General features: G+C 45.5%; 1 protein-coding gene across 1 annotated transcript; it reads left to right on the top strand.

The window, feature by feature from the left end:
* Positions 1-42,104: 42,104 nt before the first annotated feature.
* Positions 42,105-120,388, top strand: SLC52A3 (solute carrier family 52 member 3). The gene is made up of 4 exons (XM_069755664.1): positions 42,105-42,225; positions 71,551-72,738; positions 92,230-92,353; positions 119,984-120,388. The coding sequence occupies exons 2-4, from the start codon at positions 71,708-71,710 to the stop codon at positions 120,194-120,196; spliced, it is 1,368 nt and encodes a 455-aa protein (XP_069611765.1). The 5' UTR covers positions 42,105-42,225; positions 71,551-71,707; the 3' UTR covers positions 120,197-120,388.
* Positions 120,389-144,179: the final 23,791 nt, after the last annotated feature.

The raw sequence follows: 144,179 nt of genomic DNA, 5'->3' as shown, positions 1-144,179 counted from the left end.
CACAAAAAACAAAACATAAAAATAAATCCTAGCCTGTCCGGCACTAACTAAACAAATACGTTGCTATCTCAACAACTGGGGGGCTTCTCCCACCCAGCTAACATCATACAGATCTTGAGCAGAGCTCTTCACTCACGTTTGTCTCACACAGGCAGGCAATCTGTGTGCCCCAGGCAGACACTGGAAACACCCAGCTGGTCATCTTTTATTCCTGCAATCATTAACCCATTAGCACCCTGAAGATACTGAGTGGCCTAATTCACATAGGACAAACACCTGGGCGAGATATACCTGCCTCCATCTACCACACCAGCATGAGTCTTACAGCACGTCAGGGGCTCTCCAAATGCGACATGGCGTCCGATCTCAATTCCAGCCAATTTTGCATTGAAAAGTCAAATGGCACTCCTTCCCTTCCGAGCTCTGCCATGCGCTCAAACAGTGGTTTATCCCCATATATGAAGTATCGGCGTACTCAGGACAAATTGCACAACAACTTTTGGGGTCCAATTTATCCTGTTACCCTTGGGAAAATAAAAAATTTGGGGCAAAAAGATCATTTTTTGTGAAAATTAATATAAATTTTTTTTTACGGCTCTACATTATAAACTTCTGTGAAGCTCTTGGAGGTTCAAAGTGCTCACCACACATCTAGATTTGTTCCTTAGGGGGTCTACTTTCCAAAATGGTGTCACTTGTGGGGGTTTCCACTGTTTAGGCACATCAGGGGCTCTCCAATCGTGACATGGGCTCCGATCTCAATTCCAGCAAATCTTGCATTGAAAAGTCAAATGGCGCTCCTTCCCTTCCGAGCTCTGCCATGTGCCCAAACAGTGGTTTACCCCCACATATAGGGTATCGGCGTACTCAGGAAAAATTGTACAACGACTTTTGTGGTCCAATTTCTCCTGTTACCCTTGGTAAAATGAAACAAATTGGACCTGAAGTAAAAATTTTGTGAAAAAAAAAGTTAAATGTTCAATTTTTTTAAACATTCAAAAAATTCCTGTTAAGCACCTGAAGGGTTAATAAACTTTTTGAATGTGGTTTTGAGTACCTTGAGGGGTGCAGTTTTTAGAATGGTGTCACTTTTGGGCATTTTCTGTCATATAGACCCCTCAAAGTCACTTCAAGTGTGAGGTGGTCCGCAAAAAAATGGTTTTGCAAATTTTGTTGCAAAAATGAGAAATCGCTGGTCAACTTTTAACCCTTATAACGTCCTAACAAAAAAAAAATTATGTTTCCAAAATTGTGCTGATGTAAAGCAGACATGTGGGAAATGTTGTTTATTAACTATATTATGTGATATAACTCTCTAATTTAAGGGCATAAAAACTAAGAGTTTGAAAATTGCAAAATTTTCATAATTTCCGACAAATTTTTGTTTTTTTCACAAATAAATGCAAGTCATATCGAAGAAGTTTTACCACTATCATGAAGTACAATATGTCACGAGAAAACAGTGTCAGAATCACCAGGATCCGTTGAAGCGTTTCAGAGTTATGACCTCATAAAGTGACAGTGGTCAGAATTGTAAAAATTGGCCCTGTCACTTAGGTGAAAACAGGCTTTGGGGTGAAGGGGTTAAAGATATTTTGATAGTTATTTTTCTGGACATTTGTGATTATTAATAGATATATTATTTCTTTATACTTTAGGATTTAAAAGCTCTTGGTCTCTTTATGTTTTTCATTCACCATCTAGTATATATATATAGCTGCAATATATTAGGAGGATAAACATTTTGATGAGAGGAGGAGGAGTAGTTCTTTAAGGTACCATCATTTTTTCCAGGTTAGTTTCATTATGGTAGTTTTTTTTTTCTGTGGAACCACAATTCAAAATCAGTGTCTGATTGTCATTAGTAAATTTTAATTGAAAATTACTTTACTAAGTCATTTCATTGAGCATTGAGGGTTTCTCTCACTTGAACAGAAGAGGATACTCACAATTTTGCCCATGTGTAATGTACTGATATATAACTGAACACTATTTGTCAAGTTTACTATTTAGAAGAGGACGGTTCAGGGACTCCTTAGTGAATATAAAACTTAGCTGTATTGGGGTTCAGCATGTAGGGCACTGACCCATGAATGGTAGGCGGAGGTGGTGGCGACAGGCTGGCACATGGCCCCCAGTATTGTGTATTCAGCATCTGCTCTGACATGCAGGGGACCGGCTGGCTTTCTTCTTTGCATTTTCTGGACAGCAGCTGCTTTGTATAATTGAAGAAGGGGCAGATGTGCTAATCACAACGGCAACACGTGCGCCCCCAAGACTAATAATACACAGACGGGATCACCCCTGGGGGGTTTCATCATCCCATTCTTCTCCAGACCCACACCCCATTAAACTTGGAAATGAAATTCGTCTTCCATAAAAGTTAATTATCTCAGTGTTTGAGGCGTCGCAGGGTTCATCTCCTGACTCCTAATTTGTGCCATATTAAGGCCTTAAAGGACATAAAATTGGAATGAATCCCGGGGATGCAGGTATAGGGGGAGGGTGGCATTCAACTGCCACCCTCCAGCCATTCATAGACTGATCAATCTGCAAAGACAAAATATGAGGTTTTTGTAATTGTCCACATCTGTAATGAGCCGCGAATTATCAGACCAGAACTGGAAGACAACTCGGATGTTCTGAGTATAATAATGGTTCTGGAGAACACAGCAAAGTAACTAAATTCAACTAATCACTTGTTTGGATGTGTCCGGTTTCAAAGGCCAAAGTAACCTGATCAATAATTATTGAAATTGATTAAGTAGAACTATCTTTTTAAGCCTACGATCATGGCAGCACAGATTACATGAAGAATCAATCTACATAAACAGCTGAGTGACATTGCAAATCTATTATATTACTTGTTCTGTTACATTCTGTATTATACTCCAGAGCTGCACTCACTATTCTGCTGGTGGACTCTGTGTACACACATTAAATTACTTATCCTGTACTGATCCTGAGTTACATCCTGTATTATACTCCAGAGCTGCACTCACTATTCTGCTGGTGGAGTCACTGTACATACATTATATTACTTATCTTGTACTGATCCTGAGTTACATGTTGTATTATACTCCAGAGCTGCACTCACTATTCTGCTGGTGGAGTCACTGTGTACATACATTACATTACTTATCCTGTACTGATCCTGAGTTACATCCTGTATTATACTCCAGAACTGCACTCACTATTCTGCTGGTGCAGTCACTGTGTACATACATTACATTACTTATCCTGTACTAATCCTGAGTTACATCCTGTATTATAAATATATGTAAAAGGGGTGCACCCCTATACTGATGATGATACAGGGTGCAAAACCTAGCCTGCAAGGCAAACTAGATACAGCAAAAAAGAGAAAAGACTAGACCAATGATGGTATGCACACCCGAAAATAATAAAAAAAACTAGAAAACTTTAATTATTACACTTCAAAAAAGACAGACACAGATAAAACCATTTAAAAGGGCCTAAGATAAAGGACCGATAAGCGACACCCCTATCAGGGCCGGCTCCAGGTTTTCGAGGGCCCCGGGCGAAAGAGTCTTAACACATACCCCGATTTATGATGCACAGATACGGCAGAGAAATGTATAGTACAATGCCAGATTTCACTTCTTACATGAGTGACAGCTATTGTAAATTCTGCAGTGTATATATACAGGACAGGAGGAGTGGTACTATGCAGTGTATATATACAGGAGGAAAGGTGCTGTGCAGTGTATATATACAGGAGAGGTACTGTGCAGTGTATACATACAGGAGGAAAGGTGCTGTGCAGTGTATATATAGGACAGGAGGAAAGGTGCTGTGCAGTGTATATATACAGGAGGAAAGGTGCTGTGCAGTGTATATATACAGGGGGAGAGGTGCTGTGCAGTGTATATATACAGGAGAGGTGCTGTGCAGTGTCTTGAGCAGGGCGTTGTTGTATCAGAAAATCTTTTCTGTTTTGAGTTTTTCTATGAAACAAAGACTTTTCTACATAAACAACGTTGTTTGGTTTTGCGGCCCCAACAGATCTGTGCTACAAAGTAACAGGCGGCTCGGGCATTAATGAGGGACCTGATGCTGAATCCTTTCCACAAACCCTAATGACCCAATTAGTGCCCCGCCATTAGAAGCTCATTAAATGCCTCCCTGTCCCGAGCAGTCATGTACAGTATGGGGGGATCCTGCAGCCCACCCCCTGACTGCTCCATACCATACACTGCCCTCTGTTGCGCTCACTATTATCCTGTGCATTTCTCCTTCATCGTTACCCCATGTTACACTTGTCACCCCCCACTACAGAGTAGCAGGGCAGCCAATGTCACCCCCTCCCGGACCCTAATGGCAGCAGGAAATGTCTGCTCCTCTATTGGGTTGGAACCTGATTTAATCAAGGAATAATGTGGATTTGTTGCCGTTGGCCGCAGGGGAAGGGTTAAGTGATGCCATGTCCTTGGTGGGAGCAGTGGCAGCTGCTGGGACCTGGACAGACACAACCAATGTTGCTGTGACTGCACAGTGTGATGTGGAGGAGAGAAGCTGAGACTCCGGAGCAGAAATCACCCACATGCCAGCACTGGGCAGAGTCCCACCAGTCACCAGCCTGGGGCCACGGGGCCCCAACGTACAGCCCACAGCTCAGTTTTATCCATGGCAGCAGCTCCCCTTCCTCCTGGCATCTGGTTAACCCCATTTATGCGGGTCGGATTGTTATCTTTAAGGTTCAGCAATAACCTTCATACAGATGGGAAGGGGTTAAGCTTCTTCCTACCCCATTGGTGCAGGTTCGGGTGGGGCATGCATGTATTCTGGGGTACTGGGTGAGCTGGGCGGCTGCAGGTTGCAGGCTGCACCCCACCAGCTGCTCCTCCAGACATCACCCACATTTTTAGGCAGCGGAGACAGACAGCAGCAGACTGAGCCACAAGTCCATCTGCAACCACTGCTGGATACCATAGTACTCACTCAGGCACTGGTAGGAGCTCCCCTTGAATCTGCCTCATAAGTTCAGCAGCACTGCAGCCAGCCAGGGGCAGAGAGCAGAGCAGGAGAATGTGCTCTCTCCGCCCACAAACAATGTCACACTGGCTGCCTTCTCCTAACCTTATGTGTGCCTGCCTGGCTGCACTGACTGAGTGAGAAGATGCTTGTGTCAGAGCTGGCACATAGGGGTTAAGAGAAGGCAGCCAGCAGTGACTTTGTGGGCGGAGAGAGCATATTCTCCTGCTCTGCTCTCCCAGCTGTATATATGACAGAGTGGGCCCCCCTCTCTCTCTAGGGCCCCGGCATTTGCCCGGGTGCGCCGGGTGCTGACGCCGCCCCTGACCCCTATATATCACAAATAAAGTATAGTACATCCTGGAGCAGAACAATATTGTATCATACAATTATTAGGTTCTGTAGAAGGACGTAGATCTGGGTATTTATTATGATGGAATATAGGCTGAACTGGATGGACAAATGTCTTTTTTCGGCCTTACTAACTATGTTACTATGTTACTATGTTACATCCAAAGAAACGTAGTGATTATAAGCAATTATGCATAATATAATAGGCTATACAGATGTAAATAACAAAATGTCTCTTGCTCATAGGTTGAATAAGTAAAGTCTCCTAATATTGAACAAAAACAAAAAGAATGTCATGACACACAATGTGCTGCAAACATATACACACATAATTGAAACCCTATAAAATAGGCATGACTATAATGAGTAATAGTGTTATCTAAGCATGCTCAATGCCTGAAAAGCCCAAATACCAATATTCATATCACAATGTTAGGCTTGAATGTAGGCACAGACCCCACAATGATATATACGGCTATACATTAAATAACAGTATTGTCTGAGCATGCTAGGTACCTGGAAAGCCTGAGTCCCAATGTGCACATTACAATATTAGGCTGACACATAAGCATAAACTCCACAAAGATGTATGTCCAAATACCTATGTGGACCAAGTCCAACAGAAATACATAGTAACATAGTAACATAGTAACATAGTTAGTAAGGCCGAAAAAAGACATTTGTCCATCCAGTTCAGCCTATATTCCATCATAATAAATACCCAGATCTACGTCCTTCTACAGAACCTAATAATTGTATGATACAATATTGTTCTGCTCCAGGAAGACATCCAGGCCTCTCTTGAACCCCTCGACTGAGTTCGCCATCACCACCTCCTCAGGCAAGCAATTCCAGATTCTCACTGCCCTAACAGTAAAGAATCCTCTTCTATGTTGGTGGAAAAACCTTCTCTCCTCCAGACGCAAAGAATGCCCCCTTGTGCCCGTCACCTTCCTTGGTATAAACAGATCCTCAGCGAGATATTTGTATTGTCCCCTTATATACTTATACATGGTTATTAGATCGCCCCTCAGTCGTCTTTTTTCTAGACTAAATAATCCTAATTTCGCTAATCTATCTGGGTATTGTAGTTCTCCCATCCCCTTTATTAATTTTGTTGCCCTCCTTTGTACTCTCTCTAGTTCCATTATATCCTTCCTGAGCACCGGTGCCCAAAACTGGACACAGTACTCCATGTGCGGTCTAACTAGGGATTTGTACAGAGGCAGTATAATGCTCTCATCATGTGTATCCAGACCTCTTTTAATGCACCCCATGATCCTGTTTGCCTTGGCAGCTGCTGCCTGGCACTGGCTGCTCCAGGTAAGTTTATTATTAACTAGGATCCCCAAGTCCTTCTCCCTGTCAGATTTACCCAGTGGTTTCCCGTTCAGTGTGTAATGGTGATATTGATTCCCTCTTCCCATGTGTATAACCTTACATTTATCATTGTTAAACCTCATCTGCCACCTTTCAGCCCAAGTTTCCAACTTATCCAGATCCATCTGTAGCAGAATACTATCTTCTCTTGTATTAACTGCTTTACATAGTTTTGTATCATCTGCAAATATCGATATTTTACTGTGTAAACCTTCTACCAGATCATTAATGAATATGTTGAAGAGAACAGGTCCCAATACTGACCCCTGCGGTACCCCACTGGTCACAGCGACCCAGTTAGAGACTATACCATTTATAACCACCCTCTGCTTTCTATCACTAAGCCAGTTACTAACCCATTTACACACATTTTCCCCCAGACCAAGCATTCTCATTTTGTGTACCAACCTCTTGTGCGGCACGGTATCAAACGCTTTGGAAAAATCGAGATATACCACGTCCAATGACTCACCGTGGTCCAGTCTATAGCTTACCTCTTCATAAAAACTGATTAGATTGGTTTGACAGGAGCGATTTCTCATAAACCCATGCTGATATGGAGTTAAACAGTTATTCTCATTGAGATAATCCAGAATAACATCCCTCAGAAACCCTTCAAATATTTTACCAACAATAGAGGTTAGACTTACTGGCCTATAATTTCCAGGTTCACTTTTAGAGCCCTTTTTGAATATTGGCACCACATTTGCTATGCGCCAGTCCTGCGGAACAGACCCTGTCGCTATAGAGTCACTAAAAATAAGAAATAATGGTTTATCTATTACATTACTTAGTTCTCTTAGTACTCGTGGGTGTATGCCATCCGGACCCGGAGATTTATCTATTTTAATCTTATTTAGCCGGTTTCGCACCTCTTCTTGGGTTAGATTGGTGACCCTTAATATAGGGTTTTCATTGTTTCTTGGGATTTCACCTAGCATTTCATTTTCCACCGTGAATACCGTGGAGAAGAAGGTGTTTAATATGTTAGCTTTTTCCTCGTCATCTACAACCATTCTTTCCTCACTATTTTTTAAGGGGCCTACATTTTCAGTTTTTATTCTTTTACTATTGATATAGTTGAAGAACAGTTTGGGATTAGTTTTACTCTCCTTAGCAATGTGCTTCTCTGTTTCCTTTTTGGCAGCTTTAATTAGTTTTTTAGATAAAGTATTTTTCTCCCTATAGTTTTTTAGAGCTTCAATGGTGCCATCCTGCTTTAGTAGTGCAAATGCTTTCTTTTTACTGTTAATTGCCTGTCTTACTTCTTTGTTTAGCCACATTGGGTTTTTCCTATTTCTAGTCCTTTTATTCCCACAAGGTATAAACCGCTTACACTGCCTATTTAGGATGTTCTTAAACATTTCCCATTTATTATCTGTATTCTCATTTCTGAGGATATTGTCCCAGTCTACCAGATTAAGGGCATCTCTAAGCTGTTCAAACTTTGCCTTCCTAAAGTTCAATGTTTTTGTGACTCCCTGACAAGTCCCCCTAGTGAAAGACAGGTGAAACTGCACAATATTGTGGTCGCTATTTCCTAAATGCCCAACCACCTGCAGATTTGTTATTCTGTCAGGTCTATTAGATAGTATTAGGTCTAAAAGTGCTGCTCCTCTGGTTGGATTCTGCACCAATTGTGAAAGATAATTTTTCTTGGTTATTAGCAGAAACCTGTTGCCTTTATGGGTTTCACAGGTTTCTGTTTCCCAGTTAATATCCGGGTAGTTAAAGTCCCCCATAACCAGGACCTCATTATGGGTTGCAGCTTCATCTATCTGCTTTAGAAGTAGACTTTCCATGCTTTCTGTTATATTTGGGGGTTTGTAACAGACCCCAATGAGAATTTTGTTACCATTTTTCCCTCCATGAATTTCAACCCATATGGACTCGACATCCTCATTCCCTTCGCTAATATCCTCCCTTAAAGTGGACTTTAGACAAGACTTTACATAGAGACAAACCCCTCCTCCTCTCCGATTTTTACGATCCTTTTTAAACAGACTGTAACCCTGTAAGTTAACTGCCCAGTCATAGCTTTCATCTAACCATGTCTCGGTTATTCCCACTATGTCAAAGTTACCTGTAGATATTTCTGCTTCTAGTTCTTCCATCTTGTTTGTCAGGCTTCTGGCGTTTGCGAGCATGCAGTTTAGAGGATTTTGTTTTGTTCCAATCTCCTCACTGTGGATTGTTTTAGAAATGTTCTTACCTCCCTTCTGAGTATGTTTTCCTGGGTCGTCTTTGTTCGAGTCTAATGTTTTTCTTCCCGTCCCCTCTTCTTCTAGTTTAACGCCCTCCTGATGAGTGTAGCGAGTCTTCTGGCGAATGTGTGTTTCCCAGGTTTGTTGAGGTGTAGTCCGTCTCTGGCGAGGAGTCCATCATACCAGTAATTCACACCGTGGTCCAGGAATCCAAATCCTTGTTGTCTGCACCATCGTCTTAGCCAGTTGTTTGCATCAAGGATCCTGTTCCATCTCCTGGTGCCATGCCCGTCTACTGGAAGGATAGAAGAAAAAACTACCTGTGCATCCAGTTCCTTTACTTTCTTCCCCAACTCTTCAAAGTCCTTGCAGATTGTCGGTAGGTCCTTCCTTGCCGTGTCATTGGTGCCAACGTGTATCAGAAGAAATGGGTGGACGTCCTTGGAGCTGAAGAGCTTTGGTATCCTATCGGTCACATCCTTGATCATCGCACCTGGAAGGCAGCATACTTCTCTTGCAGTTATGTCCGGTCTGCAGATGGCTGCTTCGGTGCCTCTCAGTAGTGAGTCTCCCACCACCACCACTCTTCGTTGCTTCTTGGCTGTACTTTTTGCTGTCACTTGTTGCTGTGTGCCCTTTTCTTTTTTGCTTGCTGGTATTGCTTCATTCTTAGGTGTGCCATCTTCATCCTCTACAAAGATTTGATATCGGTTCTTCAGTTGTGTGGTTGGTGATTTCTCCATGGTCTTCTTGCTTCTTTTGGTCACATGCTTCCACTCATCTGCTTTTGGAGGTTCTCTGACACTTTTTGCACCTTCTGTGACCAGTAGGCAGCAATTGCTAACAAATAACGTGCAATTGCGCCTAGAGAAAGCAAGGTGGAGAAAAATAAGCCCACTCTAGGTAGATAAATACCACTCGAGCTGCAGAGGAGTGCAGCGGATAGATGCGCCCAGGAGAGACAAGAGACAAGAATAAGGCCGGCGTCACACACAGCGTATGAAAATACGGTCCGTATATTACGGCCGTAATATGCTGAAAAGTCCCGAAAATAGTGGTCCGTAGCTCCTCCGTAGGCAGGGTGTGTCACCGTTTTTTGCGCATGGCATCCTCCGTATGTAATCCGTATGGCAGCCGTAATGCGTGTTTTTATCGCAGGCTTGCAAAACCGACATACGGCTATACAAGGGATCCATGTGTTAAAAAATATATATATATATATACTGTCTATATATATATATATATATATATATATATATATATATGTCAGTAGACACATACAGTTAGGTCCATATATATTTGGACAGAGACAACATTTTTCTAATTTTGGTTATAGACATCACCACAATGAATTTTAAACAAAGCAATTCAGATGCAGTTGAAGTTCAGACTTTCAGCTTTCATTTGAGGGTATCCACATTAAAATTGGATGAAGGGTTTAGGAGTTTCAGCTCCTTAACATGTGCCACCCTTTAGGGACCAAAAGTAATTGGACAGATTCAATAATTTTAAATAAAATGTTCATTTCTAGTACTTGGTTGAAAACCCTTTGTTGGCAATGACTGCCTGAAGTCTTGAACACAAGGACATCACCAGACGCTGTGTTTCCTCATTTTTGACGCTCTGCCAGGCCTTCACTGCGGTGGTTTTCAGTTGCTGTTTGTTTGTGGGCCTTTCTGTCTGAAGTTTAGTCTTTAACAAGTGAAATGCATGCTCAATTGGGTGGAGATCAGGTGACTGACTTGGCCAATCAAGAATATTGCACTTCTTTGCTTTAATAAACTCCTGGGTTGCTTTGGCTTTATGTTTTGGGTCATTGTCCATCTGTAGTATGAAACGACGACCAATCAGTTTGGCTGCATTTGGCTGGATCTGAGCACACAGTATGTCTCTGAATACCTCAGAATTCATTCGGCTGCTTCTGTCCTGTGTCACGCCATCAATAAACACTAGTGACCCAGTGCCACCGGCAGCCATGCATGCCCAAGCCATCACACTGCCTCCGCCGTGTTTTACAGATGATGTGGTATGCTTTGGATCATGACCTGTACCACGCCTTCACCATACTTTTCTCTTTCCATCATTCTGGTAGAGGTTGATCTTGCTTTCATCTGTCCAAAGAATGTTCTTCCAGAACTGTGCTGGCTTTTTTAGATGTTTTTTAGCAAAGTCCAGTCTAGCCTTTTTATTCTTGATGCTTATGAGTGGCTTGCACTGTTCAGTGAACCCTCTGTATTTACTTTCATGCAGTCTTCTCTTTATGGTAGATTTGGATATTGATACGCCGACCCCCTGGAGAGTGTTGTTCACTTGGTTGGCTGTTGTGAAGGGGTTTCTCTTCACCATGGAGATTATTCTGCGATCATCCACCACTGTTGCCTTCCGTGGGCGCCCAGGTCTTTTTGCATTGATGAGTTCCCCAGTGCTTTCTTTCTTTCTCAGTATGTATCAAACTGTAGATTTTGCCATTCCTAATATTGTAGCAAATTCTCGGATGGGTTTTTTCTGTTTTCGCAGCTTAAGGATGGCTTGTTTCACCTGCATGGAGAGCTCCTTTGACCTCATGTTTACTTCACAGCAAAACCTTCCAAATGCAAGCACCACACCTCAAATCAACTCCAAACCTTTTATCTGCTTAATTGAGAATGAAATAACGAAGGGATTGCCCACACGTGTCCATGAAATAGCCTTGGAGTCAATTGTCCAATTACTTTTGGTCCCTTTAAAAACAGGATGGCACGTGTTAAGGAGCTGATACTCCTAAACCCTTCATCCAATTTTAATGTGGATACCCTCAAATGAAAGCTGAACGTCTGAACTTCAACTGCATCTGAATTGTTTTGTTTAAAATTCATTGTGGTAATGTCTATAACCAAAATTAGAAAAATGTTGTCTCTGTCCAAATATATATGGACCTAACTGTATATGTATATATATTATTACTTCATACAGCGCGAGATAGCAGAAAGCCGGTAATTCAATTACCGGCTTTTGCTTTCTCCTTCCTAAACCCGACATGATATGAGACCTGGTTTACATACAGTAAACCATCTCATATCACCATTTTTTTGCATATTCCACACTACTAATGTTAGTAGTGTGTGTATGCAAAATTTGGCCATTCTAGCTAGTAAAATAAGGGGTTAAATGGCGGAAAAAATTGGCGTGGGCTCCCGCACAATTTTCTCCGCCAGAGTAGTAAAGCCAGTGACTGAGGGCAGATATTAATAGCCTGGAGAGGGTCCACGGTTATTGGCCCCCCCCCTGGCTAAAAACATCTGCCCCCAGCCACCCCAGAAAAGGCACATCTGGAAGATGCGCCTATCTGGCACTTGGCCACTCTCTTCCCATTCCCGTGTAGCGGTGGGATATGGGGTAATGAAGGGTTAATGTCACCTTGCTATTGTAAGGTGACATTAAGCCTAATTAATAATGGAGAGGCGTCAATTATGACACCTATCCATTATTAATCCAATACTAGTAAAGGGTTAAAAAAAAACCCACACACATTATTAAAAATTAATATGTAAGGGACGGAGCTGTACGTAACAAGAGAGGGCACTGTGTAATAAGGGATGGCAATATATATATATTTATATACAGTGGGTACGAAAGTATTCAGACCCCTTTAAATTTTTCACTCTTTGTTTTATTGCCGCGGCTGCAGCCATTTGGTAAATTAAAAAATTGACTTTGGTGGAGTGATACTTGACTTTTTGGAACTTTCTCCCATCTCCCTAGTGCATCTCTGGAGCTCAGCCACAGTGATCTTGGGGTTCTTTTTTTACCTCTCCCACCAAGGCTCTTCTCCCACGATTGCTCAGTTTGGCTGGACGTTCAGGTCTAGGAAGACTTGTGGTGGTCCAAAACTTCTTCCATTTAAGGATTATGGAGGCCACTGTGCTCTTAGGAACCTTGAGTACTGCAGAAATTTTGTTGTAACCTTGGCCAGATCTGTGCCTTGCCACAATTCTGTCTCTGAGCTCCTTGGCCAGTTCCTTTGACCTCATGATTCTCATTTGGTCTGACATGCACTGTGAGCTGTGAGGTCTTATATAGACAGGTGTGTGCCTTTCTAAATCAAGTCCTATCAGTTTAATTAAACACAGCTGGACTCCAATGAAGGAGTAGAACCATCTCAAGGAGGATCACAAAGAAATGGACAGCATGTGACTTAATTATGAATGTCTGAGCAAAGGGTACTGAATTCTTTAATAAATTTGCAAAAAATGTCTACATTTCTGTTTTTTTTTCCAGTCAAGATGGGGTGCAGAGTGCACATTAATGAGAAAAAAAAGAACTTTTTTGAATTTACCAAATGGCTGCAATGAAACAAAGAGTGAAAAAATTTAAAGGGGTCTGAATACTTTCCGTACCCACTGTATGTAGCTTTGTCACCATAAAAGGAGGGGGGCCCGGAGACATTTCTTGCACAGGGGCCCAAGCTGTCAGTGTACGCCCCTGACGTATCCTGTGCTGATCCTTGGTTACTTCCTGTATCATATTCCAGAGCTGCACTCACTATTCTGCTGGAGGTCTGGTTGACTTTTTGATCATGTACTTCCCTAGCTGATTGTTATTGGAAACCGTCAGTAAACTTGACAATACATTGATCAAAGTGACTTTCTGTTATTGATTAGGAAGTTGCACTAGATAGTTGGAGGGATATTTAAGCAGTTATACCAGTATAGCCAGCATAAATCAGAGAACAACTGATGGGAAACTTGGGGGTCACTTTTCATGTGTAAACATTTTGGTCTTCACAGTTGTATAACTTCACTTTGGAGTTGTGCTGTTTCAGGACTACCATTCTATACAAACCTATATGGAGGTTGTAGTGCCACATATGGACCTGCAGGGAGCACAAACATGAAACAATGTCAAGAATGCATCATAGCATTACAGCACCACCTAGTGGTGAATCTTACCAGGTTGCTAAAAACGGAGAACGCAAAACCACATCAGTTCCTGGAATACAGTCCATGTATCATCCCAATAGCGATAAGAGACAGAAAGATGTGATATAATTAATTGTCATTTCCGTCTCTTGTCTAATTTTCATAGCGTTTGCCTCCCAAACAGCCACAAAACATATTTTACACCATTTCTTCCTTCTCAAACCCCATGTTATCATGAACTGATGATATATCTTTGAAATTCCTTTATAACCCCTGTAAATATGCATTTACCCTTGAAAAGCAGAAAAGAATGTAGAGAGAATGGGAAGACTAGAGAAGAGACTATGGCACAATTCATCAGATGTGGTATGCCTGAAAAATGGTGCAAAAACTTTTTTTGGCTCAAAATTTTTCGACTTTTGGCCTTTTAACACCAACTTCTCATCTCGGTGGAGCTGGGGCGGGATGGGGGTGCGGCGGGGGGCTGATTCCACAGGTGTGCACCTTTTCATGAATCTGGGGCGCGTTCCTTCACCATGCCCCCTCACTGGTCTTGATTGATGAATTAAAACTTACTGTAGGTGTCCAGTTCATTACTGTATTTGAACCTATTTTTTTGACTAGATTTTTAGTGTTTTGTACTTTTTTTAATTTATACATATTTTGTCATTTGCTCCTTTTTGAAGTCTAAGGCTAGTTTCACATTTGCGTTAAAAAACGCAGCGTTTTTAACGCAAACGCATGTGGTGCAAAAAATGCATGTAAACGCGTGCAAACGCTGCGTTTTTTAGACGCATGCAATTTTGCATGTGGTAAAAAAATGCGGCGTTTTGACGCGTTTACATGCATTTTTTCCTGTGTTTGCGTTTTTGAAACGCATGATGAGAAGTGTGTGACAGATGCCAATCATCAAAAGCAACTAGAAAACCCACTATAAACAGAAATAGCTAGGGTTAGGGTTAGGGTTAGGATCCCTAGTAACCCTAGGGATCCTAACCCTAACCCTAGGGATCCTAACCCTAACCCTAGGGATCCTAACCCTAACCCTAGGGATCCTAACCCTAACCCTTAGGTCCTGAGTGCCGGCGGCAGTGCCCGGTATTGAGGCGAGAGGCTCGCGCAAGTTTCTCGAATTTCAGTTGCAAGTGTGACACCAGCCTAAGTTACATGTAGTTGCCTTTTTTTTTACTTTTTTTTTTCAGTTTGCCATTGTGGGCAAAGTTTAGGGTTTCCAGATGTTTTCACCTTTTTCATCATTTGCAATTTTTTTTTTAAATTCACAAATTTTGGCCTCAAATGTCCATATATTTTTGCACCATTTTACGAAACATGCGACTTCTTTCACTGCAACATCCCCCAAAAGTTTAAAGATGAAGGACTCGATTCATTATTGCGTATCCTCCTTTTTATTTGCCTAGTTTGGGTTCTCCAGATGTTTTTGACGGATTAATAATTTGTGACTTTTGAAAAAGTCGCAAAATTTGTGTCCAATGTACAGTCCAACCCTGGGAGTGATGTTACAAATGCCATATATTTTGGCAAATTTTATTTTTGCCATTTTTGGAAATGTCTAACGTTTACGCTAAAGAGTCGCGAAATGAAAAAGAATAACACAATTTCTGTCATTGCGCAACACTTATGAGTCATGTTCACCGTTTCGATCAACTTGATTAAAAATGTCAAGGAATACCATATAACAAAAAAAAAAGGAACTTCAAAAAAATTGCAAATGACGAATCTGGACAAAAGGTAAAGAACATTTTGACAGGGCAAAATTCATAAAGAACGTTTGCTATTTTGAAGAATCTAGTGCAAACATAGCAACGAATACTCAAAAACAAAAAGGAAATGTGACTTAATAAACCTGCAAATGGTGAATTTTGGCCTTTGTATTTATCTGAAGTTTGGGTGAATCTTTGACAAAATGTGACATTTGGCTCCTATATTGCTAATTTTACAGAAGAGGAGAAGATCATTAGAATAAGGAGCCGACCTAGGGAGAAAACAGCACAATAGCAGAACATGAAGTTCTCGCCATGGCTGATACTTTTTGAGCATAGATCTACTTTAAGAAGTTTGTTCTGTTGGCTAGACCTGCGGAAAAGTTAATTAGAGAAGTATGCGAGACAAGACGTTCGCTTTCTATATATAACTGATGCAGTAAATGTGTCAGACAGTGATGGAGGCGTACAGACTGAGCAGGTGCAGGGCTGCTGTGAGATCTTTCAGGAACAGGCAGGTATCAGATGAAGGACTTTTTCCTATCTAGTTATAGATATGGTTGCAGATTTTAATTTTTGTATAAGTGTGAGCAGCCAACATTCATAATATTACAAATTCAGGAAGAAAACTAGAAGCTTGGGCTGATAAATGGCAAATGAGCTTTAATGGGGATAAATGTAAGGTCATGCACTTGGGTAGAAGTAATAAGATGTATAACTATGTGCTTAATTCTAAAACTCTGGGCAAAACCGTCAATGAAAAAGACCTGGGTGTATGGGTGGATGACAAACTTAAATTCAGTGGCCAGTGTCAGGCAGCGGCTACAAAGGCAAATAAAATAATGGGATGCATTAAAAGAGGCATAGATGCTCATGAGGAGAATATAATTTTACCTCTATACAAGTCACTAGTTCGACCACACTTAGAATACTGTGCACAGTTCTGGTCTCCGGTGTTTAAGAAAGACATAGCTGAACTGGAGCGGGTGCAGAGAAGAGCGACCAAGGTTATTAGAGGACTGGGGGGTCTGCAATACCAAGATAGGTTATTACACTTGGGGCTATTTAGTTTGGAAAAACGAAGACTAAGGGGTGATCTTATTTTAATGTATAAATATATGAGGGGACAGTACAAAGACCTTTCTGATGATCTTTTTAATCATAGACCTGAAACAGGGACAAGGGGGCATCCTCTACGTTTGGAGGAAAAAAGGTTTAAGCATAATAACAGACGCGGATTCTTTACTGTAAGAGCAGTGAGACTATGGAACTCTCTGCCGTATGATGTTGTAATGAGTGATTCATTACTTAAATTTAAGAGGGGACTGGATACCTTTCTGGAAAAGTATAATGTTACAGGGTATATACACTAGATTCCTTGATAGGGCGTTGATCCAGGGAACTAGTCTGATTGCCGTATGTGGAGTCGGGAAGGAATTTTTTTCCCCAATGTGGAGCTTACTCTTTGCCACATGGTTTTTTTTTGCCTTCCTCTGGATCAACATGTTAGGGCATGTTAGGTTAGGCTATGGGTTGAACTAGATGGACATATAGTCTTCCTTCAACCTTAGTAACTATGTAAAAATTAGAACAAATCAAGGACAGGAAGGCTGTAAGACAATGCTGTAAACTATCTAGTTTAATATTGCCCCCTATGTACCAGAATATAAGTACTATAAGGCCGTGTGCACATGATGCGGAATTTGTGCGGATCCGCAGCAGATTTTTCCGCCCAGAAACGCTGCAGTTCCGCAGAGTGATTTACAGTACAATGTAAATCAATAGGGAAAAAAAAAGCTGTGCTAATGGTGCGGAAAAATCCGCATTGAATCTGCTGCGGATTGAAAAGAAGTGCATGTCACTTCTTTTGTGCGGAACTGCAGTGTTTCTGCACCCCTCCATTATAGAAATCCGCAGTGGCAAAAATAGCAGAAAATCTGCAGAAAATCCGCATTAATTCCGCATCTAAACCGCACAAAATCCGCGGCAAATCCGCACCTGCGGTTTCTGCCAGGAGATGCAGATTTTGTGCGGAAAATTCTGCACCCCAATCCGCAACGTGTGCACATAGCCTAATACTGCCCCTATATACAAGAATATAGCTACTATAATACTGCCCCCTATGTACAAGAATAAAACTACTACTATAATACTGCCCCTATGTACAAGAATATAACTACTATAATACTGCCCCCTATGTGCAAAGAATATAACTACTATAATACTGCACCCAATGTACAAGAATATAACTACTGTAATACTGCCCTATGTAGAAGAATATAAGTACTATAATACTGCCCCTTATGTACAAGAATATAGCTACTATAATAATGCCCCTATGTACAAGAATATAACTACTATAATACTGCCCCCTTTGTACAAGAATATAGCTACTATAATACTGCCCCTATGTACAAGAATAGAACTACAGTAATACTGCCCCATGTACAATATAACTACTATAATACTGACCCAATGTGCAAGAATTTAACTACTATAATACTGCTCCTATGTACAAGAATATAACTACTATAATACTGCCCCATATACAAGAATATAACTACTATAATACTGCCCCTATGTACAAGAATATAGCTACTATAATACTGCCCCATATACAAGAATATAATTACTATAATACTGCCCCTATATACAAGAAAATAACTACTATAATACTGCCCCTATGTACAAGAAAATAACTACTATAATACTGGCCCTATGTACAAGAATATAACTACTATAATACTGCCCCAATGTACAAGAATATAACCACTATAATACTGCCCTTATGTACAAGAATATAACTATGATAATACTGCCCTCTATGTACAAAAATATAACTACAATACTTCCCCCATGTACAAGAATATAACTACTAAGAGATCACAGGACAGTTATAGATAATGTCTTACCACTGATGTCCTTTATGATGGAATTGTTCACTTTTCACATCTTTTCCATCTGGCCCTGACCGACATGACAACTTCTTCCAGCCAGGACTCGTCTGCAGAGATTACAACAAAGACACGTTTCACTTCTCATATTCCAGCCCCAACACCATATATTCCCAACCTGCACAAACTCCTTATCCTGCTGATACTCCAATACTGAGCTTCTGCTGCTGTATGTGTCCCTATTACTGCCCCTGGTACCCCAATACTGAGCCGCTGCTGCCGTATGTGTCCCTATTACTGCACCTGATAACCCAATACTGAGCCGCTGCTGCTGTATGTGTCCCTATTACTGCCCCTGGTAACCCAATACTGAGCCGCTGCTGCCGTATGTGTCCCTATTACTGCACCTGATACCCCAATACTGAGCCGCTGCTGCCGTATGTGTCCCTATTACTGCATCTGATAACCCAATACTGAGCCGCTGCTGCTGTATGTGTCCCTATTACTGCACCTGCTGTGTGGTTCTCTGTACCCTCTAAAGTAATGCCAGGTGCAAGTGCCCTAGAAAACAGTGCCCACATTTTGCCCTCTAGAAAGTAATGTGTGCCCCTTTGATAGTCACAGTAACCTGAGTTCCCCTATAACAATAAGTGCCCACTTTACATTTAACCCCTTAATCCCATATGACGTACTATCCCGTCGAGGTGCCCCGGGACTTAATTCCCAGTGACGGGATAGTACGTCATATGCGATCGGCCGCGCTCACGGGGGGAGCGCGGCCAATCGCGGCCGGGTGTCAGCTGCCTATCGCAGCTGACATCCGGCACTATGTGCCAGGAGCGGTCACGGACCGCTCCCGGCACATTAACCCCCGGCACACCGCGATCAAACATGATCGCGATGTGCCGGCGGTATAGGGAAGCTTCCCGCAGGGAGGGGGCTCCCTGCGGGCTTCCCTGAGCCCCCCGCAGCAACGCGATGTGATCGCGTTGCTGCGAGGGTCTTACCTCCCTCCCTGCCTGCTCCAGACCCGGATCCAATATGACCGCGGCATCCGGGTCCTGCAGGGAGGGAGGTGGCTTCACAGAAGCCTGCTCAGAGCAGGCACTGTGAAGCAGCCTGCACTTCTCTCAGATCGGTGATCTGACAGAGTGCTGTGCAAACTGATGTCTTCCCCTGGGGCAAAGTAAAAAAGTTAAAAAAAAAATTTCCAAATGTGTAAAAATAAAAAAAAAAATATTCCAAAATAATGAAAAAAAAAAAATATTATTCCCATAAATACATTTCTTTATCTAAATAAAAAAAAACCAAGAAAAGTACACATATTTAATATCGCCGCGTCCGTAACGACCCGACCTATAAAACTGGCCCACTAGTTAACCCCTTCAGTAAACACCGTAAGAAAAAAAAATACAAAAACGAGGCAAAAAACAACGCTTTATTATCATACCGCCGAACAAAAAGTGGAATAACACGCGATCAAAAAGATAGATATAAATAATCATGGTACCGCTGAAACCGTCATCTTGTCCCGCAAAAAACGAGCTGCCATACAGCATGATCAGCAAAAAAATAAAAAAGTTATAGTCCTCAGAATAAAGCGATGCAAAAATAATTATTTTTTCTATAGAATAGTTTTTATCGTATAAAAGCGCCAAAACGTAAAAAAATAATATAAATGAGGTATCGCTGTAATGGTAATGACCCGAAGAATAAAACTGCTTTATCAATTTTACCAAACGCGGAACGGTATAAACGCCTCCCCCAAAAGAAATTAATGAATAGCTGTTTTTTGGTCATTCTGCCTCACAAAAATCGGAATAAAAAGCGATCAAAAAATGTGATGTGCCCAAAAATGTTACCAATAATAACGTCAACTCGTCCTGCAAAAAACAAGACCTCACATGACTTTGTGGACCAAAATATGGAAAATTTATAGCTTTCAAAATGTGGTAACGCAAAAAATATTTTTTACAATAAAAAGCGTCTTTCAGTGTGTGACGGCTGCCAATCATAAAAATCCGCTAAAAAACCCGCTGTAAAAGTAAATAAAACCCCCCTTCATCACCCCCTTAGTTAGGGAAAAAATAAAAAAAATGTATTTATTTCCATTTTCCCATTAGGGTTAGGGCTAGGGTTAGGGTTGGGGCTAGGGTTAGGGTTAGGGTTAGGTCTAGGGTTAGGGTTAGGGTTGGGGCTAGGGTTAGGGCTAGGGTTAGGGCTAGGGTTAGGCTTAGGGCTAGGGTTAGGGTTAGGGCTAGGGTTAGGGCTAGGGTTGGGGCTAGGGTTAAGGCTACAGTTAGGGTTGGGGCTAAAGTTAGGGTTAGGGTTGGGGCTAAAGTTACGGTTAGGGTTTAGATTACATTTACGGTTGGGAATAGGGTTGGGATTGGGGTTAGGGGTGTGTCAGGGTTAGAGGTGTGGTTAGGGTTACTGTTGGGATTAGGGTTAGGGGTGTGTTTGGATTAGGGTTTCAGTTATAATTGGGGGGTTTCCACTGTTTAGGCACATCAGGGGCTCTCCAAATGCGACATGGCGTCCGATCTCAATTCCAGCCAATTCTGCGTTGAAAAAGTAAAACAGTGCTCCGTCCCTTCCGAGCTCTCCCGTGTGCCCAAACAGGGGTTTACCCCAACATATGGGGTATCAGCGTACTCAGGACAAATAGGACAACAACCTTTGGGGTCCAATTTCTCCTGTTACCCTTGGGAAAATACAAAACTGGGGGCTAAAAAATAATTTTTGTGGGAAAAAAAAAGGTTTTTTATTTTCACGGCTCTGCGTTATAAACTGTAGTGAAACACTTGGGGGTTCAAAGTTCTTACAACACATCTAGATAAGTTCCTTGGGGGGTTTAGTTTCCAAAATGGGGTCACTTGTGGGGGGCTTCTACTGTTTAGGTACATTAGGGGCTCTGCAAACGCAATGTGATGCCTGCAGACCATTCCATCTAAGTCTGCATTCCAAATGGCGCTCCTTCCCTTCCGAGCCCTTCCATGCATCCAACGGTGGTTCCCCCCCACATATGGGGTATCAGCGCACTCAGGACAAATTGGACAACAACTTTTGGGGTCCAATTTCTCCTGTTACCCTCGGGAAAATACAAAACTGGGGGCTGAAAAATAATTTTTGTGGGAAAAAATTTTTGTTTTATTTTTACGGCTCTGCATTATAAACTTCTGTGAAGTCCTTGGTGGATCAAAGCGCTCACCACACATCTAGATAAGTTCCTTAGGGGGTCTACTTTCCAACATGGTGTCACTTGTGGGGGGTTTCTACTGTTTAGGTACATTAGGGGCTCTGCAAACGCAATGTGACGCCTGCAGACCATTCCATCTAAGTCTGCATTCCAAATGGCGCTCCTTCCCTTCCGAACCCTTCCATGCGTCCAAACGGTGGTTCCCCCCCACATATGGGGTATCAGCGCACTCAGGACAAATTGGACAACAACTTTTGGGGTCCAATTTCTCCTGCTACCCTCGGTAAAATACAAAACTGGGGGCTAAAAAAATAATTTTTGTGGGAAAAAATTTTTGTTTTATTTTTACGGCTCTGCATTATAAACTTCTGTGAAGCCCTTGGTGGGTAAAAGCGCTCAAAACACATCTAGATAAGTTCCTTAGGGGGTCTACTTTCCAAAATGGTGTCACTTGTGGGGGGTTTCAATGTTTAGGCACATCAGTGGCTCTCCAAACGCAACATGGGGTCCCATCTCAATTCCTGTCAATTTTGCATTGAAAAGTCAAACGGCGCTACTTCCCTTCCGAGCTCTCCCATGCGCCCAAACAGTGGTTTACCCCCACATATGGGGTATCAGCGTACTCAGGACAAATTGTACAACAACTTTTGGGGTCCAATTTCTTCTCTTACCCTTGGGAAAATAAAAAATTTGGGGTGAAAAGATAATTTTTGTGAAAAAATATGATTTTTTATTTTTACGGTTCTGCATTATAAACTTCTGTGAAGCACTTGGTGGGTCAAAGTGCTCACCACACCTCTAGATAAGTTCCTAAGGGGGTCTACTTTCCAAAATTGTGTCACTTGTGGGGGGTTTCAATGTTTAGGCACATCAGTGGCTCTCCAAACGCAACATGGCGTCCCATCTCAATTCCTGTCAATTTTGCATTGAAAAGTCAAACGGCGCTCCTTCCCTTCCGAGGTCTCCCATGCGCCCAATCAGTGGTTTATCCCCACATATGGGGTATCGGCGTACTCAGGACAAATTGTACAACAACTTTTGGGGTCCATTTTCTCCTGTTACCCTTGGTAAAATAAAACAAATTGGAGCTGAAGTAAATTTTTTGTGAAAAAAAGTTAAATGTTCATTTTTATTTAAACATTCAAAAAATTCCTGTGAAGCACCAGAAGGGTTAATAAACTTCTTGAATATGGTTTTGAGCACCTTGAGGGGTGCAGTTTTTAGAATGGTGTCACACTTGGGTATTTTCTATCATATAGACCCCTCAAAATGACTTCAAATGAGATGTGGTCGCTAAAAAAAAATGGTGTTGTAAAAATGAGAAATTGCTGGTCAACTTTTAACCCTTATAACTCCCTAACAAAAAAAAATTTTGGTTCCAAAATTGTGCTGATGTAAAGTAGGCATGTGGGAAATGTTACTTATTAAGTATTTTGTGTGACATATCTCTGTGATTTAATTGCATAAAAATTCAAAGTTGGAAAATTGCGAAATTTTCAAAATTTTCGCCAAATTTCCGTTTGTTTCACAAATAAACGAAGGTAAAATCAAAGAAATTTTACCACTATCATGAAGTACAATATGTCTTGAGAAAACAGTGTCAGAATCACTGGGATCCGTTGAAGCGTTCCAGAGTTATAACCTCATAAAGGGACAGTGGTCAGAATTGTAAAAATTGGCCCGGTCATTAACGTGCAAACCACCCTTGGGGCTTAAGGGGTTAATAATGTCCTGAGTCTCCCCCCGTACAGCTCCCCTAGACACAGTATAATGCCCCCTGACTGGATAGTACCACCCAAACAGTAAACTGACCCCTTAATAGCCTCCAAACTGTTTGATGGCTCCATCACTTTATGATGGCCCCCTCACTGTAATCTCCACACTGTATGATGCCCCTTCACTGTAATCCCCACACTGTATGATGGCCCCATCGATAACCTCCATATAGTATAATGTGCCAGATAGTCCTCAATAGAGTACAAGGCAGCACCCCCATAGGCAGACCCTGTAGTATAAGACAGTACCCCTATAGGCAGACCCTGTAGTATAAAGCAGCACCCCCATTGGCAGACCCTGTAGTATAAGACAGCACCCCTATCGGCAAACCCTGTAGTAAAAGACAGCACCCCTATAGGCAGACCCTGTAGTATAAGACAGTACCGCATAGGCAGACCCTGTAGTATAAGGCAGCACCCCATAGGCAGCCCCTGTAGTATAAGACAGCACCCCTATCGGCAGACCCTGTAGTATAAGACAGTACCCCATAGGCAGACCCTGTAGTATAAGGCAGCACCCCATAGGCAGACCCTGTAGTATAAGGCAGCACCCCAAAGGCAGACCCTGTAGTATAAGACAGTACCCCCATTAGCAGACCCTGTAGTATAAGGCAGCACCCCAAAGGCAGACCCTGTAGTATAAGACAGTACCCCCATAGGCAGATCCTGTATATAAGGCTCACCCCCCCATAAGCAGATCCTATATATAAGGCAGATCCTGTATATAAGGCAGCACCCCCCATAGGCAGATCCTGTATATAAGGCAGCACCCCCCATAGGCAGATCCTATATATAAGGCAGCACCCCCCATAGGCAGATCCTATAAATAAACAATACTCATGTCTCTTCCTCCTTATTCTAGCGGCACTCCCTGCTCCCGCTCATCTACTGACAGCGGGCGCCGGGCTGTGATGTCATCACGCCCGCTGTCACTATGGGGGATGATGGGAGAAGCAGTGCAGCTCAGCACTCCTTCCCTCATCAATGCGGTGAGCTGTATCGGCTAGATGCCCATACAGCTCACCTTGCGATAACGGGTGGGGGGCCCACTGCTGGCACCGGGCCCCCCGCCTGCTTAGGGTCCCCATAGCGGCGCCGATGCAGTTACAGTAGCGTAGTACTCGGGGGTCCTCCGAGTATTTTTTAGTGCTCGGAGTTTTAGTTTTTCTTGCCGCAGCTGAATGATTTACATCTGTTAGCCAGCATAAGTACATGTGGGGATTCCCTAGCAACCAGGCAACCCCCACATGTACTTATGCTGGCTAATAGCTGTAAATCATTCAGCTGCGGCAATGAAAACTAAATCTCCGAGCACTAAAAAATACTCGGAGGTCACCCGAGCGTGCTCGAGAAATCTCGAGTAACGAGTATATTCGCTCATCACTAATGATAATGGATTTGATGGTGCTCCAGGGGATCATCAGAGATCGGGATATTTTTTTGATAACACAACTTTGACTCGTACTTCTCAACAACTCTGTCTCTGACTTGTCTGGAGGTCTCCTTGGTCTTCATGGTGTTGTTTAGTGGCGCCTCTTGGTTAATGGTGTTGCAGCATCTGTGGCCTTTCAGAAAAGCTGTGTATATACTGACCGACCATGTGACACGTAGATTGCACACAGGTGGGCTTCCTGTCACTAAGCATGTGACTTATGAAGGTAATTGATTTCCTCAGAAAGTTTTAGGGGCTTCATAGCAAAAGGGGTGAATACATATGCATATGCCAATTTTTAGTTATTTGATTTCATAAAATTTATTTATGCCTATATTTTTCTTACTTCACGTCATCAACTTAGACTATTTAGTGTTGATGCATGACAAATCGGATTACAAAAAAAATGTAAACACAGGTTGTAATGTAACAAAAGAGGTAAAAAGCCAAGGGGGTTGAATACTTCCGCAAGCCGCTCTCTATATAAGAATATAATTATTACAACATTCCAAACATAATTTCAGGCATTGTAGTTGAGGCTAGCCATTGTTATTCACCTTCATCTCTTGCCCATTGCTGTGTTGCCTGCCTATAGCTCAGGATATCTTGGTGATGGATTTCCATTAGCGTCGCACGCATTCCTCATTAATTATACAGAGAACACATGATCAGGAAGATGTAAGACTTTAGCATCTCTGTGATGTGAAGCCTCTCCTCGTGTCCCATCTGTTACTGAGTAAGTTGAGAATGACAGAGCTCAGGATGCTTCTCATTCCACAGGGATCACTGTTCATCTATAAAGAGCTGCTGCCTTGGCTGTCCCCTGGCCAACAGTAGCCTATAGGTAGGACCTAGGAGGTGACTCTTTATGGTGCCTCAGCTCCACAAAGAGCACAGAAAGCTGTAACCCGTCATCAGTGTAGGACTACGTATTAGATGCTGTTACGACTGACCTGCTCTCTGAACCCCCGGAAATAAGTTTGGTTGGACTCAAAATTGAAGACTCCATGTCCATGGACAACAAAGTCATCATGTCCCAGAGTAAAGAAGATACAGCAGGGAAAAGATCTGAGGTTGAAGAAAGGAGGAAGGCAGTTTTGTCCAAGGTAGGAAGTTTTGACTTTCAATGAAAATTCCACATGTAGGCCACACTTGGGGCTAAGGGTATTTTCAGATGTTAATTGATTGATCTTATCTAACACAATGTAAGTTCATGGTCCCATTTAAAAATCTTTAGCATGGACCCACCTACCTTTTCATAGTATCTTTTGTGCCAAAGTGGCCTCAGGCAGGGCCGTATTTGCCACTAGGCACGCGAGGGCACGTGCCTAGGGCGGCGACATTGCGGGGGGCGGCACCTGAGCAAGGTGTTTTGTTTTTTTTTAATAAGTCCCGGGTCAAAAACGCGACCGACGGCCCCGCCCCCCCACCTCCGAGTCCCCCCCACCTCCGAGTCCCCCCACCTCCAAGTCTCCGAGTCCCCCCGCCTCTGAGTCCCACCCACCCTCCTTGAAAACGATACTCACCTGCTCCAGCGTTGCCTGGTCTCAGCTTCTGTAGCGCGTCCTGAGTGAGCGGTCATGTGGTACCGCTAATTAAGGTCATGAATATGCGCATATTCATGACCTTAATTAGCGGTACCACATGACCGCTCACTCAGGAAGAAGGCGCTGCGGCGGGACAGAGCCGGAGCCGGAGGGATGTCGGCGCGGCGTGTGGGACAGGCAGCTGACAGGTGAGTATGAGGGACGGGGGGCGGGGGGAGGATGGTAAGCCACCCGCGCCATGCAAGATGGCCCGGGAGAAGGAGCGGGGGAGGGGGTGGAGAGATGAGCCATGCAGAGGGAGGGATAGGGAGGGGTGGAATTATGAGCCATCAGCCATGCATAGGGAGTGAGGGAGGGGGGGGGAATTATGAGCCATCAGCCATGCATAGGGAGGGAGGGGGGGGGGGAATTATGAGCCATCAGCCATGCATAGGGAGGGAGGGAGGGGGGGAATTATGAGCCATCAGCCATGCATAGGGAGGGGGAATTATGAGCCATCAGCCATGCATAGAAAGGGAGGGGGGGGAATTATGAGCCATCAGCCATGCATAGGGAGGGAGGGGGGGGAATTATGAGCCATCAGCCATGCATAGGGAGGGAGGGGGGGAATTATGAGCCTATGAGCCATCAGCCATGCATAGGGAGGGAGGAGGGGGAATTATGAGCCATCAGCCATGCATACAGGGGAGGGGGATTATGAGCCATCAGCCATGCATACAGGGGGGGGGGGTGTTTTGAATTCTGTTATCGAACTCCCTCCTGTGGTCATGAATGGTACTTCGGCGAGTTCTGTCCATGGACTCCATCTGGTGGCTGTGAGTGGAGCTGCTGCTTCTGAGGTTCCTTCCACAGGTGACGTAGTTTATTCTTTGGCTGGCTGCTCTATTTAACTCCACTCAGATCGTTACTCCTTGCCAGCTGTCAATGTTCTTGTACTGGTTCAGTTCGCTCTTGGATCTTTCTGGTGACCTGTCTACTCCAGCAGAAGCTAAGTCCCTGCTAGTTAATTATTTGTTCATTGTTTCCTTGTCCAGCTTGCTATCATGATTTTGCCTTGCTAGCTGGAAGCTCTGGGATGCAGAGTGGCACCTCCGCACCGTGAGTCGGTGCGGAGGTCTTTTTGCTCACTCTGCGTGGTCTTTTTGTAGTTTTTTGTGCTGACCGCAAAGATACCTTTCCTATCCTCAGTCTGTTTAGTAAGTCTGGCCTCCCTTTGCTGAAACCTGTTTCATTTCTGTGTTTGTGACTTTCATCTTAACTCACAGTCAATATATGTGGGGGGCTGCCTTTTCCTTTGGGGAATTTCTCTGAGGCAAGGTAGGCTTTATTTTCTATCTCTAGGGCTAGTTAGCTCTTAGGCTGTGAAGAGGCGTCTAGGTAGAGTTAGGTACGCTCCACGGCTATTTCTAGTTGTGTGATAGGATTAGGGGTTGCGGTCAGCAGTTCCCACTTCCCAGAGCTACAGGGGGGGGGGATTATGAGCCATCAGCCATGCATACAGGGGGGGGATTATGAGCCATCAGCCATGCATACGGGGGGGGGGGGAATTATGAGCCATCAGCCGTGCATACGGGGGGGGGGGAATTATGAGCCATCAGCCATGCATACAGGGGGGGAATTATGAGCCATCAGCCATGCATACAGGGGGGGGGAATTATGAGCCATCAGCCATGCATACGGGGGGGGATTATGAGCCATGGCCATTATACAATATGGAGCATCATTTGGGGCCATTATAAAGTATGGAGCATCATGTGAGGTCATTATACAGTATTGAGCATCATGTGTGGCCATTATGCAGTATGTAACATCATGTGTGGCCATTATACAGTATGGAACATCATGTGCGGTCATTATACAGTATGGAGCATCATGTGTGGCCATTATACAGTATGGAACATCATGTGCGGTCATTATACAGTATGGAGCATCATGTGAGGTCATTATACAGTATTGAGCATCATGTGTGGCCATTATACAGTATGGGGTACTGTGTGGCTATTATACAGTATGGAGCATCATGTGAGGTCATTATACAGTATGGAGCATCATGTGCGGTCATTATACAGTATGGAGCATCATGTGCAGTCATTATACAGTATGGAGCATCATGTGTGGCCATTATACAGTATGGAGCATCATGTGAGGTCATTATACAGTATGGAGCATCATGTGAGGTCATTATACAGTATTGAGCATCATGTGTGGCCATTATACAGTAAGGAACATCATGTGCGGTCATTATACAGTATGGAGCATCATGTGTGGTCATTATACAGTATAGAGCATCATGTGCGGTCATTATACAGTATGGAGCATCATGTGTGGTCATTATACAGTATGGAGCATCATGTGCGGTCATTATACAGTATGGAACATCATGTGCGGTCATTATACAGTATGGAGCATCATGTGAGGTCATTATACAGTATGGAGCATCATGTGCGGTCATTATACAGTATTGAGCATCATGTGAGGTCATTATACAGTATGGAGCATCATGTGAGGTCATTATACAGTATGGAGCATCATGTGCGGTCATTATACAGTATGGAGCATCATGTGCGGCCATTATACAGTATGGAGCATCATGTGCGGTCATTATATAGTATTGAGCATCATGTGGGGCCATTATAAAGTATGGAGCATCATGTATGGCCATTATACAGTATTGAGCATCATGTGCGGCCATTATACAGTATGGAGCATCATGTGTGGCCGTTTTACAGTATGGAGCATCATGTAGGGCCATTATACAGTATGTGGAGCACTGCGTAGCGATTATACAGTATGGAGCACTGTGTGGGCATATTTTTTTTTTGTTTTAATTATTGTATATGAAACAGTGTGATCAGCAGTGCTAAATGGGTGTGGTTGGGACTTGGATATGGGTGTGATTAGTTGTGAAATGGGTGTGGTCAGAGGCGTGGCCTAAAATTTGCCACAGAGCACTACGTGCGCCGCAATCTTTACACCTTTTTCCCTTCTTCAAAGGTTGGGAGGTATGGTACCGCATTTCCCAGATCACAGCAAGTACCGCAAATCCCATAGGGAATGAATAAAACCAAACGCAATGTTGCTGTAAGTGATCCGTTACGTGGCAGATGCAGAAAAACTGCCGGATCTGCTGCAAAAGGCGACTTTCACATCAGCGATTCTTGCCAAAGTCACTGCCGATAGTGTCATACTCACCAATGGGGGAGGCAGCACTAAAAGTGCCTAGGGCAGCAGAAACCCTAAATACGGCCCTGGCCTCAGGAACTGGAGTTCAGGTGCGGCTCCACCACCTAAAGTATAATATGGACGACTGCTTTGGTTTTACACATTGTCTGGAGAGAATATGTTCTGATATTTATAAGGTTCTCCAAAAAGTTGGTCACTGGTGGAGTTTTCTGTTTGGAATGGGTTTGTCCTAAGTGAAACACCTTAAGACATCCCCAACTCATACATAAATATAACTGAGGACTTCCCTAACGTGTTACTGCTTCTCTGAACGGCCCATGATGTCAGATGAAGGTAGAAGCTATAGGGAACATGTTTTTTGGAACATTTGTAGTCAGATTTACATAGTAGAATAAGAAACCTGTCCATCAAGTTCAAGTGAAGGATGGGAGAAGATAGTGAATGAAGAGAAGGTGCACACGTACAACAAGAATGCTGAAACTAGTCTTCCCCGAAGCAGCAATTTTTCTCTCTTAAACTCAAGTGTTGATTGACTGAATCCACACTCAGAACAAGAGTTTTATACATTTATGAAAGTAATTTTTTTATTTTAAGAAATCATATAACACTTTTTTGAAACCATCAATTGTTCCAGCTCTTGAGGTAGATTATTTCACAGATTAATAGTTCTCATGGCAAAGAAGCTTGTATCCTATTTAGAGTTAACCTTTTTTTCTCGAGTCGGAATTAGTGCACACTTGTCTCTTAAAGGAAATATGACAGCAATTTTTTGGTATGAAATCTTAGAGCGGCATGATGTAGGAGCAGAGAGCCTGAATCCAGTGATGTATCACTTACTGGGCTGCTTGTGAAGCTTAGATAGAGTCACTGTTTTCCCTAGTGTAGATGTAGCAGAGCTCAGGATGCTGAGCTGTGTATAACCCTGCCCATGACCCTGATTCCTGTGTACATTTTGTGTCAGTAACCTGCCAATTAGTGTTGGAGGCGGGGTTATATAGATTAGATGGACTGGCAGGCAGGTGTCACCGAGTCTTGCAGTGATAATCTCTTGCTGATAAAACACTGATTGTATTGAAACTGCAGCAAGCTGCTATCCAAGTCACACATCCCTGAAATAAGGGTCTCTGCCCACATCATGGGCCCCTTCCTAGTATATTGTCTCCCTTTTCAGGCATAATGTTCTCCATCCTGGGCCCCTTCCTGGTATAATTTTCTCCATTCTGGGCCCCTTCCTGGTATAATGTTCTCCATCCTGTTCCCCTTCCTAATATATTATCTCCCTTTCCTGGCATAATGTTCTCCATCCTGGGCCCCTTCCTAATATATTATCTCCCTTTCCTGGCATAATGTTCTCCATCCTGGGCCCCTTCCTGGTATAATTTCCACCATTCTAGGCTCATTCCAGTAACATATGTCCCCAATCCTGGTATAATGTGCCCCATCCTGTTCTTCTCCAGTAATAATGTCAAATGTAAAAAAAAAATTAAACAATTCTACTCACTTTCCCCTACTTCCATAACGTGCAACATCGGACAGCGCATGACGTCACTGCCATGTGCTGCCAGTGACTTACACTCCGACGTCAGCTGCCGGCCTCTGATTGGCTGGCAGCGTGTATTGCAGTGTAGGGACCTGGATGGTCTCAGCTCTGCAATATATTTAAGATGAATGTGTGTCATCGGATGCACAACCAGATGGAATAGCTACTGGTGTCAGCGGACCCCCCTCCTGCACGGATATGGTCGCAGTCGCATCCTCTGCAATTGTGATCGTCACAAGCCTGATGCCCACAGCCAAAGGGATACGCAAATCCCAGGTTATTCAAGTCAGCTTGTAATTTATGAACATCTTCCATAAACTGCATTATACTACATAGTTTGGTGTCATCTACAAGATATAGACAACTCTACTAATCCCATCTTTTATATCATTTATATTAAATTTATATTAAATAAATTGAGTAGTATCAGACCCAGCACTAAACATTGGGGTTCACCACTTATAACCATTCAGTTATACACCACTACTCTCTGTGTGTGATCCTTGAGCCAGTTTATTGCACACCTTACTTTTTAATCTTATAGACCTTAATTTATCCATAAGGCATCTATTAAAAAAATAGCACCACATATTAATGAAGAAGGAAAAAGGATCGGTCACGGATCCCTTCTCCGTGGTGTAACTAATTCGTCACGTACCCACTCTCAGCACGTGACTTGGGGTTGTGCCTGCAAAGGTTAATCTATCTCCCCTCTCTCAGTCCAGCATTCAACCTCTGTTCTATGCTGTAATGGGAGCATAAATCACACACCGACCCAGGCCACACACCCGCTCATACGCACTGCCACCACTCACCGAATACACGGGCGATGAGTCCCGGAAATATTAATACTAATAATGTCTACCACTCATAAGGCTCACACACCTTAGGCTATGGATTCTTTTAGAACATTCAAGGTTCAACTTGTTAAAGTTCTATACTTTAATACAAAAAAGGTTCAGTGCTTACAGTAAGAAAAGTTATAAAAAAATATGATAATAAAAAGACATACAACTTATGCAAAACAGTATAAAATAACAGGACAAAACTTACAGAAATCATCTAACTGGTAGTTTGATTTCTGCTCCCTGAGGGTAGGATGAATGTAGATTGGATCACACTAGCTCGGCCGCCCCCATTATGTGAACACGTTTTTTAGGTATCAGGCCTACTTTATAACTTTGGTCTGGAGGTCTGGTTTCTAGACCAGCCCCTCAGGTTAATATCATAACTGCTTGTTTTTTGATTGGACCACGGCCGTGCCCCCAATGAATATATTATTTTCTCTTGAGATCCTTTGTGTAACAGCTGTCACAGAGATACTATCAGGCCGTAATTAACATCTCTCTTCCAAGAGCTAGGAGGTGTCAAATGTTACCTTTCTTCTTGGCTTCCAACAGGACTCCCTGGTGAGATTGGGGACAGAATTCCACTTGTCCCGGGAAAATACATATCAACACCTGGGTGCGACCTGCAGCTTTTCAAGACAGATGTTCCCTTATTGCCAGTGACACAATAAATCTATACATAGTCTACTGCACATATATAATCCTGTGGTGAAATATGTGTTTGTGCGTGTGTATATATATATATACATAAATATATATATATATATATATATATACATATATATATATATATATATATATATATACACACACACACATATATTTCACCACAGGATTTTTCTAGATTTCCAGATTAAAAATAGATCCTTCTCATTATAACACAGAGCCGACCTTTTAGTTTAGTCTATCGACACCTGAAAAAAGGGGCTATTTACAGAAGAGTGAGATGTCGTCTATTCCTGTACGAGCGGTACCTCATTGTTTGGGTGAAATGATTTTTACTGCTTGCCTAAAATTTTTTACTCGGCAGCACCTCATGTTGCAGTAATAGGGCGATAGCTGTGGGCGAGGTGCTCACCTCTTAGGGTATGTTCCCACGGTCAGTAAACGCTGCAGGTTGGATGCTGCGTACAGCCGTAGCGTCCAACCCCCAGTGTCCAGATGTTACAGCATAGTGGATGGGATTTCAAGAAATCCCACGCCCACTATGCATGCACCGACGCCCGTGGCTTACCTGCGGAGACAGACATGTGGTGCGTCTTTTCAGACTGCAGCATGCCAATTTATCAAGTCCCCACAAGATAAATTTCACCCGTGTAATGTATTGGACGCAGTGAATCCACACAGTTCAATGAACACATACGGAATCACCTGTATTCAGTAGACGGCAGCGCTTTGGATGCAGCGGACATATGCTGCGTCCAAAAGCGCTGGCGATTCCTGATCGTGGGCACATACCCTTATGCCCCTGCAAGTTACATGAAGGTGGGGTCCTGGCTGGGTGTGTGGACGTGTACTATGCCCATGCAGGCCGCATGTAACCAATGATGTTAGTTGTCTGGGACCAGATGTTTGACAGTTCAAAAAGAGAGAACAGCAGGCAAAAATAAACTTTTACTGAACCATAACTTGGTGGGGATTATATATACAGTATATAGTGGGCACACAGCTTAATGAACGTTTCCTTTACATTTCGGATCATTTTCCACACACTGTTTCAATTCCTTCCTCTTTACTCCCTAGCTCTTTATCTTTATCGTTTCTTTCTATTTTACCACAACCCAGCTCAGTACTACAGTCCAGAAAGCAGGAGTCCTATCATGAACTCCCGGTTACGCATCTTCATTCTCCTCAAGGGAACTATGTTTGCCAGTATGGTTGGTACTTACTTTCTCTGTTCCTGACCCTCTGGAACTCCCGCCCGGGGCACTTTCTCTGTCTTATATGCTCTCTCCCGACTAGGCCCATTACCTCTGTGAGTTATAAACTTAGCTGTACTGCCAAGCATTCTGACCCAGGACCTGTCTCCGATCGATCCCTCTATTCTTTCGATCACCTCCCTCTCTTACGCTCCACTGGGATCTCGCTTTCCTCTGGCTCCATCTCCTTTCTCATTAGGGAGACACCAACGTCATGCGGCACTGCTCACATCAGATCTTAGGCCTTATTTCTATGCACTCTTTGCCCTTTCTTACATGAAACTGCCTCTGTCCCTTCAGCTTATCCCCTCCAACTCTGGCCTAGTCCCAACCATTAAACCATTACTGTCAAAAAACACACATCATTAACGCATAGCACAATTCACATTGCGATAACACACTTGTTCTTCAAGGGGGAAATGAGGGTAATATGTCCGTCTCCTTACACTGCCGAAATCAATAGAATTCTATGTGCACAGAACTATTGTATTATCATTTGTTCTGTGCACATGGAAATGTGGTTGGCCTATCTAAACAGGATTTTTTGTGTTCCATATAATCTTGAAAAAACTCTGGCATTTTTTTCCACATCACATTTTTTTTATTAAACATGAGAAACCTTGCTATTTTCACACTGGCCTTAGACTCCGCTGCACACACCAATAGAGTTAAGAGTGGCAGTAGCTCCCGGTGGGCCCCTCCTAGTCAGGGGCCCAAGACAAACGTCCCTTCTGCCTCCCCCGGTTGGTAAGTTACTGATTGTTCCCCACACTTAGTGTAAATGTCATCTTCCATGGCAAAATATTGTCTTTTGGCATCATGGACCTTGTTATCTTCTCAGAGCCTCAAATGTAAATCTTCTCTCTACACAGATAAAAATTATAACCATATCAGACCTGAGGAAGGAATGGCAGCTCCGCTCTGAGGAGCACGTGGAGAAGCAGAGGCTTAACCCCTTCAGCGATGACTTTGACCACCAGCACGCCATGGACATCCGTCTCCGCAAGGGGGATAAAGGCTATGGAAGACCAGAGCAAGGTAGCAAGACGGAGCAAAGGGGCAAGAGGGCTCTTCAGCACGTCCACAAGGAGATTGATGAAATGTGCCTCATCATAAGGGACATGGGGGTACGAGGCAGAGACGGCCGGATCAGGGTGACATTTGGGAGATTGTTTGATGCATATGTGCGGATCTCGGACAAGGTGGTCGGAATCCTACTGAGGGCTAGGAAGCACGGACGACTGGACTTTGAAGGAGAAATGTTGTGGCAGGGAGTCCATGATAACGTTATTATCACCCTACTGGAGAAGGAGACTTGAAAATAATCCACATTCTTAACGGTCGTTTTTAATAAGATGAATATGACTTCCACCTCAGTGATAATATATTCACCATTGCATGACAAATAATTAGGAACACTTCAGAGATAAGTGGACGCAGAGCGGACCCCTGTGGCTTTTAGGCTTTTCCTTTGGAATGGTCTACATACATGTGTGAGACTGAGGGGGACGATATTGCTTCCACCTATTGAAAGGATATCCTATAACACTGGCGGACATACCATTGGTGCAACCTGTGCAGCTGCACAGGGGCCCAAGAAGTAAGGGGGCCACTATGACCTCCAGAACAGGTGGAATTGTGCATTGTGATGAGCTATTGGACTGGAAAAGGCCCATATACTGTTCTTGCACAGGGGTCCTGTTCTGTCTGTGTCTGCCAGTGTCCTGTAATATACAAAGACCAGAACATAATGTGGGGGTCAGGCAGCATATGTTACACAGCCCCCCACCCTACAGGGGCAGATTTCGGATGGGAGGATGCTCAGCTGTTGCTGGGTCCGCTGACAGCTATTGCCTTTGACATATGTGTATTTCATCTGTCAGCTGCAATTCTAATGTATTTCAAACCCATGTTGGGCAATTCTGAGCCCCGTTCTCAGGATCAGCAGGGCACCTAGTAGGGACCACCATTAACAGGCAAGTATGAGAATAGTTGGTCATTTTAAATGCTGGGAATAGCCCTTTAAGTCATGATTCCTCACCATTTCAATAACTCTGCTGGCTGTCAGTGATCAAAATAATCATCCAGGGACTGCAAAACTATGCAATTGGTGACTAATTGAGGTGGGCAAAGGCAGTGTCTGGTGGCAAGTCATGGCATCTGTGTGAACAACACGTAATATGGCCAGATGAGAGACACTAAATATCCTAAGTCACGTGACAAAGCTCGCTGAAGGGTCAGACGCTGACTCATAGGACAGCTCCCTTTAATAGGTTGCAATGTGCAGCTGACGTGGACGAGAGGTATTTTACATAAAATGGCAGGAATGTTTTTAGCGTCTGTATGCGATCAAGGATGTTTCTATTAAGTGGTAGCAAGCAGAGATCTTGAAGAGAAATTGACTGTGCCAGGACATGCTGGGAGTTGTAGTTTGGCAACAGGTTGGAAGACGTAGTGCCTCTTGGTGGACATTATCTGATGTGTCTGACGACAAGATGAAGACACGAGGCTGGACAAACTCCAAGGTGACTGCGCCCAGGACAGACGCCGCTATCTCACATGATCCTCGGGTGATGAAATCTCTGCCTGCAAGTTATGACAGATCTGAAAGCCAAGCATGACAGCCGTCTGATGGCTGAATACACAGGAGAGGACGTCTGAGCCTGCACCGCCACTGTTTGTATTGTGCTCCTATGTTTCGCCGATCCCATAGGTTACCTATGAATATATACAATGTCTGCGGCGGCTATATCTGCACCGCTGATCGATGCTGCATTGCAGAGGAATGCATCTGTTCTGGCAGACATCGCAGATACATGTCCCAGACATGTTATACAATACATTTTGTGTAGTTCCGTGTTAGTGAATGCGCCATGATGGGCGGCAGTGGTCAGGGATCCTGGCGAGGGTCATTGCCATTGACGGTCATTCTGCAGCAGAATTCTCAATCATGGCTGGGTTCTGGTAACCACAGCTCCACCTGGTGGCACATAGCAGAATTGCCTTATCTGAGTCACATCAACCTATCTCCGTTGGCTGGGTTCAGACAGGTGAATTTCACGGTCTGAATATAAATAAATAAATAATCTTTATTTTTATATAGCGCTAACATATTCCGCAGACCACAATGCCGGTCTCCTGACCCAAATTTACAACTTCATATGTGTCTATGAAGCTATAAGTTTAGGTGGGGAAACCCGCCACTAGACTGGGCATTGTTGTCTTCAGACCGTAAAATATGCTCAAGTGAACCCAGAAATAGTGAGAATACTCCTGAACATTCTCTATACTGTAAGGCCCTGTGCACACACTACAGATTGCACATTTACATAGTAGTTACATAGTTATGAAGGTTGAAAAAAAGAAGACCTAGGTCCATCAAGTTCAACCTTTCCAAAAAAGGTGTCTAAACTAGACGAGCTAATGTGTATAGGGGTCTCCTAACTCTCCCAAACAGATGGTGGCGGGGTGGGGGGGGGAGAGGATCTGAAATGCTGAATTTTCACACCGACTTCTTTTGTTCCCCCTGGACATAGTTTCTTGATAGAGATGTCTACCAGCAAGTTATTCTACTCTGCCCATTTACAACAAACACATGCACGCTCGGCTGAGTTCAGCATCCATGTGTATTTAGGTGCTGAGGGGAAAAGCTATGAGTTAAATAACACCTATATCTATAGTGTGAAGACACCTTAATTTCTCAATAAATTGAAATTTCTTTATTAAATGGAATCTGTCAACAGGTTTTTGCTATCTAATATGACAGCACCATGATCTAGAGGCAGAGACCCAAATTACAGCAGTGTATCACTTATTTTACTGGGTGCAAAAGTTGTAATAGTATCACAGTTTCCTGAGCCACTGATCTAGCAGAGCTCTGAATCCTGAGCTTTGTATAACCCCGCCCACACTTCTGATTGGCAGCTTTCTGTGTACACTGTGCATAGGCACACAGCTGCCAATCAGTAGTGGGGGCGTGGCTGGACCAGGAGGCACAAGACACCTAGTCCTGCAGTGATATGACATGGTCGATAATTTCTTTGAATACTTATAATGTAATACTACATTTCTGCTGCAGTCACGGTGATATGGATGAATAAGTTAAGAACTAAAAATGGTGTTAATTTAAAGAGTGGATGTTTTCATTAGAAAGCTCCTTTAATCATTACATAATGGAAGGTTTTTTTTAATATTTGAAAATACTTCATTTTAACCCCTTATGATTTTCAAGATCTCTGCTTGCTGACAGTGAATGGCAATAGGGTGTTTTTTCATCTGCTGTGCAGAACTTAGGCTTGGTCCTGGCTGCGTCTGTGCCCAATGTCGGGGGGCATATACTCAGGCGGTACGCAGCTGACAATGTGCACAGTCAGGATGGATGTTGAGGCATCAGTCCACAATAGAGATGCACTTTGAAGAAACGTATAGCAAATGTTTCAAGAAAACACAGTTTCAGCCTCCGTCTGGTGAATATAATAAAATGAGCACATGCTAACTCATAATACACTCGCACAAAAAAAATTAAACACATATTCACATAGTACACATATATACACACGCATAATGGAGATTAGTATATCTACACAACACATCTACATACACAGTAAGGTTTTTGTTCAGACGACCAAACGATATTTTTGTTCATTCATTCATAGTTGTTGCAGTCATACCGTTTTTATTTATATTTCACTATATGAGATCTTTTTCCTCAAGATGAAGTGTCATTTTTTTATTGCAAAAACATTTATCAAAGACCTATGTAAGTGTGACATTTGTGTTAAAGTGGATGTTTCGATGGATTTCATGGAAAAAAAAAACCAATAATGCCATTTTTACCACCATTTGCCAATCACCAACAATAATCTGATCACTGTATTCTACAGGTTGTTATGATTACTGGGATACCTCATAATTTCATGTTATTCACTGGTTACTTTAAAAACTGTATTAAAAAATGATTATTGTAATGGTTTTTCAAAAATTTTTAAATAATTTTGTAGGAAAAAAAATCTCTTGGCTTTTATTTTATTTCTAATAGACAGAAATGCACTGGTCTATAGGGATGTTTCTCTATGTAATCACTACCTTCGGTTTAACCTAACAGACAGCCGAAACGAAGAGATCCAGAATACAATTAAAATAAAGCTTTATTATGGAACAAAATTATATCCAGTGCCATAGTGCACAAGAAATGGGAGGCCAAGTAGTATACAGTGGGGAAAAAAAGTATTTAGTCAGTCAGCAATAGTGCAAGTTCCACCACTTAAAAAGATGAGAGGCGTCTGTAATTTACATCATAGGTAGACCTCAACTATGGGAGACAAACTGAGAAAAAAAAATCCAGAAAATCACATTGTCTGTTTTTTTAACAATTTATTTGCATATTATGGTGGAAAATAAGTATTTGGTCAGAAACAAAATTTCATCTCAATACTTTGTAATATATCCTTGGTTGGCAATGACAGAGGTCAAACGTTTTCTGTAAGTCTTCACAAGGTTGCCACACACTGTTGTTGGTATGTTGGCCCATTCCTCCATGCAGATCTCCTCTAGAGCAGTGATGTTTTTGGCTTTTCGCTTGGCAACACGGACTTTCAACTCCCTTCAAAGGTTTTCTATAGGGTTGAGATCTGGAGACTGGCTAGGCCACTCCAGGACCTTGAAATGCTTCTTACGAAGCCACTCCTTCGTTGCCTTAGCGGTGTGCTTTGGATCATTGTCATGTTGAAAGACCCAGCCACATTTCATCTTCAATGCCCTTGCTGATGGAAGGAGGTTTGCACTCAAAATCTCACGACACATGGCCCCATTCATTCTTTCATGTACCCGGATCAGTCGTCCTGGCCCCTTTGCAGAGAAACAGCCCCAAAGCATGATGTTTCCACCACCATGCTTTACAGTAGGTATGGTGTTTGATGGATGCAATTCAGTATTCTTTTTCCTCCAAACACGACAAGTTGTGTTTCTACCAAACAGTTCCAGTTTGGTTTCATCAGACCATTGGACATTCTCCCAAAACTCCTCTGGATCATCCAAATGCTCTCTAGCAAACTTCAGACGGGCCCGGACATGTACTGGCTTAACCAGGGGGACACGTCTGGCACTGTAGGATCTGAGTCCATGGTGGCGTAGTGTGTTACTTATGGTAGGCCTTGTTACATTGGTCCCAGCTCTCTGCAGTTCATTCACTAGGTCCCCCCGCGTGGTTCTGGGATTTTTGCTCACCATTCTTGTGATCATTCTGACCCCACGGGGTGGGATTTTGCGTGGAGCCCCAGATCGAGGGAGATTATCAGTGGTCTTGTATGTCTTCCATTTTCTAATTATTGCTCCCACTGTTGATTTCTTCACTCCAAGCTGGTTGGCTATTGCAGATTCAGTCTTCCCAGCCTAGTGCAGGGCTACAATTTTGTTTCTGGTGTCCTTTGACAGCTCTTTGGTCTTCACCATAGTGGAGTTTGGAGTCAGACTGTTTGAGGGTGTGCACAGGTGTCTTTTTATACTGATAACAAGTTTAAACAGGTGCCATTACTACAGGTAATGAGTGGAGGAAAGAGGAGACTCTTAAAGAAGAAGTTACAGGTCTGTGAGAGCCAGAAATCTTGATTGCTTGTTTCTGACCAAATACTTATTTTCCACCATAATATGCAAATAAATTGTTAAAAAAACAGACAATATGATTTTCTGGATTTTTTTTTCTCAGTTTGTCTCCCATAGTTGAGGTCTACCTATGATGTAAATTACAGACGCCGCTCATCTTTTTAAGTGGTGGAACTTGCACTATTGCTGACTGACTAAATACTTTTTTGCCCCACTGTATATATTACTAAAAGCATATGCTGCATGGTAGTAAGTACAAAATCATATATTACACTGGTGCCATATAAGTTGCCTAAGCATGCATATAGTATAACCAATACAAACATGTGCTAAACCAAACCATTGCAATATCTACCTGCAGCTGACCCAGCGTCCCACCTCACCCCAACGCTCGTTTCGCAACCAGCTTCTTCCGGGGGCGTGTGGGATGTTTCTCTATGTGCCAGTGCAATTTGCCTGTAAAAAAGAAGAACGTCATTTAGCTCTTTAGACAGAAAAAAATCTCTTATCAGCAGTGCAGCTTGTGGCTCACAAAAAAGCTCCTGTTAGGAGTTTGGGTCCTGGTGCAGACCCCCAAAAATGTAACTATAAAAGTATAGAGTAATACAGGGACCCTTCCTTATGTGTCAGTACAATATGCCTGTAAAGAGGAAGAACATCATTTAACTTAAAGTTTAGAGAAATGCAGGGACCCTTTTCCTAATGCATGACGAGGATCTACAAGGGGAAAACGATCACAGCAGCGTATGAGCAACCTGCAGTGCGACTGGGCCCTCCTCTCCTATAGGCCCCTATGCTGCTGAGCTTCTTGCAAATGTGGTATGCTCGCCCCTCAGATATAATATATCAATTTGATAGTCAAAGCTACTGTATTCAGCTTAGAGAAGATAGTCTCAGCTCACATCAACGAGATATATTAAAAGTTTATTCCTAAAATATAAACCTATCCCCATCCAAAAGATATGTGTGATAAATACTGGTTGCTGGGGATCATACTGCAGGGATGTCCATGGATTCCAAGATTTGGTCTCTGCACCCCAAAACCATTCCATCAATTGCATAGAATAGAGGTGAACATGTTCGAACACTGCGCCTTTCATTTTCTATGGGACTGCTGGAAATATCCAAGCACAGACAGTCCCAAATACAATGAATGGCGTGCAGATTGAGCATGTGCATCCCTACTCCATTTAAGACGGGGCTCTGCAGACTTCAATTTTCGAGCCCCAATATTGAGTGGTCTCAGCAGTCAGCTCCCCCAGAGATCAGTAAGTTAGCTTATTCTCAATAAATATGGGATAGTAATATTTTGGAAATACAGTAACTATTTCATACATTGCGGAACTTTTTATTGGGCAATGATTCAGCCTAATTTACATAATGAGGAAGGAGGACGTTATCTAGAAACTAGAAATAATCTCTGATGACAAGAAACATTGGAAGACATTGTGTGGTAAGTGGAGCCGCTCGGTGGGGGGTATGTTGGTATTTAATGGGTCTTTCATGTAAAACAGGTAAATGCAATCAGAGGTTCATGCAATACTGGTCTGTTCAAAGATTAACCCAAGGGGCAGAGTATCAGTAGGTGGAGTTGGAGGTCAGCTTCTCTTGCCAGCACCAGATCTACACCCAGGCTGTTCTCATATCAGAAGATCTGGATTGAAACCCTTATACAATTATGTCCGCCTTCAGTTTTTCAGCAGGCATGTGTGATGGGGTCTTATCTCAAATTCATCATAGTGAGTATGAAAGTCCTTGAATGTTTAATTTCCTGTATAATTCCTAGCATTATTGTAAGGTACTATGAGTGAACACAAAGGGATTCTCTCAGGTTGAAAATGATATCATATCTGCAGGCCAGATACAATAGAGCAGAAGGATGTGATCTGTCATGACACAGCTGTCGGGTGACCCGGGAGCAGGGGCTCTTTCCCTGTCCCTAACACTAGGGGGCGCCCTAGCACGCCCTAGTCCCGAAGATGCTTCTGAAGGTGGAGATGCCGGGGCCCCCACACTTGCCTTATCTCCTGAATCAGCCCCCCGTCTGTTCTCTTCCCCTACCCAGGGAAGAGGGGAGCTGCCGTGCCTGGCAGTACACCAACCAGTCGAACAAGGCAACACAAACAAGGGTAACTGAAAATACCAGGCACACAAATATTCACTCACATATAACAGAGAAATGCATCGGGGAGTGGAGGACGGGGAGGGAAGGGAATTATCACACTTACAAACCATGCAACAGTCACAGATAACTTCTTCAAAACTCCTTCTCATATAAACACCTCCTCCAAGCCATGCAGCATAAGCTAGTTCTGACATGGGTTTCAATCAGGACCCAGATAGTAAAGGGGATGGGAGTGGCTAACCGAGCTCAGCTGAGATCTCAGACTCCGAGAGTTCCCAACATGGCCGATTAACCCCTATTCTGCCAAAAGAAGTTAACACCATTTTAAAAGAAGGAGAAGTGCTTTTTTTCAGCATGATCAGATGCTTATACATCTTTTTGGCAAAAGTTGCTGTAAAACTTGCATTTAATTGACTGACATCTCTGGTGTTTGTATACATAGGAGTCCAGTTCTATTCTGTGATTGACTGTCTTCCCTGTATGACTGATCATGCAGAGATAGCTGTCAATCAGTGAGTAGGCCCGCCCAGTGGACTCATATACAGACAAACACCAACATAGTGTTGCTTTTGTATATTGCATATTAGGTCATTGCATATTCCTCAAATAACCTGTAACATATGCCTTAAAGCAAGGATGGACAATTAATTTTTCCAAAGGGGTTACATGAGAGACCGTGACTATTGTGGAGGGTCAAACCTGCTCAATATTAACCCCTTCATGACCCAGCCTATTTTGACCTTAATGACCTGGCCGTTTTTTGCAATTCTGACCAGTGTCCCTTTATGAGGTAATAACTCAGGAACGCTTCAACGGATCCTAGCGGTTCTGAGATTGTTTTTTCGTGACATATTGGGCTTCATGTTAGTGGTACATTTAGGTCAATAAATTCTGCGTTTATTTGTGATAAAAACGGAAATTTGGCGAAAATTTTGAAAATTTCGCAATTTTCACATTTTGAATTTTTATTCTGTTAAACCAGAGAGTTATGTGACACAAAATAGTTAATAAATAACATTTCCCACATGTCTACTTTACACCAGCACAATTTTGGAAACAACATTTTTTTTTGCTAGGAAGTTATAAGAGTTAAAATTTGACCAGCGATTTCTCATTTTTACAACGAAATTTACAAAACCATTTTTTTTAGGGACCACCTCACATTTGAAGTCAGTTTGAGGGGTCTATATGGATGAAAATACCCAAAAGTGACACCATTCTAAAAAATGCACCCCTCAAGGTGCTCAAAACCACATTCAAGAAGTTTTTTAACCCTTCAGGTGCTTCACAGCAGCAGAAGCAACATGGAAGGAAAAAATGAACATTTAACTTTTTAGTCACAAAAATTATCTTTTAGCAACATTTTTTTTATTTTCCCAATGGTACAAGGAGAAACTGAACCACGAAAGTTGTTGTCCAATTTGTCCTGAGTACGCTGATACCTCATATGTGGGGGTAAACCACTGTTTGGGCGCACGGCAGGGCTTGGAAGGGAAGGAGCGCCATTTGACTTTTTGAATGAAAAATTGGCTCCACTCTTTAGCGGACACCATGTCACGTTTGGAGAGCCCCCGTGTGCCTAAAAATTGGAGCTCCCCCACACGTGACCCCATTTTGGAAACTAGACGCCCCAAGGAACTTATCTAGATGCATAGTGAGAACTTTGAACCCCCGGGGGCTTCACAAATTGATCCGTAAAAATGAAAAAGTACTTTTTTTTCACAAAAAAATTCTTTTAGCCTCAATTTTTTTCATTTTCACATGGGCAACAGGATAAAATGGATCCTAAAATTTGTTGGGCAATTTCTCATGAGTACACCGATACCTCACATGTGGAGGTAAACCACTGTTTGGGCACATGGTAAGGTTCGGAAGGGAAGGAGCGCCATTTGACTCTTTGAATGAAAAATTATCTCCATTGTTAGCGGACACCATGTCGTGTTTGGAGAGCCCCCGTGTGCCTAAACATTGGAGCTCCCCCACAAATAACCCCATTTTGGAAACTAGACCCCCCAAGGAACTTATCTAGATGCATATTGAGCACTTTAAACCCTCAGGTGCTTCACAAATTGATCTGTAAAAATGAAAAAGTACTTTTTTTTTCACAAAAAAATTCTTTTCGCCTCAGTTTTTCATTTTCACATGGGCAATAGGATAAAATGAATCCTAAAATTTGTTGGGCAATTTCTCCCGAGTACGCCGATACCTCATATGTGGGGGTAAACCACTGTTTGGGCACACGGCAGGGCTCGGAAGGGAAGGCGCGCCATTTGACTTTTTGAATGGAAAATTAGCTCCAATTGTTAGCGGACACCATGTCGCGTTTAGAGAGCCCCTGTGTGCCTATGCATTGGAGCTCCCCCACAAGTGACCCCATTTTGGAAACTAGACCCCCCAAGGAACTTATCTAGATGCATATTGAGCACTTTAAACCCCCAGGTGCTTCACAGAAGTTTATAATGCAGAGCCATGAAAATAAAAAATAATTTTTCTTTCCTCAAAAATGATTTTTAGCCTGGAATTTCCTATTTTGCCAAGGGTAATAGGAGAAATTGGACTGCAAATGTTGTTGTCCAGTTTGTCCTGAGTACGCTGATACCCCATATGTGGGGGTAAACCACTGTTTGGGCGCACGGCAGGGCTCGGAAGGGAAGGCACGCCAATTGGCTTTTTAAATGGAAAATTAGCTCCAATCATTAGCGGACACCATGTCACGTTTGGAGAGCCCCTGTGTGCCTAAACATTGGAGATCCCCCACATATGACCCCATTTTGGAAACTAGACCCCCAAAGGAACTAATCTAGATGTGTGGTGAGGACTTTGAACTTCCAAGTGCTTCACAGAAGTTTATAACGCAGAGCCATGAAAATAAAATAAAAATTTTATTTTCTCTAAAATGATTTTTTAGCCTGCAATTTATTATTTTCCCAAGGGTAACAGGAGAAATTTGACCCCAAAAGTTGTTGTACAGTTTCTCCTGAGTACGCTGATACCCCATATGTGGGGGTAAACCACAGTTTGGGCACATGTCGGGGCTCGGAAGTCAAGTAGTGACATTTTGAAATGCAGACTTTGATGGAATGCTCTGCGGGCGTTACGTTGCGTTTGCAGAGCCCCTGATGTGGCTAAACAGTAGAAACCCCCCACAAGTGACCCCATTTTAGAAACTAGACCCCGAAAGGAACTTATCTAGATGTGAGGTGAGCACTTTGAACCCCCAAGTGCTTCACAGAAGTTTATAACACAGAGCAGTGAAAATAATAAATACGTTTTCTTTCCTCAAAAATAATTTTTTAGCCCAGAATTTTTTATTTTCCCAAGGGTTACAGGAGAAATTGGACCCCAAAAGTTGTTGTCCAGTTTCTCCTGAGTACGCTGATACCCCATATGTGGGGGTAAACCACTGTTTGGGCACACGTCGGGGCTCAGAAGGGAAGTAGTGACTTTTGAAATGCAGACTTTGATGGAATGGTCTGCGGGCGTCACGTTGCGTTTGCAGAGCCCCTGGTGTGCCTAAACAGTAGAAACCCCCCACAAGTGACCCCATTTTGGAAACTAGACCCCCCAAGGAACTTATCTAGATATGTGGTGAGCACTTTGAACCCCCAAGTGCTTCACAGACGTTTACAACGCAGAGCCGTGAAAATAAAAAATCATTTTTCTTTCCTCAAAAATGATGTTTTAGCAAGCAATTTTTTATTTTCTCAAGGGTAACAGGAGAAATTGGACCCCAGTAATTGTTGCCCAGTTTGTCCTGAGTACGCTGATACCCCATATGTGGGGGTAAACCACTGTTTGGGCACATGTCGGGGCTCGGAAGTCAAGTAGTGACGTTTTGAAATGCAGACTTTGATGGAATGGTCTGCGGGCGTCACGTTGCGTTTGCAGAGCCCCTGGTGTGCCTAAACAGTAGAAACCCCCCACAAGTGACCCCATTTTGGAAACTAGACCCCCCAAGGAACTTATCTAGATATGTGGTGAGCACTTTGAACCCCCAAGTGCTTCACAGACGTTTACAACGCAGAGCCGTGAAAATAAAAAATCATTTTACTTTCCTCAAAAATGATGTTTTAGCAAGCAATTTTTTATTTTCTCAAGGGTAACAGGAGAAATTGGACCCCAGTAATTGTTGCCCAGTTTGTCCTGAGTACACTGATACCCCATATGTGGGGGTAAACCACTGTTTGGGCACACGTCGGGGCTCGGAAGGGAAGGAGCACCATTTGACTTTTTGAATAAAAGATTGGCTGGAATCAATGGTGGCGCCATGTTGCGTTTGGAGACCCCCTGATGTGCCTAAACAGTGGAAACCCCTCAATTCTTACGCCAACACACCCCTAACCCTTATCCCAACTGTAGCCGTAACCCTAACCACAACCCTAACCGCAACACACCCCTAACCACAACCCTAACCCCAACACACCCCTAACCCTAACCACAACCCTAATTCCAACCCAACCCTAACCCTAAGGCTATGTACCCACGTTGCGGATTCGTGTGAGATTTTTCCGCACCATTTTTGAAAAATGCGCGGGTAAAAGGCACTGCGTTTTACCTGCGGATTTACTGCGGATTTCACCTGCGGATTCCTATTGAGGAATAGGTGTAAAACGCTGCGGAATCCGCACAAAGAATTGACATGCTGCGGAAAATACAACGCAGCGTTTCCGTGCGGTATTTTCCGCACCATGGGCACAGCGGATTTGGTTTTCCATAGGTTTACATGGTACTGTAAACCTGATGGAACACTGCTGCGGATCCGTAGCGGCCAATCCGCTGCGGATCCGCAGCCAAATCCGCACCGTGTGCACATAGCCTAATTCTAAAGGTATGTGCACACGCTTTGGAAAACGCTGCGGATCCGCAGCAGTTTCCCATGAGTTTACATTTCAATGTAAACCTATGGGAAACAAAAATCGCTGTACACATGCTGCGGAAAAACTGCACGGAAACGCAGCGGTTTACATTCCGCAGCATGTCACTTCTTTCTGCGGATTCCACAGCGGTTTTACAACTGCTCCAATAGAAAATCGCAGTTGTAAAACCGCAGTGAAATGCGCAGAAAAACCGCGGTAAATCTGCCATAAATCCGCAGCGGTTTAGCACTGCGGATTTATCAAATCCGCTGCAGAAAAATCCGCAGAGGACCAGAATACGTGTGCACATACCGAAACCCTAACCCTAACCCTAACCCTACCCCTAACCCTACCCCTACCCCTACCCCTAACCCTAACCCTACCCCTAACCCTAACCCTACCCCTAACCCTACCCCTACCCCTAACCCTACCCCTACCCCTACCCCTAACCCTACCCCTAACCCTAACCCTAACCCTAGTTCTAACTCCAACCTTAGTGAAAAAAAAAAAAAATTCTTTATTTTATTATTGTCCCTATCTATGGGGGACAAATGGGGGGGGTCATTTACTGTTTTTTTATTTTGACCACTGTGATAGATTATATCACAGTGATCAAAATTCACATTGGAACGAATCTGCCGGCCGGCAGATTCGGCGGGCGCACTACGCATGCGCCCGCCATTTTGGAACATGGCGGCGCTCGGGGAAGAAGACTGACGGACCTCGCCAGGATCGGTAAGTATAAGGGGGGGAGATCAGGGCACAGGGGGGGGAGATCAGGGCACGGGGGGGCGTCGGAGCACGGGGGGGGAGGGATCGGAGCATGGGGGAGAGTGATCGGTGTGCGGGCGGGTGGATCGGTGTGCAGGGGGGGGGGATCGGTGTGCAGGGGGGGTGGTTCGGAGCACGGGGGGGGATCGGAGTGCGGGGGGGTTTGATTGGAGCACGGGGGGGTGTGATTGGAGCACGGGGGAGCGGACAGGAGGACGGGGGAGCGGAGCACAGGACGGAGGGGAGCGGACCACCGATCGGGGGGCTGGGGGGGCGATCGGAGGGGTGGGGTGGGGGCACATTAGTATTTCCAGCCATGGCCGATGATATTGCAGCATCGGCCATGGCTGGATTGTAATATTTCACCATTTTTTTAGGTGAAATATTACAAATCGCTCTGATTGGCAGTTTCACTTTCAACAGCCAATCAGAGCGATCGTAGCCACGAGGGGGTGAAGCCACCCCCCCTGGGCTAAACTACCACTCCCCCTGTCCCTGCAGATCGGGTGAAATGGGAGTTAACCCTTTCACCCGGCCTGCAGGGACGCGATCTTTCTGTGACACAGCATATGCGTCACAGGTCGGATTGGCACCGACTTTCATGACGCATACGCTGTGTCACAGGTCGGGAAGGGGTTAATATTAACATTAATAATTATGTTATATTAATATTAATTTAGCACTTAGTATTGAGCAGAATTAAGTATGCTGGCATCCCCCTATATACAGTATATGCCAGCATACAGCCCCCCTATATATTGTATGAGCCCCCACATAGCCTCCTATATACAGGATGAGCCCCCACATAGCCTCCTATATACAAAATGAGCCCCACATAGCCTCCCTATATACAGTGTGTGCCCCACATAGCCTCCCTATATACAGTGTGTGCCCCACATAGCCTCCCTATATACAGTGTGTGCCCCACATAGCTTCCCTATATACAGTGTGTGCCCCACATAGGTTCCCTATATACAGTGTGTGCCCCACATAGCCTCCCTATATACAGTGTGTGCCCCACATAGCTTCCCTATATACAGCATGAGCCCCACATAGCCTTCCTGTATACAGCCTGAGCCCCACATAGCCTCTCTATATACAATGTGAGCCCCACATAACTTAATATATAGAGATGGGCAAATCTGAACAGTAAAGTTCGTCATCCGTACCGAACCCCTACTGTTAGAGCATGGACACCGAACACAGACTTCACCAGGAAGTCCGTGTTACTGTCCCCGAACACCAGATGTTTGTCATTCTGTCATGTGCATGACGGCGCGGCAAACACCACTTCTTTTTTTTTTAACTCAAATAGTTTTTTATTAAGTAGAAAATTTCAATAAAACATTTGACATTAATACATGTATTTTCCAATTTTCCCCAACATTAACCCCCCCTTACCCATCCCTCCCCACTCCTTCCCATTTAGACAGCTCACGCTATTCACTTAACATGTCTTGTAACAGTATATACATTATCATTATGTAATGTCTTCCATTATGGACATATAGACCATTATCGTGTAGACGATACCTCCTCAGGCTTGCCTTCCCTTAACCTCCTCCTAACCTAGTACCAACCAAGGCGTCCACAATTTGTCAAACAAGACCATTTTCCCTCGTTTCTGATACACTCCCTTTTCCAGGGCAATGACCTGCCCCACATATTTAATGTATTCACCCCTCAAGGGAGGCTCCTCTTTAATCCAGTTTCTTGCTATGACCTTCCGAGCCATGTATAATAATCTAGCGATAGCTATTTTCAACTTGTTATCCACAACTATCTCCTCTACAGATCCCAACACGCACACCACTGGTTCCCTTGGAATTACACATCTGTATGCCCCTTCTATCCGGCTGAGAACCACTAACCAAAAAGCAGTCAATCTCGGACACGTCCAGAGCATGTGGAACATTACCACATTATCATTCCTACATCTAGGGCATTCCGAATCAGATCTCAACCCAGCTTTGTATAGGACATCCGGAGACCTATACACTCTGTGTATAGCATAAAGCTGGGAAAGTCTATATGGTTCATTCAATGATAGTTTTGGTAAACATTCTAATGCAGATTCCCACGTTTCAACCTCTAAGTGAGGCAACTCTCTTTCCCATTTAGCCCTTGCGCCAATCAGATATCCCAATGAGTGAGTATGAAGTGAGTCCTTGTACAGAGAGGAGATAACGCCCCTTGTTGTCCCCATTCCACAGATGTATTCCAATACTAAGGGTACCGTCACACTATACCATTTCGATCGCTACGCCGGTACGATTCGTGACGTTCCAGCGATATCGTTACGATATCGCTGTGTCTGACACGCAGCAGCGATCAGGGATCCTGCTGAGAATCGTACGTCGTAGCAGATCGTTTAGAACTTTCTTTCATCGCTGGATCTCCCGCTGTCATCGCTAGATCGGTGTGTGTGACACCGATCTAGCGATGCGATCCAGCGATGCGTTCGCTTGTAACCAGGGTAAACATCGGGTTACTAAGCGCAGGGCCGCGCTTAGTAACCCGATGTTTACCCTGGTTACAAGCGTAAAACTAAAAAAAAACAAACAGCACATACTTACATTCTGGTGTCCGTCAGGTCCCTTGCCGTCTGCTTCCCGCACTGTGACTGCCGGCCGTAAAGTGAAAGCAGAGCACAGCGGCTGTGCTTTCACTTTCACTTTACGGCCGGCAGTCAGTGAGTGCGGGAAGCAGACGGCAAGGGACCTGACGGACACCAGAATGTAAGTATGTGCTGTTTGTTTTTTTTAGTTTTACGCTTGTAACCAGGGTAAACATCGGGTTACTAAGCGCGGCCTTGCGCTTAGTTACCCGATGTTTACCCTGGTTACCCAGGGACCTCGGCATCGTTGGTCGCTGGAGAGCTGTCTGTGTGACAGCTCCCCAGTGACCACACTACGATTTACCTACGATCACGGCCAGGTCATATCGCTGGTCGTGATCGTAGGTAAATCGTATAGTGTGACGGTACCCTAAGTCACTTTGGATTTTGAGACAATCCCCCTTATTCTGAGCTATAAATGCATGTCGGACTTGTGCATATTGATACCCCCCGGATGTCTTAAGATCATACTCCGACTGCAGCTGGGAAAAGGGTTTCAGCACCCGCCGCTCCAGAATCTGATAGACATATCGAATTCCCTTAGCTTGCCATTCTCATATACATCCCATTGCCTAAAGCTCCGGTAGATTATAATAAACCACAGTGGAGAGAACCTGGTAAGACAGGTAACCCCACAAATTTGTTTAACTCTCCCCCATATTTTATAAATCAGAAACAATGTTGGATATGTTTTCCCAATCATCCCCAGGGAACTATCTTCTAAACACTTTACCGCCGGACTTCTTTTTGTCACCCTTTCTATCAAGAGTTGTACCCCATTGGCAGACGTCCCATGCTCCCAGCCCTTTAAATGCTGACACTGGGCCGCTAAAAAGTATATTTCTGGATTAGGCAAAGCCAAACCTCCCACGTTCTTAGGGCGTTGAAGCTTCTCCAACCTGATTCATGGGTGCTGTTTCCCCCACACCAAGCTTCTAAATAATGAGTTAATCAGTTTGAATTTCCCGCGTGGTATCCAGATAGATGAGTTGTGGAGAACATACAGTATCTTAGGCATCAGAATCATCTTAACACAATTAACTCAACCTACAACAGACAAATGCAATTTAGACCAAGCCCCTACCTTGCCTTAAGAGTTCCCAACACCGGTGTCAGATTCTTATGCAAATAATTCGTAATCGGCATAGAGATTTGTATTCTCAAATATTTTAATTGGTCTGCTATTTTAAGTCTGCCCCCTTTCCGTGGAATCTCCCAGCTCATCCCTTACATCATCCACCCTGAGCAGAGTTGATTTATTCCAATTTTTATCTTTAAGCAAACACCGCTTCTGGTCGGTGGTAAAATCATCACCGCCGGTCAAACAGCCGCAGTTCCTACGCTATCAAATGACAGCGTTAGCCCGCAGCTATGATATGAAATATAAAGATTACCTCAGGTCATTGCTGTCAGCTGATGGGATTACTGATCCCATCACTCGGCGCCTGGTGCCGTTAATAACAGTGAGAGCAGAAGTGGGTGATGGGAGTATTCATCAGTCGAGGCAACAAAACAGAACAATAGTACCCCGCACTGCTGTAATTGTTAGACCCTATTATCTAAACAACCCTTTTGTTCAGGAGAGAACTGAAAGAATTCCTTTATATTCAACGGGGTGCAACTTTAAAAGTACAACATAGAAGTCCAAGAAATAAGGCCAAAAAAAAGTGCACTTTTTTTTGGCCTTATTTCTTGGTATTCATCAGTCGATCCCTGCGCTGTAAATAAATAATTTAAAAAAAGAACTGGCGTGGGTTCCCTTGGATTTTTGATAACCAGCCAAGCAAAACTCACAGATAGGGGATGCAACCCTGAGCTGACAGTTTCAGCAAGGCTGGTTATCAAGAATAGAGGGGTCCTCACACCATATTTTTAATTACCTAAATAAATGATAAAAAAACCGAAGTGGGGTCCTCCACATTTTTAACAACCAGCCAAGCTAAAGTAGATAGCTGGAGGCTGGTATTCTCAGAATCTGAGGCTGGTAAGGGGCCACAAATATTGGCACTGCCCAAGCCTAAAAAATAGCAGCCCGCAGCTGCCAAGAAAAAAATCACATCTATTAGATATGCCAATTCTGGCGCTTTGCCTGGCTCTTCCCACTTGCCCTGTAGCTGTGGCAAGTGGGGTTCATATTTGAGTGGTTGTATCATGATTCCTTTGCTCAGTGATTCCTATGCTGTTCTATGAAAGCTGTCTTGCTGAGTTGTCTGTGACTTGATTGACATCTAGGCTGTCCTATCCTGTGATGGGTTTGCTAGCTGTCGGTGCCTTGACTGACAGCTCAGCTATCCAATCTGTGACTGGGACTTTCTCCAGGTGTTCGGTGTACTGGTGATTGCCCAGCTACTTAACTGAGCTGTCTGCCCCTGATCCCTGCCAGATGTAGTTTGTGTTAGAATCTGGTTTGCTTTTGACCATCCGCCATCTTGTTGTGGTTTCTGGCTGCTGGTCTTTTTCCCCTGGTGCTGGGTTGTCTTAGGTCAGGTGATTGTATCACCCTTTATTACCCAGCAACTGCCTCCCAGTCCTTGCTCGACAACAGTGTTAATCCGCTAGAGTTCTGGCTAGGTGCTTTGATAGCTTTCTGTGTTTGATATTGTACAGTTCTGGGACCCCCAGTTCTGCTATCCTTAGTTTCTGTCACGCACGCGCCGAGACTGGGCTTGCGGGGGTGTGGCCCTACTGGACCACAGACCAAACTACCCTGGAAGGGGCGTAACTAAGTAGCTTCCTAGGTGTTCGCTGGAGCATCGCACGCCCGCGCCATCCAGTCTTGGCGCGTGCGTGACAGCTTGCACAGGCCATGGTCCCCGCTGAGTCCCATGTGCCTTCGCTCTCGGAGCAAGATGAACTCTCTTGTTACCAGTATGGGTCTCCGAGGGAAATGTTTACTCAGTCTGAAATCCAGTCCTTCACTGCTCCACCCACAATTGTCATCTCTAATGAGCCTGCGCTCCTAATGATGAACCCGCCCCAGCAGATCCTCCATATTACGATGGGGATCCAAAGCTAAGTCGTGTGTTCTTGCAGCGGTGTTTGCGTTATTTCAAGTGGCATGCTCCCTATTTCGCCACAGACCGGGTTAAAGTAGGTTTCTTAATGACCTACCTAACAGGAGATGCTATGATGTGGCTCAACCCCCTCTGGGAAGCAGGGTACCCCATCACCTCAAATCTGCCGGCCTTCCTGGTGGCCTTCTGTAAAGCCTTCGATAAGCCTAGTAATGCATCTCCTGAAAAGTCTTCCCCTCCAAGCTCACAGAAACGGTCCAGACGAAAGAAACCTGTGGGTAAACCGTCACTTCCGTCCATGACCGTCCAAGACTCACCTGTTCCACAACCTTCCAAAGTGGCCACCCAAGCAAAATCCATGAGGTCTAATAAGAGGGGGCTGGCAAATCTGCAGCCTGAATCTGGTGCTGAGATTGAAATACGGTATCCCTGTGGTTGTAAAGAACATTCAGATGGTCTTTGCCCTGTGAAGCCTGTACTCCAAAACCCTGGGCCAGTAGGAGAGGCTGTCCCTGGCAAGAGTACTTCCTCTCCATCAAAATTAATGACTCTTTCTCTGCCTTCTGGGAGCTTTGGTGTGTTTAAGTCGCCTGTCATACAGAGTCGGTGTAATGGTCTCCGTTTTACAGCTCCAGAACCAGGTGTGGGCGTTGCCTGGTAATGGCCAAGCCCTGCTAAAGAGCAGTCTAGTCCTGCAAGGACAACTACAGCTCCAAGATGGAGCCTTATACATGAAGAAGTTTGTTTTCCGTATTCTGTCTGTTGTGCTCATGGGTCATTCTGAGCCAAGGATTCTACCACCTGCTCTGGTCAAGAGTTCCAGTAAAGTGCTTCGTTTGAACTTACCCAGTCTTGAGAAGTGTCTGGTTCCCATGCGTCAAAGACACTCAGCAGTGTCATCTTCTGCAGCTGGTCTGCTAGTCGTCGAGTCAAGGTGTGCAGACGTCACCGAAGATGGGGAAACGGTGATGATGTCTCCACACATCTCCAGCGACTATACCAGTAAACAGTTAGTCATCGAGTCAAGGTGTGCTATCATCACTGAAGATGGGGAAGTGGTGACGATCTCTCCACACATCTCCATCGACTATACCTGTAATCCGTTCCTACGAACATCCCCGCCGTTTGGACGATTTCTTCTGGATAATGGACAGAAGATGGTTCCTATCTGGATACCTTCAGCGTTCTTGTGGCCAGCTGGTGAAGATTTCAAAACAGAAGTTTGTTCACCTCAATTTTTCTCTGACCTGGTGGAGGTGTTGTTCTCCACACTCATCACCAATGACTTTTCTTGTGTTCCGTACGCAAGAACATCTCTGCTACCTGTCGGACAAGAATTGAACCCCATGAAAAGGTTTCCAGTTTCCATGTGTCTGGCTGGTGAAGATATTAAGACAGCAGCATTCAAGTCCCTGTTACCTATGTACCTGGAGGAGGTGGCCCAGCTCATTGTGGAAGCTATCTCTGTTGAGCACCAAGAGACTTTGTTTTCTGAGACTCCTGGTGACCCACCTGCCTTATTCTACCCTGAAGATGTCGTCATGTTGGCCTGGACTGTGTGTGAACCTATTTTTCTTCTGCAAATCATCCTGGCGAGCTTGAAGAGGAGGGGCCGTAAAGGGGGAGGAGGGGTACTGTAACAACCCTGCTGGCATCACTGCATGGCCTCCCATCCCCACCTGCATTACACTCAAACTCACTTATTTCTCTGGGCCTTGTGGTGACTTCTCTCTGCTGCCAGCTCCATGCTGTGTGCCTCATGTCTGCTATTTGCTCTGTGCATGCTCTGTCTGTGTGCATAGGGGGGCGGCGTCGGCAACTCCTGTTTCTTATAGAAACTGTGTGCACCTTGTTAAGGTGTCCGTGGCCAATCGCCATGAGGCTTCCTGTATTTAAGACATCCCCACCCATTGGTTGGAGCCTGTGCAACTTACTCCTTGAGTCAGTTCTTAGCTGCTGAAGTGCCAGGCCATGTCTCTGTGACTCTTGTGTTCCGCCACCCAGGGGGGCGTTGTACCCTGGTCTGTATCCTGTGTAGCCACCCAGTGGGGCTTTGTACCCTGACCTATGTCTGCCACCCAGAGGGGCATTGTACCCTGGCTTGTGTCCATGTCTCTGTGCCTTGTCTCGTTCCTGACTCTGTCTTAGTCTAGTCCTGTTCCTGTGTTCGTTTATATCCCTGTCTTGATTTCCTTTCCCTCCTGTGTGTTCTCTGTGTCTTGCTTTGCTCCGCTTTCGGCTCCGCTCTCTGCAACCTTGCTTTGCTACTTGCTCTGTATTCTGTTACCTTGCTCTGCACTCTGTGTCTTGCTCTGCACTCTGTGTCTTGCTCTGCACTCTGTGGCTTAGCTCTAGCTCTGCTCTCAGTAACTTTGCTCTGCACTCTGACCTTGCTCTGCACTCTGTGGCTTCGCCCTGCGGCTCCGCTCCTTTGTGGTTCTACCTGGCTCCGCTCTTTGCGGTTCTACGTTTCCTGCTCTTGGCTCCGCTTCCTGCGATTCTGCACTTGGCTCTGCCTCCAGCTATTGGCTCCGCCTCCTGCTTTTGGCTCCGCCTCTGGCATCTCTGTTATTGGCTCTAGCTCCTGTGCTTTCGCTCTGCATCCGCTCTTGATGTCTTCCTCTACCTTTTCTTAAGTCCTCCTGTCTGAAAAGGTTCTTACCTGTTTTACAGTTTCTGTTTTCGTTTGGTTTCTGGAGCCTTCTCTGTATTTTCTATTAGGAGGTGACCTGTCTTTATACCCAGTCCTTAGATCTTTTAGGGACCTCCTTCCCCCTATCTATAGGTCTTCGCTTGAGATTAACCTAGGATCATCGGTGGGTCTATTCGCAAGGCATGGGTCGCCCACCCTTTGGACCGTGTTCTAACTATCCCTTTGTCTCGTTCTTTGGCTTTGATCTGGACCTGGACTGTGACCTGACTTACGCCTTTGTCTTTTCCCTTGTCTAGCTTTGTAATCTCTTGGTATTCACTCTGGAACATCTAACTCTTCTGCCTCACAGTCTGTCTGTGAATAGTGACTGTAACAACTCTGCTGGCATCACAGCATGGCCTCACATCTCTCACACAATCTTACCCACTGCTCCAGGCCATGATGTGGTTTCTGTTTCATGCCAGCTCCATGTTCTGTGTCTCTGCTCTGTGCATGCTTCATGGCTATGTGTATAGGGGGCCGGCGCCTGAACTCTCTGGTTCTTATAGGAATCAGGTGCTTCTGTCCAATCAGTTCCTGACCAATTACCAAGAGGCCTCCTGTATATAGTGCAGCTCCACCCTGTGCTCTGGGCCTGTGCAATGTGTTAGCTCAGTTAGTGTTTAGCTGCTGAGTTTGCCTGGCCTTGCTCTGAGTTACTCCCTCTCTGGAGGCTTTTCTCTGTGCTATTGCCTTGATCTTGTAGTCCGCCCTCCAGGAGGCAGAATATCCTGGTCCCTGTGTCTTTGTCCCTGTGTCTTGTTCCATTGCCTTGTCTGTACTTTGTCTTTTCTCTGTCTCCTTGTCTGTGGCTTCCTTCCCTGCTTTGTCTTTCCTTGTGTTCTCAGTCTGCTTACACTCCGCACTCTTGCGGCTCTGCACTCAGACCTTGCTTCGCACTCTCTGGCTTTGCTCTGTGGCTCCGCTCTTTGCGGTTCTATCTGGCTCCACTCTTTGCGGTTCTATCTGGCTCCGCCTCCTGTGTTTCTGCACTTGGCTCCGTCTCTGCTTTTGGTTCCGCCTCCAGCGTCTCTGCTCTTGGCTCCGCCTCCAGCGTCTCTGCTCTTGGCTCTGCCTCCAGCGTCTCCGCTCTTGGCTCCGCCTCCAGCATCTCCGCTCTTTGCTCCGCCTCCAGCGTCTCCGCTCTTGGCTCCGCCTCCAGCGTCTCCGCTTTTGGCTCCGCCTCCAGCGTCTCCGCTCTTGGCTCCGCCTCCAGCGGCTCTGCCCTTGGCTCCGCCTCTTGCGGCTCCGCCCTTGGCTCTGCCTTCTCCTTCTCTTCTCTTAGTTCCACCTTCTACTCGTACTCAGCCTCCTGCGTTTCTGTTCTTGGTTCTAGCTCTTGTGCTTTCGCTCTGCATCCGCTCTTGCGGTCTTTCTCTACTTGTTACTTAGTCCTCCTGTCTGAACAGGTTCCAACCTGTTTCACATACCTGCCTGCAGACCGGTCCCTACCGGTTCTTCCTATGTTCCAGCCGTACCCGCCTGCCTACCAGAGAGCCAGCCGTGTCCGCCTGCCCGCCAGTGTCTCTGTTGTACCCGTCTGCCTAACTGTGTCCCAGCCGTGCCCGCCTGTCAGCCAGAGTGCCAGCCGTCCCCGCTCCGTTCCTTAGTAGGATCAGCAGCCACAGCCAGACATCACCCTGGAGTGGCACCTGGTAGCTTCCTATTGCACAACTCTGACCTCACCATCAGAGGCTCCAGCGAACACCTAGGAAGCTACTTAGTTGCGCCCCTTCCAGGGAAGTTTGGTCTGTGGTCCAGTGGGGCCACACCCCCGTATGCCCGCGCCAGCCAGTCTGGGCGCGTGCGTGACAGTGACTAGAGTCACAAGTTGATGTCACTGGACCAAGGGAACGCAGTGGACGAAGTGTATATGGACTTTTAAAAAGCTTTTGATATGGTGCCACACAAAAGGTTGATACATAAAATGAGAATAATGGGGATAGGGGAAAATATGTGTAAGTGGGTTAAGATCTGGCTCAGGGATAGGAAACAAAGGGTGGCTATTAATGAAGCGCACTCGGACTGCGTCGCGGTTAGCAGTGGGGTACCACAGGGGTCAGTATTGGGCCCTCTTCTTTTAACATATTTATTAATGATCTTGTAGGGGGCATACAGAGTGGAATTTCAATATTTGCAGATGACACTAAACTCTGCAGGGTAATCAATACAGAGGAGGACAATTTTATATTACAGGATGATTTATGTAAACTAGAAGCTTGGGCTGATAAATGGCAAATGAGCTTTAATGGGGATAAATGTAAGGTCATGCACTTGGGTAGAAGTAATAAGATGTATAACTATGTGCTTAATTCTAAAACTCTGGGCAAAACCGTCAATGAAAAAGACCTGGGAGTATGGGTGGATGACAAACTCACATTTAGTGGCCAATGTCAGGCAGCTGCTACGAAGGCAAATAAAATAATGGTATGCATTAACCCCTTCATGACCAAGCCTATTTTGACCTTAAAGACCTTGCCGTTTTTTGCAATTCTGACCAGTGTCCCTTTATGAGGTAATAACTCAGGAACGCTTCAACGGATCCTAGCGGTTCTGAGATTGTTTTTTCGTGACATATTGGGCTTCATGTTAGTGGTAAATTTAGGTCAATAAATTCTGCGGTTATTTGTGATAAAAACGGAAATTTGGCGAAAATTTTGAAAATTTCGCAATTTTCACATTTTGAATTTTTATTCTGTTAAACTAGAGAGTTATGTGACACAAAATAGTTAATAAATAACATTTCCCACATGTATACTTTACATCAGCACAATTTTGGAAACAAATTTTTTTTTGCTAGGAAGTTATAAGGGTTAAAATTTGACCAGCGATTTCTCATTTTTACAACGAAATTTACAAAACCATTTTTTTAGGGACCACCTCACATTTGAAGTCAGTTTGAGGGGTCTATATGGCTGAAAATACCCAGAAGTGACACCATTCTAAAAACTGCACCCCTCAAGGTACTCAAAACCACATTCAAGAAGTTTATTAACCCTTCAGGTGCTTCACAGCAGCAGAAGCAACATGGAAGGAAAAAATGAACATTTAACTTTTTAGTCACAAAAATTATCTTTTAGCAACAATTTTTTTATTTTCCCAATGGTAAAAGGAGAAACTGAACCACGAAAGTTGTTGTCCAATTTGTCCTGAGTACGCTGATACCTCATATGTGGGGGTAAACCATTGTTTGGGCGCACGGCAGGGCTTGGAAGGGAAGGAGCGCCATTTGATTTTTTGAATAAAAAATTGGCTCCACTCTTTAGCGGACACCATGTCACGTTTGGAGAGCCCCCGTGTGCCTAAAAATTGGAGCTCCCCCACAAGTGACCCCATTTTGGAAACTAGACGCCCCAAGGAACTTATCTAGATGCATAGTGAGCACTTTGAACCCCCAGGTGCTTCACAAATTGATCCGTAAAAATGAAAAAGTACTTTTTTTTCACAAAAAAATTCTTTTAGCCTCAATTTTTTCATTTTCACATGGGCAACAGGATAAAATGGATCCTAAAATTTGTTGGGCAATTTCTCCTGAGTACGCTGATACCTCATATGTAGGGGTAAACCACTGTTTGGGCACATGGTAAGGCTCGGAAGGGAAGGAGCGCCATTTGACTTTTTGAATGAAAAATTATCTCCATCGTTAGCGGACACCATGTCACGTTTGGAGAGACTCTGTGTGCCTAAACATTGGCGCTCCCCCACAAGTGACCCCATTTTGGAAACTATACCCCCCAAGGAACTTATCTGGATGCCTAGTGAGCACTTTAAACCCTCAGGTGCTTCACAAATTGATCTGTAAAAATGAAAAAGTACTTTTTTTTCACACAAAAAATTATTTTCGCTTCAATTTTTTCATTTTCACATGGGCAATAGGATAAAATGGATCATAAAATTTGTTGGGCAATTTCTCCCGAGTACGCTGATACCTCATATGTGGGGGTAAACCACTGTTTGGGCACACGGCAGGGCTCGGAAGGGAAGGCGTGCCATTTGACTTTTTGAATGGAAAATTAGCTCCAATTGTTAGCGGACACCATGTCGCGTTTGGAGAGCCCCTGTGTGCCTAAACATTGGAGATCCCCCACAAGTGACCCCATTTTGGAAACTAGACCCCCCAAGGAACTTATCTAGATGCATATTGAGCACTTTAAACCCCCAGGTGCTTCACAGAAGTTTATAACGCAGAGCCATGAAAATAAAAAATATTTTTTCTTTCCTCAAAAATGATTTTTAGCCTGGAATTTCCTATTTTGCCAAGGGTAATAGGAGAAATTGGACCCCAAATGTTGTTGTCCAGTTTGTCCTGAGTACGCTGATACCCCATATGTGGGGGTAAACCACTGTTGAGGCGCACGGCAGGGCTCGGAAGGGAAGGCACGCCATTTGGCTTTTTAAATGGAAAATTAGCTCCAATCATTAGCGGACACCATGTCACGTTTGGAGAGCCTCTGTGTGCCTAAACATTGGAGATCCCCCAGAAATGACCCCATTTTGGAAACTAGACCCCCAAAGGAACTAATCTAGATGTGTGGTGAGGACTTTGAACCCCCAAGTGCTTCACAGAAGTTTATAACGCAGAGCCATGAAAATAAAAATAAAAAAATATTTTCTCAAAAATGATCTTTTAGCCTGCAATTTTTTATTTTCCCAAGGGTAACAGGAGAAATTTGACCCCAAAAGTTGTTGTCCAGTTTCTCCTGAGTACGCTGATACCCCATATGTGGGGGTAAACCACTGTTTGGGCACATGCCGGGGCTCGGAAGTGAAGTAGTGAAGTTTTGAAATGCAGACTTTTATGGAATGCTCTGTGGGCGTCACGCTGCGTTTGCAGAGCCCCTGATGTGGCTTAACAGTAGAAACCCCCCACAAGTGACCCCATTTTGGAAACTAGACCCCGAAAGGAACTTATCTAGATGTGTGGTGAGCACTTTGAACCCCCAAGTGCTTCACAGAAGTTTATAATGCAGAGCCGTGAAAATAATAAATACGTTTTCTTTCCTCAAAAATAATTATTTACCCCAGAATTTTTTAATTTTCCCAAGGGTAACAGGAGAAATTTGACCCCAATATTTGTTTTCCAGTTTCTCCTGAGTACGGTGATACCCCATATGTGGGGGTAAACTACTGTTTGGGCACATGCCGGGGTTCGGAATTGAAGTAGTGACGTTTTGAAATGCAGACTTTGATGGAATGCTCTGCGGGCGTCACGTTGCGTTTGCAGAGCCCCTGATGTGGCTAAACAGTAGAAACCCCCCACAAGTGACCCCATTTTGGAAACTAGACCCCGAAAGGAACTTATCTAGATGTGTGGTGAGCACTTTGAACCCCCAAGTGCTTCATAGAAGTTTATAATGCGGAACCGTGAAAATAATACATACGTTTTCTTTCCTCAAAAATAATTATTTAGCCCAGAATCTTTTATTTTCCCAAGGGTTACAGGAGAAATTGGACCCCAAAAGTTGTTGTCCAGTTTCTCCTGAGTACGCTGATACCCCATGTGTGGAGGTAAACCACTGTTTGGGCACACGTTGGGGCTCCGAAGGGAAGTAGTGACTTTTGAAATGCAGAATTTGATGGAATGGTCTGCGGGCGTCACGTTGCGTTTGCAGAGCCCCTGGTGTTCCTAAACAGTAGAAACCCCCCACAAGTGACCCCATTTTAGAAACTAGACCCCCCAAGGAACTTATCTAGATATGTGGTGAGCACTTTGAACCCCCAAGTGCTTCACAGACGTTTACAACGCAGAGCCGTGAAAATAAAAAATCATTTTTCTTTCCTCAAAAATGATGTTTTAGCAAGCATTTTTTTATTTTCACAAGGGTAACAGGATAAATTGGACCCCAGTAATTGTTGCGCAGTTTATCCTGAGTATGCTGGTACCCCATATGTGGGGGTAAACCACTGTTTGGGCACACGTCGGGGCTCGGAAGTGAGGGAGCACCATTAGACTTTTTGAATACGAGATTGGCTGGAATCAATGGTGGCGCCATGTTGCGTTTGGAGACCCCTGATGTGCCTAAACAGTGGAAACCCCTCAATTCTACCTCCAGCACTAACCCCCCCACACCCCTAACCCTAATTCCAACTGTAGCCATAACCCTAATCACAAACCTAATTCCAACCCTAACCCTAAGGCTATGTGCCCACGTTACGGATTCGTGTGAGATTTTTCAGCATCATTTTTGAAAAATCCGCGGGTAAAAGGCACTGCGTTTTACCGGCGGATTTTCCGCGGATTTCCAGTGTTTTTTGTGCGGATTTCACCTGCGGATTCCTATTGAGGAACAGGTGTAAAACGCTGCGGAATCCGCACAAAGAATTGACATGCTGCGGAAAATACAACGCAGCATTTCAGCGCGGTATTTTCCGCACCATGGGCACAGCGGATTTGGTTTTCCATAGGTTTACATGGTACTGTAAACCTGATGGAACACTGCTGCGAATCCGCAGCGGCCAATCCGCAGTGTGGGCACATAGCCTAATTCTAAAGGTATGTGCACACGCTGCGGAAAATGCTGCGGAAAATGCTGCGGATCCGCAGCAGTTTCCCATGAGTTTACAGTTCAATGCAAACCCATTGGAAACAAAAATCGCTGTACACATGCTGCGGAAAAACTGCACGGAAACGCAGCGGTTTACATTCCGCAGCATGTCACTTCTTTGTGCGGATTCCGCAGCGGTTTTACAACTGCTCCAATAGAAAATCGCAGTTGTAAAACTGCAGTGAAATGCGCAGAAAAAACGCGGTAAATCCGCCATAAATCCGCAGTGGTTTAGCACTGCGGATTTATCAAATCTGCAGCGGAAAAATCCGCAGAGGACCAGAATACGTGTGCACACACCGAAACCCTAACCCTAGCCCTAACCCTAGCCCTAACCCTAGCCCTAACCCTACCCCTAACCCTAGCCCTACCCCTAACCCTACCCCTAACCCTAGCCCTAACCCTAGCCCTAACCCTAACCCTAACCTTACCCCTAACCCTACCCCTAACCCTAGCCCTAACCCTAACCCTAGCCCTAACCCTAACCCTAGCCCTAACCCTATTCTAACATTAGTGGAAAAAAAAAATTCTTTATTTTTTTATTGTCCCTACCTATGGGGGTGACAAAGGGGGGGGGGTCATTTATTATTTTTTTTATTTTGATCACTGAGATAGATTATATCTCAGTGATCAAAATGCACTTTGGAACGAATCTGCCGGCTGGCAGATTCGGCGGGTGCACTGCGCATGCGCCCGCCATTTTGGAAGATGGCGGCGCCCAGGGAGAAGACGGACGGACCCCGGCAGGATCGGTAAGTATGATGGGGTGGGGGGAGCACGGGGGGGGGGATCGGAGCATGGGGGGGTGAATCGGAGCGCAGGAGGGGTGGAACGGAGCATGGGGAGGGTGGAACGGAGCACGGGGGAGTGGAACGGAGCACGGGGGTGGAACGGAGCACGGGGGGGTGGATCGGAGTGCAGGTGGGGTGATTGGAGCACGGGGGGGTGATTGGAGCACGGGGGTGAGCAGACAAGAGCACGGGGGGGAGCGGAGCACAGGACGGAGGGGAGCGGGGCAGTGTACTGGGCAGATCGGAGGGCTGGGGGGGCGATCGGTGGGGTGGGGTGGGGGCACATTAGTATTTCCAGCCATGGCCGATGATATTTCAGCATCGGCCATGGCTGGATTGTAATATTTCACCCGTTATAATAGGTGAAATATTACAAATCGCTCTGATTGGCAGTTTCACTTTCAACAGCCAATCAGAGCGATCGTAGCCACGGGGGCTAAACTAAACTACCACTCCCCCTGTCCCTGCAGATCGGGTGAAATGGGAGTTAACCCTTTCACCCGATCTGCAGGGACGCGATCTTTCCATGACGCCACATAGGCGTCATGGGTCGGATTGGCACCGACTTTCATGACGCCTACGTGGCGTCAAAGGTCGGGAAGGGGTTAAAAGAGGCATAGATGTTCATGAGGAGAACATGATTTTACCTCTATACAAGTCACTAGTTCGACCACACTTAGAATACTGTGCACAGTTCTGGTCTCCGGTGTATAAGAAAGACATAGCTGAACTGGAGCGTGTGCAGAGAAGAGCGACCAAGGTTATTAGAGGACTGGGGGGTCTGCAATACCAAGATAGGTTATTACACTTGGGGCTATTTAGTTTGGAAAAACAAAGGCTAAGGGGTGATCTTATGTTAATGTATAAATATATGAGGGAACAGTACAAAGACCTTTCTGATGATCTTTTTAATCATAGACCTGAGACAGGGACAAGGGGGCACCCTCTACGTCTGGAGGAAAGAAGGTTTATGCATAATAACAGATGAGGGTTCTTTACTGTAAGAGCAGTGAGACTATGGAACTCTCTGCCGTATGATGTTGTAATGAGTGATTCGTTACTTAGATTTAAGGGGGACTGGATGCCTTTCTTGAAAAGCATAATGTTACAGGGTATATATATATATATTAGATTCCTTGTTAGGGTGTTGATCCAGGGAACTAGTCTGATTGCCGTATGTGGAGTCGGGAAGGAATTTTTTTCCCCAGTGTGGAGCTTACTCTTTGCCACATGTTTTTTTTTGCCTTCCTCTGAATCAACATGTTAGGGCATGTTAGGTTAGGCTATGGGTTGAACTAGATGGACTTAAAGTCTTCCTTCAACCTTGATAACTATGTTACTATGTTACTATGTTTGTATTGTCAGGTGACTTCAAGCGAATGGATTACTAATGGAGAAGCATCTATAAGACACTCATCCATTACTAATCCTATAGTTATATAGTAAATAAAGACACAGCCAGCAAAAAGTCTTTTATTTGAAATAAAACAAAACACACTTTTCCTTTTTTATTTAAAAATGACACACTTAGGCTATGTTCACACATTCCTGATTTCCCTCCTTTTTTTTCAGGACTAAAAACCGCAGCTCTTGGCAGAAAACGCAGGTCCTTTTTTGGTGCTTTTTTTGGTGCTTTTTTGGTGCGTTTTTTGATGCGTTTTTTGATGCGTTTTTTTTATGCAGTTTTCTATGCAGAGTCTGTGTGTTTTCTAGGAAGTTTTTTAGGGTTAAAATGGCTGAAAATACCCTAACCCTACCCCTAACCCTACCCCTAACCCTACCTCTAACCCTATTCTAACCTTAGTGGAAAAAAAAAAAAAATCTTAAATTTTTTATTGTCCCTACCTATGGGGGTGACAAAGGGGGGGGGGGGGGGGTCATTTACTATTTTTTTTATTTTGATCACTGAGATAGGTTATATCTCAGTGATCAAAATGCACTTTGGAACGAATCTGCCGGCCGGCAGATTCGTCGGGCGCACTGCGCATGCGTCCGCCATTTTGCAAGATGGCGGCACCCAGGGAGAAGACGGCCGGACGGACACCAGGAGGCCGGGTAAGTATAAGGGGGGGAGATGAGGGCACGGGGGGGCGTCGGAGCACGGGGGGGTGGCATCGGAGCATGGAGGGGTGGGATTGGGGCACGGGGGGCCAGCCACACTGCAGCGGTTCTGCACCACAAACCGCAGAAAACCCGCAGATATTTTTTTCATCTGCGGGTTTTACTGCGGGTTTGACCTCACAATGGAGGTCTATGGGTGCAGAACCGCTGCAGTTCCGCAAAAAGAAGTGACATGGTACTTCTTTTTTACCGCGGCTATTCAGCGCGGTTTTCGCGATTTTCCGCAATGTGGGCACAGCAGTTCTTGTTTTCCATAGGGTACATTGTAATGTACCCTGCATGGAAAACAGCTGCGGACCCGCAGCGGGAAAATAGCGGCGATTCCGCATTAAAAAAAGGATGGTGTGAACATGGCCTTATACTCACCTAACGCCTAATTCCACCGAATCCCTGTAATAAAACAAAATTAAGAAACAACAATATCTCTCACTTGCCCGTTGTTCTTTCCCACGTCGTAATCCATGTCTGGGGGATAAACAGTTTTCAACCTAGACAGTGCCAAGATGCGAACGTTTAGGCTGAGAACCACTGGTGAATGAGCTGCAGGGCAGGATCAGTGACTAGCGTTGACTTCATCGAGGTTACTGCAGGTCACCGAGGCTGCGTTCCCAGCTGGGCTGAACTGTGGTGACCTCCGTGTGATCCCCGCTAGCACCGTAAGAAAGTCTCACGGTGTAGAGGCAAGTTCACCGCAGTCTCTGTGATCAACAGTAACCTCGATGACATCTCCACTAGTCACTGATGCTGTGCTCACAGCAGCTCATTCACCAGTGGTTCTCAGCCTGGAGGGTTGCGTCTTGCCATCATCCAGGTTGAAAACCCTCCAGACATGAATTATAGCGTCTTTTGACAGCGTGAGAACCACAAGTGTCTGATCGGTGGTAAAATCATCATCAAGTGGTATTTGCCGTGCTGTCATACACATGACAGCATGGCAATGTCATGTCGGATGCTATTCACACTAGGGCGTCCGATAGACAGTGGTAATTCCATTTACGACCACTATACGCTCAGTGGCGCCGGCTAGACTTTATCCAGGTTTCTCGGGGTTAATTCAGTTGGTAATCGGGTTGGAGGTTGGGTTACGCCCATGGCCTTTAAATAGTCTTGCTGGACTTTGGGCGTCAACGATTATAGCTTGTGCCTCGTGCCTAGTGATTCCGGTCTGGAGTGGTGGTCTTGGAGAAGTGATATCGTATCTGGTGGTGTATGATCCGTTGTTATATTTCTCCTTCCTATATTTGTATTTGTTTTGCCCTGTGCACATTATCGTATTTTCCTGTGTGCTTGCGGCGTGGTGCGTTTTTAGTTTTCCCTGTTTGTGCTTTCTGTGGGGGATTGGTGTGTCTCTTCACTGGGTGGCGGGTGGTGGTTTCAGCATAGGGCTGAAACAGGAGTTAGGGCCAGGCCTGGCGGCCCAGACAAGCACACCATCAGTGTAAATTCTGGGAGAGGGACAGACAGGGTTTCCCCTAGTCTGAGGGATAACGCAGGGGTCCGGGTAACCAGCCTTAGTCTCTCTTGGCAGCCCTATGACAGGCAAACACTGGATGTTTTGGTACCCGAACCCTAACTTTTTGTAACTATTCGACCGAACCCGAACATCAAGGTGTCCGCCCATCTCTACTGATATATACACTGTGAGCCCCAATAGCCTCCTATATACACTGTGAGCCCCACATAGCCTTCTACATACACTGTGAGCCCCATATAGCCTCCTATATACACTGTGAGCCCCACATAGCCTCCTATATTCACTGTGAGCCCCACATAGCCTCTTATGTACATACAAACATTATTATTATTATTATTTATTGTTATAGCGCCATTTATTCCATGGCACTTTACATGTGAGGAGGGGTATACATAATAAAAACAAGTACAATAATCTTAAACAATACAAGTCATAACTGGTACAGGAGGAATGAGGACCCTGCCCGCGAAGGCTCACAATCTACAAGGGATGGGTGAGAATACAGTAGGTGAGGGTAGAGATGGTCATGCAGCGGTTTGGTCGATCGGTGGTTACTGCAGGTTGTAGGCTTGTCTGAAGAGGTGAGTCTTCAGGTTCTTTTTGAAGGTTTCGATGGTAGGCGAGAGTCTGATGTGTTGTGGTAGAGGGTTCCAGAGTAGGGGTGATACGCGAGAGAAATTTTGTATACGATTGTGGGAAGAGGAGATAAGAGGGGAGTAGAGTAGGAGATCTTGTGAGGATCGGAGGTTGCGGGTAGGTAAGTGCCGGGAGACGAGGTCACAGATGTATGGAGGAGACAGGTTGTGGATGGCTTTGTACGTCATGGTTAGGGTTTTGTAGTGGAGTCTCTGGGCAATGGGGAGCCAGTGAAGGGATTGACAGAGGGGAGAGGCCGGGGAATAGCGGGGGGACAGGTGGATTAGTCGGGCAGCAGAGTTTAGAATAGATTTGAGGGGTGCGAGAGTGTTAGAGGGGAGGCCACAGAGCAGGAGGTTGCAGTAGTCAAGGCGAGAGATGATGAGGGCATGGACTAGGGTTTTTGCAGATTCATGGTTGAGGAATGAACGGATTCGTGAAATATTTTTGAGTTGAAAGCGGCAGGAAGTGGAAATGGCTTGGCATGTGGTTTGAAGGAGAGATCAGCATCAAGGATTACCCCGAGGCAGCGAGCTTGTGGGACATCCCATAAACATGAAAAAAACAACACATACTCACCTAGCTCCCATTTGGCTGGGGCTCTGCTTCTGCTCCTGTGCACTGTCTTTCCGCAGTGCGCAGATGACATGATTAAATGATTGCCCCTCCTCCCCCAATGTATTCACTGCTGTCTGCATTCTGAGGATGCAGATAGCTGTTACGGCAGGTAGACGGCGGACGATTGAGGGCATGGTCGGTCTTGTGGGCCACTGTTTCAGTTCTTTGGCTGTCTCTGTCTGCGGGACAGCCTAGAACAGCCAGAGGGCCGGATGTGCCGCACTTTGCCCAGGTCTGCTGTAAATAATTTGTCTGGTCACAGCATATTGATGAGCTATCCATGGGATAGGTCATCATTATAAGATGGGTGTTAGTCGAATAACCAGCATCCCCACCATCAGCTGTTGCTTACTGTGGTGGAGGCTGGATGTGAAAACTTTGAGTAGATCTGCAAATCACAGCTTGTTTCAATGGGCGACGGCCACTGCAGGTACGCAGAACAGCTCCTATAGAGGAAGGCAACTCTGCTCAAAGTTTTTACATCTGGTGGGCTCTTGAGCTTCTAAAAACTGATCATAGGTGTGTCAGAAGTTGGATTCCCACTGCTCTCAAATTGATAACCTATCAAGGAGATAAGTGATCAATATGCTGTGATCAGAAAGCATATGTGGTGCATGTAAGATCCCAATATTATGTATTGTTGAAATCATTGTCTACTCTGGGGTTATAAAGCTCTGCGTTGGAAAAAAAAATTGAGCTTTAATCACTCTGTACAGTGCCTTGAAAAAGTATTCATACCCCGTGAACTTTCCACATTTTCTCATGTTACACCCACAAACTTAAATATATTTTATTGAGATTTTAAGTGATATACCAACACAAAGTAGTATTTGTGAAGTGTAAAATAAATTATACATGGTTTTCTAAATATTTAAAAAATATAGATCTGAAAATTGTGATGTGCATTTGTATTCAGCCCCCTGTAGTCTGATACCCCTAAATAAAATCCTGAGTGACCAATTGCCTCCAGAAGTCATATAATTAGAAAATTGAGTCCATCTATGTGTAATTTATTCTCAGTATAACTACAGCTGTTCTGTGAAGGCCTCAGAGATTTGTTTGAAAACATAAGGGATCAAACATCATCATCAAAACCAAGGAACACACCAGACGGGTCAAGGATAAAGTTGTAAAGTTGTGAAGATGAGTAAAGCAGGCTTAGGTTATAAAAAAATAGCCCAAACCCACTGAGTACTGTTCAATCCATTGTCTAAAAATGGATGGAGTATGGCATAACTGAAAAACTACAAAAATCTGGCCTTTATGGAAGAGTGGCAAGAAGAAAGTAATTTTTGAAAGCAAGCCCTAAAATGTCTCATTTTTAGTTTGCAAAAATCCATGTAAGCTATCATGTGGGAGAATGCACTCTACTCAGATGAGACCATAATAGAACTTCCTGTGCTATATGCAAAATGCTATGTGTGGTGGGAAACTAACACTGCACATCACCCTGAAAAATCATGCCCACCGTCAAACATGGTGGTGGCAGGAACATGCTGTAGGGATGCATGTTTTCTGCAGGGACAGGGAAGCTGATCAGAGTTGATGGGAAGGTGGATGGAGCTAAATCCAGGGCAATTCTAGAGGAAAACCTGTTAAGGGCTGCAATAGACTTGAGACTGGTGCATAGGGTCACCTTCCAGCAGGACAGCAACCCTACACATACTGCCAGAGCTACAATTGAACGTTTAAAAGCAAAGCATATTCATGTGTGTGAATGGCTCCATCACAGACCAGACCTAAATTTCACTGAGAATCTGTGTCAATACTTGAAAATTGCTATTCACAGACATCTCCATCCAAATCTCACTGAGGTAGAGCTAGTATGCAAATAAGAATGGGCATAAAGCTGGTGGAGACATCCACCTAAAGACTTGCAGGAGTATCTCATTGTAATTATGTATGAGGGAATTTATTGGAAACATCGCAAATGAATTTGAGATTCTGCCTTTTACCCAGCAATGGTGACCAAGGGAAATTTGGAATTTTGTATGGTCACCTTCCATAAAACAGAAATGCTGTCAGCATCAGAGCCATCAGTCTTGTTGCTCTTGCACAAGAAGATGGGTATAAGTGCCCAGAACTGGAGACTGGATCATGGCAGTACCTGAACAGTAGTAGTTGGTGGAGAATGATGTCTCCTTGCACAGGTTGTTACTACTGCAGCAAAAAATGTGGTTGGCAATGCATCAACAACGTGCAGGAATGCAGCAACTGATGAAATATGCCAATTAGAAGCGTTCATGGTTTCTAATAATTGCTGTCAGATATTTATGGAGTTTGGCTACTTGATAGCTTAGAGAATATGTAATGAGGTTCAGAGTTGAGTGTGGCTCTTAATAGAATGGACTTTGGTTGCAGAAAATGAGATAAGATGTAGAGTATTTTGTAAGAAGTAGCAGGATCAGAGAAAGTGCTTGTTACTGTGTTACATAGAAGGACAGAATATGGGCTGTACTTTCTCTCCGGACGCAAGACTACTTTCTTTTCTTTTTCATTTTAGCCTTTTGATTTGCAGAGAGAATATTAACTCTCACGTTAACGTTCTCACTTCCCCCTGGCTGTTCCATATCAGAATTTGACGGCTTATGTTGCAATTAATACTCTGAGCTGGCATGAAATTAGTAATATTTGACATTGCTTTTACAATGAAATATTACATTGCAATCATTGTATAGACTAAAATGTGAAATTGTTCATTAATATAAAAAAGTGTTAAGATTCCATGGAGACGCTCATGCGTCATTATCTGGAGGAAACTTTGACCATAGTGACTAATGTGATTGATTGTGTTTTCTTCTCAGGATCAGTTAGCGGATATCTACTTGGACAGAATAGTCTCTGCTACGAGGCACTGTCATAGAATAAAGATCCCCCTCTGACCATTTGTAATTCCTTGACTTTCTCTCTGGGCACTTTTGTGGACGTGGACACTTTGTGGACTTGGTAAGGTAGTTAGACATGGCATTTCTCACTCACCTATTGGCATGCATCTTTGGAACCGGTGCATGGGTTGCCATTAATGGTCTATGGGTAGAACTTCCACTTATCGTGAATGATCTTCCTGAAGGATGGTACTTACCATCCTACCTTACTATCCTCATCCAGATGGCCAACATCGGACCTCTATTTGTTACTGTAATGCACAAAGTGAAGCCTGGCTGGCTGAAGGAAGTCGCTGTTATATACACCATTATTGCTCTTGGAATCGTGGCCTCATTCCTTCTGGCTTTTTTCTGGAAAGAAACCACATTGATAGCAGGACAGATGCATAGTACTGGATTCCTGATCCTAACCTTCTTCCTTTCAGTGGTGGACTGTACCTCATCAGTGACTTTCTTGCCCTTCATGATGCAACTGCAACCTAAATACATCACTACATATTTCATTGGCGAGGGGCTCAGTGGTCTCATCCCAGGACTGTTGTCCTTGATTCAAGGTGTCGGGATGATGAAGTGTGTTAATGTTACCAGTAATGAGAACACAACCTGGTTGAATGCTACTGATGATGAATATTACATAGAAACCCAATACTTTCCAGCCAAGTTCTCAGTTCAGGTCTTCATGTTTCTCTTGTCCATTATGATGGTCTTCTGCCTGGTGGCTTTTTTCTTCCTAACAAGACTATCCCAGGAAGATCCCAGCTCCAATGCTTCCTTAATTCAAAGTACGGTCACCCTGAACTCAACCACTGATGTAAACTTATCATGTAATACGGGTCCTTCAGATACAAGTAAAAGCACAGAAGACATCCTTCATGGCAGCGGGACTCCATCAGACTTGGATAACAATTTAGCAAAGTATTCTTGGGGTCACTATGCTCTCATTTACTTCCTTACCGGATGGGTGAATGCTCTCACCAATGGCATCCTACCATCTATACAGACATACTCTTGCATGCCGTACGGTAACTTGGCCTACCATCTCTCTGCTGCCCTGGGCTCCATGGCCAATCCTTTGGCTTGCCTAATTGCCATGTTTCTACCTAGCAGGTAAGTGTCCCAAATATCTAGAACAGACTAGAATATGTGAAAAACTACAAAATGTAGTAACCAATTTATTAGCATAAATTACTGGAATAAAGACGTCTTTAGCTAAGGAAATGGAAAACTTATTGAAGTCAATGTGTTGTTAGGCAGGTATTCAACAAGTATATTTAGCATAAGTGATGGTTCTTAAGGAAAGTAAACATATCAACGATCCATATATCGGTAAAGGTCAGGACCACAACCTTTTTCTGAGATGGATAGTACTCTCCTTAGTTGCAGACCAGGTCATTCATTTGCACAGGCTGTACACATGTTTATCACTTGCTGCAGACCAGCCTTGGTTGTTACATCTGAAAAGTAAATACACATAAGTATTGCTTCATAGTGACTTAGTCTAAAGGTACCGTCACACTAAACGATATCGCTAGCGATCCGTGACGTTGCAGCGTCCTGGCTAGCGATATCGTTCAGTTTGACACACAGCAGCGATCAGAATCCTGCTGTGATGTCGTTGGTCGCTGCAGAAAGTCCAGCACTTTATTTCGTCGCTGGACTTCCTGCTGACATCGCTGAATCGGCGTGTGTGACGCCGATTCAGCGATGTCTTCGCTGGTAACCAGGGTAAACATCGGGTTACTAAGCGCGGCCCTGCGCTTAGTAACCCGATGTTTACCCTGGTTACCGGCATAGTTGGTCGCTGGAGAGCTGTCTGTGTGACAGCTCTCCAGCGACCAAACAGCGACGCTGCAGCGATCCGGATCGTTGTCGGTATCGCTGCAGCGTTGCTTAGTGTGACGGTACCTTAATAACACAATGTCTATAAAAGTTTATACCTGGGCATATTATCACCAAATTAATCATTATTCAAGTTAATCATTAATCTCACTATTAAGTACTGAACACCTACCTCTGTCTACTGCCTTTGACCCCAATATCCAAACCACACATCTCACCAAAACTCAATCATCTTTGGTAGCTGCTATTCTATTTGGGAAGGGAAAATATAATGGGTTGTCCAGTCTTAAGCTACAAGTCTGCAGTCGCTCTATGTGACTGCAGACTTGTGGATCCTCACACTGTGATGTGCACACTGCATGCTGTGAGGATTCTCTGTTGCCGGTGCTGGGAGCTGTGGGCACCTAAACACAAGTATGTGATTTGCCTACATGCCATCATGTGCCGACTAGATTGACACACTCGCACTGAGCAAGGCTGTATCGAAAGAGGCTGGATAGAGTTTAGTCGGAATGTGGCCGGTAGTATGCAAATAGCATACTTGCGGTCTCACAACTGCCTTCTCCTGGAGCCAAAGAATCAAAGTGTTAATAATTTATTTTTATCAGTTAACAAAATGCAAAGTGAATGAACAAAAGAGAAATCTAAATCGCATCAATAATTGCTGTGACCGCCTTTCTAAAGTACATCAATTCTTCTAAGAACACTTATACGCAGTTTTTGAAGTAACTCAGATGGGAGGTTGTGCCAAACATCTTGCAGAAATAACCACTGATCTTCTCTGAATGTCCCTTGTGCAAATCCTTCTGTCTTTGTAAGGAGGTGACGGAGGTCGTCATATGCTTCCCTCTCTTTGGACATTGTTCACATTTGATGCGTGCGGTGGTTCCAGAGCATTTATATGTGTTAATGTGTTTATGTACTGCAATGTGAATGTATTTGATATGTGTCGTGTACACAATTAGGAATATAATAGAAGGTAGTATAGGACAATAATGGGATTAGAATAAAGGGAGCATGTTAGGGACAGGGAATAAGAGTATTAGTTTAGGTATAGGCAGCATAGGGGTTTTCCAGACTGGTAAGAGTTACAGAGTAGTGTAGTGCAGAACAGTGGGGATGTACTGTAGAGAAGACACTTCCTGGTTAGTGAACAGAGCCCGAGCAGCCATGCCCGGGGCGAGAGTGGAGATGTAGCAGTGAATAAGGACAGTCTTACAGCCGTGGGGTTAAGGTTACTTCGGCAAGAAGGGGCCCCAGGCAGGCCGTCAGCAGCTTAAACGGAACCGTTCCAAAGAGGATCCGGCGCGCTGGAACATGACAGGGATTGTCCAGGAAGAGCAGTGATTGCTGGAACAGGACAGGGATTATCCAGGAAAGAGCAGTGATCGCTGGAACATGACAGGGATTGTCCAGGAAGAGCACTGATTGCTGGAACATGACAGGGATTGTACAGGAAGAGCACTGATTGCTGGAACAGGACAGGGATTGTCCAGGAAGAGCAGTGATTGCTTGGAAGACAGGAAAGCCCTAGAAAAGTCACCGTGTACGCACTGTGCCACCTCTGTACTGAAGACCCTGCTGATAAGTAAAGTTAACTTGTTAAGAATGGACACTGTCTCCGGAGTTGTTTGTGAGACCCACGGAGCTGAAGCTGGAATGATGGAAGCAGAGGGGGCTCTGGTCATTAATGTCAGTGTTCTGTTTCATTTGTGGGGCGCCAGGGTGTGGGAACATAACAGCTCGTTGCCACGACTATCACCCTGGCCGCCTTACATCTTCATGTAATCCCAGACAGACTGGATTATGTTGAGATCAGGGCTCAGTGAGGCCATATCACCACTTCCAGGACTCATTGTTCTGCTTTATGATGAAGATAATTCTTAAAGGGAAACTGTCAGTAGAATCAACCCTCCTAACACATCTATATGGGCATGCAGGTCCTAGAAAGTTAAATAAAATGATAACTTGATAGTTGCAATCCGATGTCTTATTCCAGAGAAATCCACATTCTTCTTAGATGTAAATGAGCTGTTAAAGAGAACCTGACAGGTGATACCTGCTGCATAATACAGGAGTAGCAACACAGCCAAATATCTTTGACTCTGAAACGCTGTGGAATTTCAGAGAAAATCATATATTAATAGCTGCTGGGGACCAAGCCGCACTGTAGACTAATTGGATACGTGGGTCCCTGGCAGATTCTCTCTGCCCGCTACCCTGAATTGACAAGTCTCTGCCTATGTGTATGCATAGGCAGAGACCTATCAATCCAGGACTAGGAAAATCCGCCAAGGACCCGCCTGTCCAACTCATTTACAGAGCGGCTAATAAAGTATGTTTTTCTCTGAAACGGCATTGCCAGTGTGAGACATGTAATGGCTGATACTGTGCTTTCAATTTCATAATCACACACAGCTCTGCAGTGAGATCAGAACTAACACAGTAAAGCAAAGCTAGCATAGTACAGTAGAGCTAACAGTTCAGCTGAGCTAACAGTACAGAATAGCTGAATATATTATTACAAACATTTGCATCAGCACTTGAACTCTCATAGTGCTGGCAGCTCTGCTGCAGCTGTGCCTGATTATAATCAACACAGTACAGCAGAGTTGAACCTTGTCTCATTACAAACATAACAAGCACATTTGCAGTTGTCCTCTCACAGTGCTGTCAGCTCTTCTGTACTTCATTTTCCCCCACACTGGCTGCCTGTGAGATGGAAGCTGAAGCACTAGGAGAGGACATGTGCTGTTGCAAATGTTTTTGTAATGAGGTAAACTTTAATTTTGCTGTATTTTGTTAGCTATGTTGTACATTGTTAGTTCTGATCTCACGACAGAGCTGTGTGTGATTATGACAGCAGACTTCCAGTTAATACATGTCTCACACTGGTAACTAGATCTCCACTTATTTAAAATAATCTCTGGACACAGATTCTCAGGGAGATCTATTTCTCTCTAATAAGATATCGGATTAGGAAAAATTGTAAACACTAAAATGGGGTAGTAAAAACAAATCAATCTGTATATAAAAATATCATGTAATTAAAAATATTGAAATAAAACCCCAGTGAAAACAAAGAAAGCGAGTGGAAACCACTCATATGAGTAAAGGACAACCAACCACCTAGGGCAAAAAGACCCAAACCCAGAAAAGGATCACAGAGCAGGGTATACGTGTTATAATCATAGATCTTTATTGGTAGTGGTGATACACATAAATAGAAGTGCACATGTTGGATAAAATAACAAGGATAAAATCTCCAAAGAAGTTATATATAACAACCAATATAGGTATAAGGTGTACCCAATAAGGAAATATATATATATATCAGGGCTCCAGGAGACAAAATAGAGTAATACTGTGAGACCATGTAGTGATAAAATGTAAAAAATGTGGCGTGAGCAAAAAATATAAAGGGATAAAAACCCGTAATAGGGTTGTAGAAATAACTAATATATACTTAAAGTGCAATGTGTGCGAATGTGCAAAGCTGCAGAGTAACACTGGTGTAAGAAACTCTCACAATGTACTAAGTGCTGAACCACACAGTATAACCCAGGCAAAGGGTAAAAAAATAGACAAGGAAAAGTTTATAATGGAGCTCCTGTACCTTATGGTGTCACCGTATCCAACAGAACGCACCCTGTTGCGTTTTTATCCCTTTATATTTTTTGCTCACGCCACATTTTTTACATTTTATCACTACATGGTCTCACAGTATTACTCTATTTTGTCTCCTGGAGCCCTGATATATATATATTTTTCCTTATTGGGTACACCTTATACCTATATTGGTTGTTATATATAACTTCTTTGGAGATTTTATCCTTGTTATTTTATCCAACATGTGCACTTCTATTTATGTGTATCACCACTACCAATAAAGATCTATGATTATAACACATATACCCTGCTCTGTGATCCTTTTCTGGGTTTGGGTCTTTTTGCCCTAGGTGGTTGGTTGTCCTTTATAAGATATCGGATTGTAGATATCAAGGTATTAATTTATTCAACTTTCTCTGACCAGCATGTTCATATAGATGGCTGATGAGGTTTAATCCTACTGTAATGCTGCTACAGTGCAGTATAGCGAAGCCTCCACCGGGGGAGCTGGTGAGGGAAGTGAGGCTGCACACACAGCGTAGCACCACAGAGCAGCAGCACAGGCGCCACCAAGTGTCAAGAGAGTGGTCAAACAAGCCGAGTCAAAAAACAGTCAGGAGCAGAAGTACCAGATGTTGCAGCAGTACACGTGGTCAGGAACAAGTCAGGGGGTTCAGCAACGGTTGGAAGCAGATAAGACAAAGACAGAAGGCAGAAGTGAGTCCGAATGCAAGCCAGCAAAATGCATCAGAGCTAAATAGCAAACCTGAACCCAGAATGAGGCAGAGCAAAGTTAACTCTTGACATGATCAGCTCATTAAAAGGGCTAAACCCCGGAACGTATCATGGCACCTACTGATAGATTCTCTATAATGACATTGGCTGTAATAAATTTAATAAATAAATCATATGTCTCCCTAATAGTACTATGTGATGGATAAGTATCTGCCAATATTTCTCAGCATTGAGGACACCGTTAAATCCTTAAACCCAATTTGCTAAAATACAAACTTACAAGAACCTGCAACATGGGGCGGTGGTAGTTGTTGGCGATGTACTCGTCTCTTACGCCCCAGCACGTTAAATGAAGGTGGGGGTCCTGGCTGAGTGTGTAGTGTATCTGTTAGGGTTGGCGGAACGCACCGAATATATTTATTAAGTAAGATTGGTGCGTTCGCCACCCGGGATCCACCGTGCAGGAAAGAACCTGCTGCTAAGTGAATGGCGGCACTATATGGTGGTACAATGTGATTACACACATGGGTTAACTTCACCCTGTGTGAAGGAAGTGATCCCTGTTAAGTCACAGGGTCGCGGTACCGCACAGAGAGCGCAAGCAAGGAACCACAGAACTCTATCCCAGGACACAGGATTAGAGTTAGTGTAGACCTCTTGTGATCGACACCACAATTGGGGTATCAGAGGTAACTATTATGCACAGAAGTGCATGCTGTGCCACACTAGCGGACGCCACTAACCACCCAGACTTGGGTAAGGTAAGCGCTCTAATATCGCATGGTGCTGCACTGGCGGTCACAGCAATTAGACACTGCTTCATGTGTTAAAGCTGTGAGTTCAGCCGGGCGCTAGATTGCAGCCATACACCTTACGCGAACAGTCATACACAAGGGATGGTTTTTTTAAGGAACGACTTGCACTCATCAACACACACACGATAACAATTGTATACTAGCGCATGGCCGTGCGGTCATGCAAAGCTTATATAGCTGCAGCACGTTCAGGACCCTTCAAAGAAGGACCAATGGATTTGCAGCAGTACCTGAGCATGTGACCCTAGATCTCCATTGAGAGATCTTGCTCTGGGCATGCTCAGTGTGTGCAAAGCAGGACTTAGTCCTAGCACCTACAGGACCTTCCTGAGCATGTGACCCTAGATCTCCACTGAGAGATCTTGCCCTGGGCATGCTCAGTGTGTGCAAAGCAGGACTTAGTCCCAGAAAAGCCTGCTCGCTGCAGATCAGTGCAGGGTACAATAGCAGAGCCTGGAGAGGCAATAGTAACCCTTTGCACAGTACCAGTCTCAGCGAGACGCTGGGAGCAACGTCTCCGCAGAGCAGGCTCCACTGCGGCTGATGCAGAATGGGAGACCGCAGCAGACACGGATCGAGATTCCCCCTGTGCAGCAGAGGAAACTCGACTCCTAACAGTATCACTGGTGAACTGGTTTACCCTGGAGGGAAGTAACTAAGCAACTACCTGATGTTCACTAGAGCCTCTGGTAGTGAGGTTAGGTTTGGCTGCAGGTAGTCGCCTGGTACCACTGCAGGGCAGTCCTCGGGTTTGCGGCAGCTGACTTGAGAGTCAGAGGCACCGGTACAGAGTACAAAAGGAAAAGACTAAATATGATCAGATGGTCGGGGCAGGCAGAACAGGATCAGTAAAAGTAGCAGTCAGGCAGGACATGAGAACTAGTAGGGTCGCCAATGGGAAGCAGGATACAGAAGAAAGGAACTAAAGAGGCAGGAACCAAACGTTTGGACAAGGGGTGATGGGAGGGGCTGGCTTATCTAGAACCTGCTCACATGGGATAGGCCAGGAAGCCAGTGCTCTGCAGGACATAGCAGAGTTAAATTCCTACAGAGACCAGCCATGACCCCCAAATGCCAGATAGAACCACCATTCTTTAGAAGCAAAGCAGCAGGAAACATACTCCATCAAACAGTCCTGATGCGAGGAGACATCACATTTTGACCATGGTGAGTGGGGCAGCGCTGAGGAGGCACACGGATTATTGTCATGACATGTGAATTTTGCCTATGGGGGTGCTACGCCTTAGCAGTCCACATGATGCTGGTAACTTCGACTGGCCAGGACCAAGTCTTGTAAAGTTCAGTGAGCGAGGCCACCACTTAAAAATAAACGGTATTTTACTGAACAATAACTTAGTGGGTATTATGTACAACAGATAGCGGGTGCACAGGTTCATGAACATTTATTTTCGCGAATTTAACATCTTCATATAGATTCTCACTGTCCTTCCCAGAATGACTCAGTTCTGCCGCTCTCGGTCCTGTTTCTTCACCACTACCCAACACAGTACAGTGTATGGGGAAATACGAAACAAGACAAACATGGCAGAAGCGGTAGCAAAATCACACATTTTTTCAGGGAAATGCACAGAGTAATATAAAGTGTACTACCCGAGAGGCAACAAAGTAATATAAAGATAAAAGGAAAGGCTTAACCAAACACTGCTCGCAACAACTTTAGAAATATCCACTAATAACCAGGAAGTGTCCAACTCTCCAGACCAGGACGGTGAATTATTGCTGTCATTACCTGAACAGTGGAGACATCTTAAATAGGGAAAGAGCAGACACAATTGGTTCTCCTGCAGCATGTGACCACAGGCAATCAACAAGCTTAGTTCAGCAAAGGTTTAACTCCTTCTAACCTGACTAGGAGCTGCAGCTCTAGAGGTCGATGCCCGAGTCACTCTGTGCTGACCATAGCTATCTATAGAGTCACAAGGAGGAGTGTCTGGATCTATGGAATCCACAGACTCTGATGCCGCCATGACAGTTGGAGATGTTTGAGATGTTCCTTGTAACACAATGGTACTACAGTCAGTAAATGAGAGTCCTGTACTTCCAGGCACGTCCTTTTCCCCTTAGGGGAGCTACTCTGCCAATATGGCCTTTACTGAGCTTCTCTGGTCGCCGGCGACTTGGAACTACTGCCCGGGAGAAACTCTCATTGTTTCACATTCTCTGCTCTGAACCGTCCTGTTACGTCCTGGACTCAGTATGACTCTGCTTGGCTTGACCGCGTATCGCCAAAACAGGGTCTTTCCCGTACTCAATCTTCCTGACCCCCACCCCATCCCCAGGGGGCCATTCTCCCCTTCTCCTGTAAATTTAAATTAAACACCAACACGTAAATTTCTTTGGATAATTTTGGCCACAGCGGCCATTTTATTAAACAAACAATAACATAAATAACAACATATATACCATATGTAAAAACCTGGAGGGGAGGGTTCTTGGGGGTAAGAAATCTGGCTCAAAAATAGGCATAAAGCCACCACCAACTTTAAAACCAAACACTTCTTTACCCTCAGCCGTGACCACCAGCTCAAGGGCACCATGTAACCCATTTCGGGCAAACCAAAACCCCAAAGCTCCCGAGGTAAATTCCCCGTCCAGAGCCCGTAAACAAAAGCCAGATCAACCCCGTAAAAACGTCATCACCACCTCCAAGAACCCCACCCCCCGCCAAAACTGCCACTGTGACAATGATAACGAAAACTCCCCTCTGGCAATAACTGATTAAAAAACCGAGATGAGAAAAAACCCAACTCCCCGGCTACCCCTCCATCAAACTGTTCACTTAAACTAATCCACAATAAAGGGAGGGAGGGTGGGCTTCTCTCCTGATGATTCACCTCACAAGTGATCCTTCCCGCACTTCTCCAGCCCCTGCCTCCTTTCCCCACTAGGTCCACCCCTTATTCAAAAATTTCCACCAATCACCTATAAGATCCCTTTTTTTATTCAAAACTCTAAAACTCCCTTCTTGGCAACGCAGTCATGTGGGGGCTTTCATCCAGCTGCGCCCATTACAGCCCCCCTTCTTACTGCTCCAGACCTCATCTATGGAGAATCATTCACTCCTTTTTGTCGCTTTCTCTTGTCTCTCCACTGGATCACGCTATCCGTCCTCTCGGGCTTCTCTCACTTTAGGGATATCTGCGTCATGCGGCTCTGCTGAGTAATCAGATCGGAGGTCTGCTCTAGCTGCAAGCTAGGCTCTGTCTAATGTCCTGATTAGAACCAAACATGGAAATATATACCCATACTATAAATCAAGTAAGAAATCTTGGGGTAACCAAGCTAAATCATATCGAGCTAATTACCACCAAGTAGTGCAATAAATTGTATACACTAGATCAAATCTATTTCTTATCTATTCAGTCTTTATTATACAAAAAAATTACTAAAAACACCACAAAATGTTCAATAAAACAACTAGCAGTAACAGAAGAAAAGTCGGCCTTCTGTAACACCTGTGGCAAGCTGGTTTAGCTGACAATAAATTACACCATGCCCCTGGATGACCGGGTGCAGACCATGAGAAAAGCTATGCATATAATGTCCAAAAAAGATAAATGGTTGCACTCACTGGAACTAAGTAAAAACGTCCTTTATTGGTACACTTAATTAAAACATGCCCGCAGGAAGGTACTCAGGAGAAACACGCTAGAAAGCGGCCGTTTTGCGCATCTGCCGTGTTAATGGGCGTGTGTATGTAAAGGGATGGTAAGTCTACCCCCTTAAGATGTTTATGCTGCTACATGTATATATACACTGCTCAAAAAAATAAAGGGAACACTAAAATCCTACATCCTAGATATCACTGAATGAAATATTCCAGTTGTAAATCTTTATTCATTACATAGTAGAATGTGTTGAGAACAATAAAACCTAAAAATTATCAACGTAAATCACAACTAACATCCCACGGAGGTCAAAATCAAAATGGAAAATTAAGTTACAGGCTGATCCAACCTCAGTGGAAATGCCTCAAGACAAGGAAATGATGCTCAGTAGTGTGTGTCGCCTCCATGTGCCTGTATGACCTCCCTACAATGCCTGGGCATGCTCCTGATGAGGCAGCAGATGGTCTCCTGAGGGATCTCCTCCCAGACCTGGACTAAAGCATCCGCCAACTCCTGGACAGTCTGTGGTGCAACGTGACGTTGGTGGATGGTGTGAGACATGATGTCCCAGAAGTGTTCATTCGGACTCAGGTCTGGGGAATTTTCAGGCCAGTCCATAGCTTCAATGCCTTCATCTTGCAGGAACTGCTGACACACTCCAGCCACATGAGATCTGGCATTGTCCTGCATTAGGAGGAAGCCAGGGCCAACCACACCAGCATATGGTCTCACAAGGGGTCTGAGGATCTCATCTCGGTACCTAATGGCAGTCAGGCTACCTCTGGCGAGCACATGGAGGGCTGTGCGGCCCTCCAAAGAGGTGCCACCCCACACCATTACTGACCCACTGCCAAACTGGTCATGCTGAAGGATGTTGCAGGCAGCAGATCGCTCCCCACGGCGTCTGTCACATGTGCTCAGTGTGAACCTGCTTTCATCTGTGAAGAGCACAGGGCACCAGTAGCGGATTTGCCAATCCTGGTGTTCTGTGGCAAATGCCAATTGTCCTGCACGGTGTTGGGCTGTGAGCACAACCCCCATCTATGGACATCGGGCACTCAGACCATTCTCATGGAGTCGGTTTTTAACCATTTGTGTAGACACATACACATTTTTGGCCTGCTGGTGGTCATTTTGCAGGGCTCTGGCGGTGCTCCTCCTGTTTCTCCTTGCGCAAAGGCTGAGGTAGCGGTCCTGCTGCTGGGTTGTTGCCCTCCTACAGCCCCCTCCACGTCTCCTGGTGTACTGGCCTGTCTCCTGGTAGTGCCTCCATCCACTGGACACTATGCTGACAGACACAGCAAACCTTCCACAGCTCGCATTGATGTGCCATCCTGGATGAGCTGCACTACTTGAGCCACTTGTATGGGTTGTAGAGTCTGTCTCATGCTACCACGAGTGTAAAAGCACAACCAACATTCAAAAGTGACCAAAACAACAGCCAGAAAGCATTGGTACCGAGATGTGGTCTGTGGTCCCCACCTGCAGGACCACTCCTTTTTTGAGTGTGTCTTGATAATTGCCAATAATTTCCATCTGTTGTCTATTCCATTTGCACAACAGCATGTGAAATTGATTGTCAAACAGTGTTGCTTCCTAAGTGGACAGTTTAATTTCACAGAAGTTTGATTTACTTGGAGTTATATTCTGTTGTTTAAGTGTTCCCTTTATTTTTTTGAGCAGTGTATATTGTATGTAATGTATTTAATGTTCCTGTGGCTATACTATATGCAGGGAGAGCGCAATACACTTATTGGTCCACTACATGGGGCATTTCAGTACACCTAGGTAAACATTGTCCTGGGTCAGTGTACATAGTTAAACTGTAAGAGGGGTAAGCTGGGAATAAGTCAGGAAGGACTTCCCAGATGTAGTCAGTCAGGGGCCTGACCCCTTTGTGCTCAGGTGGGCTATATGCCCGAGCTGCCTAACTTCCCCGTAACGTTAAAGCGTATGCCCAGCCATCCAGAGGGTACATGGAGAAGTACAAGGTACAGAAGAACCCACAGTTAAGAGGAAGAGAAGGAAGTAGAGAAAGATTGAAGGTCACCGTAAAAGTGCACAGGCAGGTCACTCCAGAATGTGGTGTATAGCTACTTGGGCTGGATCTCTGATGTCCGGGGCGAAGCAGGCAGAGAGATGCTTCACCGTAGTAACGCTTTACAGGGAGGACACTGAGGGGACATTTGGGATACCCCGACCCGCGGAATCACTTAGTGACTCAGGGAACAGAGAACTGTAAGATGAAGTAATGTGCCGTCTTTACTGTGATGAAAATGCTGGAAACCATGTGGATGCGCTGTGTCCTGAAGCAAATAAATTTGTTCAGTTAAGAGTTGCCCTGGACTGTGTCTCTATTCATTGGGATCCAGGAACAGCTTCAAGTCAGCGCAGCAAAGAAGGCGCTGTTAGCACCGTGAGTACTGATCGCACCCTGCAAGGGAAGAGGTACTGTTTTCCTGTAGAAGGAGGCCAGAGTATGTGATGCCTGAGATACTCAGCCATGACTACAACCCTGGCCCACCTTTACATGTACACCGCTCATCACCACGACCAGCGTCCCAGAGGTCCCACTGCGCATGAGTGCACTGTGGCCGCTCCGATTGGATGCCAGGCAGGGGGGAGAGAGGCAGCAATGATGCGCAACACACACGTGCCCACAGAAGACACACTATTGCCATCTTTACGCCATCTAACGTCCTGACAGGAAGCTGTCTCTCTACCTTCTCCTTAACCCCTCCCATGCTGAGCTTGTCCCAAACATTAACTCTGTTGATGCTATCTCACTACCTGTTCCTGGGCATAACACAGCTTCATGACATGACAATGTAAAACATTAAACAGGCAAATATTATATAATGCATCACATCACATCACAACAATGTGTCTTCAAGGGAGAATGTGGGCAGTATATCCATCTCCTTACAGACCCTCCACCATGCTTCACAGTTCCTGCAGACACTCATTCTTGTGCCACTCTCCAGCCCTTCCACCATCAAACTGACTTCTGTCAAATATTTTATTTTGACTTTTCAGTCCAGAGCACCTGCTCATATTTTTCTGAAACCCAGTTCCTATGTTTTAGTGCATAGTTTAGTTGCTTGGCCTTGTTTCTATGTTAAAGATATGTTTTTTAACTTAATTTTTTCATGAAGAACTCTTCTTCTCTGAAAAGTAAATGTGTGTACGTGTGTCCCATTACATTCCACCAGTTCTGATATGAAGGCACTTCTGGACATCTTCCGATTTCAAAGAGAAGTAACCATGATGTGTCTTCCATCTTCTGTACTAAGTTTCCTTTCGCCGACCACTGCTTCTATAGTCCTCATCGCTGTCCATTTCTTGGTGTCCTGAATGCTGGAATAGAGGCAGATGCTTCTCCATCATGTAACACCACCAGGGAGGCATCTAACTGGCTTCAAATTTATTCTGAATATGAACAATGACTCCAAACATACAGCCAATGTCATTAAGAACTAGTAAATAAGTTTAAGGATTCCTGTAAGTGATGATACGGCCTCACAGATCTCACAGATAATTTCTCTACTGAGTTCCTTCAAAAACTGTGTACAAATACATAGAAGAACTGATACTATTTTGAAGACAAAGGGAGGTCACATCATATATTGATGTCATTTAAGTTTCTCTTTTGTTCATTCACTTTTCATTTTGGTAATTGATAAAAATAAACAATGACTATTTCTATTTTTTTTTTAAAGCATTCTTACTTTGCTGAATTTTTCCCACACTTGCCTAAAGTTTTTGCACAGCAATGTATATGTTTTTCTAAGTGGACATGGTAAAGAAGCTCTGCCAACAAAGCTTTATCCTCTTAATATATTGCAATCAACGTATTATACAGCACTGTGCACTTACAATTGCTCATTTTTCTTTTCTACACAGTTAATTATTCTTTTTTTTGCTGTATGTAGAAACAGGAAGTATCTTGCCTACAGAAATCATTCCCCTCTTCAACTCTTGATTCAGATGCTCCACTCTTCCCCCTTCCCATAAATTTTTGCAGTGAGTCATGACTTATGCAGATAAAATTGATCTTCTCTTTCTACAAAGAGCTTAAAGGATTCAGCTAGTCAGCTTTTAATCGTGTGATGTCATAGACCTAATGGAAAACAGAAGAATTAACTAAGTAGAAAGGGTAAAAATATATTAAGAGGATAAAAACTTTGATAGGAGTGTTTCTTTAAAAAAGGAACAAAGTAGCAATTACTCATCTAGTAAATCACCACCCGCACCAGCTCTGCCACTTCTGGTGGGTCAGTAATATTTTTTTACTGTCCTGCAGTGATGATGTGTCAGTCATGGGCACATGTGGAGACAGTAGTATGGTTGGCCCACAATCACAGGACATTAACAAAGATTAAAAAAAATAAAAAAATCGGGTCCACTTGTAGCATTGCCCGAGGTGGTAGCCGTAGGTGAGTGTCATGAGTCAGACAACATGGCACATTGCAGAAAAAATTAGTGTTCCGGGTGTGTGTGTATGCTATCAGTATTGCTATTGGTACCTTCACTTTAATGCCAGTCCCATTCAATGTTTCAACAGGTCCATTAGACTTCAAGACAAGGACACCAGACAGATTCATAAACAAGGCACTCTTTACTTGGCAACACACTTAGGTACACAAGGCGGCAGGCAGTGCACTTTACAACTTCTTCTGTCTCATACAGAGATGCATTCTAATCAGTTTTTGGTGACAGGACTTTATATGTGGGCGGTACACAAGGAGAGCAAATGGGATACATATCCATCACCCCGATGCAGGAACATATGGGTCAATATGTTATGCTGTGAACTCTGCACCCAAACAACAGGCCATGATATGTTAACGAAGGCCTCCCTTGGAGCCGCGTCACTCTAACTTGTCCTGAGCTGGTCTAGAACCTTCTCTACAGGGCCTCTCACAACTCTCACTGCCGCGGAGTGATGGTTTGTTGCATTTCCTCCACTTCCGCATCCTCCTTACTGATGTCTATGAGCCAATCCTGCTGCTCACCCACCTCTTGGCCACTATAAACCATCTTCTCTTGAGCTTCCTCTTCCAGCTCCTCACACCATGCATGCTGCTAAGAAAATGGTGCAAATGATCCAGTCACTCCTTTACCAAACACTTCCTGTGGCTTTTGCTCTGTCTCTTCCTGGGCTGGACTTCTGACGCGTCCACAGCATCACACTTCACTCCCGGTGACTCCACCTTAGGACACGCTATCTGCCTTTGCTGTTCTCCACCCGATGGGCCATGCCTCATATTGTGTCGCGCCCTTCTTAGGTAGCCACTCCCACTCAGGGCTATTTCTTAGCTGCAGTGCACATTCTTCATCGGGCTGACACCTCTGAGAGCTGGACACACTTTTGCGCTCTTGAGCACAATACCACGCCCACAACAGTCGGTTCTTCTTTTCACCGCCGCCATCGCCATCTTGGAGTCCATGCTTTTGGCCACCATGTTGGGCCATGTGTATTGCCGCGCTCTTCCATCTGTGCTACAGGTCTTTTTTACCACACATTCACCATGAGAGGAACTCGCATCCTGACGATTACGCCAAATGTAACGGTACCCAGGGTGGTAGCTGAAGGCAAGTGTCATGAGTGCGACACTCCGGCACGTTACCGAAAAAAACAAGTGTTCTGGGTGTGTGTATACTGGCAGTGTTGCTATTGGTACCTTCACCTTCAGGCCAGTCCCATTCCAGCTCTCACCAAAGCCATTAGACTTCAAGAAAAAAACACCAGGCACATTCATAAAAACAAGGCAATCTTTACTTGGCAAAAAACATAGGTACACAAGAGAGCAGGCAGAACACTTTACAACTTCTTCTCTCTCATACAGAGGAACGTTCTGATCGGTATGGACAGTAGACAAGCAAAGTAAATGGGCTACACCTCCATCTTGTGCAGGGACACACAGGTCGATGTTATGCTGTGAACCCTGCACCCAAAAAAGATTGTGATCCATTAATGAAGGCCTCCCTTGGAGCCGCGTCTCTCTAACATGTCCTCAGCTGGGCAAAACCCTTTTCTATGGGTCCTCCCACGACTGGCCAACACTGGACTCATTTCTTCCTTTTCTTCCTTTTATTCTCCCACTAATGTGTTTCACCCACTTGCCTGCTGAACTGGATCTCAGTCGCCTCTAAAGTTCCTTCATGATTCTTGTTGCTTTGTGCCTTCCAGCTCCACGTTAGTTCTGCTCCTCTCCAGAACTCTGGACACTCATTTCCCTTCTTAAGTTAAACTGACTGAACTTCCTGCAAAATCTCTAAAGACTCAGAGATTTCCAATGCTCCTACCCACTATGGGCCATCCTTACAGTTAACTCTCACATGACTGTCTCTGTTCCTTGTTGACTGCAGTGCTGACCCATAAGATGTGTATTAAACTGGGTGAAAGGTTAAATTCTGCCCAGTGTCTCTGTTCCATTGTCACTGGGCAGAACTTAACCTTTCACCCAGTTTAATACAAGAGTGAAATGGAAAACAGTCACATCTTATGGGTCAGAACTGCAGTCAACAAGAAGGATAACTATTAGCTACATTGCACAACAATTACAATACAATAGGCTACTTGTAAAATACTCTCTTGTACATATAACCACCAGGGAGCTGTCAGAGGAGTGAAATGCCATCTTGGCCACCCTCACCGTTAGTATTGCTTAGTTAGGTGCATAAATATGCTGTGGCCAATATACAAACGTATACAGTTGAAGCTAGCCGTTTACATACACTATATAAAAAGATACATATGCATGTTTTTCTCAATATCTGACATGAAATCAGAATAAACCTTTTCCCATTTTATGTCAATTAGGATTACCATAATTAAAGGGAACCTGTCACCTCGTTTTTTCAGATTGAGATAAAAATACTGTTAAATAGGGCCTGCGCTGTGCGTTACAATAGTGTATTTTGTGTACCCAGATTCCCCACCTATGCTGCGAAATACATTACCAAAGTCGCCGTTTTCGCCTGTCAATCAGGCTGGTCAGGTCAGGTGGGCGTGGTGACATCGCTGTTTCCTCCCCAGCTTTCCGTTGGTGGCATAGTGGTGTGCGCATGTCCAAGTTCCGAATCCACTGCGCGCAGGTGAAGAAACAGCGCGCGATCTGCGCTATTACCCTTGTCATCGGTGGGGGCGGCCATCTTCCTGAGGCCGCGCGTGCACAGATGGAGTGCTCTGCTGCACGGGGCTTCAGGAAAATGGCCGCGGGATGCCGCGCATGCGCAGATGGAGATCGCGGCGGCCATTTTCCTGAAGCCGAGATGCAAATACCAAAAAAGTTAAATTTTAGTTTCATCAGACCAGAGGACATGTCTCCAAAAATTAAGGTCTTTGTTCCTGTGTGCATTTGCAAACATTAATGTGTCTTTTTTTAATGTTTCTTTTTGAGTAATTACTTCTTCCTGGCAGAGTGACCTTTCAGCCCATGTTGATACAGTACTCATTTCACTGTGGATATTGACACAATCTTACCAGCTTCTGCCATCATCTTCACAAGGTCTTTTGCTTTTGTCCTTGCGTTGATATGCACATGTCGGACCAAAGTACGTTCATCTCTGGGACACAGAACGTGTCTCCTTCCTGAGCGGTATGATGGCTGGACATTCCCATCTTGTTTGTACTTGCACATAACTGTTTGTACAGATAAACGAGGCACCTTCTGGTATTTTGAAAGTGTACTCAAGTCCACAATTCTCTTTCTGATATATTGGCTGATTTCTTGAGACTTTCCCATGATGCTACACAAAGAAGCAGTGTGTTTCAGGTGTGCATTAAAATACATCCACAAGTGTGTCTCTAAGTCTAAGTTCACATTAGCGTTGCGCCGCTGTTGCGTCGGCGACGCGCCCCTATGTTTAACATAGGGGACGCGTGCGTCTTTTTGTTTGCGTTTTTCGCCGTGTGCGTCGTTTCTGACGCTGGCGTCGGACGCACGAAAACGCTACAAGTTGCATTTTCTGTGCGTCCGATTTTGGTCAAAAACGACGCACGCGTCGCAAAACGCGCGCGTTTTTCGATGCGTCGCGCGTTGCGTCGCCGACGCAGGGCGGCGCAACGCTAGTGTGAACGTACCCTAATTAACTCAGATGTTGCCAAAAAACTCAGAAGCTTACAAACACATGACATCATGATATGGGCAGTCCAGAATTGTCTAAAGGCATAGTAATCTTAGTGTATGTAAACTTTTCACTTTCCAGAAAGTAATGAAAATGCCTTAAACATTCTCTGTCTCTCATTATTCTGACATTTGGCAAATATTAATAATTATGGTAATCCTAATTAACCTATAATAGGTAAGGTTTATTCTGATTTAAATTCAGATATTGGGAAAAACATGCAGATGTGTCTTTATATAGTGTATGTAAACTTCTGGTTTCAACTGTACATACAAGATGTGTCAGCATGCTGCGACTAATGAGCATATGAACTCCAATAATGCTGGTGTAAGGAGGTGGTTGGGACCCTCATTTGCCACCCCGCTCTTCTTTGCCTCGTGTGATATGTCACCTATGTACTAATGAGTATTGTCTTGCAATGTGTTATTATGCTTGTGCTGTGTTTGTCTTGTCCTCATGTTCTACTATTATATAATGTAATGTATATGTAGCTTAAGGACAGTAAGGAGTTAATTAAGGGGGCTGGGTCAGCAGCCTCCAAAAGGACAGGAAGTCCCTGTCTGCAGTTCCTGCCCTGGCAGGCTTGAGCAGGACATGCTCCCTGTCTGGGAGCATACCGTACCCCCTAGAAGGAACAGAAATGCCAGTGGACTGCCGGGTGGCAGGCACAAGGACTGTGTGCGTGTCTCACAAGAGACCTTTTGCTCCTGCAAGCTGACTGGGAGCCATTGCCTTCCCTGCTGCAGCCGTTGCTGTGAATGGGGACAGTTCAGGGATTGTTTCCTTTCTTCTCTACCTCACCTTTATTAAACCAGTGGTCACTGTTGGGGCCCTAAAGAGTGTGACGTGTGGTGCATCCGTTCAAGCATGGAGAGCAGCCATACATCTGAGGTAACCCACTGTGACTCAGGACTGGGACTAGAACTGTCTATTCATGTGCAAGGGGGCTGGGGTGCTCACTGACTGTCACCCAGTGAACTCGCCCATGACTACCACACCGTGCCACCTTGTTACACTGTAAACATTAAAAACTTAAGGTTCTTGGTTAACATTTTTTTTATCAAAAAGTGCAAAGACCATCCGACCATGTCACCCTTAAAACCTTTTCTGTGAAAGTTGCTAATTGCTAGATAAGCCTGATTTCCTTTCATTTCCCCATTTAGGTAAGGCCTGGTTTGGCACATGAAGAGGTAGGACATTAGTGATTGGGGTCATAGATATTTAGATACACCATGACAAGGTTGGATGGGTTTTGCATTTTTTGATCAAAAAATGTTAACTAAATGCATTATGATTTTAATGTTTACAGCAATATTGGAGTTCATGTATTAATTACTTGCAGTGTGCTGACGCATTGTGTATGAATGAATTAACAAAGACCTTCGACCCACGTGAGCGGCAGCACTGAAGCCAATGTGGATTTACCAGGTAAGTAATAGTTGATTTTTTTTTCTTCGTTACATTCCTTCGTTCTAGCCCAGTTTTCAATACTTATTTAATGGCAGGAACATCCATATTACATCCTGAAAGTTGCATATGTATTCCACAGTGATGTAGCTATAGGGGCTGAAGATTTAACCAAAGGCCCGGTAATATGACTGGTAAGTAATAGTTGGGGGACCCTGGTATAAATTACTGAGCGTGGCCCAGAAGCTTTATAATAAATATAGTGGTTGAAATAAATGTAGATGTCATCTCCTCTAGCCCTGACCTAGCAGAACTCCATATTCTCACTAAATATCTGATATCTTACCTTTCTCAAGTGGTTAAACATAATAATGAAATAGTGGTGATATTGCAGATTTAATACTCTTCAATATTTGATATTGCACCTTCAGGTCCCTTATAGTCCTTGTGGTGTTATCAGTGGTGGGGACAGGATTCGGGGCTTATAACATGATGACAGCGGTGATGAGTCCATGTCCTATTCTACAGAACAGTAACTGGGGAGTCGTCCTTATTGTAAGTATGACTATTATTTCACTAAATGTTATCAATACTAAAAATATAGATACTGTTCAGGATTCAGTGGGACTGTCCCGATTTGGGGGAGCTGTCCCACTGTCCTGAGAGGTCAGGGCTATGTCATTGCTGACTCCTGCAGTGAATACTTCACTGCCATTTTTCAGTGCTCCTCTGCTGATCCTCCTCCTCCCCAGACTATTTAAATAAATAGTTCCTCTCTTTTCTGGAATTCTGGTCTTGAACTCACAATTTATATCATTGAAGGCAGCAGCAAAACCTATGAGCCACAAGCCACTTTGTAGGGAATAAGAGAATTTTCCATACTTGAAAGTGCAAAGTTTGGTGCTGCACTACAAGCTCAGTGTACTGGTATATAGAGATACATCTCTTTATACCAGTGCATTTATATGTCCTAGAGGTCAGTTTTTTGTTTTTAATGTACACTCTGCACCCCATCTTGACTGAAAAAACACCCAGAAATGTAGAAATTTTTGCAAGTTTATTAAAAAATTTTAACTGAAATATCACATGGCCATAAGTATTCAGACCCTTTGCTCAGACACTAATATTTTAATCACATGCTGTCCATTTTTTGTGATCCTCCTTGAGATGGTTCTACTCCTTCATTGGAGTCCAGCTGTGTTTAATTAAACTGATAGGACTTGATTTGGAAAGGCACACACCTGTCTATATAAGACCTCACAGCTCACAGTGCATGTCAGACCAAATGAGAATCACGAGGTCAAAGGAACTGGCCAAGGAGCTCAGAGACAGAATTGTGGCAAGGCACAGATCTGGCCAAGGTTACAAAAGAATTTCTGCAGTACTCAAGGTTCGTAAAGGCACAGCGGTCTCGATAATCCTTAAATGGAAGAATTTTGGGGCCACCAGAAGAAGTCTTTCTAGACCTGGCCGTCCAGCCAAACTGAGCAATCATGGGAGAAAAGCCTTGGTGAGAGAGGTAAAGAAGAACCCCAAGATCACTGTGGCTGAGCTTCAGAGATGCAGTAGGGAGATGGAAGAAAGTTCCACAAAGTCAACTATCACTGCAGCCCTCCACCAGTCGGGCCTTTATGGCAGAGTGGCCCAACAAAAGCCTCTCCTCAGTGCAAGATATATGAAAGCCTGTGTAAGGGGGTGAAGAGGAAGAGGAGCCCAAAGGAGGTTGCTTTCCCTGCTCCTTACCTGGAACCACTTAGTCGGACAGGTGGGTTGTTGGGGGAGGACTTTCTGCCCTGGACAGAGGAGACCATGTGACTGCTGGGGTGGAGAGTAAAAGAGGAGTATGGTCAGAAAAGAGTGGGAAAGCAGAACGCGTGGGACAGAGGGGACAGCGCGCGAGAGAGAAGGCGGGCTGCAGCGCCTCGCTCCCCACGAGAGAGTGCTCCCTGTGAGGGCACTGAGGCTGAGATACCCGCCATAGTGAAGGCTGTATGTGAGGGTGTGGACTCGGAAATCTCCGTAATCAGAGAAGACTTTTCCCCTGACAGTGCAGAGACAGTGACCCGAGCGCGCAGCCCCGGTGACTGCAGTGACAAGCCAAGACTCCCTGAGTGTGACAAGTAAACTGCCCAGTGTGTGTGTAGCATCGCTACTGCAGAGAGACTGTCAGCTTAACATACAGAGACTGTGCAGCAGTGTGGCTGTTCTACTTCCTGCTTCCAGTTTCACTCTGAGAAAAGGCTGCAAAGATTTAACCCTGGAGTCTCCAGTTCCCAAGAGACAGAGCAGAGACTTCAGAATCTTCAAGTGCTGTTGGTGACGGCACCCACGTTGGAAAAAGGAACCTTCAGACAGGACCTCGCTGGACTGATACATTACAAGAACACTTGTTAACCATTTCTATTCCGCTTAACTGTTTCATAGCTTCAGTTTGCTTGTTGTGTATTGTTATACTGTTTGCTCTTTCTCTATTTACCCCCTCTGTTTTCTCTCTGCGAGGAGAATCTTACTCCTGTTAATAAATCCCCCTCAACAGTTGGTCTGTCTGTTCTGTGGTTACATACTCTACCCTGCACTCTATTACACCTGCAAAGAGTTTGCTAAAAAACACATGAAGGACTCCCAGACTATGGGAAATAAGATTCTCTGGTCTGATGAGATGAAGATAGACTGTTTTAGTGATAATTCTAAGCGGTATGTGTGGAGAAAACCAGGCACTGCTCATCAGCTGCCCAATACAATCCCAACAGTGAAACATGGTGGTGGCAGCATCATCCTATGGGGGTGTTTTTCAGCTGCAGGGACAGGACGACTAGTTGTCATTGAAGGAAACATGAATGCGGCCAAGTACAGAGATATCCTGGATGAAAACCTCTTCCAGAGTGCTCTGGAACTCAGACTTGGCCGAAGGTTCACCTTCCAACAAGACAATGACCCAAAGCACATAGCTAAAATAGCAAAGGAGTGGCTTCAGAACAACTCTGTGACCGTTCTTGACTGGCCCAGCCAGAGCCCTGACCTAAACCCAATTGAGAACCTCTGGAGACACCTGAAAATAGCTAGAAAAGCTATGCTTGATAAAGGTCATTGTACCGAAACGTCGCCGCAGGAGGCAGATTAAATACGTAAGATTATCATCACTGGCCGTTGTGGCGCTGTCTTTCTTCTGTTTTTGGACCTGAAAATAGCTGTCTACCAATGTTCACCATCCAACCTGACGGAACTGGAAAGGATCTGCAAGGAAGAATGGCAGAGGATACCCAAATCCAGGTGTGAAAAATTTGTTGCATCATTCCCAAGAAGACTTATGGCTGTAATAGCTCAAAAGGGTGCTTCTACTACTGAGCAAAGGGTCTGAATACTTACAACCATGTGATATTTCAGTTTTTCTTTTTTAATAAATTTGCAAAATTACTACGTTTCTGTTTTTTACAGTGAAGATGGGGTGCAGAATGTACATAAATAAGAAAAAAATGAACTTTTTTTGAATTTACCAAATGGCTGTAATGAAACAAAGAGTGAAAAATTTAAAGGGGTCTGAATACTTTCCGTACATACTGTATATCACACATCAGTAAATGACAAACATATTTGGTGTCCCTGTAGTTGTATCGACTCTTACAATACAGTGAACAGATGATCGGTAAATGATGGAAAAAATTTGCGGAAATGATTATTTTTCCTCCATTAAACCGATAAAAATGTAATGCTGAGGATGTGTTCACATGTAGCGCAAATATTGTGTTTTTTCTCCTGCTTTTCATGTGCTTGCTTTCTGCAGGTGTCCACATCGAAACTGCATGGTACATTCCCAACCTGACCAAATATTATTAAGCAGTTGAACTGGCACAATTAACTCTATATCAGCCTCCTCTGAATCACCTCTTTGTCCCTCTATAGAGAACCCAGAGTGCCACCCACTGACTCTTGACTCTCTATTATGGCTCTTCCCAACCCAAAGCAAACACATTTCAAACCCCATAATATCTCACTTACTCAAAATCTGGGACTCATTAAAATACTGCTTGGCCCTTATCTCTTCCATTCTACCACTAGCCCCCTTGTGAGGTAACATTAAATTTCCCCAGATTCTGAGTTCATATTGTCTTTGTGCTCAAGGATCACAGTTGATATCACCAGATTTTATCACCTATTCAACGTAGATGACCTTATCCTGTTTCCAGTTCTCCAAGAAAGATACAACCTTCCTGCTGGAGAGAAATTCCAATACCTATAGCGAAAACACTTTACACGTGGTGCGTTTTGAGTATGTGCAAGTTTTGTGTGAGGCAACTTTTGTGCATGTGGCAATTTTTCCGCGTGTGCAAGTTTTGCGTGTGGTGAGTTTTCCATGAGGTGAGTTTTGCACGTGTGGCGAGTTTTGCGCATGGCGAGTTTTGAGCGGCGACTTTTGTGGCGAGGTTGGTGTATGTGTGGTGAAATGTGTGCGGAGGGTGGTATATGTGTTCAAGCACGTGGTAGTGTGTGGTGCATTTTGTGTGTGTGTTCATATCCCCGTGTGTGGTGAGTATCCCATGTCGGGGCCCCACCTTAGCAACTGTACGGTATATACTCTTTGGCGCCATCGCTCTCACTCTTTACGTCCCCCTTGTTCACATCTGGCAGCTGTCAATTTGCCTCCAACCCTTTTCCTTTCACTTTTTCCCCATTATGTAGATAGGGGCAAAATTGTTTGGTGAATTGGAACGCGCGAGGTTAAAATTTCGCCTCACAACATAGCCTATGACGCTCTCGGGGTCCAGACGTGTGACTGCAAAATTTTGTGGCTGTAGCTGCGACGGTGCAGATGCCAATCCCAGACATACACACTTACACACACACATTCAGCTTTATATATTAGATATATATATATATACTAGCTGAAGAGCCCGGCGTTGCCTGGGCATAGTAAATATCTGTGGTTAGTTATAGCACCTCGGTTCTCTTATTTTCCGATCACGCCTCTCATTTTCCCCATCACATCTTTCATTTTCCCTCTCACATCTCTCATTTTCTCCCTCACACCTCTCATTTTTCCCCTCGCTCCTCTTATTTCCCCCTCACTCCTCTCATTCCCCCCTAACACTTGTCATTTCGACCTCACATCTGTCATTTTCCGATCACTCCACTATTTTCCCTCACTCCTCTCATTTTGCACTCATGTGCTGCTCCCATCCTGCTCCCCTGTTCTGTCATGTGCTGCTCCCATCCTGCGCCCGTTCTGTCATGTGCTGCTCCCATCCTGCGCCCGTTCTGTCATGTGTTGCTGCCATCCTGCGCCCGTTCTGTCATGTGCTGCTCCCATCCTGCTCCCCTGTTCTGTCATGTGATGCTCCCATCCTGCGCCCGTTCTGTCATGTGCTGCTCCCATCCTGCGCCCGTTCTGTCATGTGCTGCTCCCATCCTGCTCCCCTGTTCTGTCATGTGATGCTCCCATCCTGCGCCCGTTCTGTCATGTGCTGCTCCCATCCTGCTCCCCTGTTCTGTCATGTGATGCTCCCATCCTGCGCCCGTTCTGTCATGTGCTGCTCCCATCCTGCGCCCGTTCTGTCATGTGCTGCTCCCATCCTGCTCCCCTGTTCTGTCATGTGATGCTCCCATCCTGCGCCCGTTCTGTCATGTGCTGCTCCCATCCTGCGCCCGTTCTGTCATGTGCTGCTCCCATCCTGCGCCCGTTCTGTCATGTGTTGCTGCCATCCTGCGCCCGTTCTGTCATGTGCTGCTCCCATCCTGCTCCCCTGTTCTGTCATGTGATGCTCCCATCCTGCGCCCGTTCTGTCATGTGCTGCTCCCATCCTGCGCCCGTTCTGTCATGTGCTGCTCCCATCCTGCTCCCCTGTTCTGTCATGTGATGCTCCCATCCTGCGCCCGTTCTGTCATGTGCTGCTCCCATCCTGCTCCCCTGTTCTGTCATGTGATGCTCCCATCCTGCGCCCGTTCTGTCATGTGCTGCTCCCATCCTGCGCCCGTTCTGTCATGTGCTGCTCCCATCCTGCTCCCCTGTTCTGTCATGTGATGCTCCCATCCTGCGCCCGTTCTGTCATGTGCTGCTCCCATCCTGCGCCCGTTCTGTCATGTGCTGCTCCCATCCTGCGCCCGTTCTGTCATGTGCTGCTCCCATTCTGCGCCCGTTCTGTCATGTGCTGCTCCCATCCTGCGCCCGTTCTGTCATGTGTTGCTGCCATCCTGCGCCCGTTCTGTCATGTGCTGCTGCCATCCTGCGCCCGTTCTGTCATGTGCTGCTCCCATCCTGCTCCCCTGTTCTGTCATGTGATGCTCCCATCCTGCGCCCGTTCTGTCATGTGCTGCTCCCATCCTGTGCCCGTTCTGTCATGTGCTGCTCCCATCCTGCGCCCGTTCTGTCATGTGCTGCTCCCATCCTGCGCCCGCTCTGTCATGTGCTGCTGCCATCCTGCGACCCCGTTCTGTCATGTGCTGCTCCCATCCTGCGCCCGTTCTGTCATGTGCTGCTGCCATCCTGCGCCCGTTCTGTCATGTGCTGCTGCCATCCTGCGCCCGTTCTGTCATGTGCTGCTCCCATCCTGTGCCCGTTCTGTCATGTGCTGCTGCCATCCTGCGCCCGTTCTGTCATGTGCTGCTGCCATCCTGTCCCCGTTCTGTCATGTGCTGCTCCCATCTTGTATTATATGCCCCCCATAAGATGCTCCAGTGTGTATGCCCCCGTATGCTGCTGCCATATTAAAAAAAAAAAAATACCATACTCACCTATCGTCCGGCTCCACTGCAGGTGTGTCTTCAAGAAAATGGCGCCGGAAAGCGCGGACTGCGCAGGCGCCGATTGCGGCAGCAGGAATCGGCGCCTGCGCAGTCCGCGCTTTCGGGCGCCATTTTCTTGAAGACACACTCCGGCTCCTCTGCCTGTGACTGGTAAGTCAGAGGGCGGCGCCGGCGCGCATTAACCCCTTAATCCCATATGACGTACTATCCCGTCCAGGTGACCTGGGACTTAATTCCCAGTGACGGGATAGTACGTCATATGCGATCGGCCGCGCTCACGGGGGGAGCGCGGCCGATCGCGGCCGGGTGTCAGCTGCCTATCGCAGCTGACATCCGGCACTATGTGCCAGGAGTGGTCACGGACCGCTCCCGACACATTAACCCCCTGCACACCGCGATCAAAGATGATCGCGGTGTGCCGGCGGTGCAGGGAAGCATCGCGCAGGGAGGGGGCTCCCTGCGGGCTTCCCTGAGACGATCGGTACACGGTGATGTACTCACCGTATACCGTGCGTCTTCTCCCTGCAGTCCCCGGATCCAAAATGGCCGCCGGGCTGCATCCGGGTCCTGCAGGGAGCACTTCCGGGTCAGGATCAGGCTGCAGCTGCAGCTCTAATCCTGCCCGGCTGTATGTCAGATCACCGATCTGATAGAGTGCTGTGCACACTGTCAGATCGGTGGTCTGTGATGTCCCCCCCTGGGACAAAGTGAAAAAGTAAAAAAAAAAATTTCCACATGTGTAAAAGAAAATAAAAAAAAATATTCCTAAATAAAGAAGAAAAAAAAAAATATTATTCCCATAAATACATTTCTTTATCTAAAAAAAAAACAAAAAAACAATAAAAGTACACATATTTAGTATCGCCGCGTCCGTAACAACCCGACCTATAAAACTGGCCCACTAGTTAACCCCTTCAGTGAACACCGTAAGAAAAAAAAAAAAAAAACGAGCCAAAAAACAACGCTTTATTATCATAATGCTGAACAAAAAGTGGAATAACACACGATCAAAAAGACGGATATAAATAACCATGGTACCTCTGAAAACGTCATCTTGTCCCGCAAAAAACGAGCCGCCATATAGCATCATAACCAAAAAAATAAAAAAGTTATAGTCCTCAGAATAAAGCGATGCCAAAATAATTATTTTTTCTATAAAATAGCTTTTATCGTATAAAAGCGCCAAAACATACAAAAAATGATATAAATGAGGTATCGCTGTAATTGTACTGACCCGAAGAATAAAACTGCTTCATCAATTTTACCAAACGCGGAACGGTATAAACGCCTCCCCCAAAAGAAATTCATGAATAGCTGGTTTTTGGTCATTCTGCCTCACAAAAAATTGGAATAAAAAGCGATCAAAAACTGTCACGTGTCCGAAAATGTAACCGATAAAAACGTCAACTCGTCCCGCAAAAAACAAGACCTCACATGACTCTGTGAACCAAAATATGGAAAAATTATAGGTCTGAAAATGTGGAGACGCAAAAACTTTTTTGCTATAAAAAGCGTCTTTTAGTGTGTGACGGCTGCCAATCATAAAAATCCGATATAAAAAACGCTATAAAAGTAAATCAAACCCCCCTTCATCACCCCCTTAGTTAGGCTAGGTTCACATTGTGTTAATGGGTTAACGCTAACGGACAGCGTTGCACGGCGAAAATGTCACAATTAACGCCGTGCAACGGGTCCGTTAGCACACCCATTGACAGCAATGTGATTTTCGGGTGTAGCGCATCGCTAGAGCGTGCCATTTTCGGCTCGTGCTAGCAAGGTGCCGTTCTTTTGTGGCGCGCCTCGGACGCTGCTTGCAGCGTCCGCGGCGCGCCCGAGGTCCGATCTCCGATCTTCCAGAGCGGGGACGTTAACGCGACCACTAAACACGACACCTAAAAAGACATTGCGTTAGCGCAATCCGCTAGCGCTAAACGGATTTCCCTAACGCAATGTGAACCTAGCCTTAGGGAAAAATAATAAAATTAAAAAAAATGTATTTATTTCCATTTTCCCATTAGGGTTAGGGCTAGGGTTAGGGTTAGGGCTAGGGTTAGGGCTAGGGTTACGGCTAGGGTTAGGGTTTGGATTACATTTACGGTTGGGATTAGGGTTGGGATTAGAATTAGGGGTGTGTCAGGGTTAGGTGTGTGGTTAGGGTTACAGTTGGGATTAGGGTTAGGGGTGCGTTTGGATTAGGGTTTCATTTATAATTGGGGGGTTTCCACTGTTTAGGCACATCAGGGGCTCTCCAAACGCGACATGGCGTCCGATCTCAATTCCAGCCAATTCTGCATTGAAAAAGTAAAACAGTGCTCCTTCACTTCCGAGCTCTCTCGTGCGCCCAAACAGGGGTTTACCCCAACATATGGGGTATCATCGTACTCGAGACAAATTGGACAACAACTTTTTGGGTCCAAGTTCTCTTGTTATCCTTGGGAAAATAAAAATTTGGGGGGCTAAAAATCATTTTTGTGGGAAAAAGAAAGGATTTTTTATTTTCACGGCTCTGCGTTGTAAACTGTAGTGAAACACTTGGGGGTTCAAAGTTTTCACAACACATCTAGATAAGTTCCGTGGGAGGTCTAGTTTCTAATAAGAGGTCACTTGTGGGGGGTTTGTACTGTTTGGGTACATCAGGGGCTCTGCAAATGCAACGTGACTCCTGCAGACCAATCCATCTAAGTCTGCATTCCAAATGGCGCTCCTTCCCTTCCGAGCTCTGCCATGCGCCCAAACAGTGGTTCCCCCCCACATATTGGGTATCAGCGTACTCAGGACAAATTGGACAACAACTTTTTTGGTCCAATTTATTCTGTTACCCTTGTGAAAATACAAAACTGGGGGCTAAAAAATAATTTTTGCGAAAAAAAAAAAATATTTTAACGGCTCTGCGTTATAAACTGTAGTGAAACACTTGGAGGTTCAAAGCTCTCAAAACACATCTATATAAGTTCCTTAGGGGGTCTAGTTTCCAAAATGGTGTCACTTGTGGGGGGTTTTAATGTTTAGGCACATCAGGGGCTCTCCAAACCAACATGGCGTCCCATCTTAATTCCAGTCAATTTTGCATTGAAAAGTCAAATGGCGCTCCTTCCCTTCCGAGCTCTGCTATGCGCCCAAAAAGTGGTTTACCCCCACATATGGGGTATCGTTGCACTCAGGACAAATTGCACAACAACTTTTGTGGTCTAATTTCTTCTGTTACCCTTGGGAAAATAAAAAATTGGGGGCGAAAAGATCATTTTTGTGAAAAAATAAGATTTTTTATTTTTACGGCTCTGCATTATAAACTTCTGTGAAGCACTTGTTGGGTCAAAGTGCTCACCACACATCTAGATAAGTTCCTTAAGGGGTCTACTTTTCAAAATGGTGTCACTTGTGAGGGGTTCCAATGTTTAGGCACATCAGGGGCTCTCCAAACGCAACATGGCGTCCCATCTCAATTCCAGTCAATTTTGCATTGAAAAGTCAAATGGCGCTCCTTTCCTTCCGAGCTCTGCCATGCGCCCAAACAGTGGTTTACCCCCACATATGGGGTATCGTCGCACTCAGGACAAATTGCACAACAACTTTTGTGGTCTAATTTCTTCTCTTACCCTTGGGAAAATAAAAAATTGGTGGCGAAAAGATCATTTTTGTGAAAAAATATGATTTTTTATTTTTACGGCTCTGCATTATAAACTTCTGTGAAGCACTTGTTGGGTCAAAGTGCTCACCACACCTCTAGATAAGTTCCTTAAGGGGTCTACTTTCCAAAATGGTGTCACTTGTGGGGATTTCAATGTTTAGGCACATCAGGGGCTCTCCAAACGCAACATGGCATCCCATCTCAATTCCAGTCAATTTTGCATTGAAAAGTAAAATGGTGCTCCTTCCCTTCCGAGCTCTGCCATACGCCCAAACAATGGTTTACACCCATATATGGGGTATCAGCGTACTCAGGACAAATTGGACAACAATTTTTGAGGTCCAATTTCTTCTCTTACTCTTGGGAAAATAAAAAATTGGGGGCGAAAAGATCATTTTTGTGAAAAAATATGATTTTTTATTTTTACGGCTCTGCATTATAAACTTCTGTGAAGCAATTGGTGGGTCAAAGTGGTCACCACACATCTAGATAAGTTCCTTAGGGTGTCTACTTTCCAAAATGGTGTCACTTGTGGGGGGTTTCAATGTTTAGGCACATGAGGGGCTCTCCAAACGCAACATGGCGTCCCATCTCAATTCCTGTCAATTTTGCATTGAAAAGTCAAATGGCGCTCCTTTCCTTCCGAGCTCTGCCATGCGCCCAAACAGTGGTTTACCCCCACATATGGGGTATCAGCGTACTCAGTACAGATTGTACAACAACGTTTGGCATCCATTTTATCCTGTTACCCTTGGTAAAATAAAACAAATTGGAGCTGAATTAAATTTTGTGTGAAAAAAAGTTAAATATTCATTTTTATTTAAACATTCCAAAAATTCCTGTGAAACCCCTGAAGGGTTAATAAACTTCTTGAATGTGGTTTTGAGCACCTTGAGGGGTGCAGTTTTTAGAATGGTGTCACACTTGGGTATTTTCTATCATATAGACCCCTCAAAATGACTTCAAATGAGATGTGGTCCCTAAAAAAAATGGTGTTGTAAAAATTGCTGGTCAACTTTTAACCCTTATAACTCCCTAACAAAAAAAAATTTTGGTTCCAAAATTGTGCTGATGTAAAGTAGATATGTGGGAAATGTTACTTATTAAGTATTTTGCGTGACATATGTCTGTGATTTAAGGGCATAAAAATTTAAAGTTGGAAAATTGCGAAATTTTCTAAATTTTCGCCAAATTTCCGTTTTTTTCACAAATAAACGCAAGTTATATCGAATAAATGTTACCACTAAAATGAAGTACAATATGTCTCGAGAAAACAATTTCAGAATCGCCAAGATCTGTTGAAGCGTTCCAGAGTTATAACCTCATAAAGGGACAGTGGTCAGAATTGTAAAAATTGGCCCGGTCATTAACGTGCAAACCACCCTCGGGGCTTAAGGGGTTAAGAGCGTCATCGCGCCCTCTGAACTGTCACAGCAGAGGAGCCGGGAGACGGAGCCGCACGCAGCGCTGGAACGGGGAAAGGTGAATATACTTACCCTCCTGGCGGTCCCTGACTCTCCGGTGGAGATCGCGGTGTGCGTTCAGTGTTTACGCATACCGCGATCTCCTGGGAGCGTCACTCTGTGGGGGCCAGACTGCGCCGGCGCTTGCGCCTGCGCAGTCTATAAAGGCTTCGGACCGATGAGTGAGCCTGGGAGGCTGTCACAACTATTTGTTATTCATAGGGCTTATAGAACTCCGGACATGTTATTCAAAGCTGGTCTAAGACCTAATTCCAAATGCCCTAGGTGCTCGCAGTCCGAGGCGGGTATCCTCCATATGATGTGGCAGTGCCCCAGGTTGTCCTCGTTTTGGATCGTGGTGCTAAATAAAGTGGGACTGACATACAAATGTTCGGTACCACGGTTTCCTCTGGTATGCGTATTGGGTTACGTAGAGGAGATTGTAACTGATAACGCGTACAAAACGGTTATTGCTAGATTGCTGTTTATCACGCGAAAGTTGATCGCTAAGTTCTGGATTAGGGTAGAGCCACCAACGAGAAGAGATTTCATGATGCAAGTGGATCATATTGTTGCATTGGAGAGGAGCATCTATTCTAAAAGAAACAAGATGGACCTTTTCAACAGGCTGTGGAATCCCTGGCTTGAGTCAACGTGATCTGGAGATTTCGTTCTTGCTTTTGGGTCCTCTGCCCCCGTGGGAGCAGTATTGATATGACATCTTCTTGTTCCTGGTTAATGATGGACGTTTGGGTAGATCGGAGCGGTTCTTGTTAGGTCTCTAGAGGTGGGGGTGAGGGGAGGGGAGGGAGGCTGGTTTGGGGTTAAAAAGTTTATTGAAAATGTAAAACATATATGTGTATTGTTTGCAGCAATGTAATCTGCATATATTTTTCTTATTGTTTAATAAAAACATTTGTTTAAAAAAAATAAAGGCTTCGGACAGAGTGACGCTCCCAGCGTTATATTATAGATATCTGTGTGTCATCCCCTCCTGTATATAGTATATACCTGTGTGTCATCTCCCCTGTACATAGTATATATCTGTGTGTCATCTCCTTTATTAGACCGCGTTCACACATTATTTGGTCAGTATTTTTACCTCAGTATTTGTAAGCTAAATTGGCAGCCTGATAAATCCCCAGCATATATTAGCTCACACATACACATAATAGACAGGTCATGTGACTGACAGCTGCCGTATTTCCTATATGGTACATTTGTTGTTCTTGTAGTTTGTCTGCTTATTAGGCCGGGATCACACATGCGAGAAACACGTCAGTGTCTCGCATGTGAAATCCAAGCTCTGGCGCCGGCACTTCAGAGCAGAGCGTGCGGCTCCATGTGTTCCTATGCAGCCGCACGCTCCGCTCCACAGTGCCGGCGCCAGAGCTTGGATATCACATGCGAGACACGGACGTGTTTCTCGCATGTGTGATCCCGGTCTTAATCAGATTTTTATTTTTGAAGGATAATACCAGACTTGGGTGTGTTTTAGGGCGAGTTTCGTGTGTCAAGTTGTGTGTGTTGAGTTGCGCGTGGCGACATGCATGTAGCGACTTTTGTGAGATGAGTTTTGTGTGGCGACATGCATGTAGCAACTTTTTGTGTGTCGAGTTGCATGTGACAGGTTAGCGTAGCAAGTTGTGTGCAGCAAGTTTTGCGCATGGTGAGTTTTGCGCGTGGCGAGTTTTATGTGTGGTGCCTTTTGAGTATGTGCAAGTTTTGTGTGAGGCAACTTTTGCATGTGTTGCAACTTTTGTGCATGTGGCAATTTTTTCGCGGGTGCAAGTTTTGCGTGCGGCGAGTTTTCCCATGAGGTGAGTTTTGCACGTGTGGTGAGTTTTGCGTGAGCCTAGTTTTGCATGTGGCGAGTTTTGCGCGTGGCGAGTTTTGAGCGGCGACTTTTGTGTTTCGACTTTTATGTGGCGAGGTATGTGTATGTGTGGTGAAATGTGTGCGGAGGGTGGTATATGTGTTCAAGCACGTGGTAGTGTGTGGCACATTTTGTGTGTGTGTTCATATCCCCGTGTGTGGTGAGTATCCCATGTCTGGGCCCCACCTTAGCAACTGTACGGTCAGGGCTGCCACTAGAAATTTCGGGGCCCCATACTGGCAAAATTTTCGGGGCCCCCTTGAAACTCCGCCCAGGCTCCACCCCAGCCCCGCCTCCAGGCTCCACCCCACGAACTGTCCACAGTCCCACCACTCTCTCTTGGAAAATCTCCACTTCTCACCTATCACACATTGACAGTTCCCATCACCAGATCACACATATAGCCGGCAGCTTTTGTTTTGGCCAAAAGATTTTTTAAGCCGCCACCACAACAAGGTAGACACTTTTGGCCGGGCCCTACTCTACTGTAACCTACTAAATATTTGTTAAAATATGCAATACAATTTAGGTATATTTTTGTTTATTTTTCAATTTTTAAAATGACCTATAATACAAGGAACAAATACCACAACACTATGACCAGATGACATATTACCACCACAGTGATCGAATAATATAAAATACAAGGAACAAATACCGCTACACCATGACCAGACCACATATTACCTCCACATCATGACCAGACCACATATTACCAACAATGACTGAATACTACAATACTGATCAGTAATACAAAAAAAACCCACAATACTATCACCATCAGTGCCATTATGCACAGGAGATCTGTAATTAGTAAGCAGTGTCTGTGTACAGGTAATACAGTGATCACTGGTGACATTACACACAGGAGCTCTGTATATAATGTATAGATAATACAGTGATCACTGGTGACATTGTACACAGGACCTCTGTATATAGTATACAGTGTATAGTGTAAGTGTATAGGTAACACTGACTCACCAGTGACGTCTCTAGGTGAAGTCCTTCATCTTTCATCCAGCACAGACCGCCATCACTTTATCCAGCCAGGACTCGTCTCTGCAGGAAATAAAACAGTTATCTCGAGTTCCGCTTGTAGAACACATTACTTAATTTTCCCAACTTCTACATTACACCACATGAAGAAGGCAACATAGTATCACTCTACACAGTAACAGAACCGCCCCCCCATTTAAAACAGTATACTCAAAAAATAAAATAAATACATCACTGCAATAATAATATCCCTTAATTAGCCCCTATGGTAATATTCGCCATCCTGGCCACCGTGTGTCTCATTTCAGGCTCCAGCCATATGTTCTCTCATCCTGCCCTCATGAGTATCCATTCTACCCCATATGATCTCCCCATCCTGCCCCATCTGTCTCCATCGTATCCATCCTGCCCCATCTGTTTCCAATCCTGCACCATCTCTGTCCAGCACTCTGCCCCATCTCTGTCCAGCACTCTGCCCCATCTCTGTCCAGCACTCTGCCCCATCTCTGTCCAGCACTCTGCCCCATCTCTGTCCAGCACTCTGCCCCATCTCTGTCCAGCACTCTGCCCCATCTCTGTCCAGCACTCTGCCCAGCACTCTGCCCCATCTCTGTCCAGCACTCTGCCCCATCTCTGTCCAGCACTCTGCCCCATCTCTGTCCAGCACTCTGCCCCATCTCTGTCCAGCACTCTGCCCCATCTCTGTCCAGCACTCTGCCCCATCTCTGTCCAGCACTCTGTCCCGTGTCCAGCTTTCTGCCCCCCATGTGTCCAGCTTTCTGCCCCCCATGTGTCCAGCTTTCTGCCCCCCATGTGTCCAGCTTTCTGCCCCCCCCCGTGTCCAGCTTTCTGCCCCGCCCCCCTGTCCAGCTTTCTGCCCCCCCCGTGTCCAGCTTTCTGCCCCCCCCCGTGTCCAGCCTTCTGCCCCCCCCGTGTCCAGCTTTCTGCCCCCCCCCGTGTCCAGCTTTCTGCCCCCCCGTGTCCAGCTTTCTGCCCCCCCGTGTCCAGCTTTCTGCCCCCCCCGTGTCCAGCTTTCTGCCCCCCCCCGTGTCCAGATTTACTGCCCCCTCTGTGTCCAGATTTACTGCCCCCTCTGTGTCCAGATTTACTGCCCCCTCTGTGTCCAGATTTACTGCCCCCTCTGTGTCCAGATTTACTGCCCCCTCTGTGTCCAGATTTACTGCCCCCTCTGTGTCCAGATTTACTGCCCCCTCTGTGTCCAGATTTACTGCCCCCTCTGTGTCCAGATTTACTGCCCCCTCTGTGTCCAGATTTACTGCCCCCTCTGTGTCCAGCTTTACTGCCCCCTCTGTGTCCAGCTTTACTGCCCCCTCTGTGTCCAGCTTTACTGCCCCCTCTGTGTCCAGCTTTACTGCCCCCTGTATCCAGCTTTGCTGCCCCCTCTGTGTCCAGCCTTCTGCCCCCCGTGTCCAGCTTTACTGCCCCCCTGTGTCCAGCCTTCTGCCCCCCGTGTTGTGAATTCTGTGGCTGAGTTCACTTCTGTGGTCACAAGTGGTATTGCAGTCTCTGGGCTTCCTCCCTCAGGTGTTTTGGTGAGCTCGTTGGCTGCCTTGCTATTTAGCTCCACCTGAGTCTGTCTTCCTTGCTCCTTGTCAATGTTCCAGTGTTGGATCTGAGCTACTGCATCTTTCCTTGGGCCTGCTGCTCTGCTAGATAAGTGCTTCTAGTTTGTTTTCTGTTTTTTCTGTCCAGCTTGCTATTAACTTTTGCTGGAAGCTCTGAGAAGCAAAGGGGTGCACCGCCGTGCTGTTAGTTCGGCACGGTGGGTCTTTTTGCCCCTTTGCGTGGTTTTCGTTTTAGGGTTTTTTGTAGACTGCATAGTTCTCTTTGCTATCCTCGCTCTGTCTAGAATATCGGGCCTCACTTTGCTGAATCTATTTCATTCCTACGTTTGTCTTTTCATCTTGCTAACAGTCATTATATGTGGGGGCTGCCTATTCCTTTGGGGTATTTCTCTGAGGTAAGTCAGGCTTGTATTTCTATCTTCAGGCTAGTCAGCTCCTCAGGCAGTGCCGAGTTGCATAGGTAGTTGATAGGCGCAATCCACTGCTGCTTACAGTTGTGTGAGGATAGATCAGGTACTGCAGTCTACAGAGATTCCACGTCTCAGAGCTCGTCCTATTGTTTTTGGTTATTGCCAGATCTCTGTATGTGCGCTGATTACTGCACGCTGTGTTGCCTGATTGCCAGCCATAACAGTACAAGGAGCCCCTCAATGATTTCCAATAGAGGGAAAAAAGAAATCCTGACATCATTTTTTTTTCTTAGCTCTGTCTTCAGTCTTTTTTTTCCCCTAGACATTAGAGTGCTTCAGGACACAGCTGTGGACATGGATATTCAGGCTCTGTGCTCCTCAATGGATAATCTCGTTGTAAATGTACAAAAGATTCAAGATACTATTGATCAGAAATCGATGCTAGAACCAAGAATTCCGATTCCTGATTTGTTTTTTGGTGACAGAACTAAGTTCCTGAGCTTCAGAAATAATTTTAAGCTATTTTTGGCCTTGAAACCTCATTCTTCTGGTAATCCTATTCAACAGGTTTTGATTATTATTTCTTTTTTGCGCGGCGACCCACAGGACTGGGCGTTTTCTCTTGCACCAGGAGATTCTGCATTGAGTAATGTTGATGCATTTTTCCAGGCGCTGGGATTGCTTTACGATGAGCCTAATTCAGTGGATCAAGCTGAGAAAAATCTGCTGGCTTTATGCCAGGGTCAGGATGATGTAGAAGTATATTGTCAGAAATTTAGAAAATGGTCAGTACTCACTCTGTGGAATGAATCTGCACTAGCGGCTTTGTTCAGAAAGGGTCTCTCTGAAGCTCTTAAGGATGTAATGGTGGGATTTCCTATGCCTGCTGGTTTGAATGAGTCTATGTCCTTGGCCATTCAGATCGGTCGTCGCTTGCGCGAGCGTAAATCTGTGCACCATCTGGCGGTATTGTCTGAGAGTAAGCCTGAGCCTATGCAGTGCGACAGGACTATGACTAAAGTAGAACGGCACGAACACAGACGTCTGAACAGACTGTGTTTCTATTGTGGTGATTCTACTCATGCTATTTCTAATTGTCCTAAACGCACTAGGCGGTTCGATAGCTCTGCCGTTATTGGTACTGTACAGTCCAAATTCCTTTTGTCCATTACCTTAATGTGCTCTTTGTCATCATATTCTGTCATGGCGTTTGTGGATTCAGGCGCTGCCCTGAATCTGATGGATTTGGATTATGCTAAACGTTGTGGATTTTTCTTGGAGCCTTTGCGGTGTCCTATTCCGTTGAGAGGAATTGATGCTACACCTTTGGCCAAGAATAAGCCTCAGTACTGGGCCCAGCTGACCATGTGCATGGCTCCTGCACATCAGGAAGTTATTCGCTTTTTGGTACTGCATAATTTGCATGATGTGGTCGTGTTGGGGTTGCCATGGCTACAAACCCATAATCCAGTATTGGATTGGAACTCTATGTCGGTAACCAGCTGGGGTTGTCAGGGAGTACATGGTGATGTTCCATTTTTGTCTATTTCGTCATCCATTCCTTCTGACATCCCAGAGTTCTTGTCGGACTTTCAGGATGTATTTGAAGAGTCCAAGTCTGATGCCCTACCTCCGCATAGGAATTGTGATTGTGCTATCGATTTGATTCCTGGTAGTAAATTCCCTAAGGGTCGTTTATTTAATTTGTCCGTACCTGAACACACCGCTATGCGCAGTTATGTGAAGGAGTCCCTGGAGAAGGGACATATTCGCCCATCGTCGTCACCATTGGGAGCAGGGTTCTTTTTTGTAGCCAAGAAGGATGGTTCGCTAAGACCGTGTATTGATTACCGCCTTCTTAATAAGATCACTGTTAAGTTTCAGTATCCCTTGCCATTGATTTCTGACTTGTTTGCTCGGATTAAGGGGGCTAGTTGGTTTACTAAGATTGATCTTCGTGGTGCGTATAATCTGGTGAGAATCAGGCAGGGAGTTGGTTGCTAGATCCTTCTGGTGGCCATCTCTGTCACGGGATGTGCGTGCTTTTGTGCAGTCCTGTGGAATTTGTGCAAGGGCTAAGCCCTGCTGTTCACGTGCCAGTGGGTTGCTTTTGCCCTTGCCGGTCCCGAAGAGGCCTTGGACACATATTTCGATGGATTTCATTTCTGACCTTCCCGTTTCTCAAAAAATGTCTGTCATTTGGGTGGTCTGTGATCGCTTTTCTAAAATGGTCCATCTGGTGCCCTTGGTTAAATTGCCTTCCTCCTCTGATTTGGTGCCTTTGTTCTTCCAGCATGTGGTTCGTTTACATGGCATTCCTGAGAATATTGTTTCTGACAGAGGTTCCCAGTTTGTCTCGAGGTTCTGGCGAGCCTTTTGTGGTAGGATGGGCATTGACCTATCTTTTTCCTCGGCCTTCCATCCTCAGACTAATGGCCAGACCGAACGAACCAATCAGACCTTGGAAACATATCTGAGATGTTTTGTTTCCGCTGACCAGGATGATTGGGTGTCATTTTTGCCGTTGGCTGAGTTCGCCCTTAATAATCGGGCCAGCTCGGCTACCTTGGTCTCTCCATTTTTCTGCAATTCTGGGTTCCATCCTCGTTTCTCTTCAGGACAGGTTGAGTCTTCGGACTGTCCTGGTGTGGATTATGTGGTGGACAGGTTGCAGCAGATCTGGACTCAGGTAGTGGACAATTTGACCTTGTCCCAGGAGAAGGCTCAGCTTTTCGCTAATCGCAGACGCCGTGTGGGACCCCGACTTCGTGTTGGGGATCTGGTTTGGTTATCTTCTCGTCATATACCTATGAAGGTTTCCTCTCCTAAATTTAAACCTCGTTTTATTGGTCCGTATAGGATTTCTGAGATTCTCAATCCGGTGTCTTTTCGTCTGACCCTCCCAGACTCCTTTTCCATACATAATGTATTCCATAGGTCGTTGTTGAGGAGATACGTGGCACCTATGGTTCCATCTGTGGAGCCTCCTGCCCCTGTTTTGGTGGAGGGGGAATTGGAGTATATTGTGGAGAAGATTTTGGATTCTCGTGTCTCTAGACGGAAACTCCAGTATCTGGTCAAATGGAAGGGTTATGCTCAGGAAGATAATTCCTGGGTTTTTGCCTCTGATGTCCATGCCCCAGATCTTGTTCGTGCCTTTCATGTGGCTCATCCTGGTCGGCCTGGGGGTTCTGGTGAGGGTTCGGTGACCCCTCCTCAAGGGGGGGGGGTACTGTTGTGAATTCTGTGGCTGAGTTCACTTCTGTGGTCACAAGTGGTATTGCAGTCTCTGGGCTTCCTCCCTCAGGTGTTTTGGTGAGCTCGTTGGCTGCCTTGCTATTTAGCTCCACCTGAGTCTGTCTTCCTTGCTCCTTGTCAATGTTCCAGTGTTGGATCTGAGCTACTGCATCTTTCCTTGGGCCTGCTGCTCTGCTAGATAAGTGCTTCTAGTTTGTTTTCTGTTTTTTCTGTCCAGCTTGCTATTAACTTTTGCTGGAAGCTCTGAGAAGCAAAGGGGTGCACCGCCGTGCTGTTAGTTCGGCACGGTGGGTCTTTTTGCCCCTTTGCGTGGTTTTCGTTTTAGGGTTTTTTGTAGACTGCATAGTTCTCTTTGCTATCCTCGCTCTGTCTAGAATATCGGGCCTCACTTTGCTGAATCTATTTCATTCCTACGTTTGTCTTTTCATCTTGCTAACAGTCATTATATGTGGGGGCTGCCTATTCCTTTGGGGTATTTCTCTGAGGTAAGTCAGGCTTGTATTTCTATCTTCAGGCTAGTCAGCTCCTCAGGCAGTGCCGAGTTGCATAGGTAGTTGATAGGCGCAATCCACTGCTGCTTACAGTTGTGTGAGGATAGATCAGGTACTGCAGTCTACAGAGATTCCACGTCTCAGAGCTCGTCCTATTGTTTTTGGTTATTGCCAGATCTCTGTATGTGCGCTGATTACTGCACGCTGTGTTGCCTGATTGCCAGCCATAACACCCCCGTGTCCAGCTTTACTGCCCTTCTGTGTCCAGCTGCCTTCTGCCCCCTCTGTGTCCAGCTGCCTTCTGCCCCCCTGTGTCCAGCTGCCTTCTGCCCCCTCTGTGTCCAGCTGCCTTCTGCCCCATCTGTGTCCAGCTGCCTTCTGCCCCCCTGTGTCCAGCTGCCTTCTGCCCCCTCTGTGTCCAGCTGCCTTCTGCCCCCCTGTGTCCAGCTGCCTTCTGCCCCCTCTGTGTCCAGCTGCCTTCTGCCCCCCTGTGTCCAGCTTTACTGCCCCCCTGTGTCCAGCTGCCTTCTGCCCCCTCTGTGTCCAGCTGCCTTCTGCCCCCCTGTGTCCAGCTGCCTTCTGCCCCCTCTGTGTCCAGCTGCCTTCTGCCCCCTCTGTGTCCAGCTGCCTTCTGCCCCATCTGTGTCCAGCTGCCTTCTGCCCCCCTGTGTCCAGCTGCCTTCTGCCCCCTCTGTGTCCAGCTGCCTTCTGCCCCCCTGTGTCCAGCTGCCTTCTGCCCCCTCTGTGTCCAGCTGCCTTCTGCCCCCCTGTGTCCAGCTTTACTGCCCCCCTGTGTCCAGCTGCCTTCTGCCCCCGTGTCCAGCTGCCTTCTGCCCCCGTGTCCAGCTGCCTTCTGCCCCCTCTGTGTCCAGCTGCCTTCTGCCCCCTCTGTGTCCAGCTTTACTGCCCCCTCTGTGTCCAGCTGCCTTCTGCCCCCCTGTGTCCAGCTGCCTTCTGCCCCCCTGTGTCCAGCTGCCTTCTGCCCCCTCTGTGTCCAGCTGCCTTCTGCCCCCCTGTGTCCAGCTGCCTTCTGCCCCCTCTGTGTCCAGCTGCCTTCTGCCCCCCTGTGTCCAGCTTTACTGCCCCCCTGTGTCCAGCTGCCTTCTGCCCCCGTGTCCAGCTGCCTTCTGCCCCCGTGTCCAGCTGGATTCTGCCCCCTCTGTGTCCAGCTGCCTTCTGCCCCCCTGTGTCCAGCTGCCTTCTGCCCCCTCTGTGTCCAGCTTTACTGCCCCCCTGTGTCCAGCTGCCTTCTGCCCCCTCTGTGTCCAGCTGCCTTCTGCCCCCCTGTGTCCAGCTGCCTTCTGCCCCCCTGTGTCCAGCTGCCTTCTGCCCCCTCTGTGTCCAGCTGCCTTCTGCCCCCCTGTGTCCAGCTGCCTTCTGCCCCCTCTGTGTCCAGCTGCCTTCTGCCCCCCTGTGTCCAGCTTTACTGCCCCCCTGTGTCCAGCTGCCTTCTGCCCCCGTGTCCAGCTGCCTTCTGCCCCCGTGTCCAGCTGCCTTCTGCCCCCTCTGTGTCCAGCTGCCTTCTGCCCCCCTGTGTCCAGCTGCCTTCTGCCCCCTGTGTCCAGCTTTACTGCCCCCCTGTGTCCAGCTGCCTTCTGCCCCCTCTGTGTCCAGCTGCCTTCTGCCCCCCTGTGTCCAGCTGCCTTCTGCCCCCCTGTGTCCAGCTGCCTTCTGCCCCCTCTGTGTCCAGCTGCCTTCTGCCCCCCTGTGTCCAGCTGCCTTCTGCCCCCTCTGTGTCCAGCTGCCTTCTGCCCCCTCTGTGTCCAGCTGCCTTCTGCCCCCTCTGTGTCCAGCTGCCTTCTGCCCCCCTGTGTCCAGCTGCCTTCTGCCCCCTCTGTGTCCAGCTGCCTTCTGCCCCCCTGTGTCCAGCTTTACTGCCCCCCTGTGTCCAGCTGCCTTCTGCCCCCGTGTCCAGCTGCCTTCTGCCCCCTCTGTGTCCAGCTGCCTTCTGCCCCCCTGTGTCCAGCTGCCTTCTGCCCCCCTGTGTCCAGCGGCCTTCTGCCCCCTCTGTGTCCAGCGGCCTTCTGCCCCCCTGTGTCCAGCGGCCTTCTGCCCCCCTGTGTCCAGCGGCCTTCTGCCCCCCTGTGTCCAGCGGCCTTCTGCCCCCTCTGTGTCCAGCGGCCTTCTGCCCCCTCTGTGTCCAGCTGCCTTCTGCCCCCCTGTGTCCAGCTGCCTTCTGCCCCCCTGTGTCCAGCTGCCTTCTGCCCCCCTGTGTCCAGCGGCCTTCTGCCCCCTCTGTGTCCAGCTGCCTTCTGCCCCCCTGTGTCCAGCTGCCTTCTGCCCCCCTGTGTCCAGCTGCCTTCTGCCCCCCTGTGTCCAGCGGCCTTCTGCCCCCTCTGTGTCCAGCGGCCTTCTGCCCCCTCTGTGCCCAGCGGCCTTCTGCCCCCTCTGTGTCCAGCTGCCTTCTGCCCAAACCCCCCCCCCCCCCCCCGATCACCGCTCTCCGCTCTTAATAGAAAAAAAAAAAAGTTCTACTTACCTGCCGCGCTCCTCTCTCCACGCAGCTGCACTGTGCACTCGCCGGCGACTGACAATGACGTCAGACGCCGGCGACCTGCACGCTGCGGCTGGCGGCTGTTAACTATTGACGTGCGGGCGCGGGCCCGCATGTCAATAGCGTACAGCTGCAGCGCCGGCCGCCGCTAAGGGCCCGGTTCAGCCTGCGGCTGCCGGTAGGGGCCCGGTGAGCAGGTAAGAGGGGGCCCGATGCGGGCCCCCTCTGCTCACCGGGCCCCTTACGCCAGTCACGGCTGTAATGCCCTGATGGCGGCCCTGTGTACGGTATTTACTCTTTGGCACCATCACTCTCATTCTTTAAGTCCCCCTTGTTCACATCTGGCAGCTGTCAATTTGCTTCCAACACTTTTCCTTTCACTTTTTCCCCATTATGTAGATAGGGGCAAAATTGTTTGGTGAATTGGAACGCGCGGGTTAAAATTTCGCCTCACAACATAGCCTATGACACTCTCGGGGTCCAGACGTGTGACTGTGCAAAATTTTGTGGCTGTAGCTGCGACGGTTCAGATGCCAATCCCGGACATACACACACATACATACACACACACATTCAGCTTTATATATTATAGATAGATAGATAGATAGATAGATAGATAGATAGATAGATAGATAGATAGATAGATAGATAGATGGATGGATGGATGGATATATATATATATATATATATATATATATATATATATATATATATATATATATATATATATATATATCCAGGGCCGGACTGGCCATCTGGCAATTCTGCCAGAAGGGCCTGTCTAGTCATGGGCCGCCTTGCCTGCTACGTTAACAGAATCCGTGTTCTCAAGATACCTATACTGTTAAGAGTTGTGATGGAGCTCAAAGTCGCTGACTTGCAAAACAAACCTACTTCTCATCTCTCATATCCTCCCTGTCTCACAACCATAAACCATACCTCCCAACTTTTAAAGAAGGCAAAGAGGGACAAAGGTAGCTGCGCGGCCCCACATCATGCTCCATACTGTATAATGGCCCCACATGACGATGCCACTGTACAGTTGGGGTTGTAGATGTGTCCCAGCAGCTCTGCTTACAATGTAGGCAAAAGATGTAACCACCTGTCCCTGTCCACACTGCTGCCTCACAGATCCTGCACATTGCAATGTAGCCCAGCTCTGCAAACTCTGCATGCACTCAGACAACACCACCATCTACTGGCTCCACTCCATAACTGCTGTAGTATATAAAGGATATATATATATATATATATATATATATATATATATATATATATATATATATATAATCAGGATTTCCTTAGTATTGCATAGGCGATGGAATTAATGCTTGAGCAGGTGATGAAATTATCACCTGTGCAATACTAAGGAAATCCTGAAAACATGACCTGTTGTGGGATCTTGAGGACTGGAGTTGAGAAACACTGTTACACACAGTGTAACACACACACACACACCTCAGAATGTCCTCACTGAACCATCGCCCCAGAAGAAGAAGATACGGAGGGGCGTTGCCTAATACAAGGGGGCGTGTCTGCTGCTTCTCCTGCTGGCTGTGCGGGAGAAGTGGAGTCACGTGGGACTGCGGGGCACAGCCTCAAAATCGTGACAGTCCCGTAGTATGAGGGACGTTTGGGAGCTATGCCTAAACAGTTATTCAACACTTTCAATTCTCTCCTCCGTCCTCCAGCACCAACTCCCTCTCTACTGATTTCGGCCGAAGCCTTTGCCTCAATTTTCAAGCAGAATATTGATAACATCAGAGACAGTTTTGGTCGATAACCCTCAGAACCCTTCCTCGTAACTGCTCAACCCTCCTCCTTCAAAACCAACTTCTCCACCATTACAGAAGATCGACTCTCCCCACTAATCTCAAGATCACATCTAACCCCCTGTGCACTTGACCCGATCCCATCCCACTTCATCCCAATCCGCACCACAGTCTTCATCCCAACCCTAACCTATCTCTTCAAACTATCACTAACAACTGGTGTTTTCCCCTCAAGCTTTATACATGCCTCAATTAAACCTATCCTCAAAAAGCCCTCTCTTGACTCATCCTCTGCATCTAGCAATCGCCCCATATCACCTCTCCCCTATGCCTCAAAACTACTGGAACAACATGTCCATCTTGAACTGTCCCCCACCTCTCTTCCTGCTCCCTCTTCGACCGCTTTCAATCTGGCTTCCGGACACATCACTCCACTGAAACTGCCCTAACTAAAGTCACCAATGACATATTAACTGCCAAAGCCAAGCAATACTACTCTGTCCTCCTCCTCCTAGACCTGTCCTCTGCCCTTGACACAGTGGACCATTCCCTACTATTACAGACCCTCTCATCTCTTGGCATCACAGACTTGGCCCTATCTTGGATTTCGTTGTACCTAACAGATCGGACATTCAGCGTCTCCCACTCGCACACCACCTCCTCACTTCGCCCCCTATCTGTCAGAGTCCCGCAAGGTTCAGTCCTAGGGCCCCTGCTCTTTTCGATCTATACCTTTGGCCTCGGACAGCTTATAGAGTCCCATGGCTTTCAGAATCATCTCTATGCCAACGACACACAGATCTACATCTCTGGACCAGATATCACCACCCTACTAACCAGAATCCCTCAATGTCTGTCCGCTATTTCATCCTTCTTCTCCACTAGATTTCTAAAAGTTAATATGGACAAAACAGAATTCATCATCTTTCCCCCATCTCACTCGACTCCCCCAACAGACCTATCCATTACAGTAAATGGCTGCTCACTCTCCCCAGTCCCACAAGCTCGCTGCCTCTGGGTAATCCTTGACACTGATCTCTCCTTCAAACCACATACCCAAGCCCTTTCCACTTCCTGCCGACTTCAACTCAAAAATATTTCCCGTATCTGTACATTCCTAATCCAAGAATCTGCAAAACCCCTAGTCCATACCCTCATCATCTCCCATCTTGACTACTGCAACTTCCTGCTCTGTGGCCTCCCCTCTAATCTATTCTAAACTCTGCTGCCTGACTAATCCACCTGTCCCTCCGCTATTCCCCAGCCTCTCCCCTCTGTCAATCCCTGCACTGGCTCTCCATTATCCAATGACTACAGTTTAAAACCCTAACCATGGCATACAAAGCCATCTGCAATCTGCCTCCTCCATACATCTGTGACTTCGTCTCCCGATACTTTCCTGCCCGCAACCTCCGATCCTCACAAGATCTCCTTTTCTACTCCCCTCTTATATCCTCTTCCCACAATCGCCCACAAGATTTCTCCTGCGCATCACCCCTACTCTGGAACGCTCTACCCCAACATATCAGACGCTCGCCTACCGTGAAAACCTCCAAAAAGAACCTGAAGAACCACCTCTTCCGACATGCCTACAGTAACCACCGATTGACCAAACCGCTGCACGACCAACTCTACCCTCGCCTACTGTATCTTCACCCATCCCTTGTAGATTGTGAGCCCTCACGGGCAGGGTCCTCTCTCCTACTGTACCAGTCATGACTTGTATTGTTTAAGATTATTGTACTTGTTTTTTATTATGTATACCCCTCCTCACATGTATAGCGCCATGGAATAAATGGCGCTATAATAACAAATAACAATAATACAGAATATGTGTGTATGTATATAAATATATATATATTATATGAGTGTGTGTACATATATTATACATCTATAATATAACGCTGGGAGCGTCACTCTGTCCGAAGCCTCTATAGACTGCGCAAGCGCAAGCGCCGGCGCAGTCTGGGCCTCACAGAGCGACGCTCCCGGGAGATCGCGGTATGCGTAAGCACTGAACGCATACCGCGATCTCCACCGGAGAGTCAGGGACCGCCAGGAGGGAGGGTAAGTATACTCACCTTTCCCGGTTCCAGCGCTGCTTGCGGCTCCGTCTCCCGGCTCCTCTGCTTCCGGCTCCGGAGGGCGCGGACTGCGCAGGCGCCGATTCCTGCTGCCGGAATCGGCGCCTGCGCAGTCCGCGCTTTCCGGCGCCATTTTCTTGAAGACAACGTGGGGCAGCACGGTGGCTCAGTGGATAGCAGGGCATCCTTGCAGTGCTGGAGTCCTGGGTTCAAGCCCCACCCTGGACAACATCTGCAAAGAGTTTGTATGTTCTCTCCTTGTTTGCGTGGGTTTCCTCCCATAGGGAATTTAGATTGTGAGCCCCATTGGGGACAGCGATGATAATGTGTGCAAACCGTAAAACGCTGCGGAATATGTTAGCGCTATACAAAAATAAAGATTAAATAGGGCAGTGAGAATCTGGAATTGCTTGCCTGAGGAGGTGGTGATGGCGAACTCAGTCGAGGGGTTCAAGAGAGGCCTGGATGTCTTCCTGGAGCAGAACAATATTGTATCATACAATTATTAGGTTCTGTAGAAGGACGTAGATCTGGGTATTTATTATGATGGAATATAGGCTGAACTGGATGGACAAATGTCTTTTTTCGGCCTTACTAACTATGTTACTATGTTACTATGTTATACACATTATGATTGGCCGACCCTACGAGACTCTTATTTGTTTGATATAAATCTAATGAGTATTTTCAGCTTGTAGAGGTTATTCAGGACTAAAAAGAACATGTCTGCTTTCTTTTATAAGCTGTGCCACCTCATTCACTTCAATGGGGCTGAATTTTGATACCAGACACAACCCAAAGGCGCTGTTTATCAAAGAAAGCAGCCATGATTTTCAAACCGTATTCGACTCCCTTAAGGCAAAGCGTAAAGAGGTTGTCCTATTCCAGATCAAATAGAAAATGATGCAAAATAACCCAATAATCAATACTCATCTGCAGTGCCGTCTCTCCACTGGAGACAGTCTTAATTTAAAGGGCTGTACCAATGATGTCCCATCTACAATACGAGCCTCCGCTCTCTGGTGCCATCTATTTTGTCATCACTGCGGAACCGAGTGATTGGCTGCAGCGGTCACGTGTTGCAGATTTGACAGCGCTGAGCTCAATCAGCAACTCTGCACCTCCGCACGGACACCGTGGATGATGTTATGGGAGATCTTTGAAAGATAGTTCAGTCTTTTTCTGCTAACATTGAACATGTAACACCACAATGCAATCTACTAGCATTTATGACTACATAAAAAGTTATATTTGTTCTGTCAACTCATAATTACATCTGTTACTTTATTTGCAAAACACACAACATAACCCCAAGTAGGAATCATTGCCCTTTTAATAGCCCCCATACCCCCCCCCCTCTATAATGACTTTATGAATCTGTCTTTTCAGGTGATCTCCTGGATCCTCTTTATTGGGACACTGAGTTACGTAAAAGTGATGATTGGAGTCATTCTCCGCAGCCGAAGTCACAGCGCCCTCCTGTGGTGTGGTGCGGTGGTGCAGCTGGGATCTATGATTGGGGCTCTTGTCATGTTCCCTTTGGTCAATGTGTACAGTTTCTTCAGATCAGCTGATCTCTGCAATATGAACTGTCTTAGATAAGTCTCCATAGATGGGACGAGGAGAGAAGAATACTAAATATATGCCTAGGCCTACATGGAAAGGCGAAGCATAAATGTATGGGCAACGGGGGTGATTTCACGATTGGTTCTACAGACCTTCCTAATCTTTGTTGTTATGAAATTCCTCAGGTCTGTGGGATTACAGAAATGGAAAAGTGGAAATAGTTACAGTGGGGCAAAAAAGTATTTAGTCAGTCAGCAATAGTGCAAGTTCCACCACTTAAAAAGATGAGAGGCGTCTGTAATTTACATCATAGGTAGACCTCAACTATGGGAGACAAACTGAGAAAAAAAAATCCAGAAAATCACATTGTCTGTTTTTTTAACATTTTATTTGCATATTATGTTGGAAAATAAGTATTTGGTCAGAAACAAAATTTCATCTCAATACTTTGTAATATATCCTTTGTTGGCAATGACAGAGGTCAAACGTTTTCTGTAAGTCTTCACATGGTTGCCACACACTGTTGTTGGTATGTTGGCCCATTCCTCCATGCAGATCTCCTCTAGAGCAGTGATGTTTTTGGCTTTTCGCTTGGCAACACGGACTTTCAACTCCCTCCAAAGGTTTTCTATAGGGTTGAGAGCTGGAGACTGGCTAGGCCACTCCAGGACCTTGAAATGCTTCTTACGAAGCCACTCCTTCGTTGCCCTGGCGGTGTGCTTTGGATCATTGTCATGTTGAAAGACCCAGCCACGTTTCATCTTCAATGCCCTTGCTGATGGAAGGAGGTTTGCACTCAAAATCTCACGATACATGGCCCCATTCTTTCTTTCATGTACCCGGATCAGTCGTCCTGGCCCCTTTGCAGAGAAACAGCCCCAAAGCATGATGTTTCCACCACCATGCTTTACAGTAGGTATGGTGTTTGATGGATGCAACTCAGTATTCTTTTTCCTCCAAACACGACAAGTTGTGTTTCTACCAAACAGTTCCAGTTTGGTTTCATCAGACCATAGGACATTCTCCCCAAACTCCTCTGGATCATCCAAATGCTCTCTAGCAAACTTCAGACGGGTCCGGACATGTACTGGCTTAAGCAGTGGGACACGTCTGGCACTGCAGGATCTGAGTCCATGGTGGCGTAGTGTGTTACTTATGGTAGGCCTTGTTACATTGGTCCCAGCTCTCTGCAGTTCATTCACTAGGTCCCCCTGCGTGGTTCTGGGATTTTTGCTCACCGTTCTTGTGATCATTCTGACCCCACGGGGTGGCATTTTGCGTGGAGCCCCAGATCAAGGGAGATTATCAGTGGTCTTGTATGTCTTCCATTTTCTAATTATTGCTCCCACTGTTGATTTCTTCACTCCAAGCTGGTTGGCTATTGCAGATTCAGTCTTCCCAGCCTGGTGCAGGGCTACAATTTTGTTTCTGGTGTCCTTTGACAGCTCTTTGGTCTTCACCATAGTGGAGTTTGGAGTCAGACTGTTTGAGGGTGTGCACAGGTGTCTTTTTATACTGATAACAAGTTTAAACAGGTGCCATTACTACAGGTAATGAGTGGAGGAAAGAGGAGACTCTTAAAGAAGAAGTTACAGGTCTGTGAGAGCCAGAATTCTTGATTGTTTGTTTCTGACCAAATACTTATTTTCCACCATAATATGCAAAAAAAATGATAAAAAAAACAGACAATGAGATTTTCTGGATTTTTTTTTTCTCAGTTTGTCTCCCATAGTTGAGGTCTACCTATGATGTAAATTGCAGACGCCTCTCATCTTTTTAAGTGGTGGAACTTGCACTATTGCTGACTGACTAAATACTTTTTTGCCCCACTGTATATAGCCAATCAGAGATTTCCTATTAACTCTTCTATAATAATTATATAGAACTCGAGTTTCTTCCACATTTCAAAAATATGCAACACATGTCAGCGCTGTACATATAGAATCATATCCAATAGCTGCACTCAATAATCTTCTATTAGGCTAGTTTCACATTTGCGTCTATGTGCGCAGCGTATCATCCGCAACCGCATGCAAATGCATGCTAACGCAGGGTCTTTTATCCGCATCAGCTTACGCGGGATGGAAAAAACGCAGCGTTTGCATGCATTTGTATGCGCTTTTACATGCATTTGTTTGATATTTCCAGGAGGGTGTGTCTAAATAAGTTCCTGGACATGCACAGTCCAAAGTACACAAGCGCATTGAACGCATGCGTATGCAAAGACATGCGTACGCATGCGTTGCCATAGACAGTAATGTGTTTTTTTTAACGCACTCATCCGCATGCGCATATTTGATGGAAATTTGCTGCCTCAAAAAATTTAACATGGTGCGTTAGCCGCACACCGCGAAAAAACGCATGCGTAAGCAAATGCGGGCGAACGCATGCAAACGCATGTACCTGCATCTACAATGTTAAAGATAGGAAATCAAGACGCATGCGGATGTATGCATCAGAAACGCTGCGGACACAACCACAAATGTGAAACCAGCCTTACTGATCCTGACCCACATCTTGTATTATACTCCAGAGCTGCACTCACTATTCTGCTGGTGGAGTCACTGTGCACATACATTACATTACTTATCCTGTACTGATCCTGGTTTACATCCTGTATTATACTCCATAGCTGCACTCACTATTCTACTGGTGCAGTCACTGTGTACATGTGGCGCCCCTGAGGTCTGGTCGCCACAGAAGTAGTGCACCTCATCCAGAGGTAAGGGACTCCGCTCTCAGGTAAGGAGGGGGGAATAACCGGGACTCCACACCAGCATCCAACACCACAACACTCCAATTAGGGCACCTGGGTGTGCCCTAAGGGGGGATGGCCTCATCCCAGTCTGGAGAGGGTAACTAGGTAGTGTGTGGGTGGAGCCAGTAGGGGAGGGGCTAATTAGGAGGGAAAGTTAGGCTGCCGTCACACTAGCAGTATTTGGTCAGTATTTTACATCAGTATTTGTAAGCCAAAACTAGGAGTGGAACAAATAGAGGAAAAGTATAATAGAAACATATGCTCCACTTCTGCATTTATCACCCACCCCTGGATTTGGCTTACAAATACTGATGTAAAATACTGACCAAATACTGCTAGTGTGACGGCAGCCTTAGTCAGATTGTGAGGGAAGTGGAGCTGAGCAGACGTTCGAGACAAGCAGAAGAGAGATTGTGAGAGGAGCTGAATGGAGTGAGACATGCAGAGAGAAGCTCCCTGTCAGAGGGAGCTAGAGAGAGAAAAGGCTGAAGAGAGAGAAGATCCAGAAGGAAAGAAGGGGTCCTAGGGGCACAGGTAGTGAGCCATCCACCCTTGGGGCCCGCATCCACGCTGACCATCACCAGGTGGAGGGACTAGGTCGCAGTGTGGAACCGACTCCTAAGACTATTGGAGAACTACAAGACTCAGCTAGCCAGCCAGAGGCTGTAGCGTCTGCATGTGCTTCAGCCACATCCAACACATTTGCTGAAAAGGCTGCCACATAGGATCCAGGGGACCAACAGAGAGTGTCGCCCGACAAGATCTGAGGCTGCTGGATTGGGACACTGTGTATGAAGGCATAGAAGGGTGAGAGCCAGCGCAGCAAGACGGCCAGGAAAGGAACATAGAAAGGGGGTTCACGGAGGTGCACCCAGTTTACTTGAGAGCTGGCTGGACCACAGACCCGGAAGTCACAGCACTCCGGCTGGGAACTACAACCAAGAACTGTGAGTAAATGTGTGGAAACTGCACCCTGCTGTGTCCTGTGAATTATTACTCCGTCACCTGCCCTTCACTACCTGTATACAGAATATGGAGGGCACCATGGATCAGACTCAAATGTAGAAACGGGATCAATCCCACAGCGTACAAAAGACAATGATAAATGCAAAGAGAAAGAAAATACGCTGATAGGGAGAACACCGAGATATGTAAACAGTGAAACTTTTATTAGAGAGTGCACACAGACCAACAATGCTATAAAAACACTTAAAAACACAAAAACTAGAAACAATGCTCCATTTGATGTAAGCTCCCCCTCCCCCACACACACACATAGAAATGCTCAACCCAAATGTATAACCAGAGTTGGTATTGAAGATCCAAAATGGCTGACCGATACACAAACCAACTTAGACCTCGCACCTGTCAAAAAAGGGATATGAATCAGTCTTCTGTGTCTCAGAGCCACCCTGTAAATGTGGCAAGAGCAATCACATACAGATATCCTGGCCAGAAAAAGAAATATATAACCTGTAGAGAGTTCTATTCAAGCACCACTAGGTATGTATGATAAAGCTGATAATGGAGGTGCATAAACTACCTGAAAAGTGCTATATATATGCAGGCAGGTACTCATAATACATGTATGATTCAAGCACAAAAACAGTTAGATAATGATCTTTGAGCACGACCAACCCAGAATCAGATGCAGGGAAAAAAAAAGACAATGCAAATATACATTACGGAGGGCAGCAAGTATGCTGTAGAAAGACGTGAGTAGTCCTGTAGGAGGTTGCGGGAGCCAGAGTGTAGTCCAGGAGAGAGGGGGGCCAAGGCCCTACGCGTATCGCCACTCAGTGGTGGCTTTGTCAGGGGCAGAGAAAGTAGGTCAAAGGCACTACTCTAGTGTATGTATATATATATATATATATATATATATATATATATATAGATAGATAGAAGCACATACCGGAGTCAGAAGGATTTGCGGCAGCTGTGAGGACGCCGGAATGCCCGGAAGTGTAGTGAACTAATCAGATCAGCTGAGAGCCATAGTGCGCAGGCGCCGAACACAGAGTGAATTGGCACATATGCGCATGCGCTGTATAGGAGAATAAGAACTAAACCAATCACCAAACCCAAGGATGCACCAGGAAGACAAGACTGGATCATAAAATATATACCTTTATTAATTAATTAGCAGCGATAGAATATATAAAAACAATAGATTCAGCAAAAATATATAATATAAAAATTATACAAAAAAGTGTGCAACACAGAACGGCGTATAAGAATTAAATAAGTGGAAACCCATAAGCACAATTTGATAATAATCACTTTTATAGATTGTGCAAGGTAAGTAATCCCCAAAATCGGGGTATAGTAATTCCCTGGGAATTGATGAAACAATTAGGTGGAAAAAAGGTGAAAAAAACGATAAAATCTTAATAAACAAATCCCATGTGCAAAAATGCAAAAAAGGTGCTAAGTGCAATTAAATTTAGGGAACTTGGTCCACTTATGTATAGGTTTTTTTTCGACCTTACACAGCGCCAGCAGTGAATAAGGTGCTAAGTGTGAAAAGTAAATAATCCAGGGTTAATATTAGTAAAAATTACCTTAGGGCACCACGCCGTCCTGAGTACACGCACACACCCGACGCGCGTTTCAGAACTAAATTCCTTCGTCTAGTTTAGCACCTTATTCACGGCTGGCACTGTGTAAGGTCGAAAAAAGAACCTATACATAAGTGGACCAAGTTCCCTAAATTTACGGTAATTGCACTTGGCACCTTTTTTGCATTTTTGCACATTGGATTTGTTTATTAAGATTTTATAGTTTTTTTCACCTTTATTCCACCTAATTGTTTCATCAATTCCCAGGGAATTACTATACCCCGATTTTGGGGATTCATTACCTTGCACAATCTATATAAGTGATTATTATCAAATTTTGCTTATGGGTTTCCACTTATTTAATTCTTATACGCCGTTCTGTGTTGCACACTTTTTTGTATAATTTTTATATTATATATTTTTGCTGAATCTATTGTTTTTATATATTCTATCGCTGCTAATTAATTAATAAAGGTATATATTTTATGATCCAGTCTGGTCTTCCTGGTGCATCCTTGGGTTTGGTGATTGGTTTGGTTCTTGGTTGTAAGTGGTTGCCACTTTTTCTGTTTGTTGAAAGACACCTTGGGGAGCTAATTTTATTATACAAGTATTTGTGATATTTATTTACCTATAGCTTTTTAATTTAGGTGATTCTTTTGCAATTTTTCTTGTATAGGAGAATAGAACATTGCGATACCAATTATGCATGCGCCGGCCCCCAAGTTTAACCACGGCGATAATGTTGAAACTGAATCGGCTGAAAGCCATAGTGCACAGGTGCCGGGCACAGAGTCAGACGGCACATATGCGCACGCGCATAATAAAGGGCATGAACGCACTTCGATGCCAATTGCGCATGTGCCGGCCACAAAGTTTGACATCGGCGATGGTGCCGTTAAGCGCAGGCGCCAAATGTGAAGCCCACATCACTAAGACGTCGCACAGAAGCGCTGCCAGTTTCAAAGAGACTGGAGCAGCTAAAAAAGCACCGGGATGACCGGAGAAAGAGCTGGAAGCATCAGCTAAGTGCAATAATGCACAGGCGCTAATTATGTTATGGCCACACAATATAACACCACCACTGCGCATGTGCTGAAAAAATAAAATAAAGACAATAAACCAGCAGATGCGCGTGCATTGACCATAAACTATAAACGTAGTAACAGGAATATTGTGCACGGTATCCAGTACAAAGTTCACATTTATGCGGGCATTGCGGCTAGAACCTGGATTCTGCAGTGCATAAGTGTTAAAAGACTTGAGGATACTAAACACATCAAGTGTGTATAAACCACAGAGCCAAAGTCTGCAAATTGGAGCAGAGAGTAAGGAACCTTAATTATAAGATAGGCGCAAAAGATCCATAGACCATGCCTCTATGCCACCTGGAGTTGATGGCCAAAGAGATGCTTGTAAATGTCTAGTGAAAATTAAATATACAAAGAATGGGATAATATCCGTCACTCTGAAAAAGCATATGTCCAAGGCATAAATAAATGTAGATTACCAAAAAAAAAAAGGGCACGGCAAACCTGGAAATAACCACCAGATGTCAACTGTTGGATAATATCTAACCAGGCAAAAAAAGGAGACCAGTTAACAAAACATTAAGGACACAGCCCTAGCAATCAATGGAATACAGGCAGGTACCACTGGGAACCATTGAGACCACATCATATAAGATCTTATGCAAAAGAGGAAAATGATCCCAGGCCAGGTAAAAAAAAAAAGGTGAAAGGGGGGCGACAAAATACACTTCCTTCTAAGGAGTTCTTAGACAAGAGAAGTCAAAGCTGTTTGTAGAAGCCCGTAAATAAGGAGACTGGCTCTGAAGTTCAAAAATCCATTTGGATTCACAGCGAAGGAGGGCTTGTGTGACATTTCCACCCCTGATGTTCGTGTGGAGTGGACAGTCTCTAGACCCATCACTTTAAAGAAAGCTGCTCTTCCTCCATGTGTGTCCAGGAAATGGGAGGCCACCGAAGAAACTGTTTTGTTCTTCTCGCGGTCTTTTGATGCTGTAGAGATACTAGATAAATGCTGTTGCATCCTCCTCCTCAGTTCCTGGGTAGTTTGTCCGACGTAGATTTTAGGGCAACCACAATTAATTGTATATACGACATTCCATGACCTGCATGTAAAGAATTCCTTTGGGCGAATCTGACATGATAAAGCTGAAACTGAGTAGCCATCCTGTGCTATCATAAATTGACAAATATTACAGCGACCACACGGATACGAGCCATAAGTTTTTGTCCCCCAATTCAGTTTGATGGTTGGTCGCTGGTAATGGCTACGACATAAATTGTCCCTTAGGTCTTTAGCTCTTGCTACCATGTTGGGAGAAGGGAAGAATCTTCTTGTCATTTGTGAGGATAGCCCAATTATTTAATAAAATGTCCCGAACATCAGACCACTGATTGTTATATGTGGTAACAAGGAGAGAGGTTCACGTACCTTCTTGGTCAACAAGCTCTGTCTCTCTATGCCACGGGCATGTTGGTATGCTTGAGAAATGATTTTACGAGGATAACTCCTGTTCTTGAAACGAGTAGACAAATCTCTTGCCTGTGACTCAAAGTCCAGATTGGAACTGCAGTTTCTCCTCAGATGGAGAAATTGGCCCCTCGGAATTCCATTTTTTAGATGTCTCGGGTGAAAGCTGTCTTCCGAAAAAGACTGCACAAAATGCGAGAATCATCAATAGACAGTTTGAGATCCAGAAAATCTATTGCTGTATCTGAAATAACAGATGTAAGTTTGATGTTAAAAGCATTGCAATTCAGATCACTGACAAAATCCCTGCACTCCTCAAGTGTCCCTGTCCAAAAGAAGATAATGTCGTCAATATAATGTTGCCATATTGCCGTCTTTGTTGTGAATGCCGTATGCTTAAAGACCGTTTGCTCCTCCCACCATCCAAGAAAAAGGTTAGCGTACAATGGTGCACATTGAGCCCCCATCGCTGTACCAAAAGTTTGTCTGTAGTACTTCCTGTCGAAGACAAAGTAGTTCTTGTCTAGAATAAAACATAATAGTTTCAAAAGGAAACTGTTATGCATAGTGTCTCTATTGGTGTTTTTATCCAGGAAGTATCTAACAGCTTGTATTCCCAAATGGTGTGTGATATTAGTATAAAGCGATTCTACATCAAGACTGACGATGTAGGTATTGGGTGGCAGGTGTATATCCTCGAGGAGCTGCATAAGATGTGATGAGTCTCTAATATAAGAGTCCAGGGACAGGACCATTGGTTGTAAATAATGATCCACAAAAATACAGGGGAGCTCAAAGAGGCTGCCGATACCGGAGACTATGGGCCTACCTGGTGGTGCAGTGAGAGACTTTTGCACTTTAGGAAGTGCATAAAACGTCGGAGTGATAGGCGAGGGAGTGGTCAAGAAGTCAGCTTCCTTTTTCGGCAAAATATTCTCCTGGAGAGCCCTGTTGATAAGATGATCAATTTTGTCCTTTAAGAAATCCGTAGGATCGGAAGGAAGCAAAACATAACAATCAGATCTCTGAAGTTGACGCAGTACTCCGCCCGTGTACATTTCATGGGGCCAGAGAACCACATTTCCCCCTTTATCGGCCTCGCGCACTACAAAATCTTTGTTGTTTTTTAGATTCTGGAGAGCCTTTCTTTCAGCCATACTAAAATTATTGTGCCTATGGGGGTCCAATTTCAGATTATTAATATCTGAACATACCTTATCGAAAAAGGTCTGGTCGGCAGGAAGTAGGTAGAACGATGGAGTGGCCTGTGAAGGCCTGGAGAAGTGGTGCCCTGTGGTTGAGCGCTCATTTTCTTGTAGTAGTTCAAGAAGATCTGTAAACACTTGTTTGTCACTGTCAGGGAAAGATTCTACAAGAGAAGGTTGATGGTACAGCAATTTAAATGCTAACTGACGGCAAAAAAGATATAAGTCTTTGATTACAATGAATTTGTTAAGTCTATTCATAGGCGAGAAAGACAAGCCCTTAGATAAGACTTGTCTCTCCACATCAGACAGTTCATACGTTGAAAGATTTACAATTTGTAAATTACCCTCAGAGATGTTTTTTGAACAAATTAGTGTCTCTTGTTGTGACTGGTTACTCTCTTGAATGTGGGGGACCAATTTCTCCGTGGGCGACTCTTCCTTTTGTAAATATCTGTTCTTTCTCCTACCCCTCCGGCGGCGCCTTCTGCGTCGCTGGGGTCGGAGGATAAAAAAATCACTGGAGGAGATATAATTTCTTACCAAGGATGTGGTTGCCTGTTGAGAATCCCTGGGGGCATAACGTCTATTCCCTAGGTGGGTCCATTTGTAGGCTCGCCCCCTGCTGTAGTCCATTTTGTCTCTCTGAAATGTATTTATTTTCCTTTGGATAATCTCTTTCTCGAACTGATCAATCACAGTTTTAAGCTGTTGTTGGAAGGGGGTCACTATGGTGTCCTTATTGAAACTACCAAGTTTATTTTCACATTTCTTAATTTCCTCTTTAATCTGATTAAGCAGAGTTTGGTCGTGTTCAATAAGCATATCAATTAAAATGGTGGAACATTTAGCTAGCCTGTTTCCACAATACTCTGAAAATTGGATGTGGCTTCCCAAGATGGAAATATCTGCACACGCAGGCCACGTGGAATGATACCCACTTTTTTATATTCTTCCAGGCTTCTAATGTTCCACCATATTTTAGTTAGAGTCTTATGTAGGTTAGTAATCTCCAAAGATAGCATATGAAAGTCTGGGTCCTTGCCTGAATCGAACACCAGATTTTTGGATTCATTGTCAAAAAGCCCCAATGCCCTGTTGCTCCAAGCCGTCTCCCGAGCTGACAAATCCATACCTGACACCAAGTAAGTGAAGAAAACAGTAACAAAGAAAAAGTATATATCTAAGAATGAAAACAATCAATCATTAGTCTATACACAATAGTAATGCCAATGTGCCACAACTCCAGGAAATGGTGGAAACAAGAGTCCACTCAAAATAACTATTTGTATACAGAATATGGAGGGCACCATGGATCAGACTCAAATGTAGAAACGGGATCAATTCCATAGCGTACAAAAGAAAATTATAAATGCAAAGAGAAAAAGAATACGCTGATAGGGAGAACACCGAGATATGTAAACAGTGAAACCTTTATTAGAGAGTGCACACAGACCAACAATGCTATAAAAACACTTAAAAACACAAAAACTAGAAACAATGCTCTGATGTAAGCTACCCCCCCCCCCCCACACACACACACACACATAGAAATACTCAACAGGACTACTCACGTCTTTCTGCAGCATACTTGCTGCCCTCCGTAATGTATATTTGCATTGTCCTTTTTTTTTTTGTCCCTGCATCCGATTCTGGGTTGGTTGTGCTCAATGATCTACCTGTTTTTGTGCGTGAATCATACATGTATTATGAGTACCTGCCTGCATATATATATATAGCACTTTTCAGGTAGTTTGTGTACCTCCATTATCAGCTTTATCATACATACCTAGGGGTGCTTGAATAGAACTCTCTACAGGCTACAGGTCATATATTTCATTTTCTGGCCAGGATATCTGTATGTGATTGCTCTTGCCACATTTACAGGGTGGCTCTGAGACACAGAAGACAGATTCATACCCCTTTTTTGACAGGTGCGAGGTCTAAGTTGGTTTGTGAATCGGTCGGCCATTTTGGATCTTCAATACCAACTCTGGTTATACTTTTGGGTTGAGCATTTCTGTGTGCGCGGGCGGGGGGCGGGAGCTTACATCAAACAGAGCATTGTTTCTATTTTTGTGTTTTAAGTGTTTTTATAGCACTGTTGGTCTGTGTGCACTCTCTAATAAAAGTTTCACTGTTTACATATCTCGGTGTTCTCCCTATCAGCGTATTCTTTTTCTCTTTGCATTTATCATCTGCCCTTCACGACCACCACCATCATCACCTTTAACACCATTAATGTGTAAGAGGGTAGTGCTGTTATGGACGGAAACACGCTGCCACTTTAATAGACAGCACCCCCTTGTCTGGTACGATGGAATGTCCTGCTTCCCCCTGCTAGACGGTGGAGATAAACTGCCTCAGGAGGAGGGGAGGTGTTGAGCCTGAACTGTGCTGGTGTTCAGAAGCTGCAAGAGAGTGAGAGAGAGAACTGTGTTATTTTGCTACAAGAAAGGTCCCACAGCTTGGGAGGAAAGCTTACTTGTGAACTTTGCAAGACTTTTCTGGGTTACAGCAGAGGTGGCTGTCCTGTGCTAGTTTGTGAAGCTACGAAGATACTGAGAAGGGGACTTACAATTTCCGGGAGCATCCCTAGGATCCAGAGGCAAGGAGAAGACCACGCTTCGTAGAGCTGACAGGAATCTGTGCGCACCACCGTTTTGGACTTCGGGGGCCCCCTGGGACTGTACTGGTGTCCCCAACATCACCGTGAGTTGGTCCTGTTTGGTGCACCTGTTAGGGCCTAGTGCAGGCTTCAGTAGTTAGAGCACGGTAGCCGTGTGGCCTGCGTAGTAAAGGCCAGGAAGGTTATATGCAGAGTAGCATCAATATACCTTTTATTGTGTAAAGTTGCTTGTGAGACAGATACTGAGTTTCTAATTGTTTAAGCACTGTGTTATTTTACAGAGGAGATTACTCATGTGCATTATCTTTTGTTATTGTAATCCCCTGTTTGCACCTCCCTTGTCCCTTCCATTCCCTGTCTCCCAATAAATCTGTCCTTTGTTGTTTGCACCTCATCTTGTGTACAGTAGTCTTCCTGCACCGTGGTGGTCCCCCGGCCATCGCTTCAAGTGGCGCTGCGAGCAGGGTACTGTCACCAAGATGGAGGCAGCAGACAGCAATGGCGGGAATGCTAACATTAATGGGGATGCTGTGGGCATTGGTGGAACCCCTGCAAGGACACTCCCTATGGGCACCATATTTAGTGTGCTCCCAAAGTTTGACGGCAAGAATATGCCACTGTCCGACTGGGTGTCCCGGCTGCAATGCACCCTGAAGATTTATAACATCAGCCCAGACCTTGAAGCGGACATTGCTTTAACTGCCCTAGAGGGGGAAGCCCGCAGAAACGTCTGCCTACAACCAGAACTCACCCGCAGTACCCTGAAGGAGCTAGTGAAGTTACTGGAAGAGATCTACGGCGAGACTGCTAGCGCGGGACATCTTCGCGCCAAATTTTTCTCTAGGCTGCAGCGGGAAGAAGAAGGAATTTCTCAGTATGCAACAGCACTGCAAGAAGTGTTCGAAGAGGTGCAGAGAAAGGAGGCAGATGGATTTGGCGGCATGGGCTCTAAAGAACGGATACTCCGGAAGCAATTCATCCTGGGACTACACAGCACATCCTTGAGGCGAGCACTGTCAGAACGGGTCCGGGCAGATCCAGCCCTTACGTTTCGTCAAGTTCTGGCGGAAACAGTGGCCCGAAGTAAAGAAGAAAGCTATGTGTCTGGAGTGATGCGTGTCCAGGGCGCCAATTCCAGAGGGGACCCAAACCATCAAGAGGTGCTGGTCCAGGTAGTGAAAGACTTGCAGCGGTCCCTTGTTAACGTGCAAGAGAAAATGACCCAGATGGAGCGAAGAGTGGGGGAACCACAAGAGACTGACCCACCATACTCATGCAACCGTTCTTCAGCCCGATCGACAAGGGATCAGTGGGAACAAGCCCCCTCCCGTCAGGCATCAGCGGCACGAGGACAGGCTCGAAGTACCCCTCGGCGAGGAGGAGGCATTCAATGCTGGGAGTGTGGAGGACGGGGCACCTTGCCAGAGACTGTCGGAACTATACTCAAGGCCAGTGGAAGCCGCCGTTAAACTATCAACCCCCGCAGTAGTGCGGCACTCTGCGGGGGAGGCGAGAAGAGAGGCCGCTCCATATCATAACGAACACTTGATCGCTGGGAGCCCCATCCTACGTGCTGAATTTGAAGGAGTTCTGGTGGATTGCCTGGTAGATACCGGGTCACAAGTGACAACGATGCCAGAAGCGTACTTCAAGCAGCATTTCCAGAACCTGGCCAAGCCAGAAAAAGAGACATTGATTCGCTTGTTTGCTGCTAACCAACAACCGATTCCGGTCACAGGGGTCGTGTGGATGAATATTCGAATCTGTGGGCAAGAAGTTGGAAGAAAAGGGATCCTGCTAGTCCCCGAGCCTGTCAAGGAAGATGTGCCTGTAGTACTGGGAATGAATATCCTACGTGAACTCGATCAGATTATGTTTACCAAACGGGGACCTGGATTTTGGAAGAAGGCTACTCCACATAAGCCTACTCAAGAAGCCCTTCAACGACTGATCCGCGTCTGTGGGATGCCGAAGAGTGTACCATCTTATCAGACAGTAGGGGTCATCCGGGCTCCTGGTAAAGAACCTGTAATCCTACCTCCCGAGCGAGAAACTATAGTATACCTTCCAGTGGGGACTCACCACAATCTTGATGGGTTGGAAGTGGTTGTTCAGCCTGTGGTAGGCGGAGGAGTGGATCAAGAAGTCATGATAGCTCGTACGATAGCTGTGGTCCAGCGAGGACATGTCCCCATAAGAGCTTTGAATGTGAGCCCCAAGGAGGTCACCTTGCCACGAGGGACAGATCTGGCCCTGGTGTACTTACATAAGGGTGAAGTGGTGAGTCAGAAGGAGATGTCTTTATCGCCGAAAGAAGGCGTGGGGTGGACCCTAGCAGTTGCTGCGGGGGACGAAGAGACACCATCCCCGGAGTGGAGTGGACGGGTCATCCTTGAGCAAATGGAAGTGGATGTGAAGGCTATGGGCCCTGAGCGTGTACAAGCAATAGAAACTATGCTGTGGGAAAATCAGGCCGCATTTGCCCGTCACGCCGAAGATTTCGGCTGTACTGAAGCCATCACACATGAGATTCCGACTGGGGAAGCTCGTCCAATTCGAGAACGATACCGGCAGATCCCGCCCAAGATGTACGAGGAGGTGAAAACTCTACTGAGGCAGATGCTGGATTAAGGAGTGGTGCAGAGTAGTCAGAGCCCTTGGGCAGCCCCAGTGGTGCTCGTCAAGAAAAAGGATGGGACCATCCGGTTCTGCGTAGACTACAGGAAACTCAATGCCTGCACTGTTCGAGACTCGTATCCATTGCCCCGCATCGAGGAATCCTTGACAGCATTGGGGAAAGCCAAGTACTTCTCCACCATGGACCTAGCAAGCGGATACTGGCAAGTAGCCGTGGCAGAGAAAGACAGAGAGAAAACCGCCTTCATCCTCCCTATGGGACTGTTCGAATTTAACCGGATGCCCTTTGGGCTCTCCAATGCTCCAGGCACCTTTCAAAGGCTGATGGAAAAGTGTTTGGGAGATTTAAATTTCGAGGCTACCCTGATCTATCTGGATGACATCATTGTGTTTTCATCCTCATTCGAAGACCACCTTGCCCGGCTTGGACAGGTACTCGGAAGACTGCGGGCTCATAACCTGAAGTTGAAGCCAAAAAAATGCCACCTCTTCAAGAGGGAGATCGAGTACCTAGACCACATAGTGTCACAAGATGAAGTTCTACCCTCGCCAGAAAAAGTGGCTGCTATCCAGAAGTGGCCAGTCCCTCAAACAGTGAGAGAACTCCAAGCCTTCCTGGGACTCGCGGGGTACTACCGCCGGTTTGTTAAAGACTTTGCGAAGGTGGCAGGTGCTCTCAATGAGTTGCTGAGGGGGACCGCTGGAGTGACGAAGACCCAGCGCATCCCATGGGCACAGCGACAACACGAGGCCTTCCAGGCTATAAAGAATGCCCTTACTTCGGCCCCGATTTTGGCCTACGCAGACGTCGATCAACCGTTCCTGTTGTACACCGATGGTAGCCTTCATGGACTCGGTGCAGTACTTTCTCAGATACAGGATGGACATGAGAGAGTTATCGGGTATGCTAGCAGGTCCCTGCGAGACAGCGAAAGAAACCCTCACAATTACAGCTCCTTCCGGTTAGAGCTCCTGGCCCTGGTGTGGGCCATGACAGAAAAGTTTGCAGGCTTCCTGACAGGTACTAAAATTCAAGTTCGAGCAGACAATAATCCCCTGGCCCACCTCGACAATGCTAAACTGGGGGCCTTAGAACAACGGTGGATGGCTCGCCTGGCCAAGTTCGACTTTACCATCCGTTATCGCTCTGCTACCGAAAACGCAAATGCGGATGGGCTGTCAAGAGTGCCTGTGGAGACTCCAGTGGGGGATCTTGATGAGCAACTCGAAGAGGAGGAAACCCCAGACTTCAATAAATTCAAGCCCCCAATGGTTGTGGCCCAGTCAAGAAGGGAGGCCTGCGCATTACCCCGGTCCCTGGGGAGAACCAATGAGGAATGGGGACACATTCAGGATGAAGACGAAGGGCTGAGACAGATGAAATGGTGGGTAACGCAAAAGCGGAAGCCTGGCAAACAAGAGAGAGATAATCTGGACTCTGAAATGAGGAGTGTGTTACACCAGTGGGATAGACTGGAAGTGCGAGAGTCAGTACTATATCGTAAGAGACAACAGCCAAAAGATATGGAAGTAAGGTGGCAAGTGGTCATCCCAGGAAGAATGGCTCAAGAAATAGCTAAAGAAGCCCACGAATTCGGAGCACACTTCGGCCCCACAAAGACCTACCAATGGTTGCAGCGGTATGTGTATTGCCCCCGGTTGAAGCTTGTGGTGGAAGAGGTTTGCCGGCAGTGTCGAGTATGTGACCTCATTAAGAGTACTGAACAGAGGGCACCCATCCAGACCATACAAACTAAGGAACCGCTGGAAGTCTTGATGATCGACTACCTCCTCGTGGGACACTCGGCCCGGGGGCTGCAATACTGTTTGGTGATGACCGATCATTTCTCTAAGTTCGCAGTAGTCACTCTGACTAGAGACCAGACTGCGGAATCGGCAGCGCGAGCCATCTGTCAAGACTTCATCCGGGTGTATGGGTGCCCAAAGCGCATCCACTCCGACCAAGGCGCATGTTTCCAAGGCAAGGTGATGGAAGAATTGTATCGCATGTATGGCACCGAGCGGTCCCGGACCACCCCTTACCATCCTCAAGGCAATGGAGCTTGCGAACGCTTCAACAGAACCTTGCTTCAGATGCTGAGAACATTGGAGGAGGATAAGAAGGTGTGTTGGCCAGACTATCTGCCAGAATTGGTCTGGACCTACAACAATCGGGTCCACTCCACCACGGGTTATACCCCCTATCTACTGTTGTTTGGAAGAGCTGGACGAGAGATCATCGAGCTGAATTTGGAACAGCCAGAGGAGCTGATGGAGCGAACTGTCACCTCATGGGTGAAAGAGCATCGGCAACGTTTGCAAACAATACGGCGGTTGGCGGGTTAGCAACTGCAAGAAAAAGAACACACGGCCCGCAAACCGATTCAAGAGTTACCGCTCCAACCTGGAGACTGGGTACTGGTCAGAGAGAAACGCCCTAAAGGAAAACTAAGTGAGAGATGGGAAGTACAGCCGTACAAGGTTATCGAGCGAGTGTATGCTAACGGCCCTGTCTACAAGGTACAGACTGAGAATGGGGCATCCGCCCCTAGAGTACTTCACAGAAATATGCTGCGGCCTTGCCGGTCTGAGGTCTGTTCTATGCCATTGTCGCCTGAAGACGCCACTCCACTTCCGGAATCTGTCATGCCTGATGACCAAATCGATGATGAGTGGTGGACCGTCCCTGACACAGTAGGGGATCCTCAGCCACCCAGAGACGGTAGTCCCATGGATGTACCAGTACCGCCATGCGAGGATGAGACCAGACCAGAGAGCGCAACGTCCCCTGCAACAAGTGTTCCTCTGGAAGATAGTCAAGCCTTGCCTGACAGCCAAGAGCTTCGGAGATCCCAGAGGTCTAATGCAGGGGTTCCACCAGTCCGATATGTAGAACAGTGTGCTCTGTCTGTTTTTACACCTTTGTTGCCTCCTCCATTACACTTTTACCCTGATGCTGTGATGGCCGAGGACGACCATCATTAAGAAGGGAGGTATGTAAGAGGGTAGTGCTGTTATGGACGGAAACACGCTGCCACTTTAAAAGACAGCACCCCCTTGTCTGGTACGATGGAATGTCCTGCTTCCCCCTGCTAGACGGTGGAGATAAACTGCCCCAGGAGGAGGAGAGGTGTTGAGCCTGAACTGTGCTGGTGTTCAGAAGCTGCAAGAGAGAGAGAGAGAGAACTGTGTGTTATTTTGCTACAAGAAAGGTCCCACAACTTGGGACGAAAGCTTACTTGTGAACTTTGCAAGACTTTTCTGGGTTACAGCAGAGGTGGCTGTCCTGTGCTAGTTTGTGAAGCCACGAAGATACTGAGAAGGGGACTTACAATTTCCGGGAGCATCCTTAGGATCCAGAGGCAAGGAGAAGACCACGCTCCCCGGCCGCCAAACCGCCCCCCATCCACCCTCCTTGAAGACGTCATACTCACCCTGCTCCAGTGATGCCTGGTCTCGTCTCAGCGTCTGCAGCTTGTCCTGAGTGAGCGGTCACGTGGTACCGCTCATTAAGGTCGTGAATATGGGCATATTCATGACCTTAATGAGCGGTACCACATGACCACTCACGCAGGAAGAAGGTGCTGCGCCGGGAGTCGGGACTGAGCAAGAGGGATGTTCGGTGCGGTCGCGCTGTGTGGGAAGGGTGAGTATGAGGGATGGGGAGACAGGGGACGGGAGGGATGAAGGAGGACGGGGAGCCGAGCCATGCAAGATGTGAGCGAGAGCCGGGGGGTTGAGAGATGAGCCATGCATATGGGGGGGGGGGAATATGAGCTATGCATACAGGAGGGGGGAATATGAGCCATGCATACAGGGGGGTGGAATATGAGCCATGCAAACAGGAGGGGGGGGAATATGAGCCATGCATACAGGAGGGGGGGAATATGAGCCATGCAAACAGGAGGGGGGGGAATATGAGCCATGCATACAGGAGGGGGGAATATGAGCCATGCATACAGGAGGAAGGGGGAATATGAGCCATGCATACAGGAGGGGGGGGAATATGAGCCATGCAAACAGGAGGGGGGGGGGGAATATGAGCCATGCATACAGGAGGGGGGGGAATATGAGCCATGCATACAGGAGGGGGGAATATGAGCCATGCATACAGGAGGGGGGAATATGAGCCATGCATACAGGAGGAGGGGGGAATATGAGCCATGCATACAAGAGGGGGGATATGAGCCATGCATACAGGAGGGGGGGGAATATGAGCCATGCATACAGGAGGGGGGGATATGAGCCATGCATATAGGAGGGGGATATGAGCCATGCATACAGGTGGAGGGAATATGAGCCATGCATATGAGATGGGAGGGGGATGAGCTATGCATATACATGGGGGGGAATATGATCCATGCCCACAGGAGGTAGGGGAATATTAGCCATGCGTATGGGATGGGAGGGAGATGAGCCATGCATACAGGAGGGAAGGGGGATAAGAACCATGTATACAGGAGGGGGGATATGAGCCATGCATATGGGATGGGGGGGAGATGAGCCATGCATACAGGAGGGGGGAATATGAGCCATGCATATGGGAGGGAGATGAGCCATGCATACAGGACGGGGGAGATGAGCCATGCATACAAGATGGGAGGGGGGCATTATACAGTATTGAGCATCATGTGGGGTCATTATACAGTATGGAGCATCATGTGTGGACATTATACAGTATGGAGCATCATGTGTGGCCATTATACAGTATGGAGCATCATGTGTGTCCATTATACAGTGTAGAGCATCATGTGTGGCCATTATACAGTATGGAGCATCATGTGTGGCCATTAGACAGTATGGAGCATCATGTGTGGCCATTATACAGTATGGAGCATCATGTGTGGCTATTATACAGTATGGAGCATCATGTGTGGCATTATACAGTATGGAGCATCATGTGTGGCCATTATACAGTATTGAGCATCATGTGTGGCCATTATAGAATATTGAGCATCATGTGGGGCCATTATACTGTATTGAGCATCATGTGTGGCCATTATACAGTATTGAGCATCATGTGTGGCCATTATACAGTGTGGAGAACTGTGTGTGGCCATTATACTGTATTGAGCATCATGTGTGGCCGTTATACAGTATTGAGCATCATGTGTGGCCATTATACAGTATGGAGCATCATGTGGGGCCATTATGCAGTATGGAGCACTGTGTGGCCGTTATACAGTATTGAGCATCATGTGTGGCCATTATACAGTATGGAGCACTGTGTGGCCATATTTTTTTTGGCTATAATTATTGTATATGAAACAGTGGGATCAGCAGTACTAAATGGGTGTGGTTGGGACGTGGATATGGGTGTGACTAGTTGTGAAATGGGTGTGGCCAGAGGCATGGCCTAAAATTTGCCGCGGCTCACTACGCTCCGCAAACTTTATACCTCTTTCCCTTCTTCAAAAGTTGGGAGGTATGATACCGCATTTGCCAGATCACGGCAAGTGCCACAAATCCCATAGGGAATGAATGAGGCCAAACGCAGTGTTGCTGTAAGTGATCCGTTACGCTGCAGATGCAAAAAAACTGCCGGATCTGCTGCAAAAGGCTACTTTCACATCAGCGATTCTTGCCAAAGTCACTGCTGATAGTGTCATACTCACCAAAGGGGGAGGCAGCACTAAAAGTGCCTAGGGCAGCAGAAACTCTAAATACGGCCCTGCCCAGCAGTCTCTTCAAGCTACGTTGGCTAACATCTCCTATTTGCCGAATACCACAGGTGGCGTCACAAACAATTCCTCTTTTCCCATAAACTGTATTCCCCTTTTCATCATCTCTCTTTTATTGGATGCTCAGGGCCACGGACCGGGTCACTGCTGCCATGACACATCCCTTTAAGAACCGGCCCGGTACCGAGTATCCCCACGGCCCAGGTGGGCGCTCCATATATACATTACATAACTTATCCTGTACTGATCCTGAGTTACATCCTGTATTATACTCCAGAGCTGCACTCACTATTCTGCAGGTGGAGTCACTGTGTACATACATTACATTACATTACATTACTTATCCTGTACTGATCCTGCGTTACATCCTGTATTATACTCCAGAGCTGCACTCACTATTCTGCAGGTGGAGTCACTGTGTACATGTAAGAGGGTAGTGCTGTTATGGACAGTAACACGCTGTCACTTTAAGAGACAGCACCCCCTTGTCTGCTGCGATGGAATGTCCTGCTTCCCCCTGCGATAGACGGTGAAGGAAAACTGCCCTAGGATGAGGGGAGGAGTTGAGCCTGAACTGTGTGTGTGAGCTGACGCTGCTAGAGACTGAGAACTGTGTGCTGTTTGCTACAAGGAAGGTCCCACAGCTTGAAATGAAGTTTACTTGTGAAATTTGCAAGACTTTTCCAGGTACAGCAAAGGTGGCTGTTCTGTGCTAGTTTGTGAAGCCACGAAGATACCGAGAAAGGGACTTACAGCATCCCTAGGATCCAGAAGCAAGGAGTAGACCACGTTTCACAGAGCTGACAGAAAGCCGTGCGCACCACCATATTGGACTTCTGGGGGCCCCCTGGGACTGGACCTGAGTCCCCAACATCACCGTGGGTCTGTTCCTGATTGGTGCACCTGTTAGGGCCTAGTGTAGGCTTCAGTAGTCAGTATACGGGAGCCGTGTGGCCTGCTTAGTAAAGGCCAGGGAGGTTATACATAGAGTAGCATCTTTATTTGTTAATTGTTTAAACTTGCTTGTGAGACATATTCTGAGTCTGTAATAGTTGTAGCACCGTACTATTTTACAGGAAAGAAAACACATGTACATTGTATTTTGCCATTATAAACCCCTGTTTGCATCTTCCTCGTTCCCTTCATTCCTTGCCTTCTAATAAATCAACCCTTTGTTGTTTGCACCTCATCTTGTGTACAGTAGTCTTCCTGCACAGTGGTGGTCCCCCGGCCATCGCTTCATACATACATTACATAACTTATCCTGTACTGAGCCTGAGTTACATTCTGTATTATACCCCAGAACTGCACTCAGTATTCTGCTGGTGGAGTCACTGTGTACATACAGTGCCTTGGGAAAGTATTCGGCTCCCTTGAACTTTTCAACCTTTTCCCCACATATCATGCTTGAAACATAACAATACCAAATGTAAGTTTTTTTTTATGAAGAATCAACAACAAGTGGAACACAACTATGAAGTTGAACAAAATTTATTCGTTATTTTAAATTTTTGTGGAAATTCAAAAACTGAAAAGTGGGGCGTGCAATATAATTCGGCCCATTTAACTTAATACTTTGTTGCGCCCCCTTTTGTTGCGATTACAGCTGCAAGTCGCTTGGGGTATATCTCTATCAGTTTTGTCCATCGAGATACTGACATTCTTGCCTATTCTTCTTGGCAAACAGCTCGAGCTCAGTGAGGTTTGATGGAGATCGTTGCGTGCACGAGCTCGACTGCCCTATTGAAAGAAGCGTAAGTTACGGATGTCTCTTCCGCGGGTATCGCGTTAACCGATGCGCCTTTTGTGTAGGAAAGGTGATGTATTAGCTGATATTTTCCGGGTTCTTTTTTGGGAACAATACCTAATGGTGAGATCCTGAAATTTTTGAATGGCAATGATTTAAATGGGCCCGTCATTCTGCCTAGTTCTGCCTCTTTTTGGATTTTTTTATGTAAAATCTCGTTGAATTCGCGTGCGAATTTTAGATTATTTGCCGTAGTCGGTGTTTGACAAAATTTGAAGGGGATAAAAAAACTGTATTTAAAACCGAAATATAGCTGCTGGGCAGCTTCTTTATTGGGATAAAGGTTTAGCCATGGGCCCATTGCGGTTACGTTCAACGGGGTTATGCCTCGTAAGCGCTCTGTTTGCTTGGCGGGTACACATAGATGCAGGGTGTCCACCTCCGCAGGATGAGCATTTGTGTCTATATTTACAGGACCCATGGAAACGGCAGTATCCTTCATTAAAAAGTAAGCAGGCCCCTGGTCCACGTACGACCACTGAATTCTGGGATCCGCACCTGTCCCTACCACTTTAATGGGGCCCTGGCTTTCCCTTACCTCGGGGGTACCTATGATGGTTAGGAGGCCCGAGCCACCAGCGTATCCCTGTCTCCTGTGCAGGCCCTATCAGTGGCCCCCTCTACCACCAAAGGAGGTGGACTGCACCAGTGTAATAATACAACGAATAACAAGGTATACAGACAAGGTAACTAAAAGTCTCAAACTCACCAAATGCTCACACAACCACAGAGGAGAAGGAAGACACAGAGAACACAGAGAAGGGAAGAGAAGGAATAAACTTAGGAAGGAAAATAGGTTTAACATGCAACCAAAACAGCAGGCACCAATCTCTGTAAATAAACCTCCAACACCAACACCACGCTCCTTCAACCTCCAAGCCAGGCAGTAGAACTGATCACTGACAATAGCTGAAGTCAGGACTGGGACTATATAGAGGATCAGATTACAAAATCCACTTCAGCTGAGAGAGACCCAGCTCTCAGCAACTCAGCAATAAGGTTAACTCCTGCACTGCTGGCACAAAGCAGCCAGGTCAGAATACAGGCGAAGAGCTTCTGTTCACTGTGTGTGTGAACGAGGCCCAGAGCGCTGCGGTTCTCTGGAACCTCTCTGTCGTGGTAGCCCCATGACAGTACCCCCCCTTCTACGAGGGACCTCTGGAACCTCAGGACCAGGTTTCTCAGGATGAGCTGTATGAAATGCCCGAACCAACCTAACCGCATGGACACCGGCAGCAGGTACCCACGTCCTTTCCTCAGGACCGTACCCTCTCCAGTGTACCAGATATTGTAGGGCTCGACGAACTAAACGAGAATCCATAACCCTGGAAATCTGGAACTCGAGATTTCCATCAACAAGGACCGGAGATGGAGGTGAAGGGGATAGATTGGATGATGCCACAACCTTTTTGAGTAAGGAGCGATGAAAAACATTATGGATCTTAAATGACTGAGGCAAAGCCAGACGAAAAGCAACGAAATTCACGACGGCCACAATCCTATAAGGGCCAATGAACCTAGGGCCCAATTTTCAAGAGGGAACTCTCAGCTTAATATTTTTCGAGGATAACCAAACCCAATCACCCACACACAGGTCTGGACATTCCACACGTCTCCGATCAGCCGCATTCTTATACCTGGAACCCATCCTCTTTAATTTTTCAAGAACCCCTTGCCATACGGACGTGATGGATGAAGAAAACCTATCCTCTTCAGGAACACCTGAGGAATCCCTCCTATGAAATGAACTAGATTGAGGATGAAAACCATATGCCCCGAAAAACGGGTGCTTACCAGTAGACTCATGAGTATGATTGTTTATAGCAAATTCTGCTAACGGTAAGTATTTAACCCAGTCCTCCTGATTGTCTGAGATGAAACACCTGAGATAAGTCTCAAGATTTTGATTTACGCATTCAGTCTGACCACTGGATTGAGGATGAAAAGCATGAGTCGTAACCATACATCGGTCGCTTTTACCCCCCAGCCCAAATCTGGCTGCATGGCCAACCGCCTGCGGAACTCCTCGTCGTACCGCTTCCATACAGACCCGCCGTGGGACTTGTATGAATTATAAATTAGGTCCTGATAAATAAATAATTCAGAACAGCGTTCAGGATGTTTTTGGCCCATAATGCAGCCGAGAACCGTGAAGGCCTGAAGCCAGTTATTCATAGTTTGCACTATTTTTGGTTTGTTCCTATCGTGTAGCCGCTCGCCTGTCCTCCTTTCCTTGTCTACGGAC

Source organism: Ranitomeya imitator, chromosome 2, assembly GCF_032444005.1.
Source record: "Ranitomeya imitator isolate aRanImi1 chromosome 2, aRanImi1.pri, whole genome shotgun sequence".
Lineage (NCBI taxonomy): Eukaryota > Metazoa > Chordata > Amphibia > Anura > Dendrobatidae > Ranitomeya > Ranitomeya imitator.
Note: the sequence above shows the minus strand (reverse complement) of the source record. Positions and strands in the feature narration are given on the sequence as shown.

Bases quoted from the DNA above. Each gene is read 5' to 3' on its own strand.
- SLC52A3 (XM_069755664.1), top strand. From the start codon at position 71,708: ATGGCATTTCTCACTCACCTATTGGCATGCATCTTTGGAACCGGTGCA. The intron at 72,739-92,229 runs GTAAGTGTCCCA...TTGCACCTTCAG, and splicing joins GCCATGTTTCTACCTAGCAG to GTCCCTTATAGTCCTTGTGG. The intron at 92,354-119,983 runs GTAAGTATGACT...CTGTCTTTTCAG, and splicing joins ACTGGGGAGTCGTCCTTATT to GTGATCTCCTGGATCCTCTT.